Source organism: Melospiza melodia, chromosome 6 (assembly GCF_035770615.1).
Source record: "Melospiza melodia melodia isolate bMelMel2 chromosome 6, bMelMel2.pri, whole genome shotgun sequence".
Taxonomy (NCBI): domain Eukaryota; kingdom Metazoa; phylum Chordata; class Aves; order Passeriformes; family Passerellidae; genus Melospiza; species Melospiza melodia.
In genome coordinates this window covers 2,157,689-2,283,690 of record NC_086199.1, presented here as the reverse complement: position 1 = coordinate 2,283,690, position 126,002 = coordinate 2,157,689, and the positions used below count along the sequence as shown (strand labels likewise).

At 49.1% G+C, this 126,002-nt stretch overlaps 3 protein-coding genes across 8 annotated transcripts; 2 read left to right on the top strand and 1 right to left on the bottom strand.

The window, feature by feature from the left end:
- The first annotated feature begins 10,248 nt into the window (after positions 1 to 10,248).
- On the top strand, positions 10,249 to 72,464 carry NIN (ninein). 5 transcript variants are annotated; one of them, XM_063159608.1, is made up of 29 exons: positions 10,249 to 10,450; positions 17,685 to 17,766; positions 25,762 to 25,925; positions 31,382 to 31,421; positions 32,725 to 32,912; positions 33,930 to 34,076; positions 34,971 to 35,138; positions 37,021 to 37,157; positions 38,201 to 38,341; positions 39,027 to 39,201; positions 39,745 to 39,855; positions 40,599 to 40,688; positions 42,671 to 42,824; positions 43,151 to 43,272; positions 43,560 to 44,086; positions 44,788 to 46,803; positions 47,944 to 48,069; positions 48,859 to 48,928; positions 49,472 to 49,687; positions 49,994 to 50,107; positions 51,217 to 51,339; positions 51,872 to 51,985; positions 52,951 to 53,115; positions 53,868 to 54,023; positions 54,882 to 55,031; positions 55,584 to 55,682; positions 59,438 to 59,608; positions 67,061 to 67,174; positions 68,755 to 72,464. In XM_063159608.1, exons 1-29 carry the CDS (start codon positions 10,268 to 10,270, stop codon positions 68,956 to 68,958), a joined length of 6,267 nt encoding a protein of 2,088 aa, XP_063015678.1. In that variant the 5' UTR covers positions 10,249 to 10,267; the 3' UTR covers positions 68,959 to 72,464. The 5 variants fall into 5 exon arrangements, with proteins under 5 accessions (XP_063015678.1, XP_063015683.1, XP_063015681.1 ...); XM_063159613.1 differs by lacking the exon at positions 44,788 to 46,803; XM_063159611.1 differs by lacking the exons at positions 67,061 to 67,174; positions 68,755 to 72,464 and adding an exon at positions 63,724 to 63,985.
- A 1,662-nt stretch (positions 72,465 to 74,126) lies between these two features.
- Positions 74,127 to 92,264, top strand: SAV1 (salvador family WW domain containing protein 1). Its single transcript, XM_063159607.1, has 5 exons — positions 74,127 to 74,283; positions 76,784 to 77,236; positions 84,840 to 85,110; positions 88,048 to 88,191; positions 91,149 to 92,264. Exons 1-5 carry the CDS (start codon positions 74,190 to 74,192, stop codon positions 91,363 to 91,365), a joined length of 1,179 nt encoding a protein of 392 aa, XP_063015677.1. The 5' UTR covers positions 74,127 to 74,189; the 3' UTR covers positions 91,366 to 92,264.
- Positions 92,265 to 92,492: 228 nt separating this feature from the next.
- ATL1 (atlastin GTPase 1) lies at positions 92,493 to 125,236 on the bottom strand. Of its 2 annotated transcripts, XM_063159605.1 has the most exons (14): positions 125,137 to 125,236; positions 112,977 to 113,224; positions 111,814 to 111,948; positions 110,410 to 110,514; positions 110,173 to 110,223; positions 108,499 to 108,555; positions 105,525 to 105,617; positions 104,032 to 104,170; positions 102,706 to 102,833; positions 102,085 to 102,141; positions 101,422 to 101,493; positions 98,389 to 98,820; positions 96,471 to 96,485; positions 92,493 to 93,252 (listed from the first exon to the last, which is right to left on the bottom strand). In XM_063159605.1, the coding sequence occupies exons 1-14, from the start codon at positions 125,168 to 125,170 to the stop codon at positions 93,142 to 93,144; spliced, it is 1,677 nt and encodes a 558-aa protein (XP_063015675.1). In that variant the 5' UTR covers positions 125,171 to 125,236; the 3' UTR covers positions 92,493 to 93,141. The 2 variants fall into 2 exon arrangements, with proteins under 2 accessions (XP_063015675.1, XP_063015676.1); XM_063159606.1 differs by lacking the exon at positions 96,471 to 96,485.
- Positions 125,237 to 126,002: the final 766 nt, after the last annotated feature.

The window sequence follows — 126,002 nt, the reverse complement described above, 5'->3', positions numbered from 1 at the left end:
AGAGCCCCTTTCCCCTATTTCTCCTGTGGGAAAAATGTGAGAAACGCCAATCACTTGTTTTCAAAATTTTAAAAGCTTAATAGGAATAAAAATGGTTATAAAAAATAGTAATATAATTAGAGTAATAATAATTTGGACAAATTGAATAGGACAATATGAGACAATAGAGACAATGAGTTATGGACAGTCCGGGTACCTTTTCTGGGCAGCTCGAGCCCGAACAAGGACACCCGAAAAAGGACCCCCTTTAACAAAGGATTAACCCTTAAAAGCACCAGCCTGTTGCATATTCATACAGCTCATCCATGATGCATAAATTCCATTTAAACCCAGGGTTCTGGCTGGGCAGTGTCAGCTTCTTCCTCTGAATCCTGACAGCGCCTTTGAGGCGGGAAGAAGTTCATTTCTCCTGATAATGGAGCAATAAATTCTCTTTCTCTGAAAGATTCAGGTGTCCTGTGGCTGCTATCTCAGTGAGGGTCCTTTCTTTAAGAAAATACCCTACATAGCATAGTTTCTATTTTAATATTTTGTTATAACCTAAAACTATATTTAACACACTGCTTAAGAGAATTAATACATCATTGTTCTCTAACACAACACATATAATATTCATCTGAACATTTGCCAAAAGCCAATCATAAAATACGCATTTTTCACAAAAAATAAAATCAGGATGCCTCTGCTAACAGCTGGTCCTAAAAAGGAGTCAGGAATTTGCGCTGGGATGATTTGCAGTGCTCCTGGGATGGGGACACCGGGCGTGCTGCTGTCCCCATGCCCTGCCCGAGCACGCGTGTGGCCCGTGGCTTTGTTGGGGGACAGGGGGGACATTTCGGGGCTGTCGCTTGGATTAGAGAGGCAGGAGGAGGAGGAGGGGGATAAAGGTCCTGGCACTCGCTGGGCTCGCAACAAAACAAAGCACCAGATGGTTCCAACTTCAGCATAATACGCGGGGAAAAAGTGTTTGAAGCGGGGATGGAAAAGCAAATGTGGAAAGAGAGGGAGAAAGGGAAGAAAGAAAAACCCTCAGCAAGTGTCAGAGCAGGAGAAAGCGGCGGAGAAAAATGGCAAATGTTAAAAACCCAGACAAAAAGCCCTCGGCCGGCACAAAGCCACGGCTGCTGACATCTGTCCGGCAAAGGGCCCCTTCCCTCTGGTGTCACCTTGCCGTGCTGCTGTCACCGCGGGGACACGGCCACATCCCTGCACAGGGCTGTGCTGGGTGCTGGGCACACTGTGCCACGTCCCACAGCCACAGCGCTGCCCCCGGGGCAGGTGGCAGCGACACGCCAGGTGATGCGCAGCAGAGCTACCCCTAAATATTTTATTACAATATTTTATTGCAATATTTTATTACAGTACTTTTGGAGCTCTTTACGCTGTCACCTCTCGTGTCCCAGATGTCCTCGTGTGGCGGCAAACCCACCCGTGGCTCTGCTGTGGGGTTTTAAGCCTGGTTGATGATCTGAGCGAGGTTTACCTAACGCCCTGTGCGAGGCTTTCGTGTTCCCCTCGCTCCTCCTTACGAAATTTCTTGAACCCGCAGCCCAGAGCCGCCTCGAAAAAGAGAAGAAGGCTAAAAAGTCACGTCGCCCCTGGCACTTTCACCAAAAAAAACCCAACAAAATAATCTCATGCAATTGCTAGAGCGGATTGCAGCGTGGGTGGAACCCTTATTAGGCATCAGAGAGCCCACAGGCCTCGGGGCCCGCCGGCTCCCTGCGGCTCGGCAGGAGCGGAGCAGGAACAGGAGCGTGGGCGGGCGGCGGCTGCAGCCGGGACTGCCGGGCTGGAAATGAGGGATGCAGCTCGGCTGGAAATGAGGGATGCAGCTCGGCTGGGGCTCGGCTGGAGCTGGGACTGCTGTGTCACCGCCCCAGGGCTCCCCGGATCCCGCGGTGGCTCCTGGGGACAAAAGGGGGTCCTTGGTTTGGTGATCCCCCCAAAGAGAGTGAGGGCGCGGGTGGGACAGTGCGGAGCCACCACCGGAGCTGGGGCGGTGCAAGGGGGGATGTCACAGCACAGCAGCTGTCCTGTGGCACGGTGACACAAGGAGAGTTGTCCCCCAGGCCCAAGGATGGCAGGGAGCTGGGGTGTCGTGTCACCAGGGCGGGGGACAGGGGGGTGACATGGTACCCGGGAATGGCAGGGAGCCAGGGTGCCACGTCCCCAGGGTGGGGACAGCGATGTGCTGCTGTCACCTTCAGGCGAGGGACAGCCCAGGTGACGTGCCATTGTTTTTTTGGGACAATGAGGAGCTGCAGGGCCGTGTCCCCTGGGGTGCAGGACAGCGTGGAGCCGGGGTGATGCCACCCTGAGGGACAGGACAGTGGGGACCCTGGGTGATGCCATCCTGGGGGACAGGACAGTGGGGAGCTGGGGTGATGCCACCTTGGGATGCAGGACAGTGGAGAGCTGGGGTGATGCCACCCTGGGGGACAGGACAGTAGGGTGATGCCACCCTGGGGTGCAGGACAATTGGGTGATGCCATCTGGGGGACAGGATGGAGCTGGGGTGACGCTGCTCTGGAGTGCAGGGCAGCAGGAGCCAGGGTGATGTCCCCGTGGGGTGCAGAATGATGGAAACTCAGGTGATGTCACCCTGGGGGAGGGACAGCTGGGAGCTGGGTGATGCCACCTCGGGGAGTACGATGACAGGAACTGTGATGATGCCATTTGGGAGGATGGGACATTGCAGAGCCGCTCTGAGGCGTGGCACAGTGGGGACCATGACGGTGCCACCCTAGGGGACAGGACAGTGGAGAGCTGGGCTGATATCACCTAGAGGTGCAGGACACCAGGGAGATGGGATGATGCCACCCTGGGGGGCAGGATGATGGGAACCGAGGTGATGCCACCCGGGGGGGATCGGGACATCGGGGACCGAGGGTGCAGGACAACGGGAAGTTGGGGTGATGCCACCCTGGGGGACATGCCAGCAGGAAGCTGGGGTGCTGCCACACGGGTACACAACACCGGGCACACGTCGGTTCCCCAGGAGCGCGGACACCCCAGCAGACCCCGCAGCCCCCCTGCGCCGGGGGGCGTTCCCGGGCGGTGCCGCACAAAGGCCGCGGTGCCCCCGCCCCGGGGCCGTCCCGCAGCCCCGGGGCCGCCCCCGGTTCCCGGCCCAATAAACGCGGCCGCATTTGAACGCGGCGCCTCCCCCGGGCCCGCAACGCTCCGAGCGCTGCGCTGCGCCCCGCCAGCCCCGCGGCACCGGCAGCGGTGAGGCCCGGGCGGGAACGGAACGGGGGAGGAGCGGGAAGGGAAAGGGGAATTAGCGAGGCTGGGCGCGGGGGGAGCGCTGACCGGCCCGGTCCCTCCTCCGCGGGCGGTGCCGGGCCCTGCCCGCCCCTTCCCGTCCCGTCCCGTCCGTTCGCGGCGGGCCCGGCCGCGTGTGCGGGCAGCGGCACCGGGAGCGGCGGCCAGGTGGGTGCCGGGGAACGAGGGGCTCTGCAGGGCGGGGGTGCTGCGGGGAAAGGGGAATGCCGGAGGGATGGAAGGGGGTAATGGGGACAGGGTTAGGGGGAGGTTTGCTTCCTCACAGCTGCAGCGCGGTTTTGGGGTGGCTGTGGGTGGGTGACACCCCAAGGGTCCCCTCGGTGCTGGTGGCAGGTACCGAGAGTCACTCGCCCTCCTGCCAAGGGCACCGTCCCTGTTCCCGGAGGGATGCTCCGGGCGCTGGGAGCGGGGTCTGCGCCGCTCCGGCCGGGCTGAGCCCTGGCAGCGGCCGGCTGCGGCCGGAGGAATTGATGACGGCGCTTGTTTTGTCATCGGCAGAGCTGTCGTTGTCGCCAGGGTGGCAGACAGCATCTGCTGTCTGGTCCCCAAGCGTGGGCCCGTCTCGCTTGGAGCATCCCTGTAGGGATGGAGCCAAAATCCAGAGCCCCGGAGCACCCCGTGCCGGGATTTTAGTGGGTGACACTCTGGGTGTACCGTGCTCCTCTTCCTCATGTGCTCCCCGATACGGAGCCGAGGAAGGCTCTGGGCTCGTTTCGCCGTGATTCAGCAGAGCGGGGCAGCTCTTTCCGAGCTCCGCGGGGATTCCCGCATCCCTCCTTTCCCCAGGATGGATTCCCGCATCCCGCGTTTCCCCGGGATGGATGGATTCCCGCATCCTTCCTTTCCCCGGGATGGATGGATTCCCACATCCCTCCTTTCCCCGGGATGGATGGATTCCCGCATCCCTCCTTTCCCCGGGATGGATGGATTCCCGCACCCCGCGTTTCCCCGGGATGGATGGATTCCCGCACCCCGCGTTTCCCCGGGATGGATGGATTCCCACATCCCTCCTTTCCCCGGGATGGATGGATTCCCACATCCCTCCTTTCCCCGGGATGGATGGATCCCGCATCCCTCCTTTCCCCGGGATGGATGGATTCCCGCACCCCTCCTTTCCCCGGGATGGATGGATTCCCACATCCCTCCTTTCCCCGGGATGGATGGATTCCCGCATCCCTCCTTTCCCCGGGATGGATGGATTCCCGCATCCCTCCTTTCCCCGGGATGGATGGATTCCCGCATCCCTCCTTTCCCCGGGATGGATGGATTCCCGCATCCCTCCTTTCCCCGGGATGGATGGATTCCCGCACCCCTCCTTTCCCCGGGATGGATGGATTCCCGCATCCCGCGGGATGGATGGATTCCCGCACCCCTCCGTTCCCCGGGATGGATGGATTCCCGCACCCCTCCTTTCCCCGGGATGGATGGATTCCCGCATCCCTCCTTTCCCCGGGATGGATTCTCGCATCCTTCCTTTCCCCGGGATGGATGGATTCCCGCACCCCTCCTTTCCCGGGATGGATGGATTCCCGCACCCCGCGTTCCCCGGGATGGATTCCCGCATCCCTCCTTTCCCCGGGATGGATTCCCGGGAATCGCTTTGTTTACTCCTGCAATAATCAGCTTTGTGCCTCCTCCACCTTGGGCTTTATCGCACCCGGGGCTCCCCGAGTCACCGCCGAGCCACTCCAGCCCCGTTTGCAAAATCAAACCAGATGGGCGCTTTGTTTTTCCTTGCGGAGGGAAGGCTGGCAGTGAAAAGCCCCATTACAATGCAAATACCGGCCTGGCGTGAATATTCAAACGCTGCGCTGCTTTTGAAGCTCTTTACATAAATTTATAGCGCTTGTATAGCCAGCGCTGCCCTGCTAATGTGGGCTGGGGCTTGGTTAACAGAGTCGCTGCTCTCTGCCAACTTTGGAGGGTCTGGGGGTGTTTTTGGGGTGTTTTGAGGGGAAATTATGAGCGTGGTCAATGGGGAGGAGGAGCTGCCAGCTGTAAGGGTGACTCTGGTGCTGACCCTTGAAGAGCTGGGCGTGCTGTCAAGTGATTTAGTGACATTAGGGTTCTTAGGGTTCTTCATTGTCCTTTGGGGTTCTGTTTTTTCTCTTTGGTGTCTCGGTGTGACCCTTTGTGGGGCTGCTGCTCCTAGAAGGGATGGGGTGTTGGAAATTGTCCTGACAGGGTGTGGGGATTTTGGGGTGGACACAGGGACAGGACACTGAGCTTTTCTCTCTGGTGACCAGTGACAGGACCCAGGCAATGTCTGGAGCTGTGTCAGGTTTAGGTTGGGTTTCAGGAAAGGTTCCTCCCCCAGGCAATGGTGACATTCCCAGGGCTGCCAGAGCTCCAGGAGTTTGGATAACACTCCAGGGATGCCCAGGGTGGGGATTTTGGGGTGTCTGTGCACGGCCTGGAGCTGGATTCCACGATCCCTGTGGGTCCCTTCCAGCTCAGGGAATTCTGTGGTTCAGCAGAGCTGCTGATGGCTGAGATGGTTCATTAGGGAGGGAGATAATGAGGGTGAGACAACCTCAGCTCTGCCTTTCCAGCAAGGGCTCCACGGTCTGCTTTTGGTGGCTGCTGGGCCTCTCATACAGCCCCCAGCAGTAAAACCTGGGCTCCTGGTGGGTTTTGCCAGCTGTGTTCACATCAGCCAGGCCGTCACAGGTGCTCTGGGAAGGGAAAGTTGCTTTAAATTGCTCAGGTGTGGCCAAGAGTGTGTCCCCTCTCCAGCACAGGGGGACACTCAGAGCAGTGACATCCCATGGAATAGGTGCTCATGTTTTGGAGGTGGCCACGGGATGCTGCCCTGCTGGGTAATTACTGCTAATTACCAGGCCCTCATTTGAGTCGAGGCAATCAAGAGGAGCAGTAAAAACATTTTCCTCACTGTCCCTTGGAGGTGATGACTTCAGTGGAGGGCAGGTGGGGATAAGGGCAAGGTACCCACAGCCCGGGTTAGTGATGCAGAACATCCTCAAGATCCCCAAATCTCCCTCCTGTGCAGCAAATGTAATTTTGTATTGTCCTAGTGGAAGCTCGTGGCTGGGGGTTGGCCTGAAGTGGCCTTTAAGGTCCCTTCCAACTCAAATAATTCTGGAATTCTGTGATTCATCCTGCTTACAAACACCCCCCCCCCACACACACCCCTCAAAAAAAGTAATTGTGCTAATTGTGGTGTTTCTCCTTGCTGATGCCATTGATTGACCAATCTGTGTCTTCATTAGCTCCAGGCTAAAGTTGCTATTGATTCCAGGCACTTAAATATGCGAGGCAGTAATTACTGTTTGAGCCTATATTGTTGGAGTTAAATTTAGCTGAGAATTTAGTCCTCTCAGGCCCCTACATTGTGTGCCGTGAAGGTTATCTGGCTCTCAGGAGGGGGTGGATTTAAAAGCAGGAAAGAAATGCCGGTGAAAACTTCCTCTTATCATCATCATCATCATCATCCCGGAGCGCTTTGCTTCCCCAGGCTGCCAATAACGAGAACAGAAATAATCCAGAAATAAACCACACAGAATAATGTGGTGCTGGCTGTCCCAAACATGCACTTTTCAGCTCAGGCTGGTCATTCTGGAGGGGTTGAAGCAGCACAGAAGGGCAGCAATAAATCAGAACAAAGTGATGCCCTGTGCAGGGACCATCCCCTCTCCTGCTGGCGGGGGACTGGGGAGCCCCCGCTCAGCTGCTGCCTGCCTGCCCCTATTATCCCTGCTGCATCTCAGCTGCTGGCCCATCTGGAGCAGGCATGAAAGGCTGCCCTTTCACGGGGCTTTGTGTGCTCTGCCGGGTCCCCCCTTCCCCAGCACGGCACATGGATGGAGGTGGCAGCGCCGCCGGGCTCTGGTGCTGCTCTCGTTATCTGACTGCTGCCCGTGCCAGCTCCTCAGGTAGGAAGGAAGCTCTGGGTGGTTTATTTTCCCCTCGCTGTGGAAGAGCTGCTGAATAATTCAGGCAGGAGAGAGGAGAGGAGAGGAGAGGAGGCATCTTGGGTCACCTTGCGCAGCCGGCTGCGTGCCGGAGCCGCCTGCCTAAGATGGAGGTTGAGCAGGATTGCGGGATGGCCGGGTTGCTGGCAGCTCCCGGGGCAGTCTGAGGCAGGTGGGCACCCAGCCCTGGCTCCTTGGCCCTGGGAAACAGGGAACCCCTTCCCCAGGCTCTGCGGGGGTGGCTGGTCCCTATAAGCTCTGGTTGGCCCTCGGCACGGGGATGTGTGAGGCTGCCCTTGCCACAAAATCACCTGGGCTGTAGGGCAGGTGTGGCCATGCCCCTGATGCTCTTTTCCTTTAGGGACTGGGTTTTTCCTGTTATTTTTTTGGGGTTCCCAATGCTGGATTTGCCCAGGTGAGTTTTTGGGCTCTATGCTGTTCTGGCATTGTGTCCCTTTGAGCTCTGGTTGTCCCCTGGCTTGGGGATGTGTGAGGCTGCCCTTGCCACAAACTCACCTGGGCTGTAGGGCAGGTGTGGCCATGCCCCTGATGCTCTTTTCCTTTAGGGACTGGGCTTTTCCTGCTGGTTTTCGGGGGTTTCCAATGCCCAGGGTGAGTTTTAGGGCTCTGTGTTTTTGTGGCATTCTGTCCCTCTAAACTCCGGCTGTCCCTCACCAAAAACTCACTGGGCAGGTGTGGTCCACGCACCTGATGCTCTTTTCCTTCAGGGATTGGGGCTTTCCTGCTGTCTTTTGGGGGTTCCCAATGCTGGATGTGCCCAGGGTGAGTTTCTGGGCTGTTGTGGCCCTGAGAGGGGTGATCCCAGTGCTCCAGCAGCAGGGATGCTCGGGGATGTACTGGCAGGTGGCATTTATCTCTCTGCGCTAACTGGGGGAACTGGTTCTGCCCAGGGGCTGGAGACATCTCGGGGGGGCAGGAGGTGGCTGACCCTGTAGATAAGAGGTTCAGAGGTGCTTGGGCAGCTCTGTGGGGTGGAGTCATCCTGGCTGTGAGTTTTGGGGCGGCTGGAATGTGCAGGCAGGGCTCCCTGACACCAGGATCCGGCCACTGCCGGGCCCTGGGGGTGCAGGTGGGGAATGGGGTGGCTGCTGTGGGAATGGAAACAAGTTTGTTGCCTTCCTCCTGCCCACAGGCACCTGAGATTTTGGCTGCTGCCTCCTCCTCTGTGAATGTGTTGTTGAATGTGTCTGTGCCTCCCTGCTCCCCCCAGCGCTCGGGAAATCAGCTCAAGATGGATTTAGGGGCGAAAATAGGGCAGGGAGGGTGTGAGGCTCATGTGGAGGAGTTGTGTCCATCCCTGGAGTGCCCACAGCTGAGGAACGACAGGCTGGGCTGTGGGCTCTGTCAGGGCACCAGCCCTGCATCCCTCAGCAGATGTGGGATCCAGAGGATGCTCTGCCCTGGCATCTGCTCCTGCAGCCAGGGAAATCAAGGACACAGCTGCTGCCCTGCCTGCCCTGGGGATTCCCTGCCTGGGCTGGGCAGGGCTGTGGAGCTGGCTGCAATGGAAGCAGCTCTGGGGTGTCCAGGAGTGCTGCTAGGGGCCCAGGGAGCCACAGGAACCCTGTGAGGAGCAGAGGGGGTTGGGGTAGGACCCCCTGTTTTGGGAAATGTGGCTGGCACAACTCCCAGCAGCCACAAAAGCAGAATTCCCAGGGCTGGCTGGTGTTGGGGTCATGGATGAGGCTGGGATGCCCGTTTGGGGACACCAACTGCAGTGCCCATTGTCACCCAAGCACGGTGACAGTGCCTGTTGTGCCCCAGGGTAGTGGCACATCCACACCCAGGCTGTGTGGTGGCACTGCTGCCACCCAAAGCCAGCCTGGAGCCCTGAGCAAACAGCTCCAGCCAAATCCTTCGTTTCAGACAGCGAATTTCCCTCTACCCCCTGCCAGAACAGCCCCTGGGGCTGTGAGCAGGATGAGAGGGGTGAAAGCCTGACTTGGAGGGAAGATGGAGACCTGGGGCAAACTGGGTCTGGGTTTTGTGTGCCTGCTGCAGGACACAGGAACATTTTGGCTGTCCCCACGCTGCTCTGGGCTTGCTGCCTGTCAGACTCTGCCCTCAGCCAGGGCTGGACCTGGAACACCTGAGGGAGAGCAGCACAGGGAGTGTGACCGTGTTCACAGGGGTCTTGTGTTGAAAGAATAGATGAGGATCTGACTCCGTGTTACAGAAGGCTTGATTTATTATTTTATGATATATATTACATTAAAACTATACTAAAAGAATAGAAGAAAAGGTTTTATCTCAGAAGGCTGGCTAAGAATAGAATAGAAAAGAATGATAACAAAGGTTTGTGGCTCACACAGAGTCCGAGCCAGCTGACTGTGATTGGCCATTAATTACAAACAACCCCATGAGACCAATCCCAGATGCACCTGTTGCATCCCACAGCAGCAGATAACCATTGTTTGCATTTTGTTCCTGAGGCCTCTCAGCCTCTCAGGAATCAGAAATCCTGAGGAAAGGATTTTCATGAAAAGATGTCTGCGGCACGGGGAGCCCTTGGCAGCTGGGCTTGATCTGGGGAGTTTTTTCCCAGCCTAAAGCATTCCATGATCCCAGCTGTGTTTCAGGGGCTGTGTTGTGCTCCTGGAGGGGGTGGTTGTGGTGGGGGGCTGCCCTGAAGGGTTTGGGCTGGGCTCTCCTGCCCTCCCCTCCTCAGCCTTTGCTCTCTGCTGAGCCCTTCTTGCCTTGTTTATCTTCTCACCTGCAGCACCTGGGGATCCCTGGAGCTCCAGGGAGCAATTTATCTGCTGCAGCTGAGCCAGACGAGCTGACAGGAGCAGTGGGAGGTGGCACACAGGGGCTGTCCCAGCCACCTGGGCTGTCCCTCCCCAGGGTTTGGCTCTGCCTGGCTTTTCCCCCTGGCTCTTTCTGCTCTGTGGCTTCTTCCCCAGTGGGCTGGGAGAGGCTGGAGCATCAATACGGCCCCAAACAGCCTGGTGGGCATCTCCTGTGGGGTTTTGCTGTGGGGTGACCTGTCCTGTCTGTTCCCCCAGGTGAGCGAGGCAGGCTATGGGATGGATGAAGCTGAGCAGGACCAGTATGAAGCTCGCCTCAAGGAGCTCTTTGACAGCTTTGACAGCACAGGCACGGGCTCCCTGGGCCAGGAGGAGCTCACTGACCTCTGCCACGTGCTGCACCTGGAGGAGGTGGCCCCGGCCCTGCAGCAGACCCTGCTCCAAGGAAACCTCCTAGGCAGGGTAAGGAGCTGGGGGATGCAGTGCCTGCGTGCGTGGGGGGGTTCTGGGGGGAGATTGATGGGTGTGATTTGTGTCTATCCAACATTCCTGAGGCTCTGCTGCTGCAGGACTCGTGGGGTTTGGTCTGGTCTGTTCAGCAGGGTGGGCTCAGGGCACTTCCAAGAGCAGAATTTGGGATAACAGGGGAGGGAACTGCTCTGTCTGCCCTGACTGGAGGTGGAATGAAACTCGGGTTTGGGCTGAGCCTTGTGCCCCATGTGCTTTCCCAAGGCCAGAGCAGGTGCCAGCTCTCGCTGCCCTTGGCTCTCACTGTCTGTGTCCCCAGCTCTGCTCCTGGTGCCGCTGGCCTGGGTCACCTCCCCAAACCAGCTCACCAGGTGCTCAGACAGGCTCTGAGCCACCTGGGGTGGGACAAAGCCCTAAATCCAGGGCTTGAGCCTGTGATTTACCCTGGCTTAAGCTGTGGTTAGGCTGGCAGGGCTGTGTGCAGTCACGGGTGTCTCTCTGAGGTGCAGAATGTTGTCCCACGCTGTCTGAGCCACCTCTGTCCCTATTGCCTGGTGCTGGTGGCTTGCCAAAGCCATTCTCCAGCTGTGGTTGTGCCTTTATGGGGTTAAATCCCATAAATCCCAGAAGCTGCTGCCCTTGGGGGATCTCCAGGTTCAGCTGGGTGTCCTTGTGCTCAGAGTGCATCAGCTCCTTCCCTGGAAATCACCCTGAAATCCATCACTGCTCATTAAAATCACACAAATGTGGAGCAGGGCAGCCAGGCAGCCATCCTGGCTCCAATTCCCAATCAAACTGCAGCTCTCACAAACAGAATAATTCCTTTAATGATCAGAGGGGTTTTTCCTTTTTCCTCCTCTTCCTCGCCTGCCCTGGGGCTGCAGCTCCTCTGCTGGCACTGAGTGGGGCTGGGATGGATGCAGGTGGAGGTTGTTGACCTTTAGAGCTGCAGTGTGGCATTTTCTGGAGCACCAGAGACTTTCTGTGCTGTTGCCATCTTGAGCATGGGGCTGTTAGCAAAGAATCCCAGAATGGTTTGGGTTGGAAGGACATTAAAGATCATCCAGTGCCACCCCTGCCATGGCAGGGATGCCTTCCACTGTCCCAGGGTGCTCCAAGCCCTGACCTTGGACATTTCCAGGGATCCAGGGGCAGCCACAGCTGCTCTGGGCACCCTCCAGGGGCTCACCATCCTTACAGCCAGGAATTCCTTCCCAATATTGAATTTAAATCTATTTTCCTTCAGCTTACAGCCATTATCCTATCCTGGCTTTGCCACCTGTGGGATGGTGGCACAGAGAAAAAAGGACAGATGTGGCTGTCAGGGCACCAAAACCCCCATTAAAGCATCCCAAATGCAGGGTCACACTCACCCCTTCCCAACCCAGAGCTCCACCCCTGCCATCCCATTTTATTTCACCCTCCCTTTGTCCCTGGGGATGAGTTCTCCCTCCCAGCCTGGCACAGAGCCTCTGGACAATCCCTGTCCCTGCTCCCCAGCAGCAGCAGCGGTGAGCCAGGTTTAAGCACAAGCCTGATTTCAGTTTCATGGCCCTGGTGGCATCCTTGGGGTGTCCTGGGGAGAGCAGCAGCAGCCCCAGAGCCCCCTGAGCCCAGACTTGTTGCACCTGCCCCTCGTGCTGCAGATGGTCGCAGCCTTTGTGTGCCTGCACTTCCAGGGGCTGGGATTTATGGGAGAGCACTGGGAGGGGGCACTGGGGGAAGGTTTTGTGTGCTCAGGGGCTGCTCGTGGGGCCACGTGCTTGTCTTTGTGCTGGGGCTCCGCTCCAGGCATCAATGGATGCTCTGGGGTCGTGAAATTGTGGGATGGTTTGGGTTGGAAGGGGGTTTTAAAGATCATCTAATTCCAGCCCTCTGCTCTGGGTCAGGACTGGGAGCTGAGTGTGACCCTGCATTTGGGATATTTTAATGGGGGTTTTGATGCCCTGGGATCCAGAGAGGGGCTGGAGGTGCTGCCTGAGGTGGTTTAGGATTTAATGGGGTCTGGTGTGGGGGTAAATCCGTAAATCCTGCTCTGACTCGTGGGCTGGAAGTGCTGCCTCCCCTGAGGTGTTTTGGGGATGAATGGGGTCTGGTGTGGGGGTAAATCCTGCCCTGACCTGTGGGTTGGAGGTGCTGCTTCCCTTGAGATGGTTTGGGAATTAATGGGGACTGGTGTGGGGGTAAATCCTGGGGCTGGAGGTGCTGCCTCCCCTGAGGTGGTTTGGGAATTAATAGGGTCTGGTGTGGGGGTAAATCCTGCCCTGACCTGTGGGTTGGAGGTGCTGCCTCCCCTGAGATGGTTTGGGGGTGAAGGGGGTCTGGTGTGGGGTGGAAATCCTGCCTGACTCATGAGCTGGAGGTGCTGCCTCCTTGAGATGGTTTGGGAATTATTGGGGTCTGGTGTGGGGTGTAAATCTGTAAATCCTGCCCTGAGTCGTGGGCTGAAGGTGCTGCCTCCCTTGAGATGGTTTGGGAATTAATGGGGACTGGTGTGGGGTGTAAATCCTGGGGCTGGAGGTGCTGCCTCCCCTGAGATGGATTGGGAATTAATGGGATCTGGTGTGGGTGTAAATCCTGCCCTGACTCGAGGCAGAGCCAAACCCCTGTGGGAGTGTTTCCCTCACACACTGTGCGTGCTGGTGATGCTCACAGCACTTCTGGGGTGCCTCAGGAAGGTTCCTTCCCCTCACCCTCCATGGCAGGAGTGAGGGCAGTCAGTTCTGGGGTGCCTCAGGAAGGTTCTTTACCCTCACCCTCCATGGCAGGAGTGAGGGCAGTCAGTTCTGGGGTGCCTCAGGAAGGTTCTTTACCCTCACCCTCCATGGCAGGAGTGAGGGCAGTCAGTTCTGGGGTGCCTCAGGAAGGTTCTTTACCCTCACCCTCCATGCAGGAGTGAGGGCAGTCAGTTCTGGGGTGCCTCAGGAAGGTTCTTTACCCTCACCCTCCATGGCAGGAGTGAGGGCAGTCAGTTCTGGGGTGCCTCAGGAAGGTTCCTTCCCCTCACCCTCCATGCAGGAGTGAGGGGATGGGTGTGGCTGGGCCTGTCTGTCTGCCCTCTCTGTGCCCTTTAATTAGCAGCAATCCAGAGGTGTCTTGGGGACAGTGCAGGGATGGGGATGAGCTCTGGGAGCCAGTCCCTATCCCTGGCAGTGCCCAAGGCCAGGCTGGATGGGCTGGGAGCAGCCTGGGACAGTGGAAGGTGTCCCTGCCATGGCAGGAGAGGGATGAGATGACCTTTAAGGTCCTTTCCAGCCCAAACCTGCTGGGATCCTGTGAAGTTGGGCGCTCCAGGCCCTGTCCTTGGGGCTGTCCTTGAGCAGGGATGGGGAGCTCAGGTTTCACCCGCACCACTGCATTCCCAGCCTGCAGCAAGGACAGCCTGGCTGGGCTTTCACTCCCAGCTCCCTGCAATGACCTCTTGCAAAACACCCAAATATCCTTCCCCTGTGCCTGCAGTGCCCTTGCTGCTCCCCTTGGTGCCCTGTGGGCTGGGGCCTGGGCTGCCCTGGTCTGATGGTGCTGCAGGAGTGGCTTGCTGGGACCTGAGGGGACAGCTGGAGCTGTGCCAGGGCAGGTTTGGGTTGGATCTCAGGGAAGGGTTCTGCTCCCAGAAGGTGCTGGCGCTGCCCAGGCTACCCAGGGAATGGGCACAGCCCCAGGGCTGCAGGAGGGTTTGGACAGCACTGCCAGGGATGCCCAGGGTGGGATTGTTGGGGGTCTGGGCAGGGCCAGGAGCTGCCCTGGATGATCCCTGTGGATCAGGATATTCCCTGAGGGTCAGGATATTCCCTGATCCCCATCTCCCCCAGCAGACATTGCCCTGTGCAGCTTTCTGGCTGGAAGCAGTCTGCAGGCAGGGGCAGAGCCCTGGGGATGGGGTTTGTGCTGGGGACCAGGGCAGGGAGCTGCAAGGAGCCCCTGCTGCCTGTCCTGGCTGTGCCAAGGGCTTTGTTTGCATGGCAGGAGCAGCAGGTACCCTGGCACAGGCTCCCAGCCCTTTCTAGTGCTAATCAGCACAGCTTCACAGGGAGTTGGCTGTGCAGGGACATTGGGGTTTCTCTGAGGATCCAGGGTTGCTCAGCAGCACAGCTTTGGTTGGTCCCTGAGTGCCTGGGCAGGCTGGGCTGAGCTGGCCGTGCCTCTGCTGCTGGGTTTGTCCTGTTTGATTTATTTGTTCTGAGAAAATTCTCCTTGCTGGGTGCTGCCCTGGCTGTGCAGTGCTGCTCTGGCTGTGGGGTTTGCAGGGCCCCCAAGTTCCTCCAAACCCCATCCAGCCTGGCCTTGGGCATTTCCAGGGATCCACAGCTGCTCTGGGCACCCTGTGCCTGGGCCTGCCCACCCTCCCAGCGAGGAATGTGGGTGCTGTCCCTGATCCTGGATCCACATTGTTCATCACCTTCCCAACGCCCATCTCCTCCTGGCTGGCTGGGATCAGCCCCAGATTGCTGAGAGACCCCATGAGCAGACACACAGATGAGCAACACCAAAACAGAGTCATAAAACCAGAGTGGTTTGGGCTGGAACGGACCTTAAAGCCCATCTTGTTCTGGAAGGGACACCTTCCACCATCCCAGGCTGCTCCCAGCGCATCCAACCTGGCCTTGGGCACCTCCAGGGTTGGGGAACCTGTGCCAGGGCCCCCTAGCCTTGCAGGAGGATTTCTATAGGATTTCTGCAGCCTTTGTGGCTTTGCTGTCCCGTGGCTGCCTGGCCTGGCTCGTGCTCCAGCCCAGCTCCCATTTTATCAGTGCTGTTTCTCTCTCTTGCACTCTGTGCCTGCACACATCCAAGGTCAGAGGTGCTCCACAGGCTGCTTTTGCTGCTCAGCTGCTGTTGGGAAAACCTCTGGCCCATCCTGAGGACAAATTTCCCCCCTGTTCCAGCTGGGACTCCACCTGCAGAGTGAGGAGAGCATTGGGGACCCCCCTGTGCTGCTGATTTGCATTTGCAGTCCTGCTGTGCAGCACAGGAGCATGGCCACGTCCTGCTCCTCAGCCTGATCTTAGGCTCCTGGGGGTGTCCTGCTCATGGAAAAATCCCAATGTGGCCACAGGGCCAGTCTGCTTTATTAGACCTCAGAGTCTAATGAGACACCAGCTCTGGAGTGGGTTTTACTAAGCCCCACTTTGCCTGGGGTTGTAGGGAGCAGGGAGGCCTGAACCCATTTTATTTTTCTCTTTTTTCCCCCTTTCCTGTTGATTTGTCAGGCACACAATAGTGGGGGTGTGAGCAGCAGCATCTGAGCCTGCTCTTGGTGGGAGGAGTGGACAGCAGAGCATCCTCTGCTCTGGGGGGCATTTCCCCCTCTGCTCAGGGGGATTTTTGGCATTTTTGGGGATGAACAGCACACAGGGCTGTCCCATGGGCATCTGCTCCTGGGAAAGGCTTGATTTTAACGTCTTCATGTTCCTCCTATGCCTCTGTGAGCACCTGGGGCTTGAGCAGCTCTGAGGTTGGACTTGATCACCTTAATGATTCTTTTCCAACTTTAATGATTTTCCAACCCTTCCTGCTCATTTTTGGCTGGGAATGAGAAGCTGTTCGGCTCAGCAGTGAATTTCCAGCATTCAGGAAGCACGGATGGCTGCCTGTGTCCTTGTGCAAGGGCTCAGCTCCTCCTCCTCCTCCTCATCAGTCAGGCAGGAGCTGTGGGGCTCACTGTGCAGAGCAGGTGATGGCAGTGCTGCTGCACACCTGCCCAGGTGGTTTGATTTTATTTAATTCCACGTGGGGGATGCAAAGTGGGTCTTGTTTTCCTGTGAGCTCCCCTCCAAAGCCATCCCCAGCACCCAAGCAAGGGATTGGCTCTGTCCATTCATTGCTGAGAGGATCCCATGGGGAGGGAACCTGTAATCTGAACACCCTCATCTTTTATTCATCCTCATTTGGTCTAAATGTCAAGTTTTCTTTATTTTAATGGGGGAAATTCTCCTCTCTCTGTAAACTGGCCTTTTTGAAGTACACCAGTGGCTGGGAATGGATGGCAGCAATTAGTATTCAGATGGAGGCATTCCTGATGAGCTTCTGTGCCGAACATATTTTTTAATTGTGTTTAAAAAAAAACATTTAAAACTGTTTAAAGCCTCAGGGGTGATTGGGACTGCCTGAGCTCCCTTGCACCTCCATGGCTCACCTCTGAGACTGACCAGGGGGCTTGTTGGTATTTTTCTGAGCTTGCTTGACCCCCAAAACCAAGCTGGACAACTTCAGACTTGAACTTTGCTGCTTGTGCAGCATGAAAATACCTCTGAGTGCAGCCCTGCCAGCCAGATCAGCCTCTCTGTGTTTCTTTAAATACAAAATCTTCTTGTTCCTTGCTAAAAATTCTTCTAAGATTTATTTAGCCGAGAGAAAGGGCAGCAGCCAGCTCTGCCTGGCCACTGACCCATGTCACATTGCTCCTCCAGCTGTCCCCCAGGCTGGAATTGCTGACATTCCCCAGCAGGCTGGGAGGATGCTGCAGCCTCCCTCTGGCTGCCTGGCAGGCAGGAGCATTTCCAGGAAGGCACAGATGGAAAAAAAACTGAAGGAAAAAGCCTCCCTCAGTGGCAGGATCATCTCTGTTTTATTCCCAGCTTCACTCCAGGCTTGCTATTTCAAGTTCAGCCCTCCCAGAATTAGAGGAGCTGCCCTGGGAAGGGAGGGATTTTTCTGCCATCCTCATTGGGAGTGGAATTTGGAGCTAAATTAGGGCAGTGGAGCATTTCCACAGCAGCACATCCCTCCCTGCTCAGGAATGGCCTCGCTGCAGAAGCCACTGACCCTGGCCAGGTCCCCTCAGGGGATGGGGATGTCCCTGCTCCTTTTCATGTTCTTTTGGTTCCTGCTTGATAGAAAAACCCAACCAGTGCCTGAGATCTGTGTTTTTGGGCCCTGCTGTGTGGCAATAATTGTTGCCACATGCCTGCATGTCCCTTGCTGTCCCTTTGGCTCCTTTGTGCCCCTTGCCCAGGGGTGGTGGTGAGTGATCCCCACTGCTGCTCATCTTCCTGCTGCATTCTGGCCTCATGTTTAACTCCCTGCACCACCTCATTGCCAATTTCCTTCCTTTTTTTTCTTTTCCTTATATTTTGGCCTCATTTTTTAACTCCCTGCACCACCTCATTGTCAATTTCCTTCCTTTTTTTTTTCTTTTCCTTATATTTTGGCCTCATGTTTAACTCCCTGCACCACTTGATTGCAAATTTCATTCTTTTTTTTTTTGTTTGTTTTTTCCCCCCTACAGGTCCACTTTGATCAGTTCAAAGAAGCACTTATCCTCATCTTATCCAGAACCCTGTCAAATGAGGAGCACTTCCAAGAACCAGGTAAATCCTGAAATTACCTAAACTGGTACATTTTCATTGGCAAAGCAGCTCTGGGTGGCTCTCACAGAAGAACTTAGAAGAGAAGGTGCTTTTTAGGTGCTGCCATGCATGTAGAAAAGGCTGATCTTGGGAGAAAAAGTGTTGTGGTTTTTTTGTTTGCTGTTGTTTTTATAGAGATGAGGTAATTGAGAGGTTTAAATATAAGATTCATAAACATTATGCATATATTAATATACCTATATTAATATAGTTTTTACATTAATATTTCTATCTTTTAATTATTATATTGATACATTTATTAGTTACATTATATTTATATATTTATTAATAAAGTGATCTATATTTAATATATTATATTAATATATTAAACTATATTTTAATTTTTCTATTAATATATTTATATTAATCTATTTATAGTATTATTAATATAATTGTTTATATCAATATTTTTATTTTAATTATATTATTATATTAATATATTTATTGGTAGATATAGTTATTTATATTAGTATATTATATTAATTATTGGTTTATAATTAATTAATATATTGGTTTATATTTTCATATTATAAATTATGAAAATTTATAATATTAAAATATTATATTAATATATTGCTTTGTATTTTCATATTCATATTGACATATTTCTATTTATAGTTATATATTTGTCTATGTTAATATATTTTTATCATTTATTTTTTATTAATTTCATAAAAAATAGAATATGTTATTTTATTATTAGTTTTGATGAAGGGTGAGAAATGGATTAATTACAAAAAGGGAGCTGAGGTTTGTTGTGGAACCTTGCACAAAGGTGTTTTCAGGGCCATTGGGTGTTTCTGAATGATTCTGAGTGATCTGAATGCCCAGAGAGGCCCAGGCTGGCTGTGAGCAGGGAACTGCAGCTCCCTCAGATGCTCAGGGAGGGACAGGGGCTCAGCTCCCTCATCCCACACCATCCTGCTGCCCAGGGATGACAAAAGGCTGATTTCCTGCTGCTGCTGGGGGTTTTCCCAGCTGGGGATGGTTTTTATATTTTTTAAGTCCATTACACTTCCTTGTGTCTGACATGAGCAGGGTGTAGGAATCTTCTCTGAGTTTCTCCCAGGAAAAACACTCAGGTTGCTCCAGAGGTGTTCCTGACCAAATGGAGCCCCTGAGAAACCAGATTGGGGCTGAATTTCAGAGAATTCCAGGATGGTTTGAGAGGGAAGAGAGCAGTTCCACCCCTGCTATGGGCAGGGACATCTCCAGTATCCAGGGACACTTCTAGGGGCTCTGCTGTGGGTCCTCAGTGTTCTCCTTGCTTTGTTTCTGTGTGCCTTGAAAATGCGGCATTTTCAGGCTTTCCTTGGCAGGAAAGGTTTTGGGTGCAGTGTTTTGAAAATGGGGCATTTTCAGGCTTTCCTTGGCAGGAAAGGTTTTGGGTGCAGTGTTTTGAAAATGGGGCATTTTTAGGCTTTCCTGGGCAGGAAAGGTTTTGGGTTCAGTGCTTTGAAAATGGGGCATTTTTAGGCTTTCCTGGGCAGGAAAGGTTTCAGGTGCAGTGCCTTGAAAATGGGGCATTTTTAGGCTTTCCTGGGCAGGAAAGGTTTTGGGTTCAGTGCTTTGAAAATGGGGCATTTTTAGGCTTTCCTGGGCAGGAAAGGTTTCAGGTGCAGTGCCTTGAAAATGGGGCATTTTTAGGTTTTCCTGGGCAGGAAAGGTTTCAGTTTTCATGTTTTCCCCCTGCAGCAGGGCCTGGGAGCTGTGGGGCCGTGCTGGGGCTGAGCCCTGCAGCTCCAGCTGGTGCCACACCTGTATGGAAATCCGTAATCCTGTCCTTGGAGCAGCAGGGGAGCCAAATCCCCCAAGGAGAAAACAGCTTAGTAGAGGGGGAGAGAGAATTCTCCAGATTTCTTCTCCTGGAGCATCAGTCTCAGCTGGAGCATCCCACTCTGCAGAGAGGAGCCTGCCAGCAAAATTACAACTTTCCCCTTTCCATAAGGCTGCAAAAACCACAGGGCTGGAGAGGTGTGATTGATGGATTATTTTTCTTTTTCACCTCCCATTTCCAAAGCTCTTTAATGCTGTGAGAGGGGTGATGGCAGCTCCTGTGCCCAGCATTGCTTAATGGAATTTGCAAGCGCAGCTCAGGGGGGAGCATTCCCTGCCAGCCCCTTGGGAAGGAGCTGGCACAGAGCAGGAATCAGCCCCAGTGAGGCAGAACTAATCCAGCATTCTGCATTTATTGGGGTATCATATGGCTGAGAAGCTCCAGCTTGATTGAAATGTAAATAAATCTCCCAGAAACAGCTAAATTTGGGGTTATCACAGGGGAAATTACCAGTGGAGCTGGAGAGCTCTCCTTGGGGATGCTCTTGTCAGAGTGGGGTTGGAGTGGCAGGAAATCAAAGGGTGTGGGGTGCAGGTAGGGAGCCAGAGCCAGGCAGGCCTGGGAGGCATTTTATTTTTAATGCATTTTGACAGGTTGGTTAATGCCAAAGTCTTTGCTTCTTTTAATTTAGATCAAACTGGAGATTTGGAGAAACAAGCTGCTTTGTGCTGTTGGTGTCAAGCTGTCAGGGAGTGTGGAAATGCTGGTGCTCCAGCCTGCCCCAGGCTAGGGGGAAAATTGAGTTAAGAGCTCTAAATCGTATCATTTAAATGAAAATTTAATTTGGGGGGGATTGGAGGAGAGGAGGGAGAAGCAGAGATTTTAAGGCTGTTTGCAGCATCTGGGAAGGAAGAGGCTGTGGGGGTTTTCTCCAGGGATTTGGGTGATGGGGAGCACTGGGGGCTTTGTGCAGCCCCAGACAGTCTGGGGGACACAGCCAGGGGGGTGGCATGTCCTTGTCCCCATGGATGCTGTCAGCTCAGGAGGGTGACAGGAAGGACAGGGAGCTGTTGGAGGCACAGAGGGATGCAGCCCCTCTGCTGCTCAGAGATTTGAGGCTGGAGAAAAGAAGATTTGAGGACACCTTCCAGCCCTTTCCAGTGCCTGAAGGGAGCCCAAAAAGAACAGGGAAAGCGATTATGGAGTGACAGGACAAGGGGAAATGGCTTTGAACTGCCAGAAGGCAGGGATGGATGGGATATTGGGGATTAATTCCTCCCTGTGAGGGTGGTGAAGCCCTGGCACAGGGTGCCCGGAGCATCCCTGGCAGTGCCCAAGGCCAGGCTGGACGGGGTTTGGAGCCACCTGGGATGGTGTAACGTGTCCCTGCCGTGGCAGGAGATGATTTTCAAGGTCCTTTCCATCCAAACTGATTCTGGGCCAGGCTCTTGGGTCACAGGGGCCAGGAACAGGGAACCAGAAGTGCTGCAGTTCCTGCAGAAGCAGCCACTGGGGTTTCCTCATTTCGGGAGGAAGCGCCCAGCCTTGCAGAGAGCAGCTGATATATTTATATAGATTATTTTTTTGTCTTGAATTCCCTTTGTGGCAGGGAGGATGGTGCTGCAGGCAGAGCTCCAGAGCTGCTGTGATCAGCTCTGTCCCCTCGAGGGTGACACTGTGGGGACACAGACCCAGCTGTGAACCCGAGCATCAGCTGGGCAAAGCCACCTCTGCTGGGAACAGGGATGGGGAGATGCCAGGAAAAGCAGAAAAAAGCTTCAATGTAGTATAAAATAATCACTATTTACAAAATACCATTCCCGTGGGACAGGGCTGGGTGCCGCTGCTCTTTGTCCACGGGTCACTGCAGCAGTGAGGGGACAATAAAATAGATTTAAGGGTGGAAAAAGGAAAAAAAAATCAGTTGTGTGGGTGATTAGGGAAGGAAAAAAAAATCAGGTTTTTTTTTCCCTCCCCATTATAGCAAATAAAAAGTGCATGGAAGCTGGGCTAGGGAGGGATTATGGGGTGGAGTGCAGGATTACAGGAACACCCAGGAGAAATTAAAAAGCACTTTGACGCCATCCTCCCCACAGTCACGAGGGTTTGGGGGTTTTTCCTTTCCTGTTTTTTCCTTCTCTTTCTGGAGGCAGCAGAAGTGTCCTCTAAAAATGGGGCTGGTGGGGATGATCCCTTCGGAAGGGCCCCATCCATGGGGGAGAGGTTGTTCAGGTGAGGTAAAACCAGAGTCACAGCCCAGGCAGGGCTGCCTGATGGCACTGAGTATTTTTGGGTCAAAACCCGTTGGTTTTGGGTTGTGGTGACCCTGCCAGCACTCCTCTCTCCCTCCAGTGCTGAGCCTGGATGGTGAAATAGGGCTTGGGGGGGTTCAGACATACCTGGAGCCTCAGGGGATTAGGATTTAGCAGATCCTGGCTGCTTTGCCCAGCACTTGGAGCATCCCTGCCTTCCAAATCTTAAGCAGCAGAGAAATTAATTTCCCCTCTGAAGGCTGGGATTGTGGGATGAGGGGGCTCCTGCTCTAAACCCCCTTTTGTCTGAGCTGCAGGGCTTTGATGCTGGGCCCAGGGAAGCTCCCTCCCCATCTGAGGGCAGAGCAGGATTTTGAAATGACTTATCTGGTGCAGAAAGGCAGAAAATCAAGTGTAAATCTCCAGCCATGGAGGCATTTCAGTGGGATGGATGGGGGGAGTGAGAGAGGGAATTGATGGCTCCTGTCTGTGGTGCTTAAATCAGGGAGTGAAATGCAGAATTATAGGGGGCTTGTTTCATTTCAGGGGCTCTTGGAGGGCCACAAACCCTCTGGGCAGTGGCAGGAAGGTGAGAGGCTGCTGCTCTCAGCCTGGGGGCAGTGCAGGGGGGCAGATCAGACCCCGGTGTCTAATTAGACACCAGCTCTGGAGTGGGTTTGACTGAGCCCACGCTTTGCCAGGGGCTGTAGGGAGCAGGGAGGGCTGAACCCATTTTATTTTTCTCTTTTTTCCCCCTTTTCTTGGTGATTTGTCAGGCAGACAATAGTGGGGGTGTGAGCAGCAGCATCTGAGCCTGCTCTTGGTGGGAGGAGTGGGAAGCAGAGCATCCTCTGCTCTGGGGGCATTTCCCCCCCTGTGCTCTGGGAGGCATTTCCCTCTCTGTTCAGGGGGATATTTGGCATTTTTGGGGATGAGCAGCACACAGGGCTGTCCCATGGGCATCTCCTTCAGTGAAAGACTTGATTTTGACATCTCCTGTGTAAGCACCTGGGGCTTGAGCAGCTCTGAGGTTGGACTTGATCACCTTAATGATTCTTTTCCAACTTTAATGATTCTCCGACCCTTCCTGCTCAGTTCCTTCTCATTCCTCTCTGGGAATGAGCCTGTTCAGCTCAGCAGTGAATTTCCAGCATTCAGGAAATGTGGATGGCTCCTTTTTGCTTTTGTGTGTGCCCAGCATTCCCTGAATATTGGGGATGGTGGGAACATCAAGGGCACCACTGCTCTGCTGGGGGGGTTGGTGGGGAAGCAGGAGATGGAGAGGCTTGGAGGGGGCTGCAGGTGTGGGAGGTGTCTGTGTCCACCTGACTGGAAAGGAGAGGGATTTGTGCTGCAGGATGGGATAAGCGAAGGGCTGGAACCCAGTGTTAGCCAAAGCAGCCTGGCTGTGGAAGTTGGGATTTCAGGGTGCCTGGGCTGGGATCTCCTCAGGCACAGCTGGTTTGGAAGTTGGAGCAAACTCTCCTCGAGCTGTGAAGGGTCACCTCTCCCTCCCAGGGATGTTCTGGGGCTCCACAGTTCCTTAATTACAAAAGGCAAACAAGCTCACCCGTGGTGCTCAGAGCAGAGAGAAGACAGAAATCAGCTGCCAGCCTGAAAAATGCTTAAAGCACAACATGGGGAGAGGCTCCTGCTGTTCCCTTTGCTGTGCTCACAGGGGGCACAGCGTGGTGGCACTTGTGCTCCTGAGAGCCACAGAGCAGAAGGGACTTTGAAAACCACCTCATTCCAACAGCAGAACACCTTCCACAGACCCCTGAATTTCCAGCTGGTAAAACGCTCTCAGTGTGGTGGGGATGGAAACTGGATTCTTTGGAAATTCAGCAGGAAATTCAGCTGTGGCTTCACTAAATCCCAGCTTCTTCCCCCTCCTCCATTTCTCCAAAGGCAGATGGAGGTGCAGCTCTGTCTGAGGAATAATAAAAATGAATTCTGAAGGAAAAACAAAGCCCCCAGCCCTCTCTTGTGAGGGAGGGAGGAAATAACTGGGTGAATGAGTAGCCACAAATATTAGCATTTCAGAGAGAGCTGCTGGATGGAGATTGTTCACCACCGGGCGGGCTTTAATAGGAGTGATAAGGTTTGCTTTTGTTCTGGGGCTCTCCCTTAATCAGCCTGTCTCCTCCTGATTTTTCTATCGGTGCACTCCATCAGCCCAACTTTCATGTGCTGAGTCCCAGCTGCAGCAAATCTTGTTAGAATGGCCTTGTTCAAACACAGGCACGGGGTTTGTTCCCTAGAGCTGCGCCGAGGCTGGATGGAGTGTGGGGCTGCAGGAATCAAAGCGCTCCTCAGCCTGTGTATTTTATAATTCATTGCATAGCTAAGTTGTGGAATATTATTTTTTTTTCTCCCCTCTAACAAGCTTGAAGCCTTTTCTTCCATATCTAAAGGAATATTATCCGAGGAGGCATTTGGGTGAGGGGGTTTGGAGACCTGCTGCTTTCCCTGCATCCTTTGTCAGTGCTGGAACAGCTTCCCTGTGCCTTATTAGTATTGCACTCTTGCATTTCTTTTATATCACAGCCCTCTGCAAATAAAATTTTCAAAAGCTGCTGCTCTTGCCACTGTGAGAGGCAGAAAATAAAAGATGATGGAGTCCTGGGGGGGTTTCAGCAGTCAGGTTAGCAAACACTGAAACAAAGCATGGCACCGAGCCTTCCCCTAATTGAATCCCTGGTTAATTTGGTCCTTGGTTTAATTTGCCCCCTGCTCCAGATTCTCACTGAAAACAGCCCAAAACGTGCTTATTTATTTTCTGTTTTGATCCTTGCCTGCCAGTGCTCCCGGATAATTCAGTCCCCAAAGGCAGGAGCTGCTGGGGGAAGCTGGAGCTGGGGAATGTGGAGCCCCTGTAATTAGAGGATGACTCCAAAGGGTTATTTAGATCTTGCAGTTGGTTTTGGCTGCTCAGCACAGGCTGGGACCTGCCCCACTGTCTCTCACATCAGCTGCTCCCGTCGGGGCCCCTAGAGACTCCAAACTTGCCCAATTTTTTTCCACTCTCCTGCTTGTTTGGGCATTTTTAATGGAGCTGAAATTCAAACCCACAGAGAGCAGCAGCAGCAGCCGCCCAGGTGTCTGCAGGATCTGGAGACTTGAGCTGCCTCAGTGCAACTCAGTCCCTAATTAAACCTGCCTGGTGCTGCTAATGGAGATGAGTGCAAGCAGCAGAGGCCTAATGGACTTTCCATCCCAAGCTCCTGGCAAGGTTGTGGAGATTTTCCCTCCCCCCCATCCTGTTAACTTGATGTGGGAAATGGGGAGGGGTGAGGAAGAGGAAGATTGCACTTTGTGATGGCTTTTCTTGGCAGGGAGCAGTACCAATTCCAACCATCAGACCCAATGCCAGGGTGAGGGGTGTCGCAGACATCTTCTATGAAAAATCCTTTCCTTGGGATTTTTCCTCCTGAGAAGCTGAGAGGCCTCAGGAACAAAATGTAAACATTGATTATCTGCTGCTGTGGAATGCAACAGGTGCATCTGTGATTGGCCCATGTGGTTGTTTCTAATTAATGGCCAATCACAGTCAGCTGGCTCAGACAGAGCCAAGCCACAAACCTTTGTTATCATTCTTTCTGATTCTGTTCTTAGCTTAGCCAGCCTTCTGATGAAATCCTTTCTTCTATTCTTTTAGTATAGTTTTAATATAATATATATCATAAAATAATAAATCAAGCCTTCTGAAACATGGAGTCAGATCCTCGTCTCTTCCCTCATCCTGGGACCCTGTGAACACCGTCACAGAGGATGGTGATGATCCAGAAGTGGAGCTGCCCTTGGTGCCGTTGCCCACCAGGAATGGTGGCAGCAACTGGGCACTCAAAATCCTGCTGAGTGAGCAAACTAGCCCTGAGAGAGCTCAGCAATGCCATTCCTGCTGTGTTCTGTGCTTGGATTCCCCAGATTGCTCCCCAGAAGCGCAGCCCAAGTACATCAAGGGCGGCAAACGCTACGGGCGCCGCTCGCTGCCGGAGTTCCCCGAGTCTGTGGAGGACTTTGCCGAGGTGACAGTCATCGAACCGCTGAGCGAGGAGCCACATCCTGCCCACATTGCTGCCAGCCAGGAGGTCAGCAGGGAGGGGAGGGTGTGGGGTGGCCTTGTTACCTCTGGGCATCGCTGCTGCCCTCATCTAAAGGGGTTTGGCATGTGCTTGGGGCCTTCCCAGTGAAGGCATTGGCCTCTCTCCTTGCCTGTCCCTAGGGTGGGCATTGAGGTGGCCTTGTCACCTCTGGGCATCGCTGCTGCCCTCATCCAGAGCGGTTGGGATGTGTTTGGGGCCTTCCCAGTGGAGGCATTGGCTGCTTTCCTAGGATTGGTGTTGGGGTGGCCTTGTTAGCTCTGGGCATGGCTGCTGCCCTCATCCAAAGGGGCTTGGGATGTGATTGGGGCCTTCCCAGTGAAGGCATTGACTGCTCTCCTGGGATTTGTGTTGGGTGGCCTTGTCACCTGTGGGCATTGCTGCTGCTCATATCCAGAGGGGTTGGGATGTGATTGGGGCCTTCCCAGTGAAGGCATTGGCCTCTCTCCTTGCCTGTCCCTAGGATGGGTGTTGGGGTGGGCTTGTCACCTCTGGGCATGGCTGCTGCCCTCATGCAAAGGGGTTTGGGATGTTTCAATGCCTTCACTGCCCACTCTCCTTGCCTGTCCCTAGGTTTGGTGTTGGGCTGGCCTTGTCACCTTTGGATGTGGCTGCTGCCCTCATCCAAAGGGGGTTGGGATGTGATTGGGGCCTTCCCAGTGAAAGCATTGGCCTCTCTCCTTGCCTGTCCCTAGGATGGGTGTTGGGGTGGCCTCGTCACCTCTGGGCATGGCTGCTGCCCTCATGCAAAGGGGTTTGGGATGTTTCAATGCCTTCACTGCCCACTCTCCTTGTCTGTCCCTGGGATGGGTGTTGAGGTGGCCTTGTCACCTCTGGGCATCGCTGCTGCCCTCATCCAAAGGGGTTGGGATGTGTTTGGAGCCTTCCCAGTGAAGGCATTGGCTGCTTTCCTGGGATTGGTGTTGAGGTGGCCTTGTCACCTCTGGACATGGCATTGGGGAGGCCTTGTTAGCTCTGGATGTGGCTGCTGCCCTCATCCAGAGGGGTTTGGGATGTCCCAAGTGCCTTTCCTGGCCACTCTCCTTGCTGTCCCTAGGATGAGCCATGCCAGGCGTGGCTCCCTTGCTCCCTGGGCCGTGGGAAGTGGGAAGGAGCTGGGCCAGTGCTCCTGGCTGGAGTGTGGGCCAGCAATTAAGCAAGGGCTGAGCTGCTGCCCCCGTGGCTAACGAGGTGTGGGCTGGGAGCAGCCTGAGCACGTCCACATCCATCAGTGCAGCTGCCAAAAGCTGCCCATGGCTCCAGCAGGAGGGATGGGGAGAAAGGGCAGCTGCTTTGGGACAGTGGCATCTTAATTGCTCCAAAAAATCCCCATTCCTGGGTTTGTGTTCCAGCTCTGTGGCTCTCTTTGTGCCGGTGAATCTCCTCCTGCTTCCCCAGGCAGGAGAGGCAGAGGAGCAGAGTGGTTGGGGCTGGTGCTGTGTCAGAGCCCTGCCCTGGAGCTGGGCTGCTGCCAGCCTGCCCTGCTGTGCCAGGCATTGTTGATTCAGGAGATGTGCTGGGAGTTTTTCCACTGGGAAGCAGAAGCACTGCTGCTTTCTCCCTCCTCTATCTCGTGGCATCACTTGGAGCTCTGTTGTAGGGGGACACCCAGCCCTGTGTGAGAAACAGGGAAGGAATTCCCAATTCCCATGGTTTCAGAGTTATTCCTATGCAGCTGAGCTTAAAAATGATTAAAAAACCTCTAAACCAGCACCTCAAAGAAAGATTTTTCCTGCTGCTGGTGGCCTTTGCTCAGCACCACAGGGATGCTCATCCATCTCTGGATTTGGCCACATGGGCTGCCCTGACCTTGGAATTGGTGTCAATCCACCCACACTCCCCAGGGAATGATGTCCTTGCTGGAAGGAGCTGCTCCAACCTCACCCCTTGGTTTTAGCTGTCACAGAGGTGTAAAGGGCAGCCCATTAACAAGGTCAGTTAATTAACCCAGCTGGTGTAACCACACCGTGGCTGGGGGCTGGATCAGCCTCCTGCTGGCAATGCTTGTTGCACCTTTTGGGCTGCTGGGATGGTTAATTCCTCTGCAAGTGGAGCAAAAATCAGGATAAACTTATGAAACCCCCACTTTGTCAGCAGATCCTCTTGGTGTGCATGGGAATGACTTGCAGGATGGTGCTGAGGGGGTGTTGGAGGCTCCTGATTCCCTGGGATCTGGCCAGGGATCAGCCCTTGCCCCGTTCTGTGTGCTGTGTGTGCAAACACAGCCCCAGCCTGAGAACTGGGGCAGGATGGCTTAATTGGTGCTTGCTCCCAGGCAGTGCCAATTAAAAGGGCTCAGGCTGTGTCTGAGAGGTTTCCCTCCCTCCCTCCCTCCCTCCCTGGTAAACACGGGGGAAAGGCTGGAAGGAAGGCAGCTCTGGGAAAGGCTGGAAGGCAGCTCTGGGAGGGGAAAGGCTGGAAGGAAGGCAGCTCTGGGAGCAGCTGCCCAGGGAGGCTCCACCTCCATCCCTGGGGCTTTTCAGGTGCTGCTGGATCAGGTGATGAGCAGCTGGGTGTGGATTTGGCACTAACCCTGCTGTGGTGGGTTCCTGAGGGTCCCTGTGACCTGCAGGAGCTTGTCCCCATGGATGGTGGCTGTGCTGAATTCCAAACCTCCCTGGGGAGCATCCATCCCTCCCCTTCCCCAGCTGCTGCTCTGCTCTGGGAGAGGTCCCTCCTACTTGCAGATTTATGGAATTTCAGAGTGATTTGGGTTGGAAGGGACACATCTCATTCCAACCTTCTACCCTAGGCAGGGACAGTTTCCACCAGTCGAGGTTGCTCCAAGCTTTGGGGTTTTAGAATCTGCTGGCACATCCCAGTTCTGTCCCTTCAGTGCCACCTGCTCTCGTGCTCTGTTTGTGAATTGTTTCCAGCATGGCCTGGCTCATTGGGAGGGTTGAAACTCCTGTTTTTTGGTCCTTGAGGATAGATTCCCAAAGTGGGACCATCCTGGCAAAACAGGATTTGTGATTAACAGCTCAGGATAGTGCTCACTCCCAGAAAAAGTGCATTACTGGTGTGACTGGTGCTTTGGAGCTGAAGGCAACTGACAAAGCAAGATGTGGGGATTTGAGAGCTTTTTTGGGGGGTCTCTACTCAGGCTCCTCAGCCCACGGAGCTGCAGTGTAGATCTGGGATTTGGGAAAAGCAAAATCCATCAGTACTGGGAAGCCAGGATTTGTGATTAACAGCTCAGGGTAGTGCCTGCTCCCAGAAAAAGTGCATTGCTGGTGCTTGGAGCTGAGGGCACCTGGCAAAGCAAGGTTTGGGGGATTTTTTGGGGGTCTCTGCTCAGCCCAGGGAGCTGCAGTGTGGATCTGGGAAGAACAAACCCCATCAGCACTGGAAACACAGGATTTGTGATTAAGATAGTGCCCACTCCCAGAAAAAGTGCATTGCTGGTGTGATTGGTGCTTTGGAGCTGAAGGCAACTGGCAAAGCAAGATGTGGGGATTTGAGAGCTTTTTTTGGGGGTCTCTGCTCATCCCAGGGGGCTGCAGTGTAGATCTGGGTAGAACAAGATCCATCAGCACCAGAAAGAACAAAATCCATCACTGGGAAGCCAGGATTTGTGAATAACAGCTCAGGATAGTGCCTGCTCCTAGAAAAAGTGCATTGCTGGTGTGACTGGTGCTTTGGAGCTGAGGGCACCTGGCAAAGGCAAGGATTTGACAGGTTTTTTTTGGGTCTCTGCTCATCCCAGGGAGCTGCAGTGTGTGGATCTGGGAAGAACAAACCCCATCAGCGGCACCGGGGCCAGGGCTCACCTCACGGCATGTGCTGCTGCTCACCATGTTAATTAGCACTATATTCCGGGGGAGAACAAAGGTCTGGCTGGCTGGAGCAGATGGCAGGGGGGACACAGAGGTGGCTGCTGCCTCATTGTGGGCAGGGCCCACGGCCCAGGCCGCAGATGCACTCGGAGCCATCTGCTCCCCGCACGCGCCTCCCCGGGGACCAGGCCTTGCTGGCACCCGCTGCTCTGACCCGGGCCAGCTGGGGCCTGCTGGGGCTGGGGGACAATGGCAGCCCGACATGGGCACGTCCCACCCGGCCCGGCCCCTCTTTGTCCCCTCCCGGCGGTGGCTGACCCCGAGCACACACAGGGACAGAGGGAGGGAGGGAGGGGAGGTCACACGAGCACCCCAGCCCAAAAACCCCCTGGCTTTGTTCAGCCCCTCGGGGTTGGTGGTGGTGATGGGGTTGTTGTGGTTTTGTAGAATGCCAGGATGGTTTGGGTTGGAAGGGGAGTTTAAAGTTCGTCCCAATCCCACCCCTGCCATGGCAGGGACACCTTCCACCATCCCAGGCTGCTCCAAGCCTCATCCAGCCTGGCCTTGGGCACTGCCAGGGATCCGGGGGCAGCCACAGCTGCTCTGGGCACCCTGTGCCAGGGTTTCTTTATGCAGAACTTCCAAGGATGGGATTTAATGGCAGCTGTTGCCTCAGCTCCTGCATTTTGTCCCTCGTGGGACGTTGTGGTGCTGTGGCAGGGAAGGGCCCTTGCCTGGTCCTGCAGCTGAAACGGGAACAGCAGCAGAGCTAAAAAAAGTCCAGGGCCTTAATTCAGTTTCCATGGCAACGTTGTAGATTAATGGCTTTTAGCTGTAATCTGAATGAGAGCTATTGAACTTTTCTGTGGTGATTTAGAGCCTCTTTATGTCCTGGGTGACTTTGACTCCAAATCCATCAGTCACGTGCAGGCAGAAGGATCCACTTGTCCCACTGCAGGAGGAACATCTGCCACTGCCAGAGCAAAGTTCATGTGGTGGGAGTAAATATAAATACCCTGGGCTGCTGCAGGGGTGCCAGGGATGAGACAACGTGTAGTACATGAGGAAATCACCTTAAATGCTGTGCTTTTGCTCCTGGTGCTGCCTGGGCTCATGGGATGATGCCACAGGGAGCTGGATGGTTTAAAGACCACCAGAGAGTGGTTTATTTTCCCTCTGTTAAGCTCTTGTTGACAGCACAGCTCTCTCCTGATACAGAGCTGCACTCAGTGCAGGAGGTTTGAATTGGGCTTGGCTGAGTGTGCACAGAATAAAGTGCTGGAAGGAAAGGATAACCCAGCTCTATGATCTTTCTGCATCCCCACCCCTTCAACCATCAACCCTCAGAGAAAAGCAGCATGGTTTGCTCAGAGGGCAAATCTCTCCCTTGCTCCCAGCAGCCTGCCAGGCCCTGCTCTGTCCCCTCTGCTGGGTCACTGTGGGGCTTTGGGCCCCTCTGTGCTCTCCCACCATCACGGAGCTGTGTGTGCCGGAGCAGGGCAGGATCCAAGAGCCCGGGATGCCCAGCCCAGCCTGCAGGGAGGTGAAAGCCTGGCAGCCCTGCTGGAGCCCTGCAGCTCCTTGGCTGCTGATCCCAGAGTCTCTTTCATTCAGGGGATGCCTTGCAATCAATCAATAACTCAGGAGCCTTTTTTGTTTTCTCCCCAGCACTGGAAGACGCGAGGCAGCGAGGAGTACGAGGCCGAGGGTAAGAGCAGAGAGCAGCTCCTGGGTCTGCTTGTTCTCATTGTTTGTTCTCATTTCAGCTTTGAAGAGGGATCAGAGGGGCTCTGGGTGTGGGGAGCACCCAGCCTGGCTGCTGCAGAGCTCGGGGAGGTGCAGCTGGGGCATCCCCCAAGCTGTGGGTGAATGTTGAGGCAGGGCACATCTTGTGCTGTGCCCCCCTGCCCTCTCCATCCCACTGTGGGTGTTCCTGGTCCCCCTGACCCCTGTCCTGCCCCCATCCTGCCCCGGGGGGCTCTGACTGTAGTGGAGCCTGGTGGGCACTAGATGTCAGCAGGGACCAGTCATTAAAAGTTCCTTAATTGTCGCAGAATTGTAAATTCCTGGAGTGGTTTGGGAGGGAGCTTAAAACCCACCTAGTCCCGTCCCTGCCATGGCAGGGACACCTTCCACTATCCCAGGGTGCTCCAAGCCCTGTCCAACCTGCTCTGGGACACTTCCAGGGGTGGGAAATTTCTCTGGGCAACTTGTGCCTGTGCTCTACCGTCTCCATCAAAGAAGTGTTCTACCATCTTCATCAAAAACGTGTTCTATCATCTTCATCAGGAGGGTGGCAGGAAGGACATGGAGCTGTTGCAGGCACAGAGGGATGCATCTACTTCCTTTTAATTACATCGGCACCTCTTCCACATTTCAGCTGCTCTCTAACCCCTTCCCCATCCAAAGAAACCCAACTTTTTTCTCCTGAAGCTCCTTTTCCACCCCCATGAGGTGGCCTGGCAGTTCCCTCAATCCCATAACAGCCCAGGGTAGGGAAGGGGGTGCCTTTCCCATCCATGCCAGCAGCTGAGGAAGCTCTGCTGCCCTTCCCTGGCCACATTGGCCATCAGACTCATCCACATACCCAAAGATCCTCCTGGCCACAGCCCCAGCTGTGGGAAGGCTCCCAGTGCCTGGCCAGGCTCTGGGAGGGATGAAAAGCTCTGTGGATGTGGCACGTGGGGGCATGGTGGCCTTGGCTGTGCTGGGGAACTGTTGGACTCCATGGTCTTAGAGGTTTTTCCAACCCCAGCAATTCCACGATTCTGTGGACATGAGGTTCCTTACCCTGGTGGCACAAGGGAGTGAAAGCTGAGCAGAGTCTGGCACTGCTGGGCCCAGTATCCACATCCTAAACCCCAGAGTGGGCTCTGAACCCAGACAAATGATCCCTTGTGGGCTGCAGAGCCAGGAGGGAGCTGTGCCCACTGCAGCAGCAGCAGGTTCCCTGTGGGGTGCAGACCCCAGATGTTCTGCCCCTCACTGCAGATCCATCTCCCCCATTCCAGGGCAGCTGCGCTTCTGGAACCCAGACGACCTCAACGCCTCCCCTGGGGCCTCCCCGAGCCCAGACTGGATCGAGGAGAAGCTCCAGGAGGTCTGTGAGCACCTGGGCATCACCAGGGATGGGCACCTGAACAGGAAGAAGCTGGTGTCCATCTGTGAGCAGCACGGGCTGCAGGCGGCGGCCGGCGAGGTGAGCGACCCATCCCTGCCCTGCCCTGCCTGGCCTTGGGTGTGAGCCCCAAAATCCCTCCTGGCATCCACCACAAGCACAGCTGGCTGCTTGGGAAGGGGTTTCCAGCTCCAGCTGCTGGTTCTCAGGGAGGGTTTTGGTCCCAAACCATCAGGAGAAGGCAGCTGCCAGGCTGAGCCGTGGCGTGCGTGCTCCTCACGCAGTCACAGGGGGATCTGGGATTTAACAAGCAGGGCTTGGATTCCAAACGTGTCCCCTTAATCCTAGGAATTTTCTAGCTAGACAGCAAATATGGGTTAAATATTCATAGGTGGTTGTTTTTGACTTTGGGAAGGCCTGTGGGTGTTTCTGTCCTGCAGCACGAGCCCACGAGAAAATGAAATCTTTAACAAAAAATGTCTCTTGTCAGTTTAGGATTTAGTTTTATTAAAAAAACTCAGATTTTTTTTGCATCTTAAGATAACATGGCTTGTATTAATTTCCTCTACAAAACATGTTCCTGAGCAGGTATTCCTTTGCAGCATCCACAATGAAATGTTTTCAGGGTATTAAGGCAGAGAACGGAAAAGATAAACTGTAGACAAAGAAATAGTGAGGGGCTAATCTGAACATCTCCAGTCCTACTTTTGAGAAGGCAGCATGCCCTGAAGCATCAAACAGATTTATGATAACCTTGCAGTGTCTTAGAGGTTTTTTTTTGCCTGGTCACTTCCAGCTGCTCAGGGTTTGGCATCTCAGTACCTTGAGCTGAGTTCCTGAGGTCACAGTGCCTCAGGAGCAGAATGAAATGAGTTTTTTTTTCCTTGCTGCCTCATTAAACAGCAGCTCCAAGATGACCAGGCGCTTTTTTTCATGGTGTATGTGTGCCTGCAATTTTCCACATGGAGAATATGGAAATGTGTGTTAGGCTGATGTAGCAGGTAATTCTTGCTTTGCTCTTTTTGGAGCCTTGGGAATAGAATGTTTGCTCTGTGCCAGATTTTTTTGGCCTTTTGCATGATTTCTGTCTCCTTGCAGGTGCTTGAGGAGGTGCTCCATAACCTGGAGCAAGATGGGACCATGAGCATAGAGGATTTCTTTTATGGCCTGTTCAGAAATGGGAAATCTCTCACCCCTTCAGCATCCACTCCGTACCGGCAGCTGAAGCGCCACCTCTCCATGCAGGTGAGAAAGTGAGAGGAGAATCCTGGGGTAAAAGGAGCAGGAGAACTCCTGAACAGTTCCCACCCAGCCTGCCTCCTCCTCTTCCTTGGTGTTTGTCCCTGCAGGGGCAGCTGTGAGGCTGTGAGGAGCTGGTGGCAGTGAGCTGCTGCCTGCCCTGCTCCAAAAGCAGATTTCAAATTCTCACTCGGAAAAAACTCTTTTGGGGGAGACAAAACACAGAACACCCTCATGGCAAAGGGGACATGGCTCCACTTTGAAGTTTTGGGGCTTGGAGAGGTCTCTGGCAACCTGTGGAGTGCAGTGGTGGAGCCTTGTAGAGTTCCAGGGTGGGTTGTGTTGGAAGGAGCCTTAAATCTCATTCCAACCCCTTCCACTGTCCCAGGGTGCTCCAAAGTCCCTCCAGCCTGGCCTGGAGCACCTCCAGGATGGGACATCCAGTATAAACTGGGTGCAGGGGGAAGCACTGCCTGGGACAGGCTGGGGACATGCAGCTCCCACATCTCTACTCCAATTTTTGCATTTTTCCTGAGAGTTTGAAATCTGCTCCCTGTCTTTGCCTGGAGGCTGAGGGCTCTACCCAAACCTCTCTACAAGTGCTCCCTGCAGCTGTTTTAGGCAAAGTGGCATTCCAAACCCAAAATGAACAGTGGCAAACCCTTCTGGAGCAGTGAGGGCAGCTCTGGAACACTGCTCCTCCTGGGATTTATCTTAAATCCCGAGTGCCTGCTTGAGGTCAGCAGCGATGCTCCCGCCGGGTTTTGCTTGGCAGTGAGATAAAACAGAGCTTAATCCTTAATCTCTGGAGCAGTGCTAGGGAAATTCCATTGGTAAAGCCCTGTGGGCCCTGCCTTTGCCCTGTCACACCCTCATCCTCATCCTCATCTTCTCTCACAGTCCTTCGACGAGAGCGGCCGGCGCACGACCACCCCCTCGGCCATGCCCAGCACCATCGGCTTCTCCCTCTTCTCCAGCCTGGATGATGGCATGGGCTATGGCTGTGTGGAGGAGGTCCTGGACTGCTGGCACCAGGAGGGCATCGAGAACAGCCAGGAGATCCTGAAGGTAACCCCCAGCTGCATCTCACCCCTGGTTTTATGTGTATTTTTTAATCCATGTGTTGGATGCTGAGTTATTTTTTTCCTTTCCGAAGTCTCTGTTTTTTTCCCCTTTTAAAACTTCCCACGGAGAAGCTGTGCTTGTTCCATCCCTGGAAGTGTTCAAGGCCAAGCTGGACAGGGCTTGGAGCAGCCTGGAATAGTGGAAGGTGTCCCTACACATGGCAAGGGGTGCAACTGGATGATCTTTAAGATCTGTTCCAACCCAAACCGTTCTATGATCCTATAAAAATTCCCAGTGCTAGTAATGAGAGGTCTGGGAAATTTCCAATCATTTCCTTGATGGTGCATCCCATTTTATCATTTTTAATTATAAAAATAGTGGAAGGTGTCCCTGCCCATGGCAGGGGATGGAACTGGATGATCTTTAAGATCTGTTCCAACCCAAACCGTTCTATGATTCTATAAAAATTCCCAGTGCTAGTAACAAGAGGTCTGGGAAATTTCCAATCATTTCCTTGATGGTGCATCCCATTTTATCATTTTTAATGCTGAAAATACACTGTGATTTCCAGCCTAGCTTGAAGAGGTCACCTACATTTGTTAGGAAGCAATTTAATTCCTTTTCCTCCCTGAATAGCTGCACCTGCAAACCTCTGAGCACTGGGGTGACCTGAATTATTGCTTGTGCTGAGGTGGAGGACAGCACTTGAAACCCTGCCCAGTCCTCAGTGTTCCATTAGGGAGAGTAAAAGGGTGATGGGGATGAAATCAGATACCTGAATAAATCCATCTTTGTCCATCTATTAGAAGCTGTGGGTGGCAGAAGATCATTTCATGTGACCATCACTGGATTCCCAACAGTGTGATTCTCCTGGCTTTTAAATATCCATGTGGGTAGAGAACAACCAGGCTGGAATAAACCCTGCTATGGCTCAGGATTTAAAACCCCCTCATCACATTGCACTGGTTGAGAGGGTGGGACCACCTTGCCCAGGTGTGGGTGTCCAGCTTGCCCAGGTGTGGGTGTCCAGCTTGCCCAGGTGTGGGTGTCCACCTTGCCCAGGTTTGGGTGTCCACCTTCACTTTGTTGCTTTCCCCTGTAAAATTGCTTTGTGCTGGTGTTACTGGCGTGGTTTCTCCAGTGTCTGCAGTGTTCCAGCCCCACCACGAGTGCTTTCTTTGTGCTCCTGCAGGGTTTAGGTTGGAAAAGTCCTGCTGTCAGCTCAGCCCTTGTTCAATACTAAAACCCATCCCCAAGTCCCACATCTACATGGGTTTTGAACACTTTCAGGGAAAGAAAAGGCCTTTCTTCAATGCTTGGAGCAGCCTAGCATGGTGGAAGGTGTCCCTGCCCATGGCAGGGGTCTGGATGACCTTAAATGTCCCTTCCAGCCAAACCATTCTGGGGTTTTACAAAATCCCGAGCAGCTGCTGATGATAACTTGCTTTCTGAGAGGTGGGATCCTCACCGTCAAACCCCCCTGCAGGGCTGCCCCTGTGTTGCCTCTGTTGCAAGAACTGGTTTTGTTTGCCACGAGCATCCCCAGCCACCTCCTCACAACAGCTGAGCCATGCAGAGTCCAGTCTCCTCAGATCCTGCAGGGAATTAGTGCAATTCATCAATCCTGGGCTGAATTTCCTATTACTTTGCAGCACAACCAGGACATTTCCCATCTCCACAGCTGGCAGCAGCTCTGTTGGAGGGAGGTGGCAGAGATGTCTGGTTTATTGCCCTCAGGGTGTTTGTGACAGATTAATCAGCCAGCAAAGATCTCTTGGAGCCTGCTGGTTCTGTGCTGTCAGTCCCTGCAGAAATGTCCCCAGCTCCTGCAGGAAGGAGGAGTGGAAGCTCCTCATTCCACCCCGAGGATTTGTTGTTTCCACAGGCTCTGGACTTCAGCTTGGATGGGAAGGTGAACCTGACGGAGCTGACGCTGGCGCTGGAGAACGAGCTCCTGATCACCAAGAATGGGGTGCACCAGGCAGCCCTGGCCAGCTTCAAAACCGAGATCAGGCACTTGCTGTGAGTCCCAGGGGTGGCTGCAGGTGCTGCTCCCTCAGCTGGCCAGGCAGCAGCTGAGGGGTGCTGGTGCTCCCAGGGGCTCTGGGATGGCACTGGAAGGCTCAGTTCTCTGCTGAGTGCTCAGAAGCTTCCACCTGTCTTGTTTTGTCTGGGAAAAACACTGAAACCTCCAGGGAGTGCAAAAAAATGTGGTTTAAAATGAAGAATGGAAGCAGCAAGCTGTTCCCTGTCTGGGAGTGGTCACTGCTGTCCACGGTGGTCATTGATGGTCAGGGAATGCACAGCTCAGGGCAGAGGCTGGTGGAGTTTATCAGTGCCTTTGATCCAAACTGATTTGGGGCTTTGCAGAGGTTCTGCCATGGGGTAGATGTGGAGGTGAGGTACAAAATCTGTACCACTGTAAATTCCAATGCTTTTCATTTGAAAGTTAACACAGTTTGACTTTGTGCTGGACTCACTGTGAAGGTTTCTCTATTGAAAAAGAAGGTTCCAGGGAGAGCTCAGAGCCCCTGGCAGGGCCTGAAGGGGCTCCAGGAGAGCTGGAGAGGGACTGGGGACAAGGGATGGAGGGACAGGAGCCAGGGAATGGCTCCCAGTGCCAGAGGGCAGGGATGGGTGGGAGATTGGGAATTGGGAATTCCTGTGAGGGTGGGCAGGCCCTGGCACAGGTGCCCAGAGCAGCTGTGGCTGCCCCTGGATCCCTGGCAGTGACCAGGGCCAGGTTGAACAGGGCTTGGAGCAGCCTGGGACAGTGGAAGGTGTCCCTGCCATGGCAGGGAGTGGAATGAGAGGGTCTTGAAGGTCCCTTCCATCCCAAACCACTTCAGTATTTGAACTGGGGACTAGACCACAGCTGAGGGTCTCAGGATCTGTGGGGACACCAAGACCTGTTTTGGGTACAGGTTCAAATCCAGTGACTAAACTCAGTTGATGAGACCCTTGGAGACCTTTCCAAGCTCTGAGTCTTCTGTTTCAAATCCCCTTTTTGTGGGGAGCAGTGAGGGCTGACCTAATGCAGGCTGGCTGTGCTCTGCTCTGCCCAGGGAGAGGTTTGACCAGGTGGCCAGGGAGAAGGAGAAGCTGCGCTCGGACCTGGAGAAGGCAGAGAAGCTGAAATCCCTGATGGCCTCGGAGGTGGACGATCACCACGCGGCCATCGAGCGCCGCAACGAGTACAACCTCAGGTGGGGCATCTGCATCATCCCTCCCTCCATCCATCCCTCCATTGTCTCCTCCTGGCCAAGGGCTTGCTGGCCACCCAGCTCCACCCCCAGCAGTATTTGTCACCCTCTTCCTTCTGGGGGTGCCAGCTGTGGGTTTCTCTGGGTCTGGACTGAAGGCACTTGGGACAGTAATTCCTGTTCAGACTCAGGTGTTTATTATTTCACTGCTGTGAGTTCAGCAGCTTTTCATTAGAAGGCACAAAATGGCCAGCAATCTCTTGGTACAAGGTCTTTTAAGACTAAACCACCCAATTAAGAGCTGACACCTGGATTATTTTCCCTTTTAACCCAATAACTGACCCCACAGAGCCCACAATGGGGACTTTTCTGCCCAATTACAAAATGCCACCCAAACCCATGGAGAAGAAGGAAGAAGAAGCCCAGGATGACACCCTGTGCCTTCCATCTTGCTTCCATCCACAACATGCTAAAAACCCCAAACCCTCAATTTCTCACCAAGTGACACACCTACACTGCTCTCTATAATCTATTTCACACTTTTGTGGATTCCAGTCTATTCTGGAATTCAGGGAACTTTCTCCATGAATGAGGGTGACAGTCAGTGCTCGCCTGGGGCTCAGGGCAGACACAGAAACATTCCCTGGGTTTCCACACCTGCTCTAACAGGCTGCTGTCCCCCTGGCAGGAAGCTGGATGAGGAGTACAAGGAGAGGATCTCTGCCCTGAAGAACGAGCTGCGCAGGGAGCGGGAGCAGATCCTGCAGCAGGCCAACAAACAGAGGCTGGAGCTGGAGCAGGAGATTGAGAAGCTGAAAACGGAGGAGAATTACACCCGGGACCGCCTGGGCCTGGCCCTGAAGGTAGCAGGGGTGAACACAGCCAGGATTTCCCCCAAATCAGGAATTCCCTGGCAGGGGGAGTGAATCCTGAAAGGATGAGTTGTGGGCCATGTCTAGCTGGCCAAAAGCCATCGAAGCAGCAAGGTAGAGGCATGTCCATGAGAATTGGTGTTTGGGGCACCTCAGTGGGTTGTTCCATGGATTCCCAGCCTCCAGAGATCTCAAATCTCTGCTGCCCTCACGTGCAGAGTGTGTGTGTGCACAGCTCTCAGATGAGCTGTCAAGCCAGGAGATAAAACATCCTGATCAAGTTGAAAACCCTCTTTTAAAAACTACCAAACCACCCAAAGCAAACTTGCTGTTCAGCCTTTTCATAATTTATCAAAAATCCTCTGTTCACACTTGCTGTGGCAGGAGTGGGTTGTGTGTGGATAATAATAATTTCTAAATCCTGTCATCACCTGAAGCTTGGAATAGTGTCATGCTGGGTTGGGAGTGATCCTTATTTTGCTGATTTTTCCTCCTGCAAGTGCTGATCTGTTGTGGGGTTTTTGTTTGCTGCAGGAAAACAGCCGCCTGGAAAACGAGCTCTTGGAAACAGGAGAAAAACTGGCTGAGTGTGAAAGTCTGGCAAGCAAGCTGCAGAGGAACTTGGAGAATGTCCTGGCTGAGAAGGTAAATCCCCCTTTTCCCGGTGGGGTTTCAGAATTAAATCATTTGAAAGTTGCTACATTGCAGCTGCCAGTTTAGCGATAGCCAGAGGCTTTGGGGGTCTCTGTAGCCTGCCTTGGTGACATGGGCTGCCTTCCAGCTAAGGAAAATACAGATATTCCACCTTAGCAGTAATTTTATTCTAATTAAACCATGGAGCCTTAAAATGAAGCAATCATCTTGCAGATCTGCAGGGATTTTTATTTTTTTTCCCCAGCACAGAGTTTTGGATTGGCCCAACTTGCAACTCCTTTCCAGGAGTGATGTTTTCCATGGCATCACTGCTGGAATTAGGTGAAAACTGAGGTGAACAGCTGTTCATGGCTGTATTACATTAAACTTTGAGAATATCAGCTTCTCCAAAGATGTTTGAATTTGTGCAGCCACAGTTCATGCATTGGGATTTCCAGCCTTCTTTAAAGCCTGGGATTATTTACCACACTGAGATGTGCATATGCTAAGGTAGAAAGCTGTGATCTGGAATCAGAATGAGCATGAGAGCTGTGCTAGATGCCAGACAGGTTTTTTAGGGAAGTTACTCATTCCCTGCTAGGAGGAAAGCAGTTTCTTTATTTAAAATAAAAATCCAGAGCGGAGAGAGGGAGTGCAGGCTGCAGGGCTGCTTGGGATGGCTCCCCGCTGTCCTGAGCAGGGCTGCAGGGCGGGTGGGTGCGTGGATAACTGGCTGTTCCACTCCTGTGTTGCAGTTTGGTGACCTGGATCCCACCAGTGCAGAGTTTTTCCTGCAGGAGGAGAGGCTGGCCCAGATGAGGAGCGAGTACGAGCAGCAGTGCAGGGTGAGTGCAGCTGACACCTGGCTCCTGTGTCCACCAGAACCATTTAGGCTGCAAAATCCCCCTCAGATGGAGTCCAAGCATTCCCCCAGCACTGCCAAGCCCTGCCCTAAGTGTGTCCCCAAGTGCCACATCCTCACTGTGAGCAGCAGCACGAGGCAGGCTGGAAATCTCTTCACCCTGGCTGAGCTGAGGGGGTGAGGTGCCCCCAGGGTCCATGGGGCTCTGTCAATTCAGAGTTCCAGGAACTTAAAGGAGAAATAAACATCCACATTTTGCTGGTTTTCAGACCAGAAATATTATTTTAAAATAATAAACCTGAGAACAGAAAGTTTGCTTTCTCTTCCATCTTGTGTAGTTGAAAGAGTTTAAGTTGAGCCTGCAGGTTTTCTATTTACACATCTGCTTGCTGATATCTGCAGAGGAATCAGCTCATCTGTTGCCCAGAGGAGCTCTGGCTGCCCCTGGATCCCTGGCAGTGCCCAAGGCCAGGCTGGATGGAGCTTGGAGCAGCCTGGGACAGTGGAAGGTGTCCCTGCCCAAGGAAAGGGGGTGGAATGGGATGAGCTTTGGAATCCCTTCCAACCCAAACCATTCTGGGATTCTGTGATCTGTTCTGCAGGATTATTTCCATTCAATAAGGAATTCCATTCAATATTCCATCCAATATTTCCATTCAAGGGCTGCCTTTACTGTTGGATTGGAAACAGCACAGCAGCTCTCTCAGGAAGCTGCAGTTAAAAAGCAAAAATTGTCCAGAAATAGGATTTGAATCAATTTTTCTCAATGTGCAGCTGCTTTTTCTCTTTTTGAGGATGGCAGATATAAATCAGTACTCAAGGTTCCCTTCCTGGGCCTTTCAGAGCTGCAGGATTGTGTGTTTGCCCATTCAGGGAGTTGTTTTCCTCAATAGCTGCTGTTCCTGGAGTGGAGTGCACAGCCCTTGGCACAAACCCTGGGGATGTTCCCCTGGCAGGCAGGAGCAAGGACCAGATGGTAAATTCAGTAATGAGGGGATCTCCTTCCTAATTTGATCTTCTGCTTCTGATTTGATTTTTTTCAAGTAGATGGTGTTTGAGGAGGCATTTCCCAACTGTTTGGAAATGTTACTAAAGCTGCTTTTCAATAAAAGGTCACAGGAAGAAGGAATAAAGGGAAAGCTCCTGCAGCTCCTGTTACACCTTCACCTTTGAGAGTTTGGGGTTGTAGAATCATCAGAGAATCCCAGAATGGTTTGGACTGGAAAGGACCTTAAAAACCATCTTGTTCAATGGGCAGGGACACCTTCCATTGTCCCAGGCTGCTCCAATCCCTGTCCAGCCTGGCCTTGGACATTCCAGGGATCCAGGGGCAGCCACAGCTGCTCTGGGAATTCTATTCAGGGCCTCCCCAGAGTCAGAGTCAGGAATTCCCAATTCCCAGTCTCCCATCCAGCCCTGCCCTCTGGCAGTGGGAAGCCTTTCCCCCTTTTTGGCTGTGGTTCTGTGTTTATTGACAACTCTTTCTCTGCTGTAATTCCCACCTGTGACAGTGTTCACAGGGGTCTGAAGTTGAGGGAAGAGATGAGGATCTGACTCCATGTTTCAGAAGGCTGATTTAGTATTTTATTATATACATTACATTCAAACTGTACTAAAAGAATAGAAAAAAGGATTTCATTAGAAGGCTGGCTAGGAATAGAATAGGAAAGAATGATAACAAAGGCTTGTGGCTCAGACTCTGTCCAAGCCACCTGGGCTGTGATTGGCCATTAATTAGAAACAACCAACATGGGCCAATCCCAGATGCACCTGTTGCATCCCACAGCAGCAGATAATCAATGTTTACATTCTGTTCCTGAGGCCTCTCAGCTTCTCAGGAGGAGAAATCCTAAGGAAAGGATTTTTCATAAAAGATGTCTGTGGCACCCACCCAAATGGACTGGGTGGATGCTCAGCAACCTTGGCTCCTTTTCACTCAGCTGATTTTGTTTTCCTCCCTGTCAGGAGCTGCAGGACCAGATTGATGAGCTGCACTCAGAGCTGCAGGAGTTCCGTGCCCAGGGCAGAGTGCTCAGGCCTGCCCTGAGGAATTCCCTGTCAGAGGAGTTTGACATTGACATGAAGAGCCATGGCACCAGTGGGATTGAGCCTGACCAAGGTAAAATATCCCTCCTGTAGGACTGAGATCTGGGATGCAGGTGTTTATAACATCCTGGAGGTCGTTCTGTGAAATCTTCCCAGTGAGAATTTATCCCCACCTCTAATTTGGTGTTTAATGTTAATCTGGACTGTGACTGCTGAACCAAATTTAAAGCTGAAATTGAAGTTTGCAGTTTCTTGGATGTGTTTGTGATGGGAGTTTGAGAGCTGCCAAACAAATTTGAATTGAGGAAGTAATTCTGTTGAGAATTATATCTATTTACGTATTGTATAATTCATGCTTTTATAGTTATATAAATTATTACTTGATTACTTTTTCCAAAGGACTCGGTTCAGAAGACTGCAACCCATTAAATATGAGCATAGAGGCAGAAATGGCCATTGAGCAGATGAAGGAGCAGCACCACAGGGACCTGCATCACCTCAAACAGCAGCTTGAAGACACTGTAAGTGCTGGAATGAGGTGGTCTTGAAGGTCCCTTCCCACCCAAACCAATTTGGGATTCTGTGATACCAGGAAGAAATAAAACTGAGCACTTATTTATTCTTTCCAGCGAAATTAATATGAGATGCTGAAGTGTAAATCAAAATATTCAGTAGAGTGAATATACAAAACTAGATGGAAATATTCAGTAGAGTGAATATACAAAACTAGATGGAAATATTGATGAAAACATCCCCGTAGGATATCCTGTGGAAAATGAACAAACCCATCCCATTTTCCTTCCTGCAGGTGAGCCATTATGAAAAGCAGCTGGATGAGACAAAAGCCCACTGGGAAAAGGAGCAGGAGGATCTGAGGCAGAAGTTTGCTGAGGAGATGAACGCCATGGAACAGCAGATCACTGGCCTCAAAAATCAAATAGCAGAGCTGCAGGGAGAGGCAGCAGCGCTCAGAGAGCAGCAGGAGAAGCTCAGCCGCAAACACAGCGAGGAGAAAAACAAATTACAGCTGCGTTTTGACGAGGAGAAAGCCAACCTGCAGGAGCTGCTGAGGCAGGAGCACGAAGCTGAAGTGAGGGCCAGGGTGGAGCAGCTGAGCGAGGGGTTCAGGCAGGAGCGGGAGGAGCTGACCCAGAAGAGCGCCTGGGTGCAGGAGGAGATGAGAGCGGCGGTGCAGAGCCTGCAGCAGGAGAAGGGGCAGCTGGAGCAGGGCTTCCAGGAGCAGCTGAGGAGGCTGGCAGAGCTGCACCTCCTGGAGAAGGAGCAGCTCCAGCAGGAGCTGCTGAGGAAGCACCAGCAGGAGCTGGAGGAGGAGAGGTGAGTGTCACCCCTGGTGGGTGAAGCCAGGGCAGAAACACCTCCCCGATGGGGAATCCCAGGTGTTCTGCTCTGTCCCACACCCCTGGGCTGCTCTCCAGGGGCTTTTCCCTCTTCTGACCTTTCCAAGCAGATCTTCAGGTTCATTTTTAGCTTGCCCAGAGGCAGCAGTTGTGTTAAAGCATAAGCAGGAGTGATTAACTCGAGCTCTGCTCAGGGTCCCTGTGCTCCACAAATCCCTTTAAAGCTCAATAAGCTCTGGGTTTTCAGGGTTCTTTGCTGAAGAAGGAAAGGGGTAGCAGGGAAGTGCTTTTAGCCAACATGGAGTGTCAAAAGAAACTGAAGCCACCCTGGGGTGAGGGGGATGAGAGCAATTTCCCCCCCAAAATCTGAGCACAGGAACTGAAGGGCACATATTGCACATGAAACCTTTTCTGAGGACATTTCATGAGTTGTTACACTTTTCCAAGGCAGTTTTTCCCTTTGAAGTTTCACCAAATTGCCTTGTTGCACTTTTCCAAAGCAGTTTTTCTTTTTGAAGTTTCACCAAATTGCCTCGAATTTAACTTGCAGCTCCCAGAAACACCCATCCAATAGTCAGTGGATTAAAAAAAGTAAATTTCCAACTTGTTTTATTCAGCCTAAAAAGCCAGTTTAATCTCTGAGGTAGCTTAGTAATATCTTATGTTAACCATGTCTAGGAAAAAAATGGCAAGTGACTATAACAGAAGAGCATCTCATGCACAAACTCAGTTTTCTGTGGACACACAAACCCTTGTGAATAAGTATGAAGAGACCCTGCAGAGCCTGGAGGGACGTTACCAGAGAGAGCTGCAGGAGCTGGCTGAGCAGCAGAGAGAGGAGAAATCCCAGTGGGAGTTTGAGAGGGATGAGATTGCTCAGGAGGCTGCTGAGGCCCACGAGCAGCTGAAGGAAAGCTTGGCAAGTGAGAAGGCTGTTTGTTGTGCCCTCAGCCAGGAGAAGGATCTCCTGGAGAAACATTTCAAGGAGGAAGTGAACAAGCTGGTGTGTGAGAGGGAGCAGCTGGAGAAGGAGCTGAGAGAGCTGAGGAATGCTGCCCAGGAGCAGGAGGAAAAGATGATGGAGAAGATAAACCAACTCCAAAATGACCACGAAAAAGAGCTGAAGGAGAAAGAGGAACAAATATCCACAGTGGAGCAAAATGGGAAACTGGTTAGGGAGAAGCTGGAGAGGCTGGACAGTGAGTATAAGCGAGAGAAAGAAGAGCTCAATTCCAAACTCCTTGCTCTGGAGAGTTTAAACAGAGACATTTGTGAGAGAGCAGAGACAGAGAAGGCTGAGATGGGCTTGGAAGTCTCAGACCTCCGAGGGAAGATCCAGAAATTGCAGTGGGAGACACGGAGCTTCGCTGCCCTGCAGAGCCATTACAGGCTCCTGGAGAGTGAGTATGCAAAAGCCAGGAGCCAGCTCGCTGCTTGTCCTGGTGCAGCTGCCCTGGGAGACGATGGGGATGTCCTGCAGAGCCTGCAGAAGGTGCACGAGCAGGCAGTGAAGGAGAATGTCAGGATGGCTGCCCAGATCCTGAGGCTGCAGCACCGGCTGCGAGCGGCGGAGCAGGAGCTGCATCCTCCCAGCCCCAGCTGCTCCCAGCCTGGCTCAGAGCCAGAGGAAATGGAGCCCAGCTTTGAAGGGCTGCCCAGTGATTGCCAAGATGTGGCCGTGGGAGCAGATTTCAGTGTCCTTCCACCTCTGGAGGCTGATGCTACAGACCTGGAAGAAATGTCGGAGGTGGATTGGGATTTGGAGGAGGGATGTGTGAAAGCCAGAGCTGGTGGCCACCCTGAGGCACAGGGGTGCTGGATCCAGGGAAATCCAGCAGCTCTGGATGCTGATGGCAACCAGGATGGTGACAAGAACCTTTCTTGGGTGCCTCTGCTGCCAAAAAAGAGAGACCTGGAGGAAGTTCCCAGGGTAAAAACGCTCCACAACGATGTCAAACAGCAGAAGGTTCATCTGCTAAATCACAGAATAGCTCCCAAAAATAAAGGGCTTGTTTCTGATGCTTTGAAGGTGCAGGTGGAGCTGGAGAGGGCTGAAGAACTGAGTGAAGACTCTCTCCTGCTGGATCACACTCCTGGGGCAGCAAACAGTGACCTGAAGAGTGTAATAGCTCAGCTTTGGAAAAAGATGGAAGAGCTGGAAGACAGATCCATGGCACAGGCTGAACTTCTGTCCCTGCAAGAAGAAATTCAGGTAGAAAATGAGGATCTGAAGGCTGAAGTGATGCAGTTAATTGAAAGAAATGGAGTGCTGGAAGAGAACCTGCGCAGGCTGAGGAGGCTTTGTTGTGAGCAAAAAGAGAGTGAGACGGAAAGCGTCAAGTTTGAAGATGAAAACGGCGAATTCCTCGTGCAAGGTAAAGAATTGGAAGGTATTAAAGAATTGGAAGATATTAGAGAATTGGAGGATGCCCAAGAACAAGATGCTCAAGGAGACCCAGATGTGCCCAGTGACACAAGTGGGAAGCTGGAAGAACATCCCACCACATCCATGGGCCAGCAGGACAAGAACCCCCGAAGCGACAGCGCCGTGAGCCAAGTGGGCAAAGCAGGAATGGGGGATCCCACCCCCCAGGGGAAGGAGGAAGCTGTGGGTCCCCCAGAGCAGAGGAGGGCAGTGACCCAGGGCTTGCAGAGCACGTGCACTGAGCTGCAGCAGAAGGTTGACCTGCTGAGGTAACGTACCGCGGCGTTCGCCACTAACCCACCGCTGCCCCGGCTGCTCCTCTAACCACCCTAGATTAACTCTGCCTTAACTGAGTAGCAAACACTGCCATGGACTCCTAACTCCTCTAGTCGTGGATAACAAAGACCACTGGAATCAGTAACTGTGTGTGCCTTGCTCCTCTCTGTGCCCGGAGCACCTGCCAGCTGTCCTGTGTGTGGATGTCACCGTCACCGTGTGTAGCTCGTCCTGCAGCACAAACCCATTGCCATCCCCGTGTCCAAAATCCATGGTAACACCTCCAGAGTGCTTTGTAGCTCTTACTAATATTCACTTCACTCAGTTTGTTCCCTTCTAGAGCTGAATGTTGCTCACAAGGCTGAAATTGCTCCTCTTTTGCCTCAGTGTTTCAGTGAATGCTGTAGGATTATGGTGATTTGAAATGCTAAAAGTGCTTCTATTTTTCTCAGTATTTAGGTTAATATTAGAGAATTATAGGGACTTTTCCCAGTTAGGAACCCTTCAGGAGTGGATATGGTAAATACAGTTATAAAACATATATTCATTATATTATACTCATCATAGGTTTTACCTACTTTTTCTAACTGCTATATTCCAGCAAGGATTTCCTTTTTTTTTAATGGTTAAAGTGGCTACAAGTGGTTTAATTATTCAGCACCAGCTTCCTGCAGGAAATTATTCTTTCAGGTGTCCCACCATGGCTAAGTTATTTCTTTGCAGTCTCCTGAGGACAGAAAAGACATTTTCCAACCGTGCTGTTCCCAGAATTCTGAATTCCAGCTGGGGAAACAGCTCACTCTCCTGGCAATCTGCATATTGTGGTGTTCAGTTGTTATTTCTAGCTTGAGGACTGAAAGATATGTAGGGTATAGTGTGAAACTTTAGATTTTAACTCACTTCAAAAACATGCCCCAAAAGGGTTTTTTTAAAGTTTGTTGCAAAATTTTGGAGTTTTTTTGAACAAACTGGGGAGCGCTCCTACTGAATTAGTGTAAAATATAAATACACCATTAATACATAAAAAAAGGCATTGTTTTTGAAGCATTACAGGTAGCTCTGACTTGGGGGACCCTTTCCTCCCCAGGTGCCCCCCGGGAGCTGTTCTCACTCGTGTCCTGTCTGTGCCACAGGTGTGAGGCCGAGAAGCTCCGCGAGGAAAACGCCGTCCTGAAAAACGAGGTGACCTTGTTAAGTGAGGAGGGGAGCGCCTCCAGCCTGAAACTGAGGGAGCTGAGTGGATCCAGGGAAGAAATGAGGTGAGAATTCCATGGGCAGTGCACCCTGTGTCTGCTCAGCCACAATGGCTTCGCCCCTTCTCTCCAAGCTCCTTTGTGTGTTAGGTGCTGTACAGACCCAAAATGGGGTGGAAATCCAAAATGGGGTTATTTCATGGAAACCCAGCGGGTTGTCAGGTTATTCCTCATCCTTTTCCCTGCCCCAGCTTGCCCTGCCCATCCCCAGAGCCTGCTGGGGTTTAGCTGTAGGCATTGAGGTGACCCAGTAACACACACAGAGGGTTTAGGAGCTGGCCTGGTGCAATTGTTTGTGCTTCACCACAGGCAGGGAGAGGCTCCTCTGACAGATTATTCCAGTGGTTGGGTCCTTGCCAAGTGCAGAACCATCCCTGATCCTGGGATTGTTCTTCCCCTCTAGGAAAGACCCACTTGGGGCACCTTGAGAGGTTGAGCACTTCTGATGCAGAGCAGGGATGCTGAGCAATAAATAAATAAATAGCCACAATTACCATTTCTGATGGTGTTTAAAAAAAACAGCTTATTTTTGGAATCAATAAGATGGGAAAATACCTCCAAGATCTTCAAATCCAACCATTAACCCAGCACTGTTGAGGCCACCACTGCCCTGTGTGTCCCCAAATGCCACATCCACATGGATTTTAAATCCCTCCAGGGATGGGGACTCCACCAGTCCCAAGAAATCCTTCCTAATACCCAATCCAAACCTCCCCTGCCACAACTTGAGGTGATGTCCTCCTGTGCAATCTTGCAGTTGTGTATATTGATAATTGAGCTTTCCTTTCTCCATAGGCAGAAAATAGAGGCTGTGAGAAAAGAGAAAGTGGCTGTGCAGAAGATGGTGGACAACCTGAAAAAGCAGGTGTGTGGCAGCAGAAAACCAGCATTTTATAAATTTAAACGTTTTGATAACTGTTTAATTGCACTTTGGGATTGATTTGAGGTCACTTGACCTGCTCATAACACAAAAGCTGTAATTGTCCAGCTCACAGGCTTGAGAGCACTTTCCACAGTCAACTTCTGTAGAAAAACAAAGTTTAAATCTTTTGTTTGGTCTAGGAATTCTGCCAGTTGCATCCATGCGGCTGCTACTTTTATTTCAGGTGTGGCTTGTTATAATGGGTGAAATAAAAGGATTAATTACCTTTAACATCCATGCCATCTTGGTACTGCTTAGAAAAATATTTACTTAGAGTAATCTGTTAGGATAACCCTCAAAATCCACACCAGCATGGCCAAGTGTTGGGTGACAGATATGACTGGTCTCTAATTAAGGCCAATTATGACAAATTATTTGTTTGGAGTCACTGTCAGAGAGAGACTTGTCAGATCCTTAATCACTTTAATAGAAAGGAAATATCCCAGATCTCATTCCTGGTGTAAAAACACTGCTGTCCCCTCTCAGGTGGCTGATCTGAAGACCAGGAACCAACAGCTGGACTCTGAAAATACAGAACTCAGCCAGAGGAACTCCAAAAACCAGGCAGATGTGCAGGATCTCAACCAACAGCTGGCAAGGGTGCTCAAGCAGAAGGAGAGGGAAGAGGGGAAGTGCACTCTGGAAGAATGGGAAAAGGAGAGGCTGCTGCTGAAAGAGGAGCTGGAGAACTCAAAAATTGAGGTACAGCATTTGGTAGGACAGCTGGGCCTCAGGGGCTTTGGGATTGGCATCCCTGTCCTGGAGTGGGGTTTCAAAGCTGAGCTTTGCTGAGTGCTGCCTTAAACACAGCAGCAGCCAAAAGGCAGGAGGGAAAAATGTGCAGGTTTGCCTTGAAAACACAGCTTGGTGATGCCAAATATTGCCCTGCATTTTCCATGTTGTTCATCCAGTGCCATCTCAGCTCTGTCCAGTGGCTGCAGCATCCTCTGCTCAAACTTTGCTCTGTGGGTCTCCTAAATCGAAATCTGAGCCTTTCCTTTTTTGCAGTCATCAAATATGGTGTCATCCTTGGAGATGGATTTGTCCAAAATGAAGGTTCAAGCTCATCTACTGGAGCAGGAGAACCACATCCTCAAGCAGGAGCTGGAGAAGACAAAGCAGGTGTGGCATCCCATTGCCCAGAGGAGCTGTGGCTGTCCCTGCATCCCTGGAAGTGTCCAAGGACACCCTGGAACAACCTGGGATAGTGGAAAATGTCGCTGTTTATTCCAGAGGGATTGGAGCTTGATGGCCTTTAAAGGTCCCTTCCAGCCCAAACCCTTCTGGGATTTTATTTGAGTGCTATCACATTAATTTGCACTGTCTCTTAATGGGTGAGAATGAAGAGGTGGAAATAGTTGATTTCTTTAAAGAAAGGGAATGTAACTCCTCTTCAAACAGTTTCCAGGTGCAACACACAATTCTTCAAATAAGGTTGGGTTCACTTAGACTTTGCCAAAAGATTTTGGGACTAGTGGATCCACAAAGGGAAGCTTTGGTCAAGATAAAGATTTAAAGTTCTAATTAAGGGATAGACAGAGAAAATGGGATGCACATGAGAGCATTCCCCTGGTTAACTGGAGATATAACCCATTTTAGCTCCATTTAAGGAGTGAGCTCTTCCAGCACGTCCTGTCAGGCAGAATTCCTGTTGCTAAACCCATCTGGAGATCTGGGAGTCTCACAAGGTCTGAGGATAATTTCCTGGAGAGCTCGGTTATCTCCTGTACAAGCACAGCTCAATTGGCTGTAAATGTATGCTAATAAACACAGATAATGAAGGCTTCAAACGAGGCAGTTCCCTGATCAGGGCTCCACAAAGTCATTTTCTGCACGCTGTAAAACACTCAGTGCTCAGGGCAGATAATGCTCTTAAGAAGCAAAAGCAGCTGAGGCCTATTGAGGAAGGAGTGGATTGTGGAGTGTAATTACAGAGATGCAATGAGGAAAGGCAGGGATAAAGCACTGGGGCACTTGGGAAAAGGATTGGTTTTCCCTCTGTGTTTGGTGATTTCTATGGGATATTATGGAAAAATCCTTCCCTGTGAGGGTGGGGAGGGCCTGGAAGTGTCCAAGGACACCTTGGAGCAGCCTGGGATGGTGGAAGGTGTCCCTGCTTATGACCTTTAAAGGTCCTTTCCATCCCAAACCATTTGGGCATCCCCTGATTTTTCATGCCAAATTCTGTGAAAGCACAAAAATGCAACTCTGAGGGGTTTCATTTCCCACAGCTGCCCAGATGTCCTGATCTTGCTGAGCTTCAGAATGAAGTTGCAAGTTTGATCACTAAAAATGAAAAGCTGCAGAAAGAGAAAGAAGCCCTGAGTGAGGAACTGAACAGATGCATTGAGAAGGTAAGAAAGGAAAATCCTCATCACTGTGTGCTGTAAAAGGCTGTTAAAATTCCTATAGCTGTGAAACTTCTCTGGATGGTTTTTCCCCTCACCCTCAAGCCACATAAAGGCTTTGTTGCCACTGCCTGGATTTTTTTGATTTTTTTTTTTCCCCCTAGCTGGTTTTAGAGAGGAAAGCTTCAATTCTGGAGCACAGCTTTACTGTAATTTGATGATGTAGAAAATTCCAAACATTGCAAGGAAGAGAGGCCTGGATATAAATCCTGCAGCAGGACAAGGAAGACAGTGTTCTGTGTTCTTGGACTTCTGTTGCATCTCTAACCCACTGTAACTCTGAACTGGAGCAGAGCACTCTGCTCACTGTAAATAATAATCCCATTGTGTGGGAATTCAGGGAGCTGAGGGGCTTTTGGCTTTCCTGCATTTTCCTTCCTTCCTTAGCATTAACTCCCTCTGTCTGGGGTAACCCTTGAAGTGAACTGGAGTCAAAAGCAAATTCCTGAGGGAGGATTCCTGTGTAATCTCATTGCAGGTGGCCCAGGTCAGCTGCCTGGAGAGTGCAGTTGGCAGCTTGGAGCAGGAGCAGAAATCCTGGGAGCAGCAGAGCCAGGCACTGAAAGCACAGCTCAGCCTCTCCCAGGACAAGGTAGGAAACACTGATTTAGGGTCTGACCCTGATAAAAGCAGTTTGATCTGTCTCCTGTAGTGCTTTTTCTCATGAAAGGCCCCTCCTGATGAGAATGGCTGCCTGAGGGGCTTTCCAAGTGGTGTTCTTAAAGCACAAAAGGAAACTTGTTAAACACAAGGAAGGGTTTTTCTCTCTGCAGCCAAGTTACTTTTGCCAATTCCCTCTGCCTGGTGATTCCTAAAGTGCTGCAGAGACTCTGCTGTTGCTCCTCTGTGCTGGTGCAGGCTCATCCTTCCCCAGGCAGGGATGGGATCAAGTGGTTCCCTGCTTGGTTGAGTTGGAAGAATTCCTGCCAGGAAGAACAAACAATTCAAGGGAAAGCTTCTTTCCAGGATATCTCAGTGAATGCTCAGGGCTGGGAGATGTTTCTGGTGAATGCAGCATTGTGGCTCTATTCAAAGTGGGTGGCTGTGAGCTTGGAACAGAAAGTTGGAAAATAATTTGGAATTGTAGAGTTTTAAGGATAGAAAATCCTTATAGGATTGAGTCTAATCATTCCCCAAGCACTGCCCAGGCCACCACTGACCTGTGTCCCCAAGTGCCACATCCACACAGCTTTTAAATCCCTTCAGGGGTGGGGATGGCACCACTGCCCTGGGCAGCTGTGCCAATGCTCAAAATCCCTTTCCATGAGGAAATTTTCCCTAATATCCAATCTAAACCTCCTCTGGCACACCCTGAGGCTGTTTCCTCATCCTGTCCCTTGTTCCCTGGGAGCAGAGCCTGACCCCCTTCAGCTCCACCTTCCTGTCAGGGACTTGTGGAGAGCAATAAACTCAATTTAACATTTTCAAAGGGGAAAAAAAAAAAATCAACGTTTTAACTTCACTCCTTCCATCAGAGACCCTAAATCCCTGGGATGCCTGATGCACACAGGGAATGCTGACCCAGCAAAGGCCAAGCTGTGCTTTTGCTCTTTCCAGGTTCAGAGCCTGAGTGAAGCTCTGCAGAGCAGCAACCTCCAAATGTCCCGGCTGAAATCCGACCTGCAGCTGACACAGCAGGAGAAGGAAAGTCTGGAACAAGAAGTGATGGCACTGCACAAACAGCTGCAGGGCACCAGTGAAAAAGTAAAGGCATCTCAGGAGGTACCTGAAATTATTGGATATTGCATATAATGTTGTTTTTAGCTGGTTTTTAAAAGCTGTATTTCAAGTGTTAAATGTGGACAGGCAATGATCAGTCCCCCTCTCCTAAATCTCCATTCTTCCCTAAAAGAAACCTTTTGCCAATAAAACCCCCAACTTTATGGACAATGCATTAATTTACACCTATCAACTATAACAATTAAACCAGTCATTGACAGAGGAGCTCATTTTCAGTGCAACTTGGGTTTGAAAGGTACAGGATTACTCCAACCTCTCAGCTAATGAGGATTTGTAACTGAAGGAGGTTGTAGACAGCAGTCCTGGGATTGCTGTTATGAATTCAGTTACTCATTTGGCTTGTTTGCCATGTAATTAAGGAATATTTAATGTCCACGTGGAAAAGAGGCTGTTTCAGAATTGTACAACAGGAGCTAATTTGCAGCTATTAGTGCATAATATAGAACACTGAGTTCTGTTTGGCTCTAAGGAGAGCATAAATTGCTTTTTTTGTGTTGCTGACCTCTGTGCACTCCTTGTGCACACAGCTATTATCCATGATTTTAGTGGAGGGGAGCACTTGGGATTTGCACATTGGATTTTTTAAGAACAACAGAGATTGGGCTGGGAGGGAGATGGGAATGCTGCAACTTTGGAGCCTGCACTTACTGAAAATCCACCTCAAACCCACCTGAATAGAGCAAATGTCTGCTTCTTTGTTGAAGGCCTAACCCTGCAATTCTGTCTGTCTTAAGAACCTGGTTCTGGAAGTGGCTGTGCCTCCCTCAGGGCTGCAGGAGCAGCAGGGGCCCATCCCCTGGGGCGAGCAGGAGCTGCTCAGGCAGGACAACGAGAGGCTGCAGAGGGAAGTGCAGAGCACAAAAACAGACCTGGCCCACTGCAGGGAAAAGGTAAAAACATGGGCAGGCTGGGAGAGACACCGCAGCAGGGCTGGGCTGGGAGAGCTGGGGGGCACTCAGACCCCTTTGCACAGATCACAGTGCAAGCAGGGTTTGAGCATCTGAGACTCCACTACACTCTCAGGACATTTCTCTTCTTTAAAAGACAATCTTTGTAATTCTTGCCAATCCTAGTGATTCTCTGGAGGTCACTCAGACCCTTTTGCATAGATCACAATCCAAGCAGGGTTTGAATATCTGCATAGAATGAGACTCCACAACACTCCCAGAATATTTCTCTTATTTAAAAGACAATCCTGGTAGCCCTTGCCAAAGAATTCAGTCCAACTTCAAGTGAACAAAAAATTCTTAATATTCCTAATGTTCTTCCTGTGCAATTTCTCCAGAGAATAAGACTCCACAAAACTTTCAGGACATTTCTTTTCTTTAAAAGACAATCCTGGTAATTCTTGTCCAAGATTTCAGTCCAACTTCAAGTTAACAGAAAGATTCTTAATATTCCTAACGTTCTTCTTGTGCAATTTCTTGGCTTGCAGTATTAAGTGGATTGTGGGGAGGACAGAGGGAAAGAAGGCCAAGATGTCAGAAATACCCCAGAGTTTCCCAGAGAAGCTGTGGCTGCTCCTTTATCCCTGCAAATGTCCCAGGCCAGCCTGGACAGGGCTTGGAGCAGCCTGGGACAGTGGGAGATGTCCCTGCCCATGGCAAGGGTGAAATAGGAAGGGATTTAAGTTCCTTTCCAACCCAAACCACCCTGAGATTCTGTGATTCCACAATCAGCTGGTATTTTCAATAAAGTGGAATAACCTGGGCCATCTTCTCCCATTTGTTCATCTCTGCTCTCCTCAGATCCGACAGCTGGAATCCACAATCCTGTCCCTAAAGCACCAGAAGCACCAAAGCCAGGCAGGGATTGTCAAAGCCATGGAGCAGGAGAAGCTGAGCTTGAAGAGGGAGTGTGAGCAGCTGCAGAAGGAGCTGTCCTCTGCAAACAGGAAGGTGAGTGAGTTTTGGGTGGTAAACACACAGATCAGTCATTTCCATCTCTCAGAAGCTCCAGGGATTTTGAAATATCCCTTGAAACAGAAGCTGTATTTAAAGTGTTGAACATGCCCAGGCAATGATCAGTCCCTCCCTCGAGTCTCCATTCTTCCCTAGAAGAAACTTTTTGCCAACAAAACCCCCAAATCTGTGGACAATGCATTAATTTGCACCTATCAACTATGGAAATTAAACCGGATATTGATAGAGGATCCAATTTTCAGTGCAGCTTGTCTTGGAAAGGTACAGAATTGCACCAAGCTCTCAGCTAAGACAACTTTCTTCTTTTGCTGTGAATTTTGTGCTCTTTGCCTCTCCCAAATCTGTGTCTGAAGGAGCTGACAGGGCTCTGTGCATCTGCTGGGAGGCAGCTCCTGCAGCAAAGCAATTTTCCAAATATTCCTGATTTTTAGACTTGAGTTGTCGTGGTATTCAGTGGTTCATGAAGGGAGAAAACCAGATAAAATGAGAAATTGCTGCTTTTCTAAGGAAACTTTTTGTCTCTGATAGATCAGTCAGATGAATTCTCTTGAACGTGAACTGGAAAGCAGCTCAGAAAATGAAGGGCTGAGAAAAAAGCAAGTCAAGCTGGATGATCAGTTAATGGAGGTACTTTTCAATCAGTGTTGACTTTATCACTATTTTATTGAATTTATTTTATTTTTAAACAACTTATGGATGTGTAGCAACATGGAAAACTAATTGGAACCAGAAGAATTAACCTCTCCTCTTTCATGACCAAGCATGTTTCGTTTAGTCATAATTCACATTTGGCTTCAGATGGAAAATCAAACAGCAAAGAAAAAATTTGTTTCCGTACTTGAGGCAAGGCTGACACTTCCCTCTTCCTTCCTAAAACATGTCCCCTCAAACTTCCTATCTGATATTTGTGTGATGCTGCTCTTAATGTAGAAACTTGTTCTTATTTCCTCTGGGAATAATTTGCTGAATTTAAGCTTAATGTTATCTAAATAGTGAAAAAATAGCAATTTACACAGTTTACTCTTAATTTAAAGGCACAAGTGAAAGCTTTAGTGGGGATTCTTCCCAAAGCTGCTGTAAAAGTTCTGCTGGAGATGGATCATCAAAATTTAGGAGTCCTTGGTTATAGGAATGGGCAATTTAAGTCTGTTTAGTGCACCCCATAAGGTCAGCCCAGACCTCCAAGCTCTCTCTCAGTAGTCTTGACTAAATTTGATGTCCTGGATTTGAGTTTAAAACATAATGTTGAAAAAAAAATTTAAAAACCTACAATTTTGACTTGTTCCATAAGTCAAAGCATCTTTTAGATGAGGCTTCTCTAACACTTCATAGATGGCTTCATGTTTTCCACCAAATGGGAGCCATGAGGCTGAAAATCCTATGTAATTAGTAATAAAACTGTAAAAACCTAATTAGGAAAGATGAGGTTTTGACAAGTTAATGAAAAGACTGTTTCCATTCCTTGTGAATTTATTTATATGGTGTTAATTAAGCTTTGGGAAAATGCCAAACACTCAAAGCCATAAACAACCAGCCTGGGATTGTGTTTTCTCCTGAAATGTGAATTTCAACCATGCGGGGTTTTGGTAACCTTTTCCCAGCAGGTGTGTGCAACATTCACTCAGTGATTTGTGATTTCTAACTCTCTCTTTTGTGCCTGTTCTCCTTTCTGTCCATGGCTAACCTGGCTAGAACTCAGTGGTTGGAGCTAGCAGAGAAGGGGGCAGTTCTCTCTCTGAAATAGTGTGTGAAGGTAGAGCAATCATTTCTCATGTACCCCCATAGCATGGAGAAATTCATTCTTTTAAATTCATTTTAATGAATTCATTTTTTTAATGATTTTTTTTTTCTTTTTATTCCATGCATCTCTTAAGTGCAGAAGCCACTATTCATTTCAGGGTCAATTTTGGACAGGTTCTCTGTGGTTAATGTGATGTGTACCCTCAGGATCTGTGTGTTCCTGAGGGGTTGCCATGAAAATGGAGAGAATTCACCCCATTGCTTCCAAAAGAATTAAAACTGGAAGTGGGAGAATGAAAAGTGGCTTCCTGCTCCCCCATTGCCTGTGAGGCTTGGAGGTGTTTGCATATTTACCTCTGCATGAGACTGTCCAGTGTTTCCTCAAACTGATTAATTTCTCATCCCACTTGGTATCATCCCGATAGTTTAGCAAGCTCATGATTGTTCCATTTTTTTTCCACAGATGAATACAGCAGGGCTATATTGTTTTCATTGTTGTTGTTTCATTAGTAATTATTTCTAAGATGCTGTTAACACTAATTGACTGTTTCCTCAGTAGTTACTTGTGTGCATGACAGGAATCCTGAAGAAATCCCACCAAAACTCATTATTTTCACTGTTTATATTGTCAGGAAAAGAACAGCTCCTTTAAAGACAAAAAGAACCCCTAAATAGCTTTAAAATACAGAAATCATTTAATTTTGAAGCATTTTTAAACCTATTTTCTGTTTACCTGGACCAGCAGAGATAGGGATGGTAACAGGGCCAGAAAAGGTGCACCATTGTGAAAAATATTTAGAGATGAAATCAATAACTGAAATATTATCTATCCAAATTGATAATTTTGCCAGCTGTGAAAGGGAATTAAAATCAGTTGTAAAGGAAAAATGAAAATCAGGTGTGAAAGGGAATTAAAATCAGCTGTGATAGGAAAGCTAAAATCACCAAGATAATCTTATACACCTTTTCCTAAGGAAACAGAGTCATGGTTTTAAGGTAACAGGGCCTTTATGGTCTCGGGTTTTTTTTTTTCTTTATGGGAAGAAATTATTAATTCTACACAAATCCCAGCTGCAAATTAGTTTTTCTGAACCATCAGGGATTTTTACTGTCCAGTTCTGGTCCTTTTTAGTATAATTAACTCCTCCAGCTGCGAGTTACTTACCTGGGTTTTGCTTTAGTCTGGAAAAATTCTAAATTATTTCACCAGACTGTCTTAGCTCTTAATATCTCCACAGTTAGAAGTAAAAATTAGGAAATATCTATAGGGTGTTATATACTGAATTTTGAGGGTAATAGCAGAGTAAATGTTCCTTAAAGACTAGAAATAGTCAGCACAATTTGAGCCTTCCCCTTGAAATGGGAAATTATTGCTACTTAAAGCTCACCAACTAAACTTTGATAGGAATTCATCCAAAATTCAGTGATTTTATAATCAGTTAGGAGAGAACATTAGGAAATATCTGTAGGGGGTTATATACTCAATTTTGAAGGTAATAGCAGAGATAAATGTTCCTTAAAGACTAGAAATAATCAGAACAATACTCAGCACAACTTCAGCCTTCCCCTTGAAATGGGAAATTATTGCTACTTAAAGCTCACCAACTAAACTTGTGTAGGAATTCATCCAAAATTCAGTGATTTTATAATTCAGGCCTGAAATGATGAATCAAAGCCCAGCTTCCTTTGTGTGAAATTCCATTTTTTGTCACCTCTGTCACCAAGTCCAGCCTTGTTTCCCTTGCACATGAAAAATCTGAGAGCAGGGGCAGCCCTGGCAGAGGGAGCAGGTGCTGATGTTGGGATTTGGGGTTTTGCAGATTCTCTAGAGCAGCCCTGGTATCTGATTTTGGGATTTGGGGTTTTCCAGATGCTCCTGGGTAGCCCTGGCAGAGGCAGCAAGGTGTTGATGTTGGAATTTGGAGCTTTGCAGATGCTCCTGGATAGCTCTTTCAGAGGGAGCAGGTGCTGATTTTGGGATTTGGGGTTTTGCAGATGCTCTGGAGCAACCCTGGCAGAGGGAACAGGTGCTGATGTTGGGATTTGGGGTTTTGCAGATGTTCCGGGGGCAGCCCTGGTACATGATTTTGGGATTTGGGATTTTACAGAAGCTCTGGGGCAGAGGGAGCAGGTGCTGATTTTTGGATTTGGAGTTTTGCAGATGCTCCTGGTGCTGATGTTGGGATTTTGGGGTTTTGCAGATGCTTTTGAGGCAGCCTGGCAGAGGGAGCAGATGCTGATGTTGGGATTTGGGGTTTTTCAGGTGCTTCTGGAGCAGCAGGAGCAGGTGCTCATGTTGAGATTTGGGGTTTTCCTGATGCTTTTGAGGCACCTCTGGCAGAGGGAGCAGGCCCTGATTTTGGGATTTTGGGGTTTTCCAGATGCTCTAGAGCAGCCCTGGCAGAGGGAGCAGGTGCTGATGTTTGTATTTTGGGATTTTGCAGATGCCCTGGGGCAGAGAGAGGAGTGCTGATTTTTGGATTTGGACTTTTGCAGATGCTCCTGGTGCTGATTTTGGGATTTGGGGTTTTGCAGATGCCCTGGGGCAGAGGGAGCGGGTGCTGATTTTGGGATTTGGGGTTTCGCAGATGCTCTGGGGCAGAGGGAGCGGGTGCTGATTTTTTGATTTTGGAATTTTGCAGATGCTCCAGTCCAGGGGGATGCATAGCCAGAGCTCCCAGCAGCAAGGCTGTGCCACGGTGCCCAGGGAACAGTTCCTGCAGCTCCAGCAGCAGCTGCTGCAGGCGGAGAGGAGGAGCCAGCACCTCCAGGAAGAGCTCCAGAGCAGAGCCCCAGGGACAAACATGCAGCAGGTAAGGCCCTCTCACGGGGAAAGTCACCAGTTTTAAAGGATTTGGTTTGGTTGTCTTGGGGTTTTTTTGTTTTTTCTTTATCCTGGTGAGATCCTTTCTCTGTTTATGCCAGTTCAAAAATGAGATTTCATGGCAGCAAGGATGTGTAAAAATGCTGTTTTGGTGTGGTCAGCGCAAGCCAGAGCTTTGTTCTGAAGTCCTCTTAATTTTCTTTTGAGATCAAACCACTCCCATCCACATTTAACTGGCTTTGCTCCTTGTGCTCCACGTGCAGTGAGTGTTTATAGAGGCTTTTTTTGTTGTTTCTTTACCTAATGACACTGTCTACAACTATTAACTTTAAAATACACCACACCAAATATTGCACGGGCACCCATCACATAAAATCCTAATTTGGGCTGCTGCTGTCACAGGGAATTGTGTCAGTTGTAGCAGAGCAGAACACAAATTAATCCTTTTTTCTGAGGTTTTTCCTAATCCCTTTTCTTCCTGATTTGGCCACGAGACAAGACACTGTTCCTGCTGTACAGAAACTTCAACATTTCTGAGGGAAAACCAATTCCAAGGCAGATTAATTCATCCACTCACTTTAGTGTTAACTTTGCACCTTATAAAACTGAATTTAGGCAATAAAAAGGTTTGCATCTGCCATAAAAAATTTCCAAATTATCCCTTTCTTCAAATTAATTGGATGTCTAGATGTCTAAAGCTTTGGCTCAGGCCAAATAATGTCTTAAAATAATATTGCAACTTTACCTTATGAGAAAAGACAAGGTAAAATAAGGTAAAGTTTAATTAACCTAAATTTATATGTAGTATTTGATCTGTTTTATATTAGATATTTATTGAGATTTACACTTAGACAAATAAGTTAGATAAAATACTATTAGCTATTTATTCATCTGGTAGCAGGAAAAAAAAGACTCCCCCTTGTATTTTAAATTTAGCTTGCAGTTACACTTTAAATAATAATAATAATAATAATAATAATAATAATAATATCATTGAATGTTAATACTTTATTATTGTATTAGTATTAGTATTGCCACCAAGACTTTGAAGCTCAAATATCTCTGAATGTGGGAATAAATATTCCAGAAAAAAGGTATTACAGATAGAGTATAGACAGTAACCAGTTTTTTAAGTATCCAAAACTTGGAGTATTTTTTTTTTAAAGAAAAGCATAAAATCAAAATGTTTCATTAAAAAATAAAAGCAAATAATTTCAGGTTAAGTAGAAATAAATTGATTATAAGGTTCCTTTTCAGAAGTGCATCACCGCAGGCTGATGTATTTGTTCCCATCCCACGGGGAGCAAAATGTGCAGTTTAATTTCAAAATCAATCAAAGCCATATTGCAGCAGTGGCAAATGGAATGTGCTGGGATTGCACTGGGAGTGATGAGTTTGTAATTTAGATTTTGGAGCAATCTGCGAGCGAGTCACATCCTGGAACTTGCAGTTCCAGAGATGAATTGCTCCTGCATTTCCTGGAAAAGCTTTGGGAATTTAAAAATACTTAGGCTTTTAAAATATGTGCTGTCAGTGCACTAATGCACTTAATCCTTTTAATTTTTTTCCTTAAAACGAGTGAATATTCTGCTTTATAACACTCTTTTTTACTTCAGAACTTTCTAAATCATTATCAAAAGCCAGATTTATTTGTCTCCACTTTGTGAGCACCTCCTGCTTGAGTCTCTGTTGATTTTTCTTTGCCATCCTGATTTTTTGGGTTTATCATTTAGTTGAGCTCATGTCCCTTTTAATGTCCCCTTCAGCACCCTGAAAACTTCCATGCTAATCCCTCTCCATCATCCTTTCACCAGTGAGTACAAGGTCAGGTTGTGTCCATGTGTAAAATAAATAATTTATAAATAATTTAGTTCTGCTGCTTTGCTTTTTGCAGCTTTTTAGATCCTGTCTGAGGGATCCAAAGTTATCCCCTTTATTTTTAATAGAATTATTTTGTGTTTATCCTGCTTTGCAGTTTTCAGTGCTTTTTGATCCTGGTTGTCTGTGGCTTTTCATTTATTTTGCAGTCAGTCCCGAGTTATTCTCACCCAAAGGCTGCTGTTACATGTTTAAATTTCACTAAATTAAATGAAATTATAACTCCTGGGCTGTTTGTACTGTGTTAACCTGTCTGGACGTTTCTGAATTTGCAATTTTTGTTTCTGCTGTGCCAGTGCTGTGATCACCTCATATCCCTTTCTCATTACCAAATTTGGCAGCCTGATAATTGCCCAATGCTTCCCAAAGCTTGCCTTGCACTGATTAATATTTGAGTTTCTCAGTTTCCCCTGTGCACAGCTCTTTATTTCAAATTCCATCTCACTCTGAGGGAAAAACAACAAGGTTTGAGATAGAAATGCAAAGTTTTCAAAGGAGGTCCAGTTTGGCTGCATTTTCCCCAAATACTTGGCAATCTGAGATTTTCTATATTTTAAATATATATCTATTATATTTATATATAATATTTCGCTACATTTTTTCCCAAATGCTTGGAAATATGTGAGGTTTTATATATATATAAAATATATATATATATGCATACATATATAAATCAAAATATTTTTATGTAGTGTTTGGCTATATTTTCCCCAAATGCTTGGCAAGCAATCTGTGAGATTTTACAGATATATTTTAAATATCTATACATTATAATATCTATATATTTAAATATTTATATATAAAATATATATATATTTATATTTATATATAATGTCTGGATACACTTTCCCCAAATGCTTGGCAATGTGTCAGGTTTTATATATATATATATAATCAAAATATATATAATATTTTGGTTTTTCCCAAAAGCTTGGCAATCTGTAAGATTTTATGCATATATTTTAACTATGTATATATTATAATATCTGTATATTTAAATATCTATATATTATATTTATATATAATGTCTAGACACATTTTTCCCAAATGCTTGGCAATCTGTGAGGTTTTGTGTATATATATATATGTATATATATAAAAAATATGTATGTATATGTATATATATATATGTGTGTGTATATATATATGTATGTAAATATGTATATGCATATATATGTGTATATATATATAAATATATATATAATATTTATATCTAATGTCTGGATACATTTTCCCCAAATACTTGGCAATCTGAGTTTTTATATATATATTTTTAAATAGATATATATATATTACACTTATATAAAATGTTTGGCTATATTTTTCCCAAATTCTTGGCAATCTGAGTTTTTATATATACTATATGAGATTTTCATGCTATAAATGAGATTTTTAGAGAGAGAGGAGGATTCCCATAAAAAACTTTGCTACCTCAATCACTTACACTGATTTTTTAAAAACCATGGATGAGAGTCCTTAGATGTAGAAAAACCCCCCTCAATCTCCCAGCTAATATTGATATTTACAGCTATAAAATAGAAAATATTGCAGTGCTGATATCAATATTTACAGCTATAAAATAGTAAATATTGCAGTGCTGATATTGATATTTACAGCTATAAAATAGAAAATATTGCAGTGCCGATATTGATATTTACAGCTATAAAATAGCAAATATTGCAGTGCCGATATCGATATTTAAAGCCATAAAATAGAAAATATTGCAGTGCCGATATCGATATTTACAGCTATAAAATGGAAAATATTGCAGTGCTGATTTCAATATTTACAGCTGTAAAATAGAAAATATTGCAGTGCCGATTTCAACATTTACAGCTATAAAATAGCAAATATTGCAGTGCCGATATCGATATTTAAAGCCATAAAATAGAAAATATTGCAGTGCCGATTTCAATATTTACAGCTATAAAATGGAAAATATTGCAGTGCCGATATCAACATTTACAGCTATAAAATAGCAAATATTGCAGTGCCGATATCGGTATTTACAGCTATAAAATAGACAATATTGCAGTGCCGATATCAACATTTACAGCTCTAAAATAGAAAATACTCTGCATGTTTTTCCCTGTGTGTGTGTGTATTTTTTCTTTTGCCCCGTGTTGCTTGCCTGGCTGGTTCTGTGCTGTTTTTGGCTCGCAGTGTGGATGTTTGAGGGCAGCTGGATCTCAGGGTGAAGTTTTGCCCCTTCCCTTCTCTCTGCAGGCCCTGCTACCGGAGCAGCGAGCAGTGCATGCGGATTCCTACCGCAGGATTGGGCACCTCTGACACCTCTGGCTGCTCCCGATCCATTCCTTTGCCATGATAGACACACTCACAACTGGCATAAGCTCAGAAACTTGAGGATCAAATCTTTTTTTTTCCTTTTTTTTCCCCTATTTTTCCTTGATTTTTCCCTTATTTTTTCCTAATTTCCTTTATTTTTCCCTTTATTTTCTTCCTTTATTTTTCCCTTGTTTTTTCCTGATTTCCTTTATATTTTTTCCTTTATATTTTTTCCTTTATATTTTTTCCTTTATATTTTTTCCTTTATATTTTTTCCTTTATATTTTTTCCTTTATATTTTTTCCTTTATATTTTTTCCTTTATATTTTTTCCTTTATATTTTTTCCTTTATTATTTTTCCCTTTATTTTTCCCCTTTATTATTTTTTCCCTTTATTTTTTCCTTTATTCATCCCTTTATTTTTTCCCCCTTTATTTTTTCCCCCTTTATTTTTTCCCCCTTTATTTTTTCCCCCTTTATTTTTTTCCCCCTTTATTTTTTTCCCCCTTTATTTTTTCCCCCTTTATTTTTTCCCCCTTTATTTTTTCCCCCTTTATTTTTCCCCCTTTATTTTTTCCCCCTTTATTTCCCCCCCTTTATTTTTTCCCCCCCTTTATTTTTTCCCCCCCTTTATTTTTTCCCCCCCTTTATTTTTTCCCCCCTTTATTTTTTCCCCCTATTTTTCCCCTTTTTTCCCTTCATTTTTCCATTTTCTTTATTTTTTTTTCTTTATTTATTTTTTCTTTATTTATTTTTTTCCTTTATTTATTGTCCTTTATTTTTTTCCTTTATTTTTGTTTTCTCTTTTCCTTTTTCCCTTTTCTTTTCACTCTTTTCTCCCAAAAAACCAGCAAAAAAAAAGTCTCCGCAGTGTTATTTTCTTATTTATTTGTCTAGAAGCTATTTTGTGAAAGCTCAGAAGCTTCCAGAAGCTTTTTAAAATTTGTTACAAACGGGTTTTATTTATGTTATTTAAAATGTGCAGTTGTTCAGTATGCGAAAGAGCCTATTTTTCTCAAATGGTACTAATTTTATATGAGATTTGAAGAAAACCTGGGGTATTTATACTGCATTTTTGTACAAGATGTATAAACTTTTTAACAGGGAAAGATGACTTTTTTTGATGTAAATGAAAAATAAAATCTTTTTTTTTAAGCATAATGTCTCTTGTCTTCATAGAAATCAATAATTTCCTCTTCAAGAATGAACAAGTTTTAGACAAAATATTTATCTTTGATGATGCCCATTGTTATATCAGGACTTCTGGGAAATATTTGTGGTAGGGATGTGCTAGAGTACAGAAACTCAGCTTTTCTTTAGCAGATGGACCTGAAAATTTAAGAAAATGAGAAATCTTCTACTGCTATGGCCATAAAGTAAAAAAGGGAAAATTATTGTTTATTGGAAAAAAAATCTGTAGTTTTTATTTTGTCTCAAACTAGGATTTTAATAAAATTTTAGTAATTTATTAGGATTTAGTTAATTAATTTAATCAAAGTAGGATTTCAATACTTTAATAGTTGAGCACAGCACCTCTTTAAGGCCTGTTTTTTTCATGTTGGAGCCATGAACCATTTCAGCTGTTTGCTTGTAAATATCTTTTTTTTTCTCCTATTTTAAATGACCTTAAAGCTGCTGCCTGAGCTGACTTCTCCCATTTAACATGAAATAATGGGAAGTGAGAATATTTAAGGCAAAAAAACCCAGGGATGAAAGGTATTGAGACCCCTCTAATTCTTATTTTCCACGTAATTACTCACTCAGGGCTCCTGCAACCAATGGAAAGTGGAATGGTGCATTCCAAGGTTTTGAATTCCAACCAAATTCCATTAATTCAGAAAAATATCCACTCCACCCACACAGTAAAACTGTTTTCTGTGTGACTCTAATGTAAATTCTTTTCATAAAAATAGATTATCACATAACCTCACACACATTTGAGTTTCTGGTGCTACAGCAAATAAAATGTTGAGTGAGATTAAATCAGCCCCCAAGGGGGATCGTTTTGTAGGGTTTAAATGAGGAACTCCCTGCCTGAAGCAGATTTTTATTTCTCCTCCTCCACAGGTGGGATGGGTTTGGGTTTGAAGGTGTTTTATTTTGGGTTGCTGCTTTCTCAGACTTTCATCTTCTCAAATGACTGCCTGGAATTTGAGTAACAAACCAGCATTAAAATCAAATCTCAAATTTCCTGCAGTCAGCGTTTAAAGTTCCTAAATCCAAAGAGGTTCTTTTGTAATTCCTGATATTTCTTATTTATTTGGGAAAATTTCCCTCAGGTGTTTGTGTAATATGACACAGAATTATGATGCTTTTAGTTACACTGTCACCTTGCTGAAGGAAAAGAACGAAAACCAGTTTGGGGTTATGAAAACTAATCTAAAAAGATATAAAGAATGAAGTTTGGAATCCTGCTTCTTTTGGATATTACTGAATTCTTTTGTAATTCCTGATGTTTCTTCTTTATTTGGGAAAATTTCCCTCAGGTGTTTGTGTAACAGGACACAGCATTATGATGCTCTTAGTTAGACTGTCACCTTGCTGAAGAAAAAGAAGAAAAACCAGTTTAGAGTTATGAAAACTAAACTAAAAAGATATAAAAAATGAAGTTTGGAATCCTCCTTCTTTTGGATATTACTCAAGTTCTTTTTTAATTCCTGATGTTTCTTTTATTTGGGAAGATTTCCCTCAGGTGTTTGTGTAACATGACACAGAATTATGATGCTTTTAGTTACACTGTCACCTTGCTGAAGAAAAACCAGTTTAGGGTTATGAAAACTAATCTAAAATATGTAAAAAATGAAGTTTGGAATCCTTCTTTTGGATGTTAGTCAGTTTTAAGGGATCTCTGGCATGGAAGAGTTACATTGTCAAACATGACCTTATAACTTCACCTTATTTTTATTCTAAAACCATTAAATTGGCTTTTTGTTTCCCACATTCATCAGAAATTTGGCAGCACCAAAGAACAAGAAAAGGAAATTATCCAGCTCTGTTACAGACCAGACAGAAGAAGTTCTGAATTTTATGTCATTTTTCCTTGATTCGGTAATTTCAAATGTAACTTTCTTGGAAAACCATGGAATGCTGAGGGTGTCCTTTAAGTGTTGCCATAAATATTTTGCTTTAATTAAAGGTTTATTAATTTAATTGCCTCTAAATCAGACTGAAATGTGGATGGCCACCTGGTTTTTGGAGCATAAACTGGAAAAAAAAAAAACAGACTGGTGAATGGGAACTGATTTGAACTGATTTTCACATCAATGTTGCTTTCCAGGAGGGTCACGAGCAGCTCCTAAAAATGATGGAAGAGAGAATGATGGATGTGGAGCAGAAATTAAGGCTTGTGAAGAGGCTTCTCCAAGATAAAGTCAATCAGCTGAAAGAACAAGTAAGTGTGCTTGGATTTCCTCAAACCTTCCCCATTCCTTCTCTAAACCCCTAAGAAAGCAAAAATCTGCGAAGCTGTTGTTCAGAATAAAGTTAAAAGTGTTTTTTATTTATTTTATTCTGAGCTTAACTGCAGCATGTTTACCCGAAATTCATAAAACTCCAAATTGGGGACTGAATCCACTACTCATTAATTTCCTAAATCAAGAAACAAAAATCAAATTTCAGCTGAGGGTGCTAATTGAAAAAGTTGCTTAGAAAAGGAGGAAAAAATAATTTCCTGAGGAGAAAAGATTGATTTCTGTAAGGCCTCCTGCCCCAAATTCATCCTTTGTTTGATGTGGTTTTGGGGTTTTTGGAAGTATCTTTGTGGGATCACTGGGCTTGTGGATTCTTTGGTGCACTAAATTTATCCTTAGAGGAGAAATGGTGTAAAGGAGAATTCACCTGACAAGGTTAATTTGAATCCCTCTGTTACCAACTCCATCTCCTTAAAAACCTTTCCCGTCTCAAAATTTTCAGATCATCTCTAAAGACCTTGCGTTTTTAATGAGAGGAGTGGGGTTTTACTTTGATTTTTGAATTATAATTGACACATTCATCTACTTCCCCATCACCTTTTGGATTTTTTCTTTGCCTTTTGCTGAGTCCCTTGTCCCATTCCCACCTCACCTTTCCAAGAACACCAAGGGTCACCAACCCCAGCTCCTTAAAAAACCTTTCTGGGTTTTTAATGAGAGGAGTGGGGTTTTACTTTAATATTTGAACTATAATTGACACATTCACCTACTTCCCACCTCCTTTGGGGTTTTTCTTTGCCATTTGCTGAGTCCCTTGTCCCGTTCCCACCCCAGCTTTCCAAGAACACCAAGAGTTGCCAACCCCATCTCCTTAAAAACCTTTCCAGTCTCAAAACTTCCACAGCATCTCTAAAGATCTTGGGGTTTTAATGAGAGGAGTTTAATATTTGAACTATAATTAACACATTCATCTACTTCCCCACCTCCTTTTGGGTTTTTCTTTGCCTTTTGCTGAGTTCCTTGTCCCATTCCCAGCTTTCCAAGAACACCAAGGGTCACCAACCCCATCTCCTTAAAAAACCTTTCTGGGTTTTTGATGGGAGGAGTGAGGTTTTACTTTAATATTTGAACTATAATTGACACATTCAAGGGTTGCCAACTCAATGTCCTTAAAAAATCTTGTCTCAAAAATTTCTGAGCATCTCTAAAGACTCTGGGTTTTTAATGAGAGTAGTGGGGTTTTACTTTAATATTTGAACTATAATTGACACATTCACCTACTTCCCACCTCCTTTTGGGTTTTTCTTTGCCATTTGCTGAGTCCCTTGTCCCGTTCCCACCCCAGCTTTCCAAGAACACCAAGAGTTACCAATCCCAGCTCCTTAAAAACCTTTCCAATCTCAAACATTTCAGAGCATCTCTAAAGACCCTGTGTTTTTAATGAGAGTAGTGGGGTTTTACTTTAATATTAGAACTATAATTAACACATTCACCTACTTCCCCACCTCCTTTGGGGTTTTTCTTTGCCTTTTGCTGAGTCCCTTGTCCCATTCCCCCCCAGCTTTCCAAGAACACCAAGGCAGATGCCATGGTCAAGGATCTCTACGTGGAGAACGCGCAGCTGCTGAAGGCTCTGGAGGTGACAGAGCAGAGGCAGAAAACTGCAGAGAGGAAAAATTATCTACTGGAAGAGAAAATTGCCAACCTCAACAGAATAGTGAAGAATTTGGCCTCCCCCTCCTTCAGCCCAGAGATCAGGTCATAGCAAAGCTGTTGTGTGCCACAGCCCCTGCACTTTACTGAAATGGGAATATTTCAGCTTCTCACTGCGTTGCCTTTTTTTACTGAATGAGTTTTGGTTACAAATGCCTCCCCAGAGAGCACAGAGCTGATTCCCAAAATGGACGCTACCAAAGGAGAATTTTGTTGGTTCCCAAATTGGGTTTCTGCTAAGTTTTGCCTAAAAATAATCATCACTATGTAAAAAACTTCAAACTTCTGTTTTTCTAGGTTAACCTATTTTGATGCCTTGGCTTTCATTGCAATCCAAATTCTGAATTACCTGTACTGGATCATCTAGATTGAAGCAAAGGCCTAAAGAAAACTCAGATTGTTGAACTGAAAACTTAATATTTTCAGCTTTCTAAAATAGCTCCAAACCTAGAAATGCTGATGGGTCAGTCTTCAACACTCAGCAAAAATGTAATTGAAGGCAAGACTTTGCTGCTATGGGCTGTGTCCTGTGAACTTATTCTAGTTTCTCTAAAGCAATTATTCATTAGGTTTCTCTAAAGCAATTATTCATTAGGCTTCTGAGTTGTTCTTCATGGCTGTTCCTCTGCAGAGCTCAAAAAAAAAGAGATTTATTTAAAATACAGAACTAGACTACTGCCTCCAACTTAGTGTGACGATATTTCATCTGAAGAAATTTCCCAACTAGCAAATAAAGACTATTATTTCCTTTATTTTTAAGCTGTGCTGCCAGACAACTCTGAATTGTAGAGGCCTTACTGGTTTTGTATATGGAAATAAGTTAAACCAAGGAAGAGTCACTCAGCAGAAGCAGAGCTGGGAGCTTTGTTTATGTGATTTGTAAATTCAGTGAAGCAGTGCAGTGCATTTATTAAACTGCTGGCAGAAGAATGGAGAGGGGCACTGGGATGATTTTGTCAGTGGGATCCTGGTGTTGGAACCCTCATGAGCACGGAGCTTTGCCAGGAATGCAGCATTTGCTCTGACCTGAGGAATCATTTGGAAAAGTCTTGTCTTTTGTGTTAATCCTAGTGCAGAATCTGTCATTAGTTGTGAAGAAACACATTCAGTGTAATCATGAAGAACTCAGGGAGTAGCAGCCTAAATCAGCTTCCTTCAGCCATAAATGTGGGTATAAATGTCAGCGGAGGGAGATAAACACCCCTGAGGGCAAGCAGCACAAAACAAAATGGATTTGGGTGAGTATTTCCTTGGTGCTCCCTAGCCAGGTTCCAGAGGAGCATCGAGGTTTGGGATGAGTGGAAAAATGAAATTTTTTGGGAACCCCTTCAAGACAGAGGGGTTTGCCAGCTGGATGAGAGCCTGCCTGCTCAAGGGGGTGTGTGTTATCCTGCCCTGCCTCCCCTAAAACAGTCAGACACAATTAAACACTGTAAATAAACTGGGGCCATTCTGGAGTACTTGAAACTGCACCTCTTTAAATGCAAGACTGGGAGGGGGAGGAAGAGGTGTTTTGTCTCAGAGACCACTGGCAAGCTGATCATTGTGTCAGGAGCCAAAATTCCTGCAGAAACTGGGGTAAAACTGCCTGCAAGCTGTGGGGGAGCAGATGGAAAATGAGATTTACTGTGTACTGATGTGGCTGAGAGGGTGTTCCCTGTGTCTCTGGGGTTACTTACCCGTTTTGGAGTGGTTGTGGACTGAACCCACAAACCCCAAAGACACAGGGAGTGACTTTTTCCTCCTCCTTTTCCTCCTGTAGTGCTTTGTGCAGGCAACGAAGTGGAAACGGAAACAGAATCATGGAATAACATCACATTGGAGTCCTCATAAATTATTTCACTGCTGTGCTCTTCTAATTGCATGTAGTGGAGATTTCTCCAAGTCATCCCAAATTCAAGGATTTACAGATTTTTTTTTTCAGAGGCTGCAAAAATATTTTCACAAACTGGAAGTGTCTTAAAATGATAGAGAGCTGAGGGTTTGAAAAGCTGAAGTAGTGATTTATTGGTACTTTCATCACCAAGTGGTGTGAGTTACATGTTAATAAATCTCTGTGTGGGTAACAGGGCTGTGTGTTGGCAAAGTGGGAACTGAGCACACCCTAAACCCATGCTCTGGAAATCAGCAAAGTTCCAAAATAATTCCAGGAAACAAAACAAATAAGGTTCAGAACTGTATTTGTAAAAAAATATTATTATCTAGTACATTTAAAGACTACTTCATACCTTGACCTTGATTTACTTGTGTCTGTGACCAAATTCTAAAAGGAAGGAATGAATATTTCACTGAAATTATTGTGCAATTATTTTCATGTTGCTCAATTTAAAGGCTGGACTAATTCTTTTAATCTCCTGGTAGTTACCAGGCTTTTATAAACCAAACACAGACATTGCTAGAGCGCAGCACCAAAAAGGGAGAAGCAGAAATAGGGAAAAGGGACTTTGGGTTTTTTTCCCTTTCTCCCCTATCCTACTTTGCTGTACCTTCACTAAACTTCAGAAAAAAAAAACAACTTAACTACAGGAGAGAGGAGGAGGAAAACGTGCTGTTGGTAAAAGCTCCAGTTTCATAGGAAGATTTGTGTGGATTTATTCTCAGAAGTGCCTTTTGCCTTCCTGTACTGTAGTGGCTGGGGTGCCACAGGACAATTCAGGACAATCCCTTCCCACAAGGAGGGATCCCCGAGCAAGGCAGAGCTGCCTCCACACGTTGCTCCTGAGTTCAATGTGGCAGCTCAGAAGAGAAGCAGCTGTTTGACAAAGTCCAGGCTACTGAAAATAAGCATAGAAACACATAATTTATTAAGCATTAGGGGTGTTTTGTGCATGAATGTGTCTCCTATGCAGAATAGGCAAAAAAAACCAAAGTATTTAATGTTATTGTTGCAGTCAAAAATCACTGAACTTTTAGGCCTTGTTCCTACAACAGGTCCTGCCATGTCAGATATGAACTACTTCATTACCAGAAGGTGTTTTAAATGTTTTCAGCTCTTACTTTATGAATCACTGTGAAAATAAAGGCACATAGACATTTCAGGTTGGGGGTTCTGGAAGGGGACAGACCCCAGGTTAAACAGAGGTGTACAAAATTCACGCAGCTGAAGTGCTGCTTGTCAATTTAGAATGATTTAAAAGTCTACATTGTGGCACATGCTCCAAGTGGGACTTTAAATACAAGGAAAAATGGAGTTGTTTGAATTCTGCTTGGGGAAAGAAACAGGATATTAACATTTTTTATTTTAGCCAGGTTATATGTTAGGTATAGCAGGGGGGAACAGTCTGGATTGATAAAGAGTAAAATCCTTTTGTTTACTTCCAGCAAATGCCATCCCTGTCACTCAGGTTTTCCATCATTTACCTGTCCAATCTCTGTTCGGTGTCGTTTCATGACAAACAACTTGTGTATAAAGGAAAACAAATGTATATTATTTTTTTTCTATTGAGTTTGTTTTGTTCTGGTGTAATATATTGTCCTTAGAACATCATGTAAAGCTGAGAGATGAAGCAACTGATACATTATTTATAATGAGCATAAAAAATACATTAATGTACGATGCATACTTGTGTGTTTTGGTTTTTGCCCAACATGAAAATCATAGAATAATTTGGGTTGGGGGGACCTAAATCCCGTCCACCCCTGCCATGGCAGGGACATCTTCCACTATTCCAGGTAGTTTCAAGCCCTGTCCAACCTGGCCTGGGACGCTTCCAGGGATCCAAGGGACAGCCACAGCTTCTCTTCCCATGGATGTTGTAAATATTGCAAGTAGTATCAAAGGCATACACAATAATAAAAGGGATGGTTTGATGGCTATGAAAAAGCTTTTCGCATTATGAAAGTATGAAATTTAAGTGTAAAAACCTGACAGGTTGTGAACACACATTGGCTTATGTTCAGCTGAAGTTGCATCCCTACTCTTTGCCTTTATATTGAAATATTGAGGGAAATATTGAGTGTTTGTTGCAAGCTTTTCACAAAATCAAGGGGTGGGAAAAGCTGGAGGGGACCACAGTGGGTCCCTGCTTTGTCCTCCCTAGTCAAGCACTGCTGTCTCCCCTCTGGGCCCCTCATGACAAGAAACACTGAGGGGCTGGAGCGTGTCCAGGGAAAGGAACGGAGCTGGGGAAGGGAATGGAGCCCCAGGATAGGCTGAGGGAGCTGGACAGGAGCTGGAGAATCGCTGAGGGAGCCGGGAAGGGGCTGCAGAATCCCTGAGGAGCTGGGCAGGGGCTGCAGAATCCCTGAGGAGCTGGGCAGGGGCTGCAGAATCCCTGAGGGAGCTGGGCAGGGGCTGCAGAATCCCTGAGGGAGCTGGGCAGGGGCTGCAGAATCCCTGAGGAGCCGGGCAGGGGCTGCAGAATCCCTGAGGAGCTGGGCAGGGGCTGCAGAATCCCTGAGGAGCTGGGCAGGGGCTGCAGAATCCCTGAGGAGCTGGGCAGGGGCTGCAGAATCCCTGAGGGAGCTGGGCAGGGGCTGCAGAATCCCTGAGGAGCTGGGCAGGGCTCACCTGAAGTAAAGGAGGCTCAGGGGGCTCTTGTGGCTCTGCACAAGGAGGGCACAGCCGGGGGGGTCGGGCTCTGCTCCAGGGAACAGGACAAGAAGGAACAGCTTCAGCGGAGGTTTAAATGGGATATTTGAGAAAATTTCTCCACGGAAAACGTTGTCAGGAGCGCCCATCCCTGGGGGTGCCCAAGGAAGGCCTGGAGGTGGCACTCAGTGCTCTGGGCTGGGTGATGAGGTGGGCATCGGGCACAGCTCGGACTCGCTGATCTCGGAGCTCTTTTCCAACCTCAACGATTCAGTGATTGTGTAACTGTGGGGTTCTGTCACTGTTATTCTTGGTTTTCTGTTATTCTGGGGTTTCTGTTTTTCTGGGGTTTATCTCAGTCCAGGGTTTCTGTTATTCTGGGGTTTCTCTCACTCCGGGGTTTCTGTTTTTCTGGGGTTTATCTCAGTCCAGGGTTTCTGTCCTGGCGGGCTCCCGCCGCTCCGTGAGGGGCCGCGCCCTCCCCGCCGCGCGGGGGCGCTGTGGCCGCGCCCCCTCCCCTGCGCTGCCCCGCGGCCGTCCCGGAGGGCGGCGGCCGCCGCCTTCCCACAACGCCCCGCGCGCCCGCCGCGTCCCCTCAGCGACCCCCGGCCCGGTCCCGGTCCGGATCCCGATCCCAACCCCGCTCCTGGTCCCGGCCCGGCCCCCAGCGGCGGCCGGACCCCCACTCCCCGCCCTGCGGAGCGGGGAGCGGCGCCGGGCATGCGGGCGGTGGCAGCGGGCCGGGAGGTGGGATGCTGTCGCGGAAGAAGACGCGGACGGAGCTCTCCAAGCCGGGCGAGGTGCAGGGGAAGTACGTGAAGAAGGAGACGAGCCCGCTGCTGCGGAGTGAGTGTCGGGGGGAGCGGGGGCCGCCGGCTCGGGGGGCCGATCCCGAGGCCTTTGTGTGCGGCCGCTGCGGGTCCGGCGGGCCCTGGAGCTGCGCGGCCTTGGGGGGTGAGGGGCGTGAGGGGGAGGTATCCCCGTGGGTGTGTGTAGGGGCTATTTCTCCCTGTAAAGGTGTGTAGGGGTTATTTCTCCCTGTAAAGGTGTGTAAGGGTTATTTCTCCCTGTAAATATGTGTTCGGTCCTGTTATGAGCCCTGGGAGATGACGGAGGGAAGTTAAAACTGAAAGGAAAGTCGAGTTTCAAAGGGAGCCCTGCACGCCTTGTTCCAGCGGGCGCTCAGCGTGCCCGAACTTGGTGGGTTTCGTGGGTTTTATGATTCTCTCGGCGCCTGGTTCCTCAGTTTCAGCAGGCGGGAGTTCAGACACTGATTTTAAATGAAGCCAAGAGCTCCAGGGTGAGGCTGGCCGGGGCTCGGAGCAGCCGGGCACAGGGAAGCAGGGAAGGGGTCCCTGTGGCCCGGGGCATTTTCAGGGCTGCGGCTCCTGGATCCCTGAGCCTGCTCCTTCCAGAACCGCGCTTGTTTTCCCCATCCGGGCACTGTGGGATGAGATAACTGTCCCGCCAGGCAGTTGCATAAAATCCCTGCATAAAAAATGTTCCAGGTCCTCTCCGTGACTCAACCTGGTGAGGTCACCTGGGCTGCAGGGATCTTGCCGTGGCTCTGATGCCGCAGCCCTGTGCTCCTAGGGCTGGGCACAACACCACAAACTCACACTGAAAGTGTGCTTGGCTTTGGTTGTTTGTCTCAGAAGACAACCCGAGACTGAAATGGGTTTGTTTCCCCAATAAATAAATAAATGAATTTATTGCTGACGCTTTCTGGGGTGCACCAGATTTTAACCGCAAGTTGTAAGGGTTTATTAATAAAAGGTAATTAACAATAGGAATGACCTCTTTCTAAGCAAAAGTTATAATCTGTATTAATTTATCTGGAGGGAAACTACTTTTTTCTATCATGTTGAAAGTAAAAGGGAGAAGAGGAATGTTTCACATACTGGAGGGAGGCAGTGAAATTCTAAAGGAGAAAGTGAAATATCTCCCTGATAATTTGAGGACTTAATGCATATGGCATGACATCGTTTTTTCTGGCTGAACTTTGTGCCTTTGGGATTAGTGGGGGCAGTGTGAATTCTGTTTCTATCTTGGATTCCTGTGGGCATTAACATCTTGTCATTCCCAGTTTGTAAGGACAACATTCCCAAAGAAGCAGTAGCCAAGATATGTGGATTTTCTTGACCCTTCTCACAGAGAAGCACGAACCCTGACTGATTTAGCCACAGCACAGTGTGGGTGGTTTGGGTTTTCTTTTTCTTGTGTGGTTTTTTTGATGGGTTTGGGGTTGCTTTCTTTATTGCAGCTGCAGTTTTGCTCAGTGGGTTCCTGGTGTGGGCTGTGCTGGGTTCTGCTGCACCTGGACATTCTGCAGCTTCACCACCACATTTACACAGGTGTTACACAGAGCCACAGAACGGTGAGGTTGGGAGAGACCTCTGAGATCACAGAGTCCAACCTGTGCCCAGACTACAGCACCAAACCTTTTGTTAAACACATCCAGAGATGGTGATTCCACCACCTCCCTGGGAAGAGCATTCTAGTGCTTTATTATTCTTTCAGTGAAATTTTTTTTCCTAATATCACCCATCCCTTCCCTGGTGTAGCTGGAGGCTGTGTCCTCTGGTTCTGTCAGAGACCGACCCCACCTGGCTGCACCTCCCTGCAGGGAGCTGTTGGATGTGAGAAACGCCAGTCACTTGTTTTTAAAATTTTAGAAGTTTGATAGTAATAAAATGGTTATAAAAATAGTAATACAATTTGAGTAATAATAATTTGGATTAAGACAATATGAGACAATAGGAACAAAGAGTTACAGATAGTCCGGGTAGCTTTTCTGGGCAGCACGAGCCCAAAAAAGGCCCCACGTTAACAGAGGATTAACCCTTAAAAGCAGCAGCCTGTTGCATATTCATACAGCTCATCCATGGTGCATCAATTCCATTCAAACACAGGGTTCTGGCTGGGCAGTGTCAGCTTCTTCCTCTGAATCCTAAATGGCATCATCCTGCCGGAGTGAGGCAGGAAGAAGTTCACTTCTCCTGATAATGAAGCAATAAATTCTCTTTCTGTGAAAGATTCAGGTGTCCTGTGGCTGCTATCTCACTGCCAGTCCTTTTTTTAGAAAAAAAGTATCCTACACAGCATCGTTTCTATTTTAACATTTTGTTATAACCTAAAACTATATTTAACACACTACTAAAGAGAATTAACACAGCATCACTTTCTAACACCACATGTACAATATTCATTTGAATATTTTGAAAAGCCAATCTCAAAATACGCATTTTTCACATTAGAGATGCCTGAAGTGAATTTCCCACTTAAGTTCGAGTGTGTAAATCTCTGCCCGGGCAGGGCTCTCACTTGTCCCCGTGCTCCCCGGCAGATCTGATGCCTTCGTTCATCCGCCACGGCCCCACCATTCCCCGGCGCACGGACCTGTGCCCTGCCGAGCCCGCGCCCTCCGCCTACGGCCCCGGCGGCGGCGACGGCCTCGTGTCCCGCGCGCAGAGCTTCCTGCGGAGCCCGGTGCCGCGGCCGCCCCACGAGATCCTGAGGCGAGAGAGCAACAGACTGTCGGCGCCCTCGTACCTGGCCCGCAGCCTGGCCGAGGTGCCCAGGGAGTACGGCTCCTCCTCCTCCTCCTCCTCCTCCTCGCAGCCCTTCCTGGCCGAGGCCGGCCCGGGGCTGGAGAACGGCGATGCCCGCGGCTATTACTGCGAGCACTTCTACGGGAGACGTCCGCTGAACGAGCGCCTGCACGAGGACTACAGGTATTATGAGCACAACAGTGATCTTTTCCAGAGGATGTCCCACAATCATGGCAGGCACACTTCAGGTAAGGATTCCTTGGTGGTTTTCTTTAAAATCCAGTTTTGCTGACGGTTTGGGGAGGCTGGATGATCGGGGTTGTGTTTGAGGCGTGTAGGACAGAGCTGCTTTGTCATGGCGTTTCTGGGATTTGGGTCATTGGAACTGAGGGTTTGTTCACATATTCCAGTAGTTCACACATACCCAGAAAGGAAAAATAGATTGAAACCAGGATTATTTTCACAAATAAATGGAGTAAGGCCGAGCATGTTTTGTGTATGTGTCCTCTGCACATCAGTTTTGGGTAACTGGGATCACACATATGGTTTCTAAGGCTGGGCCATTGGAATTGAGGCTTTGTTCACACATATCCAGAAAGGAAAACCAGATTTAAACCAGGATTATTGTCTTAAATAAATGGAGTAAGGCCAAGCTGGTTTTGGGGTTTTTAACACCAGGCATATGTACATCTCCTCTACACATCAGTTTTGGGTCATTGGAATCAAGGGTTTGTTCACACATATCCAGAAAGGAAAAATAAGACTTAAACCAGGATTATTTTCTTCAATAAATGGACTATGGCCAAGGAAGTTTTGTGTACATCTCCTCTACACATCAGTTTTGGGTCATTGGAATTGAGGGTTTGTTCACACATATCTAGAAATCAAAAATAGACTGAAACCAAGATTATTTTCCTAAATAAATTGAGTAAGTCCAAGCAAGTTTTGGGGGTTTTTAATGCCAGGCATATGTACATCTCTTCTACAAATCAGTTTTGGAATTGAGGGTTTGTTCACACATACCCAGAAAGGAAAAATAAGACTTAAACCAGGATTATTTTCTTAAGTAAGTGGACTAAGGCCAAGCAAGTTTTGTGTACATCTCCTCTACACATCAGTTTTGGAAATTGGAATTGAGGGATTGTTCACACATATGGTTTCTAATGCCGGGTAATTGGAATTAAGGGTTTGTTCACACATACCCAAAAAGAAAAACTAGATTTAAACCAGGATTATTTTCTTAAGTAAATGAGCTGAGGCCAAGCAAATTTTGAGGTTTTTAATGCCAGGCAAATGTGCATCTCCTCTCCACATCAGTTGCTGGCTTGCAAGAAATTTTATTCATTGGGGGACATCTCCTATTTTCATGGTGTAGAGAATAACCAAGAACTCAAATACAACATTGCAGCATTGTTGTTATTATTGTTATCATTAAATTTTAATTTTCATCTTATTACTTAATTTCATTGTTTGAATTTGACCTCAATAATTAAAATAATTCCTTATAAATAGTCATAGGGAGGAATGACTGCTTTGTGTAATTAGCAAATTGGCATCTAATTAGTGTTGAAATTTACTTCCTAATCCTTCACTCCTTTCTTTTGGCTTTTAAATTTGTTTGTAAATATGATTGTTTCCCCCTAAGTTTCACTGTAACTTTTTTGTTTCCTAAAACTAAACAGCATAAGGAAGAAGAATCCATTAAATACTACTTTTCTGAAATATTTGACTCTGATATGACAAAAACTATGCCCAAGGAGGAGTTGGGAACAAACATTTCAAACCTGTAAATGATGTGCCTTCAGTATGAAATACATTGTTACCTGCATCTATGAACAAAATTGTGATTAGTGTCTGATAAAACAAATCTCCTGTGTAGAACAAGGAGCCTGCCAGGGAGAACATCAGCTTTTAGTGCTGCTGCCCTGGTGTGTGGGGTAGAACCTGGCAGTGCCTTGTGCTTCCTTCCCCACACAAACACTTCCATGGAAATGGAAATGCCAGCCAGGGAATTCTCAACTGCTGGGGTTTAAGGCCTGCTACTTGAATCCTCCTTTGCTTTTCTAAATGTGAATATCTCTGATCTGGCTGGATTTTGTGTGGATCTCTGCAGTTATTGCTCCTCCAGCAGGCATTAAACATTTCCCTGTGCAGGTAACGAGCACTGGGATTGTGCTGGGATGTTTTAGGGAGGAGAGGCAGGAGGGGAGGATTTCACAAACCAATCCCTCAGTTTAACCTTCAGAATTAAACAGCAGCTGGGTCTGCTGAGGAGATTCCCAGAAATGGAGCTCTGGCTTGGAAGTGGAGATTCATAGAGCAAATTTATTTCAAATTTGTAAAAGGAGCTCCATAGTTTGCTCAATTGTAGCAACATCTTCTTCCTAAATAGATTTTTTTTTGTGCTGTTTGTTGACCTTAGCCCTGGAAATCATAAAGGAGCTGCTCCTGTTTGCTTGGTTTGGTCATTGACTCTCGTACTTTAACATTTCATATTTTGGACAAGTGTTACAAGGTTTGGTGCTGGGTGAGTATTTAATCTCATGCACTCATAGGGACAGACAAAGCTGAGCCTTTCAGTTGCCAGTGGTTTCCCTTTCCTCCATTTTTTTCCATCTCCATCTGAGCACCTAAAATCCTCTTCCCTTTTTTCTTAAAGAATTATGTGGCCCAAAATAAGAAAATTTTAGGTTTTGTTACTTCCTTCATTTCACCATTCAGCTGCTTTTTATTTGAACCATCCCATGCCTTCACAGCTTCAGTGTTTCCCTTGAGTTACCCAAATGTCTCTGCAATTCCTTGTTTCTTTTTCTTGCATTTCCAGAGCCTGTTGCTTTCACTGCCTTTGTCTAAGTAACTTTTCTTTCCTCGTCCCCATTGTTGTTTCTCTTCGTGGAGATGCCAGAATTGCCTGGTGCCTGCAGTTCCAAAGGAACAATGTGGTCTCTAGCTGGAGTTGGTAAATGCTGCCCCTCGCTGTGCCTGTGCCCGCAGAGGTGCCTGCTCGGTGCTGCTGTGTTCTGTTCGGGTGCACTCCCCAGGAGGTGTTGCTGTGAGCACCAGGTGTCCCTGCTCTGCTGCCCTTCCTGGTGCTCACACTGAGGGGCTTTGGGGGAGAGGTGCCCGTGCCTTTCAGCTCTGTTCTAACCTGGGATTCTCCTCTCTGGGGTTGGAGGAGTTACAAACACGTTCTGCTCAAGGCTCAGAGTGTTCGGGCAGTGCTGGGGCAGCCCTGGGCTTGGCAGCAGTTGCAGTTTCAGCATTGCCCTGTCCTTCCATGGCACTGCTCCTTCCAGCCACGTTTTCTCTCTCCCTGTGCTTCACTTCTGCCATCTCCTCCTTCCCATATTTCATTCACTTTGTTTCTTATTACCAATCCAGTGCTGCTGATTTTTCTGACCAATATTTTCAGTTGAGATACCTCCTAATTTTACACATTTAGCTACCTCTGTGGCATTTCTTAAATTTTTAATTTCTTTTTTTTATTTTTTTTTAATTATTATGAGTGTCCTTTTCAAACTTTTAATTCTAAGAGACTTTTACCTGTCTTTCCTCGCCATCTCTTTCCTCTCTTCTAGGTTAAAGTTTTGGGGAGGTCTGTGGTTGAAGTTATACCTTCAGTGTAGATTGGAACTAACTTGTAACCAAGACCTCAGAGTTATTTGTGCCTGTGTGAGCGGTAAGCTGAACCATTCTTTGTGTCTATGACAATTGCTGAGCTTGAAATCAACACTCTCAATGTAAAGGCACTTGCTGCTGGTGGATTGTGATGAGTTCACTGGGATGTCACAGGAGAAAAAGCAATTTAACAGAGAATCCTCTGTGCTTTTGGTTCATCTGTTAAGTTGTACCCATGAAAAATTGCAAACTTGTTAAATGTAAGAGCAGAATAAATGAGATTATGACAAAAAACCCATTTAGAGCTGAAATAGCCATATTTTTATTTTTCTGTGTGTGCCCTTCTCTCATTTTTAAACAAATGGCAGTTCCTGCCTTTTTCTTCTTTTGTGCTGATTTTGCAGGAATTGTGCAGCATAATTCTTGGTGCTGTCAGAGTTCTTCCTGTCGTTTCCTATTTGTGAGTTTGTGCTTGCTTGGAACCCCCATTCCCTGCAGCAAGAGGTGCTTGTGCTCAGGAAGTTCCTTCAGAGGCTGTGCACAGGGTTAGGGAAGGTGGGACCTGCAGACCTGGCTAAACAGGAGAGTTATTGGAAATTATTAGGGATTTTATTGTTAGTGATTCTTTTCAAATTAAACACTTTGTTCATCTTCTCCTCCTGCTCTGATGAGGGGAAGGGAGAGGGTTTTGGCATCCTGAAAAGGCTCTCAGGACAATTGGGCTGATTGAAAACAAAGAGTGTTTTGTAAGATTTATTCTGCAACACTTTGGAAATGTGGGTGAAGTCACTGCTGGGGAGTTCTGAAATTTCTCTGCATTTTCTACCCCAGTGGAATTTTCTCCTCTGGATTTGCTCTTTGCCCTTTTTATGCTGGGGATGGGATCTCTCTGCTGCTCTTTTTACCTGCCCTGTGCTGGGAATCTTTGCTCCAGAGGTTTGGATTTCTTTCCAGGCAGGGTTCGCTCAGAAAAATCCCTTTTACTGGGAAGGCACTGACTTCATTCCCAGTTCCTTGTTCCTTCCTAAACACAACTTCCCTGAGTGAAGAACACACTGCAGACTGTTCACACCTGGCATTTATTTGGGTTTGTAAGAGAAGGAATTTTTGCATTGATAAAGTGCACTGGAATGTGCTGCTGAAAGTCAAAATTGATAATTCAAAACCTTCAATTGAAGATAACGGATTTAAAAGTGGAAGGAAAATTAAAGCCTTAATTTCAGTGTTGATATTCCTTAAAAGCAGCAGCTGAACCAAAAAACAACCCATAATATTATATTAATTGTATTATATTATATTATATTATATTATATTATATTATATTATATTATATTATATTATATTATATTATATTATATTATATTATATTATATTATATTATATTATATTATATTATATTATATTATATTATATTATATTATATCACATTACATTATTATATTATATTTATTTTATTATATTATTATAAACAGAATTACCAGATGAGGCTTGAAAAGGTTTTACAAATGCATACATTTAATTAATTTTTGACCATCCTTGAGATTTGAAAGTGCCACTCCAGAGAGTGCTCATCCCTAAGCAGGGGAAAGGAGACATTTGGGAAAAGAGGATAATTGAACTTTATTTCTTGGGAAAGCAGGGAGAATGAGAATTTATATTTGTTCCAGCTAGAGGAGTGTGTGAGCAAGAAAACCCTGAGAGTTCCAGTGAACATGCTCAGTTTATCTCATCCTCCATGCCAGGAAAATCCCAAGTTTTACACCAAATATTTGTATAAAAACTCTTCAGCTTTTCTGTTTGTGACACATAAATGTGGTGCCAGCCCCCAGTCCAGGGAACAGCCCTGGTGCTTGCAGGGAAATCCTGTGTGGAGCTTTGGGGCTCAGAATTGAGCTGGAATTGAAATGCAGAAAATGTCATTGCTGGAAATTTGCCATGGAAAAGGCAGCCCATGGATTGAGGCTGTCTTGGAATTTTCTTCTTTGGGTTCTTTGGAAAAGATCACAGAGGAATTCACTCTTCCCAGTGTTGTTTAGTTGAAATTAATGGTGTGTGTATATATATATATTTATAAATACATATAAAAGTTAATTTTCCTCTTCTCTTCAAAGCTATAGGAGGAGTTTTTCTCTTATGTGTGTATCCATCCTCCCACAAACCAACATCTGAAGTTTAGCAGGAAAACCAACAGACAATTTCTTTTGATCTCTAAAAAATTAATTTTATAGGAAAAAAAGTCTCAATTTTAATAATTCCTGATTTTCATCAAGCCACAGTGGTTGATGGCTTTAAGGCCCCATGAATATCAACATCTTAAAACTTGCAGCAGAGAGAATATTCCAATATAATCTGTGATAGAAGGGAAAAATTGATTGCTACAGCCATCAGTTGATCAGTTTGGCCTTTGATTTCATGTCCATGGAACATTGTTCAAAACTGGTCATTTCTGCATCTCTACAAGTTTATTTTAATGGTTTGGCCCTTTTAATGAACATGGCAAAAGGAATGGATAAAATATTTGTGATCTGGTGTTATTTTTGTTCTTTGCATCATGGAAATTAAAAATAAGAGGCATTGGGAGAATCCATGTGTCAGGAGAGCTTCAGTGCAGAGGGTGGCAGCTCTTCCAATGTTGGGAATCGTTAACCTGTACCTTTAGTAAAAAATAAATATGGATTCAAGGCTATTATTAAGGAGAAGGAACTGTAAGAAAAATACAGGGATGTGCAGGTTTTAACAATAAACAGAAAAATAAGGATTCTTCTCCCCAAATTTGTGTGTTCAGCTCTCCTGGCAGTGGAGATTTAACAATCACAATTTCCACATCCCTGAAATCCCATCCCAGAGCTTCCTAATGGGGGAAAATCCTGGGTTTGTCTGGCCCAAACACAGCACTCTGAAGAAGCTGAAATATTTTTATTTTGTCACTGGCATGTGGAGCTGAAGCAGCTTCCCTTCCAAAGGTCAGGAATGCTCCAGATGTTTCATTTCTCTGGAATTGAGCTCTGAGTTCAATCCCAATTAAAGATGGACACACTTCCCTTTCCAGGGCTGGCAAACAGGTAAGTCCTGACACCAGAGGAAATCCTGTCAGGCCACACAGTTCAGAACATGACAAGGGTGAGCACAGAGTTTTAAAGGAGGATGTTTGTGAGGGAGGTTTTAATTCATTTTTTATCTATCCCCTTGTTTTGGAGCCTTCCTGTAAGTTTATTTTTAATGATTATAATATTCTGTTAGGATATAGCTCCCCCAGGTTTCAGGGTGTCACTTTAGATGAGAGAGACTCTGCCTATCCCTTCTCAGAAAATAACCACACCAAAATGTTATTCCTGAAGAAAAGGAGCAGGGGGTGTATTCCTGTCAGTAAATGTGCGTGGGGGTGAATTCTGACTTGTAAAAAAGTGTAAAAAGTGGCTCCCAAATCCCTTCTGCTGGCTGTGGGAAACAGCAACACACAAACTCTGCTGTTCGTGGGATTGAATGGATGCATTTGGCTGTGGGATGAAAGAAAATTGGAATTTTCATTAAAGCTAGGTAGTGTGAGGGACTGGAGGGAACTCCTTAAAATGAATTTTAAAAGGGAATTGAATTTAGCCCAGCACATCCAGGAGGTAACAAATTCCCAGGGATGGAAAGAAACCTGCAGAATTCTTGATTAAAATTCTTGATTGTCACTGGGGTTTTGTGGTTGGGTGTCTTGGGGATGTTTTTTCTGAGTTTTCTGTGCTTGCTCATCTGGTTTTATTTCTTCCCAAGTCTCCCTGGGGAGGGATGGGACAGGAGCTGTTTCTGTGGGCATCTCTCACCCTCCAGCTGCTAAAATCTCTGTAAAAACTCTGAGTGTTACAACAAATCCCACATTTCAAAGAGCTGCTGAGCAGTCTCTCAAACCTAGTGCTGGATCAATCCCAGGGAAAAGGTGGGAATTTCATCAGCTGCAGATCCCTGGCAGCTCTTGGACCCCAGCCCTGCTCGTCCCTCCTCTCTTGTTTGCCTCGTCCTGTTGCTGCTCTTGCCTGGTTCACCTGAAAAGCCTTGGCAGTGATTTGTCTGGAGAGTTTTAATTTCTGGATAGTTCTCATTTCTAAACTTTCTGGTGTTTTGTTGGTCGATATATGAAATTTAACTTTGTTTGGTTTTGTTGATAAACGAAGCAGCCATAACAATTCATAAACAAAAATCATCATTTCTCTAAATCTCTCCCTAAACCCCGATCTCCCTTCCTTTTAGGCATCGGGAGAGTTGCTGCTACATCTTTAGGAAACTTAACAAATCATAGTTCTGAAGATTTACCTCTTCCTCCTGGCTGGTCAGTGGACTGGACTATCAGAGGAAGGAAATATTACATCGACCACAACACCAACACCACGCACTGGAGCCACCCCCTGGAGCGCGAGGGGCTGCCCCCGGGCTGGGAGCGCGTCGAGTCCTCCGAGTTCGGCGTTTATTACGTGGACCACATCAACAAAAGGGCTCAGTACAAGCACCCCTGTGCTCCCAGGTGAGCTCCCACCTGCCCTGCCCCCCGGGGTTCTCTGAGCCAGGGAGGAGATGGTTTTGTAGCATAAAACAGAAAAAAAAAAATGGTATTTTCGGCTTTGGCGCTTTTCGCGGTTTGTCTGCTGTTTGGGGGGTTCAGAAGCAGGAGGGTGCTGCTGCACAAACAGAGCAGCTCTGCAGTGCCAGGGAAACAGCAAAGGTGATGAGAAAAGAATTGAGCTGTGCACTCAAAGTCTGATGGGCCTGGAGGTGCTCTGCGTGTCTGAGATGTGAATTAAGTCTTGGCTGGGATGCAAATGGGTGTTTCAGCCACTCAGAATTTCAAAGTAAGATAAAACTGCATAAATATACACACCAAATCCAATCTTAATTGTTTATCTACACCAAATTTAACAGTTAATTGTTAATGCACACCAAATCCAATGTTAATTGTTAATATACAGCAAATTAACAGTTAATTGTCAATAGGCACCAAATCCAACTGTTGTTAATACACACCAAATTAATGGTGTGTATTAATTGTTAATATACAGCAAATTAACAGTAAATACACACCAAATCCAATGTTAATTGTTAATATGCACCAAATTATCAGTTAACTGCTAATATACAGCAAAAATAACAGTAAATGCACACCAAATCCAATGTTAATTGTTAATCTACACCAAGTTAACATTTAATTGTAAATACACACCAAAACCAATTATGATTGTTAATATACATCAAATCTAATAGTTAATTGTCAGTATGCACCAAATCCAACTGTTAATTGTCACTATGCACCAAATCCAATGTTAATTGTTAATATACACCAAATTAACATTTAATTGTAAATACACACCAAAACCAATTATGATTGTTAATATACATCAAATCTAATAGTTAATTGTCAATATGCACCAAATCCAACTGTTAATTGTTAATATGCACCAAATTAACAGTTAATTGTCAATATGCACCAAATCCAACTGTTGTTAATACACACCAAATTAATGGTGTGTATTAGTTAATATACAGCAAATTAACAGTAAATACACACCAAATTCAATGTTAATTGTTAATATACAGCAAATTAACAGTTAATTGTCAATAGGCACCAAATCCAACTGTTGTTAATACGCACCAAATTAATGGTGTGTATTAATTGTTAATATACAGCAAATTAACAGTAAATACACACCAAATCCAATGTTAATTGTTAATATGCACCAAATCTAACAGTTAATTGTCAATATGCACCAAATCCAAAGTTAATTGTTAATGTACACCAAATTAACATTTAATTGTAAATACACACCAAAACCAATTATGATTGTTAATATACATCAAATCTAATAGTTAATTGTCAATATGCACCAAATCCAATGTTAATTGTTAATATGCACCAAATTAACAGTTAATTGCTAATATACAGCAAAAATAACAGTAAATGCACACCAAATCCAATGTTAATTGTTAATATACACCAAATCTAACAGTTAATTGTCAATATGCCTCAAATCCAATCTTAGTTGTTGATATTCACCAAATTCAACTGTTTTCATATGCACTAAATTAACTGTTAATTGTCCATATGCACCAAATCCAATCTTAATTGTTAATACACACCAAATTAACAGTTAGTTGTAAATACATACCAAATCCAACTGTTAATTGTCAATATGCAGCAAATCCAATGGTAATTGTTACATTGTTAATCCAAATTGTTAATTTCTACTGCTCAGTCTGTTCTGCTGATACCCAGGAAGAGAAAGTTCTTCACCTTGTGGCACAAAACATAAAAATATGGGGATATCTTTAAATAGAGTAACTGATCAGCTGCTGCCTGAATCCACATCAGTTCTGACTTGTTAAATGGTGGATTATATGAATCAATACTTTTAAAATGATTTAAAAACAGCTCCAGTGCTTTGAGTGGGGCTGAGGTGAATTTCACCAAAATAGCAGCAGCAGCTATTGCTGAGTGCAGACTCAGTGAGGTTGCAGCAGCAGCCTTGGCAGTGCTGAGTCTGTGTATAATGCTCAGAAATGGTGAGTGTGTGTATAATGTTCAGAAATGGTGAATTTGTGTATATATAGTGTTCAGAAATGGTGAGTCTGTGTATAAAGTTCAGGAATGGTGAATCTGTATATATAATGTTCAGAAATGAGTGAGTCTGTGCATAATGCTCAGAGATGGTGAGTGTGTGTATAATGCTCAGGAATGGTGAGTGTGTGTGTAACGCTCAGGAATGGTGAGTGTGTGTGTAATGTTTGGAAATGGTGAATCTGTGTATAATGCTCAGGGATGGTGAGTTTGTGTGTAATGCTCAGTGTGAGTCTGTGTATAAAGTTCAGGAATGGTGAATCTGTATATATAATGTTCAGAAATGAGTGAGTCTGTGCTTAATGCTCAGAGATGGTGAGTGTGTGTATAATGCTCAGAAGTTATCAATTTGTGTATAATGCTCAGGAATGGTGAGTGTGTGTATAATGCTCAGGAATGGTGAGTTTGTGTATAATATTCAGGAATGGTGAATCTGTAAAATGCTCAGGAATGGTGAATCTGTGTATAAAGTTCAGAAATGGTGAGTGTGTATAATATTCAGAAATGGTGAGTCTGTTATAATGCTCAGAAATTATCAATCTGTGTATAATGCTCAGAAATGAGTGAGTGTGTGCATGATGCTCAGAAGGGGTGAGTGTGTGTATAATATTCAGGAATGTGACTCTGTAAAATGCTCAGGAATGGTGAATCTGTGTATAAAGTTCAGGAAGGGTGAGTGTGTGTACAATGCTCAGGAGTGAGTGCCTGCAGGGAGTGCATTCTGTACAGGGTGTGCATTCTGTGCAGTGTGCAGGAGCTGCCCCTGCCTGCAGGGTGTGCATTCTGTACAGGGTGTGCAGCAGCTGACCCTGTCCCCCTGTCCCTCTGTCCCCCTGTCCGTGTGTCCCGCAGCGTGCCCCGCTACGATCAGCCGCCCCCCGTGTCCTACCAGCCGCAGCCCCCGGAGAGGAGCCAGGCCCTGCTGGTCCCTGCCAACCCCTACCACAGTGCTGAGATCCCTGACTGGCTCCAGGTCTATGCCAGGGCTCCTGTCAAGTGAGATTCTGCCTTTTTTTTTCTTCTTTTCACTCTGAAAATGCAAAAAAAAAATTGAATTTCTGTGGCTGACAGCAGAGCTTGTGCTGTGTTTGGTTTTTAGGCTGAGGGAAGGAGTTGTACCAAATGTTTATCACATTAATTTGCTTTCTTTCAGGCATTACTTGGAGTGATCACTTTGTGCAGCTCCCACAAAGCTCTGTCGCAGGCTGAAGGATGTGTTTTGCTTTCAGAGTATTTACAAGAGTGGTACCACGTGCTCAGAAAATATGTGAAACATTTCTAGGGTGGAACTTCCTCATGTCTCTTTTAGTTCTTTTTAAACAGCACAGCTTTTCCTCCACCTTTAAGAGTTTTTAATCACAGAATCATGAAATTGTTTGGATTGGAAGGAACTTAAAAATCATTCACTCCCACCCCTGCCATGGCAGGGGCACCTCCCACCATCCCAGGGTGCTCCCAGCCCTGTCCAGCCTGGCCTTGGCACTGCCAGGGATCAGGGGCAGCCACAGCTGCTCTGGGAATCTGTGCCAGGGCCTGCCCACCCTCACAGAGAAACATTTCTTCCTAATATCCAACCTAAATTCACATTTTTCCACCTTAAAGCCATTCCCCTTGTCCAAAGTCCCTTTCCAGCTCCTCTGGAGCCCCTTTAGGCCAAATGCTGGCTGACATCTGTATTTCTATTTCTATATTTCTGTTCAAGAAATTGAATTGAAAACTAAAGGCTAATAAAAAATCATTTTGTCAAAAAAGCTGCTGCAGGAACAGGGAGTCTGCTCCCAAAAAAGGTTTGAGTCAGCATCAAGAAATGAGATTTTCTAATAGGTGCAGCTCTGCAGAGCAGTAACACTGAATAGAAAGCAGTAAAATCCCAAATGTGGTGTAATAATTATTAAATAATGTGTATTCTTAGGGAGAAAATGAAGAAATTCAGTTTTCCAGCAGTGAGGACAGCCTGGAACTGCAAATTCAAGCTGTGGTGTTCAGTGACTTCCACTAAAAAAATTCCTTTTTTTTATTACCTGCTCCTAGTGACACAATTTGAATGAGTTTTATTATTTCTGGTGACTGCTGGGTTTGCCAGCAGCCCATAAAATTCAAATTGCCCTAAAATCCCCCAGAACACTGGGGCTCCACACTCAGTTCCTGTAGGATTTGTATCCTAGAAATCCTTCCAGGTTTTGGCTGCAGATCCGTTCATTTATTGAGGTTTTTGGCACATCCAGTGTAAATTTAAATAGCTCAGCCTGTGTTGTGTGGATTATTTTGGATATTTTCTTAAAAACTGAGAAACAACATAAGAGAAATTCAACAGTGCATCAGGGATTTCTTTATAGCAAGTAGGCTGAGACAAGTTTTTAAATTTTTAATTATCAGCACAGTTTTGCACTGAAATAATTGGTTTCATTTTGTCATGATTTGTTACTTACCCCTAGCTCTGTAAATTGATTTAGCTGGGGGTTTTTGTTTGTTTTTGTTGAGAGGAGTAGATAACTATGGGAAAAATAAGAATATTAGCTTTTGTTTTAACAAATTCCTCTAGAGCATAAAAATTAGGGTTAGAAACAGCCTGAGAGAGAGTCTGGTAGGCAGTTTATTTCCATAAATCCACTGATATTCCAGCCTCAGCCTGCAGCCAGGTGAATCCATCTGCTGCTGTGCCTCAGCTGCATTGAATATCTCCATTATTCCAAATATCTCCATTTTTCCAAATATCTCCATTATTCCAAATATCTCCATTATTCCAAATATCTCCAATATTCCAAATATCTCCAATATTCCAAATATCTCCATTATTCCATGAGCTCCTCCTGTTCTGGGATAGGCAGAGCAGGCAGCTCCCCATTTCCAAGCTCAGGCAATCCCATTTTGGGTGGGCTGTGTGAGGGAAAAGCAGGAAAGGAGGGTAGGGCAGTGAGCCTGGAACCACAGCAAGGTCATGGACATATTTTATGGAAAATCCTTTTGTTAGGATTTCTCTTCTGAGAAGCTGAGAGGCCTCAGAACAAAATGTAACCATTGATTATCTGCTGCTGTGGGATGCAACAGGTGCATCTGGGATTGGTCTCATGTGGTTGTTTGTAATTAATGGCCAATCACAGTCAGCTGGCTCAGACTCTGGTCAGTCACAAGATTTTATTATCATTCCTTTCCTTCCTTTCCTTGCCAGCCTTCTGATGAAATCCTTTCTTCTATTCTTTTAGTACAGTTTATATTTAATATATCATTTTCTTTTCATATAATATATATCATAAAATGAAATGAAACATGGAGTCAAGATTCTCATCTCTTCTCTCGTCCTGGGACCCCTGTGAACACCACCACACTGTGAAAATTGTGTATTTTATGATTGGCTTTTGCAAATATTCAAATGAATGTTACATGTGTGGTGTTAGAAAGTGATGCTGTGTTAATTCTCTTAAGTGCTGTGTTAAATATAGTTTCAGGTTATAAAAAATGTTAAAATAGAAACTGTGCTATGTAGGATACTTTTCTTTAAAGAAAGGACTGGCAGTGAGATAGCAGCCACAGGACACCTGAATCTTTCAGAGGAAGAGAATTTATTGCTCCATTATCAGGAGAAATGAACTTCTTCCTGCCTCAAAGGCGCTGTCAGGATTCAGAGGAAGAAGCTGACACTGCCCAGCCAGAATCCTGGGTTTGAATGGAATTTATGCACCATGGATGAGGTGTATGAATATGCAACAGGCTGTTGCTTTTAAGGGTTAATCCTCTGTTAACGTGGGGTCTTTTCTTTTTCGGGTTTGTGCTGCCCAGAAAAGGTGCCCAGACATCTGTAACTCTTTGTTTCTGTTGTCTCATATTGTCCTAATTCAAATTGTCCAAATTATTATTACTCTACTCTAAACCATTTTATTACTACTAAACTTCCAACATTTCCAAACCAAGCCATTGGTGTTTTTCACTACAACCTCCCTATTTTTAACCCGCAGGTACGACCACATCCTGAAGTGGGAGCTGTTCCAGCTGGCTGACCTGGACACGTACCAGGGCATGCTGAAGCTGCTGTTCATGAAGGAGCTGGAGCGCATCGTGAAGCTGTACGAGGCGTTCCGGCAGGCGCTGCTGGGGGAGCTGGAGCAGCGGCAGCAGCGGCAGCAGTGGTACGCCCAGCAGCAGCAGCAGCAGCAGCACAGCGCCAACTACTGAGCTCCCGCCGCGCCGCGGCTCTCCCGGGAAAAGCGCTTCTGGTTGAAAAGGCAGCTTATTTTTGTTGACGTTGCACCTTTGTTATTATTACCCTCTTGAATATTTTTCTACATGTATTATGTGTTGTTTATAAAAGAAGTGGAAATTGTTTGTTAATCTTTTTTTGGCCGTGCCGGGAGTAGTTTGTTATCCTGAGAAACCAGCAAGTTCCGTGGTGCCCTGCTCCTCCCTCCCCGGCCTGAGCCAGCCGCAGTATTAGAGCTGGCTGTGTATTTCTGAAGGGCAGCAGTCACGTCCTGGCTTCCACACGTTGTCCCAGCGCAGATGCCTCGTTCAGGGTTTGGGATCCCTCTCCTGAGAGCTCTGCCCTTTGTTTACAGCTTTAATGTACAGACCCAGCCCGGGGCCCATCTCGCCCCGCCATCCGCGCGCTTCGCCCAGGTGAAGCTGAGTTGCCTTATTTTTTACTTTAGCTCATTAGTACTCCAGCCTCACTCCTCGTTTCCACACAGGTTACTCAGAGGGGGACACTTGTACCTTCCCAAAGACCAAGATCTCTAAGCAGAGTGGTTTTGATCCTGCATTTCCCAAAACCTGACCCGCTCCAGTGGAAAGGCAGCAGCACTGGCTGCCCCACTGTGCCACCCCAGGGGGAAAATCAGGGATGTAACAGCAATTACTGGGTTTTTTTTTTTTTTTAATGAGCTTTTGTCTTAAAGCTCCTCACTTGGGGAAAAATCTTTAATTGTCCAGTTACCCTCTCCAGTAATTTCATTTGGTTCATTAATTGTCCTGATATGTTATTTATGGGTTCTTTTCAGTGCAATAAACACTGCAGACAAAAAAGTACATTTCTTGTAAATCCTACGAATTCAATAAAAATCATTTTGTTCGATGAATGAAGGCTTTGTGTGACTGATTTGTGGCCTTTCACAACTTCAGATAAACCATTCCCAGCAGCAGGAAAAGCCCCATGATTGAAGCTCTTGGTGGCACCGAGCTCTGGGTCTGTCAGTGGATAAATGACCCTCAAAGACCAACCCTGAAATCCCAAATCAAACCAAACGTGAAAAAACCCAGAGGAGAAGCTCTTGCTGAGGTAATAAATAATTTCACTGTAGAACCAATTTCTTAGGAACCAAAAGCAAACTTTAATAGTCTTGACAATAAAAGAATAGGACTGTACCACACATCCTATGCACTATCGTGGATAAATATGTACAGAAATACAGAGAAACTTCCTCCAGAACAGCTACAAAGTGACACTTTGTGCAGACAAACAGAAACGGTTCCTCACAGCACCCTTGACAGACCACAGCAAGTGCCCTTAGCAGTGTCTGATAAAGCAAGTTAACACTTCCATTATGTTCATGGCATTAAACAGTTAAACGAAGGAAACAAACGTGGTTACATGTTAGAACTTCTTCAAGTACCTGAAATAAACTGCCTTCTGGACAAGCTCCGGCCGTTTTAGTTGCGGTATCACGTCAATTATCGTTTCCTCGGTGGTGACTAATTAAGAAGGGGGAAATAAGGCTTCATAAACGAGCTGGGAGTCGCTGGCAATGACGGACCAAAGCTCGGGGCTGCGGCAGCGCCGTCTGTACACAGGGACAGGGACAGGGACACCCGTGCTGGCCCCGCTCCCGGCGGGCTGGGACGGACACGGGCGGGGCGGCGATCCCGGGGAGCCCCGGCCGGGCGGCACCGGGGGCGGCACCGGGGGCACCGGGAGCCAGCGGGAGCCAGCGGGGCCCAGCGGGGCCGGGGCCGCTCCTAGAGCTGCTTCCTGTCGGCGGGCGGGCCGGGCTCGCTGCGGGGCGCGGGGAAGGCGTGCTGGTACAGGTGTCTGTGCGTGGCGGCCGCGCTGTACAGCTTGTACAAGGCCTGCGGAGAGACGGCACCCGCTGAGCGGCTCCTGCCCACCGGGGAATCCCAGACACGGGGAATGTCAAACACGGGGAATGCCCATCCCAGGGAATCCTGAACCCAGGGAACCCCAATCCCGGGGAATCCCAAACCCAGAGAATATCAATCCCAGGGAATCCCAAACCCGGGGAATTCCGATCCCAGGGAATTCCAAACCCAGCAAATCCCAAACGTGGGGAACCCCTATCCCAGGGAATTCTGATCTGAGGGAATCCCAAACCCAGGAATTCCAATCCCAGAGAATCCCAAACCTACAGGATCCGGTCCCAGGGAATCCCAAACCCAGGGAATTCCAATCCTGGGGAATGCCAATCCCAGAGAATCCCAAACCCATGGAACCCCCATCCCAGAGAATCCCAAGCCCATGGAACCCCGATCCCAGGGAATCCCAAACCCAAGGAATCCTGATCCCAGGGAATTCCAATCCCAGGGAATCCTGATCCATCCCAACCCCCTGTGCGTTCTGTGCACCAGATTTTCCAATTTTCCAAGCCCCTCATGTCCCCCAAGCTCTATCAATCCTTCATTTGCACCATGAGTGGGGCCTTTGGGGTTTTTTTCCCTGTTTTGGCTCCTGCAGCTTCAGCCTTTGCTCCGTAACTGCCTCAGCCCCAGGGGTGGCTCTGCTCCTTGTCCCCATCATCTTCCTGCAGATGATGGGGATTTTTTCTTTCTGATTTTACCATTTTCCTCCTGATTTTATCATTTTCTGTTTGTCCTGGGGCCAGGCCAGGCTCAGAACAGGCAGGAGCAGCTGTGGGGCTGCAATTCCCACACGGAACCGACAGGGCCAGGTGACATCTGACCCCACGGGGTGACAGTGGGCGACACCCTCGTGCTCCTCCCTGCCTCTTCCTCACCTTCATCCCACGGCAAATGGCACAGGAGGTGCCAGGACACAGCTCAGGACTTGGTGTCACCGACTGTCACAGCTCTGACATTGCCATTTCAAACGGAACTGGGGCGGAATAAACCAAGCCCAAGCCCTCAGCTCCTGCTGGGAAGGGGCACCAGGACCCCACACACGGCCAGGGCGAGGAGCTCCGTGTGCTCAGGGGGTGAATGGAGCAGGAGAGGCTGAAGGGGCAGTGAGGAGGAGGAGGGTGAGGATGAGGAGCCTCCAGAGGTGTCCAAGGGGATGCTGATCCCATCCCAAATGGGATTTTGGGAACAGAAGGGGTGGTTTGGGATTGTTTGGGAACACAGTGGAGAGGCAGAAGAGACTTCACACAACTTCTCTGCTTGTTTTTCTGGGAAATTCACCTTCGAGCCCCATCCAGGCCCCCTTACAGAACTTTGTGCTGTTTTAGGGGATTTGTGATGCCAAACCAGTCCCAATTTTACATGGCAGGGTTTGTTCAACACCTCATCCACAGCAAATCCTGTGCTCTGCCTCCTGCACCCCCGAGGAACCACCCTGGCTGCTGGGAGGGATGGGATGAATGGGATGGGATTGGGATGGGGATGGGATCAATGGGATGGGAATAGGATGGGGATTGGGATGGGATGGGGATGGGATTGGGATGGGATCAATGGGATGGGATCAATGGGATGGGAATGGGATTGGGATGGGATTGGGATGGGGATTGGGATGGGGATTGGGATCAATGGGATGGGACTGGGATGGGAATGGGATGGGGATTGGGATGGGATCAATGGGATGGGATCAATGGGATGGGGATTGGGATGGGATTGGGATGGGGATTGGGATCAATGGGATGGGACTGGGATGGGGATTGGGATGGGAATGGGATGGGGATTGGGATGGGATTGGGATGGGGATTGGGATGGGAATGGGATGGGGATTGGGATGGGATTGGGATGGGATCAATGGGATGGGGATTGGGATGGGGATTGGGATGGGGATTGCGATTGGGATGGGGATTGGGATGGGATTGGGATGGGGATTGGGATGGGATTGTTTTCAACAGCTTCAATCTCCTCTAAAGGAAGTGCCCCAGAGCTCAGGGGCTCAGGAGGTGGCACTGCCACTTTGGGGACACAGTGAAACATGGAAATGTCTGGGCCAGCTGGGGAGGCTCTGGGACCCAGAGCTGCAATAAGTAATGCCCATGTGCAGGAAATTTGGCTTTTTTTTGGTTTAACCAGATCCTGGTGAGGCTCTGCCCCAGGAACATTCCAGAAGCTCCCACGGGGACCCTGCAGGGCTGGGCAGGAGGAGCACAGGGAGCTGAGCTGGGCACACACAGAGTCCCAGAATGGACTGGCCTGGAAGAGAGCCCTAAAAACCTAAATTTAGTTCCAATGCCCCTGGAATGAGCAGGGACACCTCCCTCTGTCCCAGGGTGCCCCAGTGCCCAGCCTGGCCTTGGGCACTGCCAGGGATCCAGGGGCAGCCACAGCTGCTCTGGCAATTCCAGCCCAGCCAGGAATTCCCAGTTCCCAATCTCCCACCCATCCCTGCCCTCTGGCACTGGGAGCCATTCCCTGGCTCCTGTCCCTCCATCCCTTGTCCCCAGTCCCTCTGCAGCTCTCCTGGAGCCCCTTCAGGCCCTGCCAGGGGCTCTGAGCTCTCCCTGGAGCCTTCTCCTCTCCAGGGGAGCACCCCCAGCTCTCCAGCCTGGCTGCTGTGGCTCCTCTGTCCCTGTTCCAGCAGCTCCAGACCCTCCTGCTGCAGGCAGCTCTCAGGGTCTCACTGAGTGGGGCACAATGTCCCTGTCCCATGCAGGTTTTCCTGTTCCTGGAGGGCTGGGCAGGAGCATTTCCCCTCAGAGCAGGATTTCATTCCCTGGGGGTGCTGGGGGTGCTGAACTCTGTGCCCTCTGTGCCCTGCACCCGGCTCAATCCCCACCAGCAGCACCCCCAGCAGTTCCAGCAGCACTGAGAGCCTGCCCAGCCCTGGGGGCTCCCCAGCTCTCCCTGCCTGCCCCACAACGATCTGGGCTTGGGGCTGGGTCTGACCCTGGCACAACAGGAGAACCCCCAGACAGCTGATGGGACAGAGCTGAAAATGCCAATGGTGCCCTGCCATCCCCAGGCAGACCCTGTGCCAGCTGGCAGTGCCCACACCCACGCCCTCCCCAGCCCCAGGGCTGCTGCCCGAGCCCTCCTCTGGCTCCCATCCATCCATCCCCACAGCCCCCGGGAGCTCCTGGGGCCAGGGTGCCTCTCCCAGAGCCCAGGGCTGGCAGCGTGCAGGGGCAGGAGCCACTTACCTCGTTGGTGCTTCCCTGGGACAGGCAGGGCAAGGGGAGACAGAAAGAGAGAGAAACAGCTCTGTGGATCTCAGTGTCCATGGCAGCTCACCCCCGGGCTGCTCACCCCAAATCCCTGCTCTGCTCCCACTGCCAGGGCCACAGCAGCTCCCTGTGCCACAAACCCTTCCTGGGAGCACCTTCCCTTTCCCTGGGAAGCCCCAGGGCCTGTGGGAGCCAGGACAGCTCCAGGCACTTTCCCCTGTGTGCTTTCCCCCAGCTGGATGTGGTGCAATGGGGCAGCACCTTCTGCTGCCTGGCCCCTGTTCCTGCTGCATTCCCATTGCTCCTGCCCTGGCATAGAACATTCCAGCACCTTCTGCTGCCTGGCCCCTGATCCTGCTGAGCTCCTGCCCTGGCATGGAACATTCCAGCACCTTCTGCTGCCTGGCTCCTGATCCTGCTGAATTCCCATTGCTCCTGCCCTGGCATGGGACATTCCAGCACCTTCTGCTGCCTGCCTCCTGTTCCTGCTGAGCTCCTGCCCTGGCATGGAACATTCCAGCACCTTCTGCTGCCTGCCTCCTGATCCTGCTGAGCTCCTGCCCTGGCATGGAACATTCCAGCACATCCCAAAGGCTCCTGGGCAGGGTCCCTGGGCAAAGGGACAGGATGAAGCCAGCTGGGACAGCACCACTGGCCAGCTCTGGCATGGAGGAACATCACTCAGTGCTGCCTCTCCTTGCCCCAAAGCTGCACGGGGAGCAGGAATGTGCCTGTTTTCCATGGAAACCTCTCTGGTGGAGGAGAAGGGCCCTCCCTGCCAGAACTCAGGGCTGGCATGGCTCCTGGGGGATCCAGGAGCTGCTCCAGCTCTGCAGGGGAAGAGCAGGAGGGCCCTGCAGCCTGTGGGATTGTGCCCCTGCGTGGGGAACAGGCCTCAGGGGGAGCCTCTGTGGGCTTTCCCTTCCCTGCAGTGGGAAATCAGGGCCTGCTGCCAAAACTGGCACAGCCAACATCTGGCCTCGACCTCTGGCAGAGCTGGGAGAGCCCAAACCCCTGCCCTGAAGCAGGGACAGAGCCCAAACCCCTGCCCTGATGCAGGGACAGAGCCCAAACCCCTGCCCTGATGCAGGGACAGCCCAAACCCCTGCCCTGAAGCAGAGAGAGCCCAAACCCCTGCCCTGAAGCAGGGACAGCCCAAAGCCCTGCCCTGAAGCAGGGACAGCCCAAACCCCTGCCCTGAAGCAGAGAGAGCCCAAACCCCTGCCCTGAAGCAGGGACAGCCCAAAGCCCTGCCCTGAAGCAGGGACAGAGCCCAAACCCCTGCCCTGAAGCAAAGGAGAGCCCAAACCCCTGCCCTGAAGCAGGGACAGCCCAAAGCCCTGCCCTGAAGCAGCACAGAGCCCTGGCTGCCCCTCTCTGACAGCCACAGCCATGCACACACCAAGCACACACACCAGGATCCTCCCCCAGAGCAGCCCATCCCCACAGGGCCCCACCAAACCGCACCTGGAGGAAAGAAAGAGGCAGAACCAAAGAGCTTGCTGGGAGTTTTCTCAGCTCTACACAAGCTTGTTTTCCACACTGGACACAACTGGGGGCTCAGGGACAGCTCCAGCCTCGCTCAGCCCCCTGTGCTGCAGCCACTGGGCAGCCCTGTGAGCTCCCCCTTACAACAAACTGCACAAACTCATCTGCAACAACTCCTGTGCCCCTGCTCTCCCCACCTGGGAGCTCTAAGGAACAGATTAAAACTTCATTTAAAACTGGGAAGGTGCCCCTGCACTGATCTAACAACCCTAAAAACCAAAACCTTCTCAAAGGGGGAGGAAAACCCCCAGGAAACTCAATGCTTAAAAACCCAACCAGCCCAGCAGGGTGCAGGGAGGCCACGTTTGGTGTGATTTTTTTGGAAATCAAAAGCTCTTTATCCTACCTGGTCCCACAAGGCTGCAGCCACTTGGTCTATTACAGCTCCCAGTTCTCTGTACTCCCCAGAGTATCTGATATAAGCCCAGGTACAGAGTGTGATAAGTGTCAAGCCCAGGATCATGTTGCACAGGCTGGCTATGATGTCCAAGCCCACGAAGCCGGTGACGCCGGCCAGCACGTAGGTGATGAAGATGACGACGAAGAGCGTGGCCGGGGTGCGGGCGGCGTGGAAGATGTTCTTGCTGTCGTTGTGCTTGATGTACTGGATGTAGAGCTCGTCGATCTCGGCCTCCAGCTGCTGCAGGTAGCGCCGGCTGAACTCCTCCCCTCCCATCTTCTTGACGCCGCGGAAGAGCCGCACCGCCTCCTCCCGCAGCTCCGAGTGCCGCGCCTGCAGGTCGCTGGGCGCCAGGAAGGGCTTGTCCCCCCCGCACACCTGCGGGAACACGGGCAGGGACCCAGGGACTGAGGGGGCGGCTCGGGGGAGTCACTGCTGAGATGGGGGAACCATCACTGACACGGGGAAATCGTCACTGAGATAGGGAAATCATCACTGAGATGGGGGAACCATCACTGACACGGGGAAACCATCACTGACACGGGGAAACCATCACTGACACTGGGAAACCATCACTGACACTGGGAAACCATCACTGACACTGGGAAACCATCACTGACACGGGGAAACCATCACTGACACGGGGAAACCATCACTGACACTGGGAAACCATCACTGACACTGGGAAACCATCACTGACACTGGGAAACCATCACTGACACGGGGAAATCATCACTGACACTGGGAAATCATCACTGACACTGGGAAATCATCACTGACACTGGGAAATCATCACTGACACTGGGAAATCATCACTGACATGGGGAAATCATCACTGACACTGGGAAATCATCACTGACACTGGGAAATCATCACTGACACTGGGAAATCATCACTGACACGGTACTGCTGATACAGGGAAATCATCACTGACACGGGGAAATCATCACTGAGATAGGGAAATCATCCCTGAAACGGGGAAATCATCACTGACACGGGGAAATCATCCCTGACACAGGGAAATCATCACTGACACTGGGAAACCATCACTGACATGGGGAAATCATCACTGACATGGGGAAATCATCACTGACATGGGGAAATCATCACTGACATTGGGAAATCATCACTGACATTGGGAAACCATCCCTGACACGGTACTGCTGACACAGGGAAACCATCACTGACACCAGGAAACCATCCCTGACATGGGGAAACCATCACTGAAATGGCCCTGCTGGGATGGCCATGCTGGCATGGGGAAATCATCCCTCACATGTTACTGCTGATACAGGGAAATCACTGCTGGATAGGGAAATCATCACTGAGATGTCACTGTTAATACAGGGAAATCACCCCTGACACAGGAAAATCACTCCTGAAATGGCGCTGCTGACACAGGGAAATCATCACTGAGATGGCACTGATAGCACAGGGAAATCATCACTGAGATGGCACTGCTGATACAGGGATATCACTGCTGGATGGGGAAATCATCACTGAGGTCACTGTTGATACAGGGAAATCATCCCTGACACAGGGAAATCATCTCTGACATGGCACTGCCAGGATGGCACTGCTGGTACACGGAAATCACTGCTGGTATGGGGAAATTATCCCTGAGATGGCACTGCTGATACAGGGAAATCATCACTGAGATGTCACTGATGGCACAGGGAAATCATCCCTGACACAGGGAAATCATCACTGATGGCACAGGGAAATCATCCCTGATACAGGGAAATCACTGCTGGCACAGGGAAATCATCCCTGAAATGGCACTGCTGATACTGGGAAATCACTGCTGGCACAGGGAAATCACTGCTGATAGAGGGAAATCATCACTGAGATATCACTGCTGGCACAGGGGAATCACCCTGACATGGGGAAATCATCACTGAAATGTCACTGTTGATACAGGGAAATCATCACTGAGATGTCAATGCTTATACACAGAAATCACTGCTGATACAGGGAAATCATCCCTGACACAGGAAGTCATCCCTGACATGGCACTGATAACACAGGGAAATCAAACCTGACACAGGGAATCACTATTGGCACAGGGAAATCACCCCAGAAATGGCACTGCTGATACAGGGAAATTACTGCTGGCATCACTGAGATGTCACTGTTGATACAGGGAAATCATCACTGAGGTGTCACTGCTTATACATGGAAATCACTCCTGAAACATCACTGCTGACACAGGGAAATCACTCCTGAAATGGCATTTCTGACACAGGGAAATCATCCCTTATACACAGAAATCACTCCTGAAATGCCACTGCTAACACAGGGAAATCACTCTTGAAATGGTGAAATCATCCCTGAAATGTCACTCCTGACATGAGAAAATCACTCCTGAAATGGCATTTCTGACACAGGGAAATCACTCCTGAAACAGGGAAATCACCCCTGGAATGTCACTCCTTATACACAGAAATCCCTCCTGAAACATCACTGCTGACACAGTGAAATCACTCCTGAAATGGCACTCCTAATAAAATCAGGGAAATAAAATGGGAAAATCACTCCTGAACTGTCACTCATGACATGCTGAAACCACTCTTGACACAGTGAAATCATCCCTGAAATGTCACTCCTTACACACAGAAATCATTCCTGAAACATCACTGTTGACACAGGAAAAATCTAAAATTAGGGTTAGGGACTAGGGGTGAGGGTTTGGGAAGGAATTCCTGGCTGTGAGGGTGGGCAGGCCCTGGCACAGAGTGCCCAGAGCAGCTGTGGCTGCCCCTGGATCCCTGGCAGTGCCCAAGGCCAGGCTGGACATTGGGGCACCCTGGGACAGTGGGAGGTGTCCCTGCCATGGCAGGGGTGGCACTGGCTGGGCTTTAAGGTCCCTTCCAACCCAAACCCTTCTGGGATTCCATAAATCTAAGACAGGAGAGCCAGGACACAGGGGCAGGAAGGGGCAAGGAAGGGGCAGGAAGGGGCACACTCATCACCACCCACCTCTTCCATCCTCCTGCTGTAGGTGTCTTTGGCAGTGGCAACTGCTGCTAAATTGTTGGCTTCTGCTGTGGCCTGGAAGGGCAGAAGGGACACAACATTTAGGTGCAGAAGGGCAGGGTTAAGCTGTGCAAGTGACACAGCCAGGACATGTGTGTGGCACCCAGAATCAGCCAAGGGGCTCTCCCAGCCTCCAACCAACCCCAAATAAGCTCATCCCATATTCACACATCCTGCATGAAGAGAGGATTCCTCCCCTCCAAGCCAGAGCTACAAAAACTCTGGCTTCAGCTGTGGGAAGCAGCAAGGAAAGAGATAAAAGGCTCAGCCACAAATAAACAGCTCCAGCTGCACTCCCAGCTGGCTCTGGCAGCCACCTCCGTGTGTCCCCTCCCTGTGTGGCCCCCAGGATGTCATTCACCTGCAGGGACACACTCAGCTGAGCTGGCTGGGGCTGTGTGCAGCCAGCAACTCCCCAGAGCCCATCCCAGCTGGGATTGCTCAGCCAGGTCAGGCTCCTGATGCCAAACTCTTCCCTTGGGTGGTTACACTGAGGCATTTGGAATGAAGTCCCAGCAGCCCCACTGTGCTGGACACCTCTGCCAATTCCTGGGAATTATTGGCAATTCCAGAGCAGGAATTCCCACAGCTCCCACTCACACCTACCTGCAGCATGGACTTGGGGTGTGGCAGCTCCTCCCCTTGGTAGATCTTGATGTAGGCCTGGAAAAGAGCAGGGAAAAGGGAATCATGTGGAATGCAGCACACAGGAGCTACAGCAGCCACCCCCACCCAGCTCCAGACAGCATTCAGAGGCAGGGAAGAGGAGGATGCTCCAGCACAAGATGGCTTTGGTCAGAAAATGCCACTCCTTGGGTCAGTCACTGGAGCTCTCCCTCCTCCTCTCACTCCCAGTGTCCCTCCCAAAGGATCTGCACCTACCTCTGTCCCTTCCCTGCAGGAGAAGGAGCCAAGGTAGCCCTGGGAGTGGGTGGTGAGAATTACTCACCAATGTCTCTCATGGAAATGTCCCAGTAGCCATGACAACAAAAATAAGCTTTTTCCAAAGGCAATTGGAATACAGCCCTCAGCTTATCCCCCTCCAGCCCTCAATTCTCCAGGAAAGGGAAACAGCTCCTCCCACTCTCTGGGCTTGTTGTGTGGTCAAATAAATGACCATGAGGTGTTTGCCCTCTGCTGCAGTGAGTCAGGACTGTCACTGCTCCTGCCTGCTGCTGCTGCTTCCCCCTTCAGCAGGAATAAATCCACTTTTTCTGAAATAAATACCTTAAAATACTCCACAAGGCCTCGACAGGTGATGTGGTTGCCATTGATCTCCTTAACATCCAGGTTCTCAGGACTAAGGAGCCAAGGAATCAAAATCTTCAAGTTCTTGATGAACTCATCATCTATTTCTGGGGAAAAAAAGGAAAAAAAGAGGCATCACAGAGTCCCAGAATAGTTTGGGTTGGAAAGGACATTAAAGACCATCATGTTCCAGTCCCCTGCCATGGAAGGTTCTTCTCCCAGAGGGTGGAAGGAACTGGGAATGGGCACAACCCCAAGGCTGCCCAGAGCTCCAGGGGGATTTGGACAAAGCTCTCAGGTGGGGTTTTTGGTGTTTCCATTAAATTCAACTGTATAGGACTGAAGGCAGAAAAAAAAATCAATGCAACAGCCAGGAATTTGGACAGCAGGGAAAATCCCCCACATTTTTTCCATCAGAGCACAAAAAGCTGAGTAGAGCTCTGAGGCAACAAGAAAATTGTGTCCAGCAGCTGCTGACAGCTCCTGTCTGCACACAGCAATGGTTCCACACTCTCAGCACCTGAGATGAAGGGGGAGCTCCAGGGCTCAGCTCAGTTTCCCCCAGCACATCTCCCTCCTGCTGCCTCGCTGTCCCTCCTGCTCTGCACAGAGCAAGTCTGAGCCAGACAAAACCAGGAGAAAACTCCCATCTTTGCCTGCTAATTTATTTTTAGTAGTTAATGGTCCACTTTATTGCTAAGATTGCAGCAGCCTGGAACCAGCCACGCTGGTGAGGAGCTCACAACAAACACCTAAAAATATCCCCAGCATGTGGCTCCTTTTGGGGTGGAGAATCTCACCACAGCTCTCTTCTCCTTCTCTCTTGTTTTTAACCTGCTGAACCAAGCCTGCCCTGTAGGGAAACCACTGATCAGATAAGTCAAGGCAGATTAAATATTCCCTGGAAAGCTTTTCAAAGGGAAATAACTGTTCTGAGAGCTTGTGGAACCAGCCTTCCAGCCAGCACAGGCAGCAGCCTTGCAGCAAGCAGGCTCTGCCTGTGCAGGTGAGGCACAGGAATTTCCTGCAGCTTTAACGCCACATCCACAAACATCCAGAGTCATCCCTGCCCTTCCCAGTTTTCCTGTCACTGGGTATTGCCAGTAGCAACCTTTTCTCCCTCCACATTGGTCTGCTGCACTGGGGAGAAGCAGAAGGGAGTGTGAACAGCACTGGGAGGGGGATCCAACTGCTCTCCCAGGAGGTTTTTCATGGAAAACACTTTTGGGGGTTTCAGGAACAAGCAGGACAGCCTGCCAGGGTTTCCAAGGAATCAGGGTAGAAAGCAGAGCTTTGCCTTTGTACCTTTGAGTTTTCCATCGAAATTGGGGTTGGTGGCGACTTTGAGGCCGGGGTGGGGTAAGAGGAAGCAGGAGATTTTGGTGAAGCAGGAGTGGATGTGCTTCCTGACATTCTGCAGCTCCTCGTGCTGGTTGCCTGACACCTGTGGAGACAGGGAAGCACAGAACATCCTCAGCTGGATGTGCCCACAAGGAGCAGAGCCCAGCCCTGCAGAGACTCCCCAGCAATCCCACCCTGGGCATCCCTGGCAGCTCCTGGAGCTCTGGCAGCCTCAGGAATGTCACCATTCCCTGGGGCACGCTCTGGATGAAGAACCCTTCCCTGATATCCATTTAGACTCCCCTGGCACAGCTCCAGCTCTTCACTCAGGTCCTGCCAGTGGTCACCAGAGAGAAGAGCTCTGTGCTGCCTATCTACTTCCCACAGTTTTAGTTTCCTTCTGATAGGAATACTGGGATAAAGCTGGCAGGAGCACAGGGTACTCCACACTGTGGGGGAAAGGAGAGGATTCCACAGGCATGAGGACAAAGAGAAGGAACTGGAGTATCTCTGCCCACATGCCCTGGAGCATGTTATCATCATCTGGGAATTGCACATGGCCATGGATGACTGGAACACAAAAACATTTGGGATTTCCCACCAGGGCCTTGCTTGTCTCACATATAATTAGGTCTCTCCACTACCAGATCAGCCATGCACTTCCTGACTGATCCCAAGCAGCCCTTGCCCATCATTTTGATTGTCCAACTCCCTAATTACTAAAGCATCATTCCCAGTCTCTCGGGAATCTGCTGACTCCCATTGCTTTGGGCTCTCCCAGAGAGTTCCAGGGAGCTGGGCTTGGGCAGAACCCTGAACATGGCAAGGAAATTCCCCCTCCCCAAATGGCTCCTCTGGAAATCCACCCACCCCAAATGGCTCCTCTGGGAAATTCCCCCTCCCCAAATGGCTCCTCTGGAAATTCCCCCTCCCCAAATGCCTCCTCTGGGAAATCCACCCACCCCAAATGGCTCCTCTGGGAATTCACCCTCCCCAAATGGCTCCTCTGGAAAATCCACCCACCCCAAATGGCTCCTCTGGGAATTCACCCACCCCAAATGGCTCCTCTGAGAATTCACCCACCCCAAATGGCTCCTCTGGAAATCCACCCACCCCAAATGGCTCCTCTGGAAATCCACCCTCCCCAAATGGCTCCTCTGGAAAATCCACCCACCCCAAATGGCTCCTCTGGAAAATCCACCCACCCCAAATGGCTCCTCTGGGAATTCACCCACCCCAAATGGCTCCTCTGGAAATTCCCCCTCCCCAAATGCCCCTTGTGGCATTTTAAGGTTCTGGGTGTGACCATAACCTGCACTGCAGCTCACAGCTGACCTCCAGGGCTGAGGCCATGAAGCTGAACAGGAAAATCATGGAATCACAGAGTGGATCAGGGTGGAAAGGGCCTTGAAGATCATCCCTTCCACTATCCAGAACCCAGAGCAGGCAAAACATACCTTCAGTCTCTTCTCCAAAAACCTTGCACCCCCATCAGATCCATAGGAGAATTCATAAGGGAAGCTCCAGTCACGAACAAGGAATATGAGGGACTGGAAAACACAAACAGTGGGGTCAGTGCTGCTCTGAGCCCACAGCACCCTCATTTCACACACCAAAACCTGGCCCTGAGTCTCCTCCCAGCCCCAGCAGCATCTCCCACCTTTCCTGGTGGAAATGAGAGGTCCCAGGTGCAGGGACTGAGACCACCCCACTGTCCCAGCCCCAAATTTCTGCACCAGTTTGAGTCCCTGGCTGGGAGAACAACATCAATCACCCAAAGTGCCCAAGAAAAGGGATTGCTGCTAACCAGGACAAAAGGCAGCAAGCTCCCTAATCCCAGCCACATTTAGTTCCATCCTATGGGAATTCTACAGGCTCATTTTTTCAGCCTTTTTCACTGGGCAGCCTTCCAGACAGACTTTTAATGAGAAGCAGATGCAGAGGAATGAGGGTGAATAAGAAATCATTGGCTTTTGTAATCTTTATTGAGGCATTCAAAGTTCCTGGGCAATAAATAAATAAATACCAGAAGGGTCAACTTTGAATCTTTAAAAAAAAATTAAGTTTTCAGAAAAAAAATGAGGTCTCCACTGCTTCATCTGTACAAGATCCCATGTAGGAAATAAAGGGTTTGGAGGGGGAAATCCTGAATGCCAAAGCCCAGGAGGGCCTGGCAGAGGTGCCAGAGTTCCACTCAGGAACAGGGATAAGCAGCTCAGCAAGTGGAACCCATTTCACTGGAATTTCCCTAAAGTTTATCTATGTTTAGAACAAAAATCTAATGGAGGGAGGGGAAATATTCCTGCTATTTCTCTTTCATAAAACATCAGAAAAAGTTAAAAAAAAAGAGGAGAGAACAGTGAGTTGGCCTTTTAGAACTGCAGGAGAAGCCACAGTGAGTGCACCCAGGGAGCTGGTTGAGGACATGCTGTTCTCAAACACCAGAGATGCTTCAGAGACATGCCCATGCTTAGGACTTTTCCACAAACACATGATGCACGCCTTGAATTTGGATTATTATTATTTTTTTTTTTTATGAAGTAAAATTGTTCCAGACAGGCTGTGCTTACCACTGCCTTTGAGAAGGCTCCACTTTCAGGGCCTGCCTCTGGTGAGGGCTCCTCAGTGTGAGGAGAGGAGGGAGACAAAGGGAAATGTGAATTTTCCACTGCCAAGTCTCATTTCCCTTCCCTTCCAGCAGGATCAGTGCCACTGCATTTATTCACCATCACACTTGGAGAATCCCAGGATGGTTTGGGCTGGAAGGGACCTTAAAAGTGCCATGGCAGGGACACCTGCACCATCCCAGGTGGCTCCAAGCCCTGTCCAGCCTGGTCTTGGACACTCTCAGGGATCAAGGGGCAGCCACAGCTGCTCTGGAACTGGAAAAACTCTGCCAGGACCTCCTCATCCTGCTTTTCCCTGCTTTCCCATCCACCCTGTCACATTCCAAACAGGTTCTGCAGGAAGCAGCCCATGCTGGATGCAGACAGGAGATCATTTCTCACCTGGCCACAGCACCACTGACCCCTCTGCCACATCTGTCACACCCACAAGGGTTCCCAGTTTGATCATTTCCCCCTGATCACTCATGAAGATGACATTGAGCCTGGGGGGATGCCAAGGAAACACTTCTGAAGGATGATGATTCCCCACAATTAGTTCCAATTAGTTCAGCGTGCTCTGGCATCTATCAGTTAATGAGTTTTTAATCCATTAACTATGGATTAAACCAGACAATGCTGACTTCATTTGCTTTCCATCAGCATCCTGGAGAGATAAGGCTGACAGAAGGCAATGGATCATGGTGAGAGTTACCTTTATCAGCCCAGCTCTTTCAAAAACTGATAATGGGATTGTTTGACAAGACTCTCCATCCACAAACTGTGCCTTGACAGCAATTACAGTGTTTGGGAAAATCAGAGCCTCTTATCCAGCCCTAATGAGTTAAGCATGTTTAAGTCTCCCCTCACAGCCTCCTTTTCCCTGATGGAGTGGGAAGTATCTCAGTTTCCCTGGAATATTTGGCTACATTAGCCCCCAGTATTTAAATAAGGAGCAGGAATATTTATTTAATGTCTGGCTTTTTGCTGTACCATGTTACAACATTCTTCAAGCTCTTGCCTGTCATATATTTTTGCCATATATATTTTTAGCTTTACCATTTATCACAGCAGAATCCAATACACCTGAAAAAAATCTCAATTTGTCCATTTGTTGTATTTTTTAACTTTTTAATTTTATTTCCACTTCCTGACCACAGACACCTTATAAACCCCTCAGTCCTTCCAGGACAACAATTCTCTTTTTATGTGGGAAAGCAAATGTAAAATAGCTGTAACTCATTCGCAATTACTCTTTGGATTTTTACAGCATGCTTTGTTCTCTGCTGGGTATTATTTTAGGTTGGATGAGGGTTTGTGAACTTCCTAATCAAAACATTTCTGTGTCTCTAAAAACAGGAACCAACCTCACCTACTGTGAATGCCCAATGCTCTTTTTTTTTACCACCAGCTTTTCCCAGGCTGGGGAGCAGAAGGATGAACAGATGTCCCTAATTTGAAGCTAAAACCCCACTCACACCGAGTTTTCCCACAGCTCTGCTAATCCTTATCCTTTCATTTGGCCAGGAGCAGGGATTCCCAGGGCAGGTGAGTTCAACCCTCTCAGAACAAAGGCTGGGCAGAGTTCCTGACAAACCTGCAGCAACACCAGCTGCTTTCCAAGCCTGGCAGGACAGGGCAGAGCTCTTGGCAAGGCAGGGGGTGAGGGAGGAAAAAAAAGAGGGATTTTGGATGTATTTGGAAGCACAAAGGCCTTCCTTGGAGCAGCTGAGCAATCCGCAGGCAGTGCCAGCTCCTCCCACGCTGCAAACTGCAGTGACACCTCGTGGTGAAGGCAGCGGGACACACGAGCAGCGCTGGGACTCACCTGGAACGGCTTCTGGAACGTCTCCTCCATGGCCAGCCGGCCATACTCGGTGAAAAGCTGGAAGGAGAAGGAAAGGACAGGACAGGACAGTGAGTCTGGCACTGTGGGACACAGGGACAGCAGCACTGAGCTCTGTGACAGGGACAGGACCCAGGGGGAGGCTGGAGCTGAGCCAGGCCAGCTCCTCTCCTCCAAAATCTTGCACCACCATCATCAGATCCATAGGAAAACTCATAAGGGAAGCTCCAGTCACGAGTAAGAAATGTAAGGGACTGGAAAACACAAACAGTGGGGTCAGTGCTGCTCTGAGCCCACAGCACCCTCATTTCACACCCCAAAGCCTGGCCCTGAGTCTCCTCCCAGGGTCAGGATGGATCTCAGGGAATGTTCCTGCCCCAGAGGGTGCTGGCACTGCCCAGGGCATGCCAGGGCTGCAGAGGGTTGGGACAGCACTGCCAGGGATGCCCGGGGTGGGGCTGGTGGGACCTGGGCAGGGCCAGGAGCTGATCAATGATCCCTGCAGGGAATCCTCTGATTCCCTGGAGCAGCAGGGGATGTTCATGAGTGAGCAACACCAGACACAGAGAGGCTCTGGGCTCCCAGCTGACATCCCAGAGGCACAGGGAGCTGCTGTGGAACCATCACCCTGCTGAGCTCTCATGTGAGAGATCCCAGCCTGGAGCTGCTGCCTGCCAAATCTGTGGAAAATGGCTCAGATCAGCTGCTTGCTGCTGGTTTCACACCAACCAGAAACTCCTCGTGCTCCAGGGGCTGCTGGAGCCCTGCTCCCTGCAAACACCCCAGGAAGGAAAGGAAATGAATTCACAACTAAGTACTTTCCCTGCAAACCCCTGCTGTGCAAAGACTCCAAAATCAGCCTAGCAGCAAAGTTTGAGGACTCTCCAGTCTCTCTGCACTCTAATTTCTAACTGAAGGCACAATAATGTGTTTCACAGATGCCTAAAAATGGGTCAACTTGTTAAACAGTCATGGCTTAAAATCCAAACTGAAAGATCAGAGCTGCACTGAATAAATTCAGTGTTAAAGAAGTGTTATTGCTAATAATATTTATGGACTGAGATAATTCAGAAGTATTCAAATGCTGATTTTTTCAGCTGGACTTTTGCTTTTCTTTCCTTTCCTTAAGCTCCTGGAAAAACCGATTAATTAATCAACCAATCAATCAACTGAACAGAAGAGAAAGCAGGAGGTAATTCCAGGAAATAGGCAGGACACCTGTGCCACAAAAATCCCATTAGCTGCTTGTCCCCAACAGTCAGGGCTGGAATCACCCTTAGAGGGTCACCTGTACTGAGGCAGCACCAGATGGCAACATCCAGGCTGGTAATTCACAATCACAGAATAAAATCACAGAATAAAATCACAGAATTAAAAAAAAAAAAAGGTTTGGGTTGGGATGGACCTGAAATCCCACCCAGTTCCAACCTCTGCCATGGGCAGGGACACCTTCCACTATCCAGGGCTGCTTCAGCTCCCACCCAAGCTTGGGCACTCCCAGGGATGAGGCAGCCACAGCCTCTCTGGGAAACCTGTGCCAGGGCCTCACAGGCAGAAATTCCTTCCTTTATTCCATCTAACCCTGCCCTCCAGGAGTGGAAGCCATTCCCTGGGGTCACTCCATGCCCAATTAGGTTACCCCAAAGCTTCTCTTACCTGCAAGTGCTGCAGATCATCCTCCTGCACGTTCTGGGACAAGTTATAAACCTGCATTGAAATAAAAAACCAACTTCAGATCACTCAGAGCAGCCTGTCCTTGGGGCTAACACGTGGCTGGTGTGGCCAAAGCTGTGACATCCCCATGGGGACAGGGCAAGGCCCCAGTGGTAGGAAGGAAGCCCTGACAGGCTCTGTAGCTCCTGGGGCTGAACTCCTCCAGCCCAGATTTCTTACCTGGATGGAGCTGATCATGGTGCTGAGGGCAAACACGGTGGCTGAGTCCCTGAGGGTGGACTGGCTGTCAAAGGTGCCCTGGGTGTCCATCAGCAGCACTGCAACCTGTGGGGCACAAAGCTCCTGTCAGCTCCTCACGTGCCATGGGGGCAGTGGCAGCTGGGGGGCTGTGCTGGGGCCTCACTGCCTCTGCCTCAGCCTCCTCACTGCTGGGACAAGGCAAAAGCCACTCCTGACAGCAGGGTGACCCCAGCAGGCAGCAAAATCAGTGCTCTGCAAGGCACTGAGGGAACTGCTCTGCTCCTCTGACACCGGCTGAGTCTGCACCAGAACCCAAACACAAACTGCACCTCCCGAACCCAAACACACCCAGCCAGCATCAGGAATCACACCCTGAATGCCTCAGGGTCACTTGGGCGCCATGCTCTGAGCTGAAGTGCATAAATACATATATTCCTGATAAATACAAATATTCCTGGCAGGATGCTCCAAATCCACCGTGACAACCCTGAATGAAGAAACTTCACCTTACAACTCCTGCTCTAGGAAAGGAAGGAGTTTGCAAGGACATGAGATTCGAGATTTTTGGGAATAGTACAGAAATAAACTCTGGGATGCCCAGAATTGAGGGACACTTAGAGAACATATCAGGGACACTTGGACATCACATAGCCTCACTTTGTTAAACCCATCTTTGTGACGGTGTTCACAGGGGTCTCAGGTTGAGGGAAGAGATGAGGATCTGACTCCATGTTTCAGAAGGCTGATTTATTATTTTATGATATATATTACAGTAAAACTATACTACAAGAATAGAAGAAAAAAGGCTAGCTAAGAACAGAAGAGCAAAGAATGATAACAAAGGTTTGTGGCTCGGACAGAAAGTCCAAGCCAGCTGACTGTGATTGGCCATTAATTACAAACAACCACATGGGCCAATCCCAGATGCACCTGTTGCATCCCACAGCAGCAGATAATCAATGTTTACATTCTGTTCCTGAGGCCTCTCAGCTTCTCAGGAGGAAAAATCCTAAGGAAAGGATTTTCCATAAAAGATGTCTGTGACACATCTTTAACATGTGTTTTTCACAGAGGTGTGTACAACTTCCCAGCAGTTCTACAGACTGTCAGTTACACTGAAGTTTTTACATCACTTCCATAAATGCCTCCCATGCAAATTCACCACATTCCACCCCTCAGCTCTGTGAAATACCCATGTTAAAAATTATTATCAAAACTACATTCTCTAAAGAAATATTTTTATATCACTTCCTTTTGTTATTAAACAGAGACACGGTATTGAAAACCTTCCTTAGGGAAGGTTTGGACAACCACCTAAGACAAGGCAGGAGGGTCTCAAAAGCTGGAAAAGGAGGGAAATGAGCAGCAGAGACACACACAGACCTTGGTACCATCGGGCTTGTCCACCAGGAACACCTCGCTCCAGATCTGAATCCCGGTCGTCTCCCGCTCGGAGCCGCCCCTCCAGGAGAACCCGGTCAGGGGCTCGTTGTAATCCCCAACCCAGTCCACTGCCTCCTGCAGGGAGGAACACAAACATTGCTGCAGGTGGCAGAAAAGGGCTAAGAACCCCCTAAGGGAGGTTTTTCCTTCCTTTCACTCTCAAGGCACCTCAAATCCTGGGCTCAGTTTTGGGCTCCTCACAACAAAGACATGGAGGGGCTGGAGAGTGTCCAGGGAAGGGAACAGAGCTGGGAAGGGGCTGGAGCTCCAGGAGAGGCTGAGGGAGCTGGGAAGGGGCTGGAGCTCCAGGAGAGGCTGAGGGAGCTGGGAAGGGGCTGGAGCTCCAGGAGAGGCTGAGGGAGCTGGGAAAGGTCTGGAGCTCCAGGAGAGGCTGAGGGAGCTGGGAAGGGGCTGGAGCTCCAGGAGAGGCTGAGGGAGCTGGGAAAGGTCTGGAGCACCATGAGGGGCTGAGGGAGCTGGGAAGGGTCTGGAGCTCCAGGAGAGGCTGAGGGAGCTGGGCAGGGTCTGGAGCCGCAGAAGAGACTGAAGGGGCTGGGAAAGGGGCTCAGCCTGGAGAACAGGAGGCTCAGGGGGAACCGTCACAACTCCCTGACAGGAGAGGGTAGCCAGGTGGGAACTGGGCTCTGCTCCCAGGAAAAAAAGGAAACATTTTGATGTTACACCAGGAAAGGTTTGGGGGGGATATTAGGAGAATTTTTTTTTTTTCACTGGAAGGGTGGTCACACATTGGAACAGGCTGCCCTGGGCAGTGGTGGAGTGCCCATCCATGGAAGTGTTCAAAAGACACAGATAAGACACCTGAGGATGAGGTTCAGTGGTGAGCAGGGTGATGCTGGGTTAGCAGCTGGATTCAATGATCTTCCAGGGATTTTCCAGCCTAAATGATTCTGTGATTCAGGGCAGCAGATGTGAACATTCCTGCTCCAAAGCTGAATCCACAAGCAACTTCTGCCTGGGGAAGGATCTGCTCTGCTTTATTCTGTGAATCCCACACTCACGAGAGCCTTGAGCCTTCCCAAAGCACCAAACCCAGCTCATCCCTGAGCAGCAGGTCTGGGAAGGGCCCTGAGCTGCAGCCTTACCTTGTTGTACATGTAGCGCAGCATGAAGTCCATCAGGAAGGATTTGCCTTTCCTGAAAGCCCCAGCCACGGACACAGCCACCACCTCCTTGTCCCTGACAGCCTCGGAGAGCAGGATGCGGTTGAGGGCGGCCTCGTCCAGCTCGAAGGAGTGATCATCCTTGACGATGAGCACCTGCACCGGCCCCGCCTTCCTCACCGACTCCTCCTCCTCAGAGCTCCACTCGTAGGTCTTGTCTGCAAAGCTGCCTGTGGGAACAGGGAAAACAAATGAGAGGGGTTTGGTGCCTCCTCTGCACTGTGAGGGGTCGGTGATCCTGTGTTTGTGGGGTTCCCAGAGGCAGGAATGATACATCTGACTCCACATTCTCATGTTCTAATTTATTATTTTAAGATACTGAATTATATTAAAGAATACTAAGCTATACTAAAGAATACAGAAAGGATACTTACAGAAGGCTAGAAAGATAATAATGAAAACTCCTGACTCTTTCCAGAGCCCTGACACAGCTTGGCCCCAATTGGCCAAAGAGGGAAAACAACTCCCAGCAGAATCCAATGGAACAATCACCTGTGGGTGAACAATCTCCAAACACATTCCACATGAGCACAACACAGGAGAAGCAAATGAGATAAGAATTGTTTTCCTTTTCTCTGAGCCTTCTCAGCTTCCCAGGAGAAGAATCCTGGGCAAGGGGATTTTTCCAGACAATGTGACAGTGACAGTCAGTGACAGCGGGGCTGGACAGGGTGCTAAGAGATCCAAAAACTCAAATATCCACCCCAAAATGGCACCATCCAGAGCAGATCTGCTGCACCTGGCCTCAGATATCCCAGTGGAGACTCCATGCTTCTCTGGGGTCATCTGACCCTGTGCCCCACACAGGAAAGCATTCCCTGCTGGAACCTCCCTTGGTAAAACACATCCCTTTGATTTCATCCTGCATGGAAAACAGATCCCTGCAACTCCCTACACAAACAGGGCCCACCATAACACCTCCCTTTGGCCATTTCTCAGCTGGAAAAGTGAAATCCAAGCCTTCTCATCATCCCTTCTACCACATTATCTAGGGTTCTGCTCTCCTCTGGTCCTACCTGAAGGCTGACCCAAACAGAAGCAGCTCTCCAGCTGAGGTGTCCAAAGGTCTCACAGCTCTACCAAAGGATGCTGCCTTTGTGTATCCTGTGCCACTGCTGTTCCTGTAGCAACACATTCCTGCTCCATCTGCAGCCTGAGCTGATGCTCCAAGTGCAATCTGCTGTTCCTGCCATCAGCCTCACCATGAGCATCCCCCAGGACACTGCCAGCAGGAATCAGGCCATGCAGACACAAACCCATCCTGCTAAAAGCCGCTTTGCTGCTCCCAAGGGGGAGGCACACACAGAGCACAAGCACTGCCCCCTTCCCCACTTGGAAATGGCCAAGTTCCCTGTGGAGCTCCTGGGCTGTGCAGGGCTCACAGGAGGCTCTCACAGGAGCCAGATGCATTTTAAGAGCTGTAGCCCTGGGGTTTGCAAAGAGCAGGCTGGCTCCAGTACTTTTCCTTTGCTGGTCCTTCCAAACTTTGCAGCGCAGGGAAGGGATGCTGAAGGTGATTACTGTGCCAGCCAGCTCACCCACAGCCACTGGAACCTCCCTGCCAGATGGAAAGTTCCCCCCACATTCCAACAAAAACTTCCCAGTTTGTGCCTCAGGCTGTCACTTCCCCAAGTTTTGCCTCAAGTCCAACCTGCCCAGTCTCTGTTTCAGCCCCTGACCTCGGGGACCCAGCTCTGAGCTGTTCCAAAGCACAAGGACTGTGTGTGCACACACTAAAAGAGAAGTTATAAATATCAGGAGGAACAGGAGTTGCCCATTCTGGGCCTCTCTATAAAGAAGCCTCCAGCAGTAACTCCATATTTTAAATAACAGCAGCACTTTTGTGATTTCCTAAGATCCTGCAAGGAAGTACCAGGATCATTAGGCCTGGTTGCCAGGGGATTTCTGGTGCCTCTTGGACATATACTGTGAGCTTTCTTTGCTCACAGCTGAGAGACAAAGATCTTTTCTTTCCATTGCTGGGAGGTTTTTTAACTAAACAAAAGTCCCAAATGGTGTGAAAAGCAGATTCTCCACCAGACTGCAGCACTAAAATCCCTCCTAGCACTGTGTCACTGCACAGGGGCCTCCAGGAAAATTTTAAAAAATCCTCATTTCAAATTTCTGAGAGCAGGAACACCCCAAACACATTTCCCAACAGGTAAGGACAGCCAGATGCCAAAGGTTGTTTTTAAGCCAAGCTGCAAGGGCCATACAGAGGATAAGGAAATGCCTCCTCTCTCTTGTGGCGTTTCCCAAAGCCCTGCTCAGCTAAGCCACGTCCTATTTTTATTTTCTTCTTCCAGCTGTACAGAAAGGAGAGTAGAGAGATCCTTGCATAGGATGTGACTCATGGTGGGGGCAGGAAAAAATTTGTAAATCAAATTAAACTTAAATATTTCTGACTCTAACTCAGCCACCAGGGTGCAACAGCTGTGCCACCTTCCCAGACAGACAAATCCCACCTTGGGCACAGAGACAGAGGGAGGTGGGAGCAGAACTTGGGCTGGAGCCCCCCTGCTCTGGAGCAGGTTGGGAGAGCTGGGGGTGCTCCCCTGGAGAGGAGAAGGCTCCAGGGAGAGCTCAGAGCCCCTGGCAGGGCCTGAAGGGGCTCCAGGAGAGCTGCAGAGGGACTGGGGACAAGGGATGGAGGGACAGGAGCCAGGGAATGGCAAATGGCTTCAAACTAAATGAGAAGAGATTTAATTAGATTTTAGGAAGAAATTCCCAGCTGTGAGGGTGGGCAGGCCCTGGCACAGGTGCCCAGAGCAGCTGTGGCTGCCCCTGATCCCTGGCAGTGCCCAAGGCCAGGCTGGATGGGTTTGGACACCCTGGGACAGTGGGAGGTGTCCCTGCCATGGCAGGGGTGGCACTGGCTGAACTTTGAGGTCCCTTCCAACCCAAACTATTCTGGATTCCATGATTTATGTGTTTACTCATCCTGCACCAGCAGAGGGTACCAGGATGGGCACAAATCCTTGGATGCCCCTGGTCAGAGAACGGAATGGACCTCCCAGAGCTGGGGGCTGAGGAGAGTCCCCTGCCATGCCCTGTCACAGGGACAGCTGGGGACAGAGCCCCTCTCCTGGGGCCAGAGCCCCTCTCTTGGGGACAGATCCCCTCTCCTGGGGACAGAGCCCCTCTCTTGGGGCCAGAGCCCCTCTCCTGGGGACAGATCCCCTCTCTTGGGGACAGATCCCCTCTCCTGGGGCCAGAGCCCCTCTCCTGGGGACAGATCCCCTCTCCTGGGGCCAGAGCCCCTCTCCTGGGGACAAATCCCCTCTCCTGGGGCCAGAGCCCCTCTCTTGGGGCCAGATCCCCTCTCCTGGGGCCAGATCCCCTCTCCTGGGGACAGATCCCCTCTCCTGGGGACAGATCCCCTCTCCTGGGGCCTGGCTGGGATCTTCCACATCTTCTTCTCACTCTGCTCTTTCCAGCAGCTGAGCCAACAACCAGTGCAGAGGAGAAGGGATTGTTCTGTCCCTTCAAATCATCATCATCTGAAGGAGAGTAAATTTTTTAAGCAGACATGAACAGATTTTGGGAGACACATTAGTGGCCACGTTCTCCTAGGGGACATCCTTGTTTCCACCACCTGAACACCAGGAGAACCAGGCTGTCTGCACAACACAAAGCATTATGTGCAGGATATGTTGATTCCCCAGGTCCTTGGAGACAACAGGAAGGAGAGATGACATTAAGCAGATCTCTGAACTAATTTCATCCCTACCTCTGCTTCTTTCATGTAGGCCATCTGCAGACAAAACTTTATTTTTCATATTTATATTCATATTTCCATGTGATGAAACTTCCAGGTTCTGTTTGTTAGATTATCTGCCCCACTGCAGAGCCAGGGATTATTTTATACAATGCCTGCACACTCCTGGGAGTCAATGATTTTAACTGGTCTGTCTGGCCATAAATGAGTTTTTTGCCTTGAAGGAAGCTGTACCTGGCAGTGGCAAAAACTCCTGCAGCCAAAAAGGAAAGGAAGGAGAGCTCAGCTTTGCTGAACTCACTCCTGTTTTCACTCCTTTTCTGAGCTGACTCCTCCTTTCTCTCGGCTCTGCAATTACGTCAATTCTCCAGCTGCTCATTCAGAAATTCACAGGATAAATTCACAGGATCCTTCTCCCCATTTCATAACAGCTCATTCCCGAGTGGGGTGGAAGCCACAGCACTTTTCCATATGGCCACTGCAAGTGGGAAGGGGAAGGAGAGCAGGATTTGCTGTCAGACAGCATAAAAAAAGCAAAGAATTCTTTTACTGTTCTAAGACTTGCTTTGGACTAAATTAATTAATTGAAACAGCATATTTCACATTGTGCAGACTCACATACATGTCTAATGTAATTGACTTAATTTATTCTTCTCTAGGAGTTAATTACAAGCCACTAACTATGCAATGTTTGGTGAGTGCTTGCTGGAGCCTGCTCTCCCTCAGCCATGGAAGAACAGGTCACAGAAATGCTGAGTGCCACAAAGGAACCAGCCTTGTCCTGCTGTGAGCCTGCACAAGAAATCCATTTCATTCCAGAGCACGGAACACAGCCCTGTCCCACCATCAGTGCAAACACAGCCCGAGCAGAGCCTGAGGAGGCCAATCTGCCAGCCCTGCTCCCAGGCTCCCCTGCATCCCAGGATTTCCTGTGGAAAGCAGGAGCTGCAGCCTGGGCTCCAATTCTCCTGCTGAAATCACAATCCCAGAAGAGTCTGGGTTAGAAAGGACCTTAAAAATCATCTTGTTCCACCCCCTGCCATGGCAGGGACACCTCCCACCATCCCAGGCTGCTCCCAGCCCTGTCCAGCCTGGCCTTGGGCACTGCCAGGGATCAGGGGCAGCCACAGCTGCTCTGGGCACCCTCCTCACCCTCACAGAGAAGAATTTTTTCCTCATATCTAATGTAATCTCTCCTTTTTTAGTTTAAATCGTTTCCCCCTTGTCCTACCACTATCTGCCCATGTACAAAGTCACTCTCCATTTTTACAAGCCACTTCAAAGTCCTGGAAGGCCACAGTGAGGTGTCCCTGGAGCTTTCTCTTCTCCAGGCAAAACAGCCCCAGCTCAGATGTCACACACACACAAACACCAATGCCAGGCAGTGCTGCCATTCTGAGGGCATTCAAACCAAATTACTGCAGGGAAAACAAACCAGCAAGGAGAGAAAATCGAGGCTCGATGGGAAGCCTGAACTTGCTTGCTCCTTGGAACAGAGTACCCTGTATGCACCGTGTCAGGCTGCTTATCAGCAGCTCTCAGGGGATCTGTGTGAGCAGCAGTGATATCTGTGTGGCTCCCTTCTGGAGTTTCCATCCCATATCACACTGCCACCAAGAGCACCAGAGCCAAGCCCCGAACAGAGGCTGCAGTCAGGCTCCATCCCTCTGGATGCTCTCCAGAGAGCTGCGGTTTGCAGGGAGCTTATCTGCCCTGCACCAGAGCTCAGGGGAGCACAGCACCGACCCCGAGCATCTCCCCGGCCCTGGGCACGTTCAGCCGGGCTGGGCTGGCACACGAGCCCCGATCTCCCTGTGCCACAGCGATCCGAGCAGGCCGGCAGCGGCGGGGAGCTCCGAGCATGCAGCAGGAATTCCCTCCTCCCCTCACGGCTGGCACCTGATCCAGCCAACCAGGGAACACGGGAACGAAGGGTGGGAGCGATGGGTGTGCAGGGGAGAGGCAGAGCAGGGTGGTGCCCGCAAACCCTGCCCTGCTGCTGCACAAAGGAGGCGCCCCCAGAGCTCGGGCTGCCCGAGGTGTCTGGCCCTGCACAGGGTGGAGCAGGGAACCCGGCTGGGCAAAGCCCCGTGTGACAGCCACCCTGCACCACACCCCCAAAGGCTCCAGGCCAGCTGGGTTTAACCACGCACACGCACTCACCGCGCCTTGCTGTGGCACAGAATCCCGGAATGCTTTGGGTTGGAAGGGATCTTCATGCCCAGCCAGTTTCAAGCCTTACACAAATAACACCTTCCACGAATCCCAGGGTGCTCCAAGCCCTGTCCAGCCTGGCCTTGGGCACTGCCAGGGATCCAGGGACAGCCACAGCTGCTCTGGGCACCTGTGCCAGGGCCTGCCCACCCTCACAGGAATAACTTTTTCTAAATGTAACCCTGCCCTCTGGCAGTGGGAAGCCATTCCTCCCTATCCTGGTACTATGTGGTCTTGTAAATAAATAAATAAATAAGTCTCTCTCCATGCTTCTCCTGCACCCAGGGCACAGCTGAAGGCACAGACACACAACCTTCCCTTTACTCTGCTCACACCTCTGCTGGGATTTTGGACATGTCCACAGAGGCAGAGAACCCCAGATCCAAGCAGGGGAAGCACCAAATGCTGCCCATGCACTGACCAGACCCACGGGGACCTGGGAAGTGCCACATGTCCCTCTGTCAGGCTCTTGCCATGCTAGCCCCTTCCACCTGGGGCTGCTGAGCTGGGAAATGCAGCAAGGAAGGGGAAGGCAGAGCCAGAACTTACAGTGCCCACCTAGGAAATCATCTGCACCTCCTCAGCCTGGCTGTAACCCAGCTGCCATCAATCTGTGGAAATGATGGGTCAATGACAGTCCCTGGAGCTGCAGGGCACCAGAAACAGGAGAAGAAAACTGTTGAGGAAAAAGGAGCCCTGTCATTCGGCACTAAGAATGGCAGATAAACAGCAATGGACTGTTGAGGGACGTGGTGGAGTCACCACCTCTGGAAAGGCTGGGTGTGGCACTCAGTGCCAGCTCTGCTTACCGAGCTGGTGTTTGGGATTTGATGATCTCTGAGGTCTTTCCAACCTAACTAACTGCAGTTCTGTAAAAGGCCACACTTGCAGTGTCCCGTTGGGATCCCCAGCTCCTCTCCACAGTCAGGGCAAACTCCCAGAGCTGAGCTGCCCAGCTGTGTTCCCAGCTCTGCCAATCCCATGTGCACTCCCACGTTCTCCTGGCAGGGACTTTGCTCTGCCAGGCTTCATCTTCACTCACCCTTTGCTTTTTTTGGAGCAGTGCAGATGTGGAGTGCCCCTTGCTGCTGCCAGCCCTGAGTCACCCAGCTGGCAGCAGCACAGCGTCAGCTCAGCCCCTTCTGCCTCTGGCACAGGGAACAGGGGATGAGTGACTCTGCTGATAGCAGGAGTGCTTTGGGACCTTCCCACTGCTGACAGGAGCAAGAGCTGGGATGATAACTGGCCCCCAAACCTGCCTGTTACAACATCCCAAATGCCAAAGTGCAATGTGAAATTCCTCATTACAACACCTATTACGTGAAGCTGCAGTGCTTAGCTGGCTCTGAAGCACGAGCAGCTCCTACTGCTGTCAAATTCCCAGGCTGAGCTTTGGACACACAGGCAGGAAACTACCTGGGGAATGAAGCAAATCAGAGTTTTTTGGTAGAATTTTTTCAGCAAGTTTGAGGTCAGGTCAGACAGTTATGAGGCTGTGCCCGTGACAGCTCAGGCAGCAGGAATGGCTGAGTCAGAGGCAAGGTGGACACCTCCCACAGGCAAAGCACTGTTGGAAGAGCACCAGCAAAAAGAAACCATGATCTGTTTGTCAGGTGCAAACCCTGGGCCTGCTCCCTTTCCCTCATTTAAGCCTATTCCCATACTTCCCATAAATATTTCCCATATTTAAGCCCACATTCTCCAGGGTAACACAGAATCCCAGAATGGTTTGGTTGGAAGGGAACCTACAGAACACCTCATTCCATCCCCTGTCAAGGGCAGGGACACTCCACTGTCCCAGGCTGCTCCAAGCCCATCCAACCTGCCTTGGACACTGCCAGGGATCCATCTCCAGAACTCCCTCTTCCCTCCCAGCACACATTTTCTGCATGGTCCCTCATCTGCCATTTGTCAGCAACAGCCTCCCTTCATCTCCACCACCAGTACTGGATTTAGTTTTTTCTGACATTAAATTATTTTTACCCTTTTGTTGCTAAAATTGTCTGAAAATAAAGTTTGGTAAACACGCCATGAAATTTTAGGATAGAACATGAAAGGTAATTACACTCTGCATGTAAAGTGTTTTAATGTGCTCTATGGGCTTGGCAGAACTCAGCTCCTTCTCCAAAGTCTCCACCTCATTTGGGAGATCTGTGTTCAGTTATTTTCCTTCACTTTTCCTGCTGGCAAAAGGGAGCATTTCTGGCAGGAGCAGAGGAGCTGGGGGCTCTCTAGAGTGAAGTGACTTTCAGCAGGGATCTGTGGGACACTTTGTGCCTCACAGAGTGTGACAACACCTGCCCCAGCCTCCTTCCCCCGCTGGAGAAGGTTCCAGTCAGTGATTCAGGGGAGCTGATATAAAACCTGCTGCCTCTGAACATCACCCAGGCCCTAAACAACATTTCAGTGTGCTGTTTGTCACCCCTGGAGCAGGGAAACTGCAGCAAGACACAACCAATGAATTCCCACTCCCATGAACCAGGGGTGCAGGCAAGGCCAGAGCCACTCCTGGCATGGACGTGGCACCAGGCAGGACAGGGGCACCACGTCACCACTGCCAGGCAGGCTCAGCCCATCCTGGTTTTCCCAAAAAAGAGAAAGTCAGGCTGCTCTTGTCCTGCTTATCCAGCTATTCCAATTCCCTGTACAACCACCGTGGGAGAACGACTTTGGGTGAGAGCCTGGAGGGCCAGGACACAGGGAATGGCTCCCACTGCCAGAGGGCAGGCTTAGATGGGATATTAGGAGAAATTCCTCCCTGTGAGGGTGGGCAGGCCCTGGCACAGGGTGCCCAGAGAAGCTGTGGCTGCCCCTGGATCTCTGGAAGTGTTCCAGGCCAGGTTGGATGGGACTTGGAGCAACCTGATCTACTGGAAAGTGTCCCTGCCCATTCCCTGATTCTATAATCACATTCAGCTTGAAATGTTGACTTGTCTCTTCTTTCAAGTCCCAGCACTTCATTTTCTTTTCTCTTTCACAAGCCACTCGTTTGGTTGTGAATATTTCTGGCTTTTTGTGTGAAGGCCCCTCTGTCTGAAACATCTCAGCTTTCCCTTGTCAGGTTCCCAGCATTCAGACTCACAAAGAAATGCCAGGAAGTGGAAACTGAAAATCCATCATAAAAGGGCAGAAATCAAACAACAAGCACAAAAGATGTTAAGGTGGTTTAAATGAAAAACAACCTAGCAAAATCATGGTTTTCTTCTCAGTTTAACCCATTGTGTGCAGTGTAAGATGGGGCAGGGATGATCCCTGGCCTGTGCTGGAGAGGAGCCCCTTATGCTCAAAAGAGTTCCTTGGCTTTTCCTGGCTCCCTTTAGGGGCTCTCCTAAATCCCCTGTCCACCTTCAAAACCCTCACCAGGAACTATCTGCAACCTCTGCAATCCCTTTTATGGTTTTAAAACTGAATTCTTGCTAGGTGGACTGTTCCAATTTCAACACAAAATTGGCCATGATGGGGAACATGAGATTTCACACGATTTGTTCCAGTCTGTGCTGCTTAAAGGAGTGACTGGGAGCAGGGATCTCACTGGATCACAGGGACAAGGCTGCTGAACATCTGCCACTGCCAAGCACAAAGAATTTCAGACAAAAATCAGTGTAATCTACTACAAACCTTCAGGAGCTGGCTGGACTTCACCATGCCAAGCAGAACTTGGACTAACAATCCTTTTTTTGGGCAAAGCAGGGTCCACTACTCACAGCAAGGAATTATTTGGGATTTTTTTTCATCTGCAGCTGCCTCAACCATTGAACCAGCAGCAGTTGTGAGGTCTGTGCACCACTTGGCACGTTCAGAAAGAGCCTCAAATGAGGCATAACCTGATGCTGACCTCTAGCCCAAGGCTAAATCCTACTCTGGATGCATCACACACCCCTACAGAGCTCCTGGGGATGTGACAGCGACCCAGCTATGACCAGGGGCAATCCCACACACTCATCCTAATTTGCTGTGTGAGCTTTAAAAAAGCAAATTATTTTTATGAAACAAAGGAGGGTTACACTAAGCAGCTGCCTGCTCCCAGGCCTGAGTAACTAGGGCAAAGTTTGATCCGTTTCAAAATAGCGTTAATATTTTTAATGACCCATAAGCCCACTTTCAGAACACAGCAAGGACTTTCTCCTTTCTGCCTTAGTTTCAGGAAAAGCCCAAGCCTCCTCCTTTGCCAGCTGAAAAATGTCCTCCTCCTTTGCCAGCTAAAAAATGTAGCAGTGGAAGAGTCACCCCATGGACTGATGTCACCACACAATGCTGCAGTCACTGGATGTAAACACAGCTTTCAAGGCAATGAGGTTTTGTTGTATAAATAGAATAAAGAAATGTATAAAGGCAGCTTTTTCTTTTTCTTTCCTAGTTAAAAAAAAAAAAAAAAATTGAAGCATTTCACTCAATTTCTTACTCACAATGTCAACCAGCCTGGCAAAAAGCCAGGGAATCCTCTAGGAATAGGTGAATGTCTGTGGCATAATAGAGGGAATTATTCTGAGCTGTGGATGGGCGGCAGCAGAAGGCAGCTGATCCCACAGAGATCCACCTGGATCCATGGACGCTTCCAGATTCTCGCAGAGAAGCTCAGGAAGAGTTCACCCCTCGGTGACACATCACATTTCCCGGGAGCAGGCTGAGAAATGTGCCTCAACCCCTGGCCGGGCGCAGGCTGTGCTTCCCAGGGCGATGCTTTCCCCGCTTCCCTCCGGCATCATTTGCATTCGCTCCTGCTGCTGCCGGGGCGCGCAGGGAAGGCACGGGCGGCCGGACGTGTGTGCAATTCCCAGCACGCACGGAGTCACGGCTGCCGCGTCTGTCACACGCTCCGCGAGACAAAGCTGAGAATGGCACCACATTCCCTGGCAAGTTTTCCCTCCGCTTCACCCAAGGATCTGAGCACCTTCATTAAGTCACAGCTGAACCCATCAAATGAGCTTGGCCCATTTTGTCCCCCCCCCCCTCCATCCCCAAAAAACACCCCATCACCGGATCAGCAGCTCCGTTATCCCAGTGCTTCCCCCAGCATGCCTCCGAGCTGGTAATCATTGCCATGGGAAATCCTACGCTCATCTACACAAATTAAAATGTAATTTGTGTATCTAAACATCACAGCTCAGCTCACCCGCTCCGCCTGAGGAGCCGGGATACCGCCGGCACCCGTGTGAGTGAGCTCACATGGAATTACGGCTCCGGAGGAAACGGCAAATTACTCTGCTCAAATAACGGGAACTGGCTGGATGAAATGGGATTTCCTACGGAACAGCGTGGCAGTGGGAGCGGGTAAAGCCATCCTTCACAAGCAGGCTGAAGGTGGAGGAGCCCCTTGCTGGTGCTACCCACCTGTGGGACCAGCCGGGGCTCCATGCAGGGGGAAGCAGGAGCTGCCGGAGGATCCAGGAGGATCCAGGCGCCTCTGGAGGAACCGAAGCCTCGCAGGAAGGCAGCACAGAACTTCCTCCTGCCGTCCCCCCGCTCCGCTCCCCGGCTCCCCCGGGATCAGGGGGCTGCCAGGGGTGGGTTCAAAATGGGCCCTGACTGGAGGGTGACTTGACAACTAAATCCTACAGCTTCCAGAACGGGAGAAACCCCTCTGGAGGGGTGACAAGGCAGGGTGGCCTTGTGGCTCTGCCTGCGGAAGGCGGGGTGAGCGGGATCGCTGCTCCCGGATGAGCTGGGGTGGTGGCTGAGGTGTCACCCCCCATCAGGGGCGGAGGGGACGGCAGGGCCGGGATAAGGGGTGTCAGGGCAAGCCGGAGGAGCAGCCCAAAGGCTCCCCAGGGAGCTGCCGGGGCTGTCCGGCCCCAGGTGTGTCAGGGGGTCCAGCCGCAGCCCAGCCGAGGGCGGTGACCAGCCCAAGCCGGGGACAGCCCGCCTCAGGAGGCCCCGGAACGAGGGGCGCCCATCCCGCAGCCCCGCTCCCTGTCACGCTGCCGGGGCGGGACGGGCGGACCCCAGGCCCCTCAGGGATAGCGCGGGGGTGTCCCAGACACCCGTGTGTCCCCTCGGCACCCGGCAGCCCCCCGCCCCGCCCGGGCCAGCCGAGCCCCCCGCCCGCGTCCTCCCGCCGCAGCCCCGCCCCGGCGCGGCCCGCGGCCGCCTCAGGCCCGGCATTGTCCGCGCTCCCCCCGCTCCCCCCCGGTTCTGCCGCCGCCGCCCTACCCCAGCTGCTCCTGTCCCGGCGGTTCCGGGCCATGGCGGCGGCTGCGGGAGGCTCCGTGCGCGCTCCGAGCCGCGCTGCGTCTGGCGGGGCTGCGGCGGCGGCGCGGGGCGGGCGGGGGAGCCGGCGGCGGCGGCAGCAGCAGCAGCATCCCCGCCCGCCGCTCGGCGCGGCACCGCGGCACGGCCCGGCACGGCACGGCCCGGCCCGCCGGGGCACCCGCCCACGGCACCCGCGGGGCCGCCCCGGCACCGCCGCTCGGGGTGCGCGCAGCCAGGGGGCTCCGCGGGCGGGGCGAGCCGCACCCCCGAGGGGGCTGAATCCCCTCCCGAGGGGGTGGATGGTGGTGGGGGGCTCAGCACGGATAGGAGACATCCAGGGGAGCCGTGCCAGGGCACTGGGATCGTGAGGGGCGGCCATGCAGGGGGGTATGGATGGGGGGCTCAGCACGGATTGGAGACATCCAGGGTAGCCCTGCCAGAGCGCTGGGATCGTGAGGGGCGGCCATGCAGGGGGGTATGGATGGGGGGCTCAGCACGGATAGCAGGGTCCGGCAGCCCGGGTAGCCCTGCCAGGGCGCTGGGATCGTGAGGGGCACCACCAGCGGCGGCCATGTAGGGGCATGGATGGGGGGCTCAGCAGACAGGCTGATCCAAAATCCAGGTTATTCCTGCCAGAGCAGTGGGATCGTTGGGGCACCTGGAGTATCCAAGCCTGAGGGCACTGGGTGCACTTGGAGGCACCCACACGCTGGAGACATCCACCCCAGGGCAGGGCACCTGGCTCATGTGGGGCACTGAGCACCCCTGTGGGCACCCACCCACCCACCCACCCACAAGGGGCCATGGCTGGGAGGGGAACCCGGCAC

What these genes read in the sequence shown, in the direction of transcription:
- NIN (XM_063159608.1), top strand. Translation starts at nt 10,268, where the DNA reads ATGGATGAAGCTGAGCAGGACCAGTATGAAGCTCGCCTCAAGGAGCTC. An exon ending in GCCTGGGCCTGGCCCTGAAG is followed by an intron (nt 39,202 to 39,744) that starts GTAGCAGGGGTG and finishes TGTTTGCTGCAG; the next exon opens with GAAAACAGCCGCCTGGAAAA. An exon ending in TGGCCCACTGCAGGGAAAAG is followed by an intron (nt 54,024 to 54,881) that starts GTAAAAACATGG and finishes TGCTCTCCTCAG; the next exon opens with ATCCGACAGCTGGAATCCAC.
- SAV1 (XM_063159607.1), top strand. Translation starts at nt 74,190, where the DNA reads ATGCTGTCGCGGAAGAAGACGCGGACGGAGCTCTCCAAGCCGGGCGAG. An exon ending in GACGAGCCCGCTGCTGCGGA is followed by an intron (nt 74,284 to 76,783) that starts GTGAGTGTCGGG and finishes GCTCCCCGGCAG; the next exon opens with ATCTGATGCCTTCGTTCATC. An exon ending in TCATGGCAGGCACACTTCAG is followed by an intron (nt 77,237 to 84,839) that starts GTAAGGATTCCT and finishes CCTTCCTTTTAG; the next exon opens with GCATCGGGAGAGTTGCTGCT.
- ATL1 (XM_063159605.1), bottom strand. Translation starts at nt 125,170, where the DNA reads ATGGCCCGGAACCGCCGGGACAGGAGCAGCTGGG. An exon ending in CCATGATCAGCTCCATCCAG is followed by an intron (nt 110,224 to 110,409) that starts GTAAGAAATCTG and finishes ATTTCAATGCAG; the next exon opens with GTTTATAACTTGTCCCAGAA. An exon ending in ATGATCTGCAGCACTTGCAG is followed by an intron (nt 108,556 to 110,172) that starts GTAAGAGAAGCT and finishes TTCTCCTTCCAG; the next exon opens with CTTTTCACCGAGTATGGCCG.